The sequence below is a fragment of the Pituophis catenifer genome, unplaced genomic scaffold, assembly GCF_029215685.1.
Source record: "Pituophis catenifer annectens isolate HBS135680 unplaced genomic scaffold, rPitCat1.0.hap2 SCAF_12, whole genome shotgun sequence".
NCBI classification, from domain to species: Eukaryota; Metazoa; Chordata; class Lepidosauria; order Squamata; family Colubridae; genus Pituophis; species Pituophis catenifer.
Window position 1 is genome coordinate 2,081,599 of NW_027256892.1, and position 144,179 is coordinate 2,225,777.

Sequence of the window (144,179 nt, forward strand, 5' to 3'; positions counted from 1 at the left end):
TTTAAAAAAAAGCCTCTGATGCTCACGAGGCTCAGCTGGGATCATCAGAGGCTTTTAAAAGCATTTTTTCTACAAAAAACCTCTTCAGCCGAAGAGGTTATAGAAAAAATGTTTTTAAAGGGAAAAAAAAGCCTCTGCCGATCAGGCAAGTCAGCTGGGATCGTCAGAGGCTTTAAAAGCATATTTTTTACAGAAAAAATATTTACAGAAAAAATATTTCTACATTTTTTGTAGAAAAAATGGTTTTGAAAGTAAAAAAAAAAAAAAAGTTGGCCACCCCCAATCAATCATATTACCCCCACCACCACCAAGCCACACCCACAGAACCGGTAGTAACAAATTTTACATTTCACCACTGGTTTGTAAATCTAGGACTAGCTGTACGGTTAATAAACAAGGCACCAATATAGGCGCCTAATGTCAAATTAATAACCTATTGTCCTGTTTGAACAATAGGCCATTAATTTAGACAATGGGATCAAACTTCTATTCTGTTCTTATTTATTCATTCATTTACTGTCCATTTTTCTGCAATCCAAAGACTCTTGTCAGCTTACACAGAATATAATATAATAATGTTTCTTATTATATGTAAGCCTTATTGCTTACAACATTTTATTGTTGATTGCTTTGGATGAAAAGTTCTTTGCTATGGATAAAATGGCCATGATTTCAATATTTGTAAAGAGATGAAATAGAATCTATCTCACGCTGTTGCATAACTTACCTGTTAGACATAATGTAAATTTTTTTTTAAAAAAAAAATTGGCTTAATATTTGGCTTTTGTATGAATCTCTTGGCATCTGATTGAATCTATTGTGCTAATTTAATAAACCGTGGCTTAACATTTGTTTAATGAAGAAGGCCTTGGTCTAAGACTCAGTCAGTAAGATAATTGGTAGATTTAATTTCTCAGCAATCTTCAAAGCTGATCTCTTTAGAAATGCTGGACTACAATGACCATTGTCCCCAGCTCTCAAGGTGACTCACATCTTTGGAAAGTGCTCTCTCAGGTTCACTAAGGTCTACTACAGGGTTCTCCAACCTTGGCAACTTTAAGACTTGTGGATTTCTACTCTCAGAGTTCACAGTTGAACTGCGAGTTGAAGTCCCCAAGTCTTAAAGTTGCCAAGGTTGGAGACTCCTCGTCTACTAGATCTGCTTCTCTTTGACCAAGCAGCCACCAGCTTTAGGCTGCAATTCTCAGAACTAGCCACAGAGACTTAGAAATTTGACAATTGCTGTCTCAGCTCATTTGGAGAATATCAGGTTACAGCCAATTCCATAAAGCACCACCATGATCCATGGTGTCTCTATTGTAGCATTTCTAGCTGGAGGTCCAGACTGTTGGCTGACTACAGTCATATTTCAAAATACATAGACAAATCTGCAAAAGTATGAAATCCTGCAAAGTTCTTATGTAATGATCAAGAAGGCCGCCATGTTAAATAGAAGCAATATCCCATAGGACGGACCCTCACAACTCTAAGATTTGTGGACTTCAACTCCCAGAATTCTGGTGGTTGAAGTCCACAAGTCTTAAAGTTGCCCAAGATTGGACATCCTTGCTATAGGAGAAATAAATGTCCCTCAGGTTCATTTCTGAAGCAGCCACAGTACCTCTTAGATGGCTACATTTCCAGACTAAAATGGCTTGCTTCCTTCTTCCCAAAGCATTCTAGTGTCTCTAAACTTATCAGATGTTTTTGGTTGTGAACAAGAGGGCAACTGCAGCGGCGTAGAACCAAGAGACAAGAAGGCACAAACAAATATGATGCAAAGACTGAGAAAGGATTGCTCAACAAAATGCACTTCTAGTAATTCTATTTCCCCAGGGCCTTAGACATCCCATGCTGAATTGTTTACAGTTGCCAGAAAGGACTGGATATAATAAACTGTAATTAGTCTTTTTCAAGCCCACAATTCTGGGCTGATATCCCAGGTGCTGAAAACTCTGACTACATAAAATTATGCCAAGTCATAAGACCTGAGTGCTCTTCTAATACCATGGAGTAGAGAAGATAATTCTGTAGAAACACACAGCCTCCAACCGGCATCAAATCAGCTGTTGGGAAGAGCCATGCTCGTTTTGTAATCTGTAGAAGCTGGTGTTGTTTCGAGATATCTCTTTTGCCCTCCTCATCTCACTCTTGCCACATCAGGTAGTCTCCAGGAATTTTAGCCTCTCTTTTTCCTCTTGCCAAACTATCCGTGGCACCTTAGAGCTACCACTCAGTTGGTCAAGTCTTGCTGTCTGACTCAACCATCAGTGTGGAAAAACAAAGTCGACTTAGGAGACTGAAAAAAGTTTCCATTGGTTGCAATGTTTATTTATATGTCCCAAGATGCTGAGCATTCCATGCTGGAAATAACTTTCTGATGAAAATTCATATCAGGAAGACTGGATGTCTCCAACCCAAGTCTTTTGCAAGCTTTTGGAATAGAACATCCAGTCTAAGGAAGTTGTGCTGTTCTCTGAGCTTAGTCGCTTGTTTGCAGATGTTTCTCTATCTGAATAGGTCACATCTTCAGCGCTGGTGAGTGTGGGGTTTGTTCCTTATGTCTACACAGTGGCTTGCTCTGCCAGTATTGGTGGGGTGTGGCTTCATTTTAGTAGTGCCTTGATTATTTTCTATGATAGTTTGTCTGGTGTTAATCCCTGCTTCTCTGGGTATTGGTTACTGGAGAAAATCCGTTCTGTTTGCTGTTTCTTTCTTAGCTTTTTTTATTATCTCTTTTGAATGACGTGTAAATGTTGTTTATCTTTATGTGTCTATTGATGGCTGAAGTTCTATGCCAGCACTTCATGGAGATACTTTCCAAGGAAAGATTGAGATTAAAAACAGCCACCAAGGAAGTTTAAGAACAGGCTGAAAGACAGCACAGCTGTATATGTCAGAGACAAGGAGAGTGCAACCATGGGGTTAATAATAATTCCTACCTGTATATCAGGACATAGATCAAAGTCAAGCAAAAGTGATTTACTCCAGAATTTCTGAGCAACATCTCCAAGAACCCCTTTGCCCAGGCTACTTAGGGAAAATGTAAACTGAGATTTTGAACATCTGTAGGAGACAAAGTTAACGTCACTTTCTGGCTAAGAAAAAAAATCAGGGTCTTTTTCCAGAGCTTACTGAAATATCCTTTGAAAAAAGAAAGTGATCTCTAATTACTTTATCACATACAATCAGGTAATTCCCCTTTTACTTACCTGTTTCATGTGAGGTCAGGTTATGGAAGGCTTTGTTAAGAGACATGTTCTAGAACAGGAGTCTCCAACCTTGGCAATTTTAAGACTTGTGGACTTCAACTCCCAGAGTTCCTCAGCCAGCTTCGCTAACCCTAACTATTTAGGACAGGGGTCTCCAACCTTGGCAATTTTAAGACTTGTGGACTTCAACTCCCAGAGTTCCTCAGCCAGCTTCGCTAACCCTAACTATTTAGGACAGGGGTCTCCAACCTTGGCAACTTTAAGACTTGAACTTCAACTCCCAGAGTTGAAGTCCACAAGTCTAGGAACTCTGGGAGTTGAAGTCCACAAGTCTTAAAGTTGCCAAGGTTGGAGACCCCTGTATCTAGCAGGTATAAGCGCAGAGTAAGAGGCTTGTTGGTCAAAGGATGCTAATTTCCATAACTCTTCCATCATTCTTTGCTGTTTCAAATCAAATACGTTTACAATTTTTTAAAAAAGAGATTCTTCCCTGCTCTAGGATAACTTGCAGCATATTATATATACCAAATACTTCCCATAAACAACAAATATTAAAAGAGCTTATTAAAGAGAAAAAATGAGAAAGGAAATCCAATTATTATTCTCTTTGGAATTAGATGAAGAAACAGAAAGAAAGTGGCTGTCTTAGAACTCACAGGGATACAGATATTTCTTAAAGTCAAGCTGTGATTTTAAAAAAAAAGAAAAAAAGCTTTTAGTTTATCTGCAGTGCAGTATTCGCCACGGGGAAAAAATGTGGGGGGGGGAAGAAAAAGAAAAAGAAATGAGGCCATTGATAACACTTAACTTCTTTATGAATGCAAGGTGAAAATGAATGCATGGCAAGCCACTTGAAAAAAATGAAAAGTGCGAAGTATTGTGGTAATATGATCCTATTTTTATGCAACTCTCCTTGCTAATAAAGGAGCAAAGAGAGAAAACAGCAGGAGGCCAGTGAGAAACAATGAAGATGTTGCTATTAAAAGCAATCCCGTGTCCCTACAGAACATTTTTTCCCACTTTTTTTTTTTTTATGTAGCACCAGCAACTCTTAATACTGTATGAGGCTGTGAATATTGTATGAAGCTCTGCTACAGTGGGAAGCCAGACCTATAACAATTTCATGCCAATTGCTACAGCCCTCAGCCGATATTCCACATCTGCTTTCTTTCATACGTGCTTTGAAATCAGGGATGATGGCTGAAAAGCTGCACTGTAGGGTTAGAGTATGGCATACGGGTTAAAAACAGGGGTGAAATTCAGCAGGTTCTGGAGAACCGGTAGCGGAAATTTGGAGTAGTTCGGAGAACCGGCAAATACCACCTCTGGCTGGCCCCAAAGTGGGGTGGGAATGAGGATTTTGCAGTTTCCTTCCCCCAGGAGTGGGGAGGGAATGGGGATTTTGCAGTATCCTTCCCCTGGAGTGGGGTGGGAATGGAGATTTTGCAATATCCTTCCCCCAGGAGTGGGGAGGGAATGGGGATTTTGCAGTACTCTTCCCCTGGAGTGGGGTGGGAATGGAGATGTTGCAGTATCCTTCCCCTGCCACACCCACCAAGCCACGCCCACCAAGCCACACAGTAGTGGGTTTCAATTTCGGCCGCTTCCGGTTCACTCATGTGTGCGTGTGATGCTTCTGCACCTATGCAGAGACATCCGGGTGGGTGGGAGGAGCCTCCCACTCCCACCACTACCAGTTCGCCTGACCCAGGGAGAACCAGTAGTAACCCACCACACGACGACCACCAAGCCACGCCTACAGAACCGGTAGTAAAAAAAATTGAATTCCACCACTGGTTAAAAACCATATGATAAATGATTGAGGGAACTAGGTATTTCGAGTCTAAGGAAGAGAAGGACTAGGGGTGACATGATAGTCATTGTCCAGCAGTTGAGCTGCTGTCACAGAGAAGAGAGGGGTGACCAGGGGTGAAATCCAGCAGGTTCTGGAGAACTGGTAGCGGAAATTTTGAGCAGTTCAGAGAACCGGCAAATACCACCTCTGGCTGGCCCCAGAGTGAGGTGGGAATGGAGATTTTGCAATATCCTTCCTCTGGAGTGGGGTGGGAATGGAGATTTTGCAGTATTCTTCCCCTGCTACACCCACCAAGCCACCCCCACAGTTCCTAATCTGGAGAAGTCTTTTGAGTTTTGTTAACACAGATTAAGTTGTGGTATAAAACCAGGCACTGAATTCATTAGAATCTAAGATCCGGCATTAATCCTGCACGATTTCCACTTTGATAACTCAGAAGCAAAATGTGAAGAGGGGAATCATCAATGTCTAGATCAGCGTTTCCCAATATTAGCAACCTTAAGATTTGTGGACTTCGGCTTCCAGAATTCCCAGCCTGATTTCCACTGCTGGCTGAGCAACTCTGGGAGTTGAATCCTAATACCTTCATGGTTGAAAAACATAGCTGTACGTGGCCATTGAATCCTTTCCTATTCAGACGTGCTCACGGAAAATCTATTAAAGGGTGAAATCTGATGGCAAAATTATGTTGGCTAGGAACCATGAGGAGCAGGTTCCGTTTGGAGAAGATTAACGGCCTATTTTTCCTCTCTTGTTAAAGAGACTTTGTTTCTTGCTTCATATTTTAAATATGTCCCTCAGTTTTGGTGCTGATAGGAGTACATCACATGTTGAGGTTCTCCTTCCATCTCCAATCTCAAAAGAGATAAAGTTGTTCCTAAACATTAAAGCTGATCAGTCATTTAAATACTGAAGTAGGATCCTAGCAAGGATTCCTTTTTTTAAAAAAAAACCCTCCAAATTATGTAACTGTGTTGAGCTAGGGCAATGCAGAAAACTGAGAAGAACAAATACAGTGGCATTTCTGGATTATATAATCAGTGTTATTTCAGGTGCCCTGTATTTTGAGATATGCTTATAAGGTGTTGTGACTCCGACCTCCGAGCCCATCTTATTGGAGGGAGAAGACTCCGAAGGTGAAGGAGAGGAGTTGGACAGGCCTCCCTCTCCAGGACCCTCCTCTCTGGCAATGCCTCAGGTGTCTCCCGAGGGAGAAGAGATTGGCCAGGAGCCAGGTATCTCCGAACAGTTGCAGTCGGACAGTGACGGAGATAAGTCTTGGCTGGATCCACGCCAGCGTCGGAGAGACAAGCGCACGCAGCAGAAAAGGAGGCATGCCAGAGATTAAGCTGAGTCACTGGACCACACCCCACAGGGGATAAAAGGGGGTGTGGTGGCCATTCAGGCTCTGTGACAGACAAAACTAAACAACTAGCAAGTCGCATTGTATCTCTGAAACTACGTTATCTGCCTGCCTTGGATTTAATATGGACTGGACTTGACAATTCTTTGACTTTGTGTATTTGTTTTGGTTTATCTGACAGAGGAGGAACACCTCCCTCTGTGAGTAAAGTTCTTGGCAAGCAGCTATTGGGTTGCTGCCAATCCTTTTATCGAAGGAATTTATTGTCTGCAAGTTTTATTTAACCCCTGACTGACTCTTTGTGTGCGTGTGTGAGACGGGGACAGGATATAAGGAATTAAAGGTGTATTTGCACTTGACAACTAGAAGTCATTATCAAGTTCAATGTTTCTGTTGCTTGAGTGGTGACCCTCAAATTATTTCTTTCCCTGATGCTGGCTGCAGTTCATCTTATATTCTTAGCCACAGATTATATCAACCAAGCAAACATGTAAATAAATCCCATGATATAATCTTCTTTAGCCTCAGATTTGTGGAGTGAATGTGAACATTAACAGGGTTATTGAGCTGCTTTTCCCTATGTCAGTGTCATTTTCTTTCCTCAAAAAAACTCTAAAAGGAGGTCCCCAGAAGTCCTCAGAAGGTAGACTAGTCCACACAGACTTGCTTAAACTTATACAGTGGCAGTCTATCTAGACCAGATCTTCTAGATTGGAAAAGGACACCCAGTCCTGATAGTCAATTTTATTTTTTATTGGCCAAGTGTGATTGGACACACAAGGAATTTGTCTTGGTGCCTATGCTCTCAATGTACATAAAAGAAAAGATACGTTCGTCAAGAATCATAAGGTACAACACTTAATGATAGTCATAGGGTACAAATAAGCAATCAGGAAACAATCAATATCAATATAAATCGTAAAGATACAAGCAACAAAGTTACAGTCATACGGTCATAAGTGGATGGGAACGATAAGAAGATTAATAGTAGTGCAGACTTGGTGAATAGTTTGACAGTATTGAGGAAATTATTTATTTAGCAGAGTGATGGCATTTGGGAGAAAACTGTTCTTGTGTCTAGTTGTTCTGGTGTGCAGTGCTCTATAGCATCGTTTTGAAGGTAGGAGTTGAAACAGTTTATGTCCAGGATGCGAGGGGTCTGTAAATATTTTCACAGCCCTCTTTTTGACTTGTGCAGTATACAGGTCCTCAATGGAAGGCAGGTTGGTAGTCATTGTTTTTTCTTCAGTTTTGTTCTGCTTTAGGAATTGATACAACACTCGCCTTATTTTCTTTGAGAGCTTTGTGCAAACTCTGTGGAACTGCCAACCAAGCAAACCTACTGGGATTTCAAGCACCAGTCCTCTATTGCAAAGGTCTCCAACCTTGGCAACTTTAAGACTTGTGGACTTCAATTCCCAGAGCAAGCCTGACTGAGGAACTCTGGGAGTTGAAGTCCACAAGTCTTAAAGTTGCCAAGGTTGGAGACCCCTTGCTCTATTGCTTCGAAATCTCCAACTTAAAAAGAAGAGAAACCTTTTCAAATAGACGTAGAAAGGCCTGCAATCTCAACCTGTCCATCAAACGCAAAAGAGAGAAAGAGAGAGAGAGAGAGAGCGAAGAAGCTGCAGAGTGGAAGTTGCCTGAGGCAAAGTTACTCTCAGATCATTTCCTTTACATGGGATCAACCTTTTCCTCCTTCGCTTTACAAGAGTAAGGAATACAATCTTAGAATACAATCTAAGTAAGAGCCGAGGTGGCGCAGTGGTTAGAGTGCAGTACTGCAGCTACTTCAGCTGACTGCTAGTTCAGCAGATCAGCGGATCAAATCTCACCGGCTCAAGGTTGACTCAGCCTTCCATCCTTCCGAGGTGGGTAAAATGAGGACCCAGATTGTTGGGGGCAATATGCTATTTAGTATACTGTCTTTGGTGTAAGCCACCCAGAGTCCCCAGAGAGTGGGTGGCATAGAAATATGACTAATAAAATAAATAAGTAAAATCTATATCTCCATTGGGCTGTTTGGAGGGAGTCTAGGACAACTCGCTAGAGCCAACCCAACATGGCCAACTCGCCGTGGCCAACTGACTGTGGCCAACTTGCTATGGTCAACTCGCCATGGGACAACTTGCCATGACCAACTTGCCGCGGCGTAACTCACCGTGGAACAAGAGTTAGACTGAGATCAAAGAAATGGTGGAATAGAATCATTAAGGAAAGAATGCAAAAGGAGGGACCAAAGGAAATGCGAATGACAAAAATTAAAATAATTTGTTGAATTTCTTTCAATAATTACATTGAATTGTTGAATTGCCCCGCGGCATGTTGGCCGTGATGAATTGTCCCATTCCGTGTTTGGAGGTGTTGATCCTCACAAGGATTTCCCCAACTGAGATTTTTGAATTGCGGATGTTATTCTCAAGTTGTCAACTTTGTTGGAAGATTTTAAGGATAAGAGGCTTAAGTTATCTTCAAGTCTCCAACTTTGGAGAAGAAACCTCTGAGGTTGGTGTGGGAAGAGTTGGTACATTCCAACTCTTTAATTAGTTAGTTAGTTAGTTAGTTAGTTAGTTAGTTAGTTAGTTAGTTAGTTAGTTAGTTTAGTTAGTTAGACTCTGCCTAACTAACTTGCTCCAACTGATAAACCTGCTTGAATGAGCAGCAAAAGGTCTCAAACTAACAAGAAAACAAGTCCAGTTGCCACGACTCAAACTTCAGACCTGGAGGACTCAGTCCTGGAGGACTGAGAATCTTCATTGACTCAAATATCTTAACTTCTGCCTCTTGCAATTTTAGTTTTGGTAAGCTTTTCCGTGCAGACATTTTGCAGTTGGAGAAAGCCCTATCTGTACATTTGTTGGCATGTAAATCAAAGTTCCTTAAAAAATTAAGCACCAGCCCCTTTCAAAATTCTATTCCAGGAATTGCTCAAAGCTTAGCCAAATAAAAGGATTAAAAAAAAAAAAAAGCCAACGATCTTCAAAATGGAAACCTTGGATGATGTCAACCACTGCTCCTCTCTATCAGGTATGGAGGGGGACTCATCTGACAGTCATCCCTAGTGCTGGTTGGCTTAGAAACGGTTGCCAGGACAACTGGAGAGGTGAAGAAGAAAATCTTGTGCTATCCTATGACAGATCACTTGGAAAGCAAGCTTTAGTTTGATTTTGAAATCTATTCCTCTTCCTTTGCTTCAGTGGCAATTCAGTGGCAATCCTTCCAAACTTATTTCTTGTTTCCTGATTGCTTCTTGTATCCTATGATTGTCATTAAGTGTTGTACCTTATGATTCTTGATGAACGTATCTTTTCTTTTATGTACACTGAGAGCCTATGCACCAAGACAAATTCCTTGTGTGTCCAATCACACTTGGCCAATAAAAAAAAATCTATTCTATTATTCTATTCTATTCTATTCTATTCTATTCTATTCTATTCTATTCTATTCTATTCTATTCTATTCTATTCTATTCCATTCCATTCCATTCCATTCCATTCCATTCTATTCTATCCTATCCTATCCTATCCTATCCTATTCTATTCTTTCATTTTCAACATCTAGAGTCAAAATCTTGCCAGATTGAGAACTCTGTTTTCTGCATCTAGAATATGTGAACGATTCCCTCTTTCTCTCGCATATAATATCAAGACTGAGTCACCTTATCCCATCTCTGCTGGGAACCCACATCCTTAGTACATTCTATCATAAAGACTTTTAATTGCACAGTTGTGGCCAACTTGATTGTGGGGGGCACACACCTATGGCCTTTCTGAAACAGTTTATAAACTCAAGTAAGTTAAATAAATATTTATCATGGATAAATCTCATTCTGGTTAGGAATACTGAGGAATACTGTTGTCAGAATGGTTTTCAAAAGCACCGGGATTGGAAGACAAGTTTGTTGTTGTTGTTCATTGTGAAGTTGTGTCCGACCTATCGCGACCCCATGGACAACGTTCCTCCAGGCCTTCCTTTCCTCCACCATACTCTGGAGTCCATTGAAGCTCACGCCAACTGCTTCAGTGACTCCATCCAGCCACCTCATTCTCTGTCGTCCCCTTCTTCTCTTGCCCTCAATCGTTCCCAGCATTAGGCTCTTCTCCAGGGAGTCCTTCCTTCTCATGAGGTGGCCAAAGGATTTGAGTTTCATCTTCAGGATCTGGCCTTCTAAAGAGCAGTCAGGGTTGATCTCCTCTAGGACTGACCGGTTGGATCGCCTTGCAGTCCAAGGGACTCGCAGGATCTTCTCCAGCACCAGAGTTCAAAGGCCTCAATTCTTTGGCGCTCAGCCTTCCTTATGGTCCAACTTTCACAGCCATGCATTGCAACTGGGAAAACCGTAGCCTTGACTATACCCCGATAGAAATTGTTAATACTGTAGATCACAAAGCTTTGTTTTGAGTATTTGAGTTTAGAAGAGAAGGAAGGTTGGGCCTGGATAAGTAATCAATAGGAGACACCAGAACTGTAGGATAGGTTAAAAAAATACATCCTGAAAGAAGATACAGTAATAGTAAACCACTTCTGACTTGCTTTCAAGAAAACGGCACGGATGTTTCCATGAAGTAACTGTTGAGTCTACTAGCTCAGCCGTTTTATAGCCTTACTATAAAGAGTCTTGAGTGACTTCTCTCTCTGTGTGTGTGCCAATTACCAATTTGTTTTAATAATAGGCTTTTTCATCCACCGTTCACTGGATGCAGAACTGGCTGAGAAGTTAGCACTTTTGGAAAAGTAGAGGAGGAAGCTAGGTTTTTGTTCATGCAAATTAAGCATTGGGCGGAAATCCGTGTTTGGAAACTCAGCAAGCCGTTGGCTGGCTTTACCATCACCTCTCACGCCCTTGTCTCATTTAGGAGCATATCACACACACAGTTTGTTCTCTTTATTTATTTACTTCTCTCAAATACCGGAGAAAGGCAGAAAGCTGAAACTGGCAAGAAATGATCCAAATGGATTTGAGTTCTTTGCCATCCCACTGGCAAAATCAGAGACTCCTCAGGTTGTACAGGGAAAGAAATTGCACCTTCCAAAGGCTGAACACAGGTAGAGATTAGTAGGCATCTGTTCATATCATCTGTATGTGTTCTTCTATTTTCAGATTCTTGAGGAGACGAAGAAGAGATGGCAGCCAGAGACAAAAGTGCTGACAAGCGAAAAACTAAGATGAATCGTACACTGTGAGTAGACGCAATACTTTTCGTTCTCTTCGCCTTGTTATTAGGCTCAGCTAAAAGATGGTCCACATTTGGGTTAAAGAACCTAATCCCTCCCCTTTTATAATCTCGTTCCACAAAGTACAGGTAGTCCTCGGCTTATGACCACAGTTAACCCCAAAACTTCTGTTACTAAGTGAAACATTTGTTAAGTGAGCTTTCCCTCCATTTTGCAACCTTTCTTGCCATAGTTGTTAAGAGAATAACTCAGGGGGTGAAATCCAGCAGGTTCTGACAGGTTCTGGAGAACCGGTAGCGGAAATTTTGAGCAGTTCGGAGAACCGGCAAATGTCACCTCTGGCTGGCCCCAGAGTGGGGTGGGAATGGGGATTTTGCAGTATCCTTCCCCTGGAGTGGGGAGGGAATGGGGATTTTGCAGTATTCTTCCCCTGCCACGCCCACCAAGCCACACCCACAGGACTGGTAGTAAAAAAAATTGGATTTCACCACTGAAATAACTGCAGTTGTTAAGTTAGCAACAGGTGAATCTGACTTCCCCATTGACCTGGCTTGTGAGGAGGTTACAAAAGGGGAACACATGATCCTAGGACGTTGCAATCATCATAGATATGATGAAGGACTAAGAGTCAGTATCTATGAGTCAGTTGTCATGTGTGTGACTTCTGATCACATGACTGTGGGGAATGCTGCAATCATCATAAATGTGAAAAAGAGTCAAAAGTCGCTTTCTCCGTGCCGTTGTAACTTCGAACAATCACTGAATGAACTGGTTTTTTATTTATTTATTTATTTATATGCCGCCCTTCTCCGGAGACTCAGGGCGGCTTACAATGCGTTAAGCAATAGCCTTCATACTTTTGTATATATTTATACAAAGTCAGCTTATTGCCCCCACAAACTGGGTCCTCAATTTACCTACCTTAGAAAGGATGGAAGGCTGAGTCAACCTTGAGCCTGGTGAGATTCGAACTTACAGTAATTGCAGACAGCTGGTGTTAATCACAATGCTATCAGTCTGCTGAGCCACCAGGCCCCTTGACTGTTGTAAGTCAAGGACAACCTATATATGATGATAGATTCAAAACTGATCCAAAAGCACCAATATATTACAAGTGCTTCTCCATTGACTCCCACAAAATACAAATTTCGACAACGGGAGCCTAAATTAGAAAATAGCCTTATTTGGGTTCTCTATCCTCTTAAGACTCAGATGACCAAGGAAGCAAAGAGTTGGCTTTCCTGTACCTCTTTCCTTCCATCTAGTGGCCATCCAGATTTCTGCAGTCCAGTATGTTAGCATGACATTTAGAAAGACATTGAAAAGTATAAATCAATCAATCAATCAATCAATCAGTTTATTGTCATTGTACGTGTATACACAGTATACCCATACAACGAAATTCACTTAACACCCAAAGACCAGGCCCAACACACATAACAATCCCCAAACACACTCCCACCCACCACAAATTCACCGCCCCTAAACCACCCAAATATCCACACAACAGATCAAGTAATGCTGTCCAACAGCTCACTGATGGTGGCTCTTTAGTTCATTGTTGAGTGCAATTATAGCTCTGGGATAAAAACTATTCAGAAAACGTGCGGTCCGAGTTCTAATTGTTCTGTATCTTCTGCCAGAAGGCAACAGTCCAAAAAGATTGTAAGCAGGATGGGAAGAGTCTCTGAGAATGTTATGCAACTTTCTCAAACAGCGAGATTCGAAGATGTCGTCCAGGGCTGGTAGCTGGAGTCTAAATAAGTTTGCTAAAGAAGTTTGCTTGATGCCTAAGCTTCCACATGGAATATTCTGAGTGTTTTGTAAACAGCAGTCTTCAAACTGTTTAACTAAGCAATCGGTTAAGTTTTATCCCTACCAACCAGAAGTGGTATTCACTCACTTACTTTCCCTACCGGTTCGCAAATGTGAGCACCCGCCCCCTTCCACGCATGTGCCCAGCCTAAAAAACAATGCCTAAATAGGATGGCATAGAGCCGGGGTGGGTGGGCTGGCCCACCCGTGATTTCCACTACCAGTTCGCCTGAATCGATCCGAACCATCTGAATACCACCTCTGCTACCAACAATCCCGTGAACGAGTTAGGCTGAGATGGACTGACCTCCCCAAGGCCAGTGAGTGAGCTTTGGGTTCAAGGAAGTGATTGATCTGGTTCTCTCCAGCCATAGTCCAACTCTGTGCCCTACTCCATGATTGATTCGCTTCCAGTTCTCCCTGTGGATGCTACAGTCCAAAATAGAAGGAGCCAGTTGGGGGAAAAATTGTAGAATAGAATAGAATAGAATAGAATAGAATAGAATAGAATAGAATAGAATAGAATAGAATAGAATAGGAGTTGGAAGGGACCTTGGAGGTCTTCTAGTCCAACCCCCTGCCCAGGCAAGAAACCCTACACCACTTCAGACAAATGGTTATCCAATATCTTCTTAAAAACTTCCAGTGTTGGAGCATTCACAACTTCTGGAGGCAAGTTGTTCCACTGATTAATTGTTGTAACTGTCAGGAAATTTCTCCTTAGTTCTAAATTGCTTCTCTCCTTGATTAGTTTCCACCCATTGCTTCTTGTCCTACCCTCAGGTGCTCTGGAGAATAGCTTGACTCCCTCTTCTTTGGGGCAACCCCTGAGATATTGGAACACTGCTATCATGTCTCCCTTAGTCCTTCTCTTCATCAAACTAGACATACCCAGTTCCTGCAACCGTTCTTCATATGTTTTAGCCTCCAGTCCCCTCATCATCTTTGTTGCTCTTCTCTGCACTCTTTCTAGAGTCTCAACATCTTTTTTACATCGTGGTGACCAAAACAGAATGCAATATTCCAAGTGTGACCTTACCAAGGCATTATAAAGTGGTATTAACACTTCACGTGATCTTGATTCTATCCCTCAGTTTACCTTCTGGCCAAGCCAGCTCTTAGTCCTTCATAAATAAAATTTGAACTTTGCCCCTAAAGGATGACTCAGATTGCCTGTTACATCACTCACAAGCATCTTGATAACGCACATCAGGCTCTCTAGACATTTATTGAACTTAGTTGAGTCTTTTTATGGTTCCTTACAAGCAACCAGATTACTGCCCTTGGAGATAACCGGAAGAGGTCATTAAAACTTAGGAAAGTTTGCTGGTAACTATTTATAGCCTCTAATGACAAAACAGATCTATAGCGATGGGATCAAAATAGTAGACAGCAGGTTATAAATATATGTTTGTCCGTGTTGAATATTCCCTTGTAGACTATTGTGCTAGAACTCAAGATTTCCTGAAAAAGATTCTGACTACGGGACTTTAGAGCATTAAGAAACAGGGGTGAAATCCAGCAGGTTCTGACAGGTTCTGGAGAACTGGCAGCGGAAATTTTGAGCAGTTCGGAGAACCGGCAAATACCACCTCTGGCTGGCCCCAGAGCAGGGTGGGAATGGAGATTTTGCAGTATCCTTCCCTCAGGAGTGGGGAGGGAATGGGGATTTTGCAGTATCCTTCCCCTGGAGTGGGGTGGGAATAGAGATTTTGCAGTATCCTTCCCCTGCCACGCCCACCGAGCCACACCACGCCCACCAAGCCACACCCACAGAACCGATAGTAAAAAAAAATTGGATTTCACCACTGCTAAGAAACCATTGCTGATTTTGAGGTAGACATCTCTTGCCTTATTTTGGGAAATGTGTGAATAAAAACTGATTTACTTCACAGAAGAGATGCAGAATTCTGCAGGCGCGTACGGGAAGTAAATCGAATTCGTCTTTATTTGTTAGTTGAGAAAATATACCCCGCCTTTCAGTCTGTGGCCAGGGACACTATGCAGCTATAAAAATAGCTAATGCATCAGAACCAACAATAATGAAACAAATTAAGAGAGAAATGGGATAAAAATGGAGCTATTTGAAGTCAATAATTAATTTGATAAATTAAAGCTGACGGTCGCTTACCAGACCCTGTCAATTTTTTTTTTTTAATCATAATTCAAAAAGATTCTACTGCATAGGCCCGTGATGGCAAACCTATGGCACGCGTGTCACAGGTGGCACACGGAGCCATGTCACCTGGCACGCCAGCTCAGCCTCTCTAGGAGTCTCTGGAGGCTGGGGACAACAAAAAATGTCACTTCCTGTCAACCGGAAGTTGGGAAACGGGCCGTTTCGGGCCTCCAAGGGGGTGGGGAAGGCTGTTTTTGCCCTCCCCAGATGCATAGAGAGGATCTGGAGCCAGGTGAGAAAGAAAAACGGGCCTACTGGGCCATTGTGTGCCAGGAGCGGGGGGCAGGGAGGGGGTGTCATGCATGCATGTGCAGGGCGGGGCGTATAGAATTATGGGTGTGGGCACGTGCACGCTCACGAACCTCCCCCGCTCCCCCCTTCCTGGCACACGATGGCAAAAAAGTTAGCCATCACTGGCATAGGGTATGCCAGAATTTGGGAGAGGAAATATTTCATAACCAGGTCCTCTTGCCCAGTTATCTACCCGCCCAGCGTCAGAACTTGGTAAGGTGGCACTGACTAGTCTCACCCATCATCGTCACACCCTATTCCCAGATCCATCCGTGAGGGATGCCTTAATGAGAAGGGCTGATTTAATTATTTACATATTTAAAACAGGGGTGAAATGCTCCCAGTTCGGACCGGATCGCCCGATCCGGTAGTAATGGCGGCGGGTGGTTTGGAGAACTGGTAGCAAAAACCCCTGCCACCTCAGTTGGCTTAACAAACAAGATCCAAAGACGTTGTAAAATCGAGGGCAACTTAATTAACAACCGCCAACTGAGCATTGGAAATTCTAGTCGTAATGGTGGTCCTAAGTCAAGGACTACCTGCATAGCAATTAGCCACCCACAGTTAAATCGGGGGTTGTAGAGACCACTCCCCTCTGGCCACTGTGGGTAACCCTGGGGGACAGCCTTGAGAAAGATAGGTCTGGAATGTGCTCCTGTCTGTGGCTGCCGTGTTGCTTCGTCAGTTTACAACCTGAGCAATTTAACAGATTAACAGAGTTGGAAGGGACTTTGTGCTGTAGGTCATCTAGTCCAACCCCCTGCCTAAGCAGAAGATCCTGCACCATTTCTGACAAACATCAGTCCAGTCTCTTCTTGAAAGCCTCCAGTGATGAAGCTCCCACAACTTCTGAAGGCAACGTCTGTTCCACAGGTTGATTCTTCTCATGGTCAGAAAATCCCTCCTTAGTTCTAGGTTGAATTTAGATACTTTGGTTACAATTTTTCCTTTAGTGTGTGTGTATGGGGAGAGTGGGGGGAATAGTGTATTTTAATTAAATTAGGTGTAGGAAGAGAAGTCCTTCTGGGTTCAGCTCCAAGTGGGGAAAAAGACACTGGAAGCATGGAGACTGTTTGGAAAGATGGTTTAATGGTGGACAGGATCACATGGTTTGAGTTCCTGAACAGAAAAGGGGCGAGATGCAGCAAGTCCCCGAGTTTTATGCCCTCTCTGGCTTTGAACTTCCTGGGGTCCAGAAAGAGTATCCTGATTGGTTGTCAGACTCCCAGTGGGTGGGGGTCTTAGCTAGCCTTGCTGGCTGATGTAATCTTCCCAGGTGCCATGTGGTGAGTTTCTGTTGCTAGATGGGTCCTATTGTGTTAGTTTCTGTTGCTAGATGGGTCCTATTGTGTTGCAGATGATGGTCCATTGACAAAGATTGAGTTTCTGCCTCTGGCCCATTGACAAAGGGTGGGGGCAAGAAGATGGGAGCTGCTTCGTCTTTAAAACATGCTTCTCCATTTCTCATCCAGGGAAACATAGTATTCTGCCTTTTTAATATTTCCCAAAATATTTCATTCCTCTAGGAAAGGGGTGGGTGCTAACTTCTTACATAGGGTTGTGCCATTTTGTCCTCCTGGCTGACAGCTGCACAACAAACCAATTGTAAGCCGGGAGGTAATTCTGCCGTTCCTGATGGACAATATTTATTCTGTTGTGTTGTTATCTCCCTTTCCATCTCTCTGCCTTTTGGAGCAGGTCTGTTTGGAGGGCAGTAGACTTTTTGCAGTTGACTTCCTGTGTTTTAATTTCTGTCAGCAGCCTCCGTAGACTATTGTCTGTACTAGCTTAAATATTTCTGAGTTATGTAAGACATTGGAAAGCAGGCTTCCTTCTGTTTCAAATGTTGTGATTTCACTGTTAGATAACAGGAATCTTTTCTGAAATAATCCTCAGATAACCCAAATAGGAGATGGGTGGCAATGCCTGCTTTTTACTGGTAATCCTTCGCTTGGGGCTACAATTGGGACTGGGATTTCAGTCGCTAAGCAATGCAGTCATTAAGCAAGTCCTCCTGGGACAGGACCCAATTTCACAATCATTTTTTAACACTATCGTTAAGCCAATGGCCACGTCGTTAAGCCAAGCTGATTTCTCCAGTTGGGGAATGTCACAAATTGTGATCAGCGGATGGATTCCCTTTAAACATAAACCGTATCTAAAGTGATAGATAGATAGATAGATAGATAGATAGATAGATGATAGATGATTGATTGATTGATAGATAGATGATAGATGATAGATGATAGATAGATAGATAGATAGATAGATAGATAGATAGATAGATAGATAGATAGATAGATAGATAAACAAATAGATGATTGATGATTGATAGATGATAGATAGATGATAGATGATAGATAGATAGATAAATTAGATAGATAGATAGATAGATAGATAGATAGATGATCGATGATAGATAGATAGATGATAGATAGATAGATAAACAAATAGATGATAGATGATTGATAGATGATAGATAGATGATAGATGATAGATAGATAGATAGATGATTGATAGATGATAGATAGATAGATGATTGATAGATGATAGATAGATGATAGATGATAGATGATAGATGATAGATAGATAAATTAGATAGATAGATAGATAGATAGATATAGATGATAGATAGATAGATGATAGATAGATAGATGATAGATAATAGATAGATGAGATGATAGATAGATAAATTAGATAAATAGATAGATAGATGATAGATGATAGATGATAGATGATAGATGATAGATAGATGATAGATGATAGATAGATGATTGATAGATGATAGATAGATAGATAGATAGATAGATAGATAGATAGATAGATAGATAGATAGATACAGGTAGTCCTCAGGTTATGACTGTTTAACTATCGTCTGAAGTTAGAACTGTCTTGAAAAACATCGCTTATGAGCTGTCCTTAAAGTCCTGACTGCTGCCCCCAATCACGTGACCACAATTCATGTGACTGCAGAATCTGAGAGTCACATGATCACATTTTCCAACCTTTCTCCAATTGGAGAAGTCAGATTGGCTTAACGACATGGTCATTTGCTGAACAGCGGTGTTCAAAACAGTTCTAAAATTGGGTCTGGTGCAGTAGTGGGTTTCGAAAATTTTTACTACCAGTACTGTGGGTGTGGCTTGGTGGGCGTGGCATGGCTTGGTGGGCGAGGCTTGGTGGGCGTGGCAGGGACAGGATATTGTAAAATCTCCATTCCCTCCCCACTCCAGGGGAAGGTTACTGCAAAATCACCATTTCCTCCCGATCAGCTGGGACTCAGGAGGCAGAGAATAGATGGGGGTGGGGCCAGTCAGAATTTTTACTACCGGTTCTCTGAACTACTCAAAATTTCCGCTACCGGTTCTCCAGAACTGGTCAGAACCTGCTGAAACCCACCTCTGATCTGGTGACTGGTCCCATGAGGACTTGCTTAATGACTGCATTGCTTAGCAACTAACATTCCAGTCCCAATTGTAGTCGTAGGTCAGAGGCCACCGTAAAGATTATAACAGACACCACCGTTTCCTATTTTGAGTTATCTGAGGATTATTTTAGAAAGATTCCTGTTATCTAACAGTAAAATTTGAGCTTAATTTGATTCCGGTGGTAGCTATAAAAAGCATTTCATGCTTAAGGTGCCCACCCCAAACCATAGTTTGATTAATTGCAGTTTGACTGGAGCTGTCTCCTGACAATTGATTATGTGCCATCAATTGCTATCAACTCTTAATCACCATAATAGAAAGATTTTCTCCATGGCCAGTCTTCTAACATTAATATATTTTTTTTAATATTTTAATATTAAACACTAGGCTAGGTTAAAATAAAGGAACTCTATTATGACTTAAGTATCATATATAAAATAAATATTTGTCTCCAAATCTGAAGAATAAGAGGCTAGACAAGTGGGGAGGTTCATTTACACAGCATATATTTGGCCTAAGAAATAATTTTGTTTTACTCAAAAGAGCCCTTTCCCTATTAGCAGCTCTTCCTTTAATTGAATTTAGTATGTCTATGCAGAAGGAATACTTAAACTTTAAAATATGTGATCAGAATATCATTAGAGCTCAGAAACGGAGTTTGGAACACGTTTACCCAGAATTAGCAAAAATTTCATTTAGTTGACCCAGTGCTCCACATTTGTTCATCTCACTTAAGCTAGGTTCATATTATTTATTTATTTATTTATTTTATTTTATTTTTCAATTTATATACCGCCCTTCTCCCTGAGGACTCAGGGCGGTGCACAGCCAGAATTAAAAACATGAAATACAAATATTAAAAACAATTAAAATCTATATAAATTTGGCCCAAAATTTAAAACATGCTAAGATCAAACACAGGCAATTTTCTAATTCGGAATGTCATTTGAATACAATCCAGTACATTCAGTTGAGTTACGCACAAATATTTAGAGAATTAAATTGCACAAGTCGCATTCCAAGTGTTTATTTATTTATTTGATTTAGAAACCACCCTTCTGCTGATTGAGAGACTCTGGGTGGTGGACAAGGAATTTATACAGGTATTTTCCCCTAGACTGCCTTTTAAAAATGAAGCAAGAAAAATGTAGCCATTTCACAGGTGTATAGGTTCTTGAGAACATGTTACATACTTCATGACTGAGGCATGACTCTTTGATAAATCTAGGTTTGTCAATTCTGTCAAGCTTAGTGATTTATTGATGGAATATTTACAGTGGTAAATATGTAGAATAGTACAGTGGTCTAAGGCACCCTGTTATTAAGCTGGTTATTAAGACCAGCTGCCTGCAATTACTGCAGGTTCGAATCTCGCCAAGGCTCAAGGTTGACTCAGCCTTCCATCCTTTCTAAGGTAGGTAAATTGAGGACCCAGTTTGTGGGGGCAATAAGCTGACTTTGTATAAATATACAAAAGAATGAAGGCTATTGCTTAACGCATTGTAAGCCGCCCTGAGTCTCCAGAGAAGGGCGGCATATAAATCAAATTTAAAAAAAAAATTGTAGTTCAGGGTTGAATTGGGTCTTTGGTGTTCTCTGAACTTGGTGGTTTTCTTGCAGATTTCTTATTACCCAGGTAGGTAACATCATCAGTGCTAGAAGGGAGTGGGGTTTGCTCTGTGTTTTTATGCAATGGATTGCATTTGCCAGTGTTGTTGGGAATGTTCTTGACGGATCCTTGATTAGAGGAACAAAACAAAAGCCGTAGTTTTGTTAGGCACCCTTCCAACACTGATGATGTTACCGAATTGGGTGATGAAATGTCTACAAGAAGCTCAGAGAGACCAAAGACCCCCCACCCCAACAATTTATGCATGTTTGCACCAGGTTAGAGGGCAATGGATGGATCGTAGCAGCCTCCTAGCTTATTAATTTCAACCCCATTCCCCACTTTTCATTCCTCCTTGTGCCTCGTTCTCTCAGATACCTTCGTGCCTGACAAAGCAGGCCTCGGCTTGGGAAAAAAAACAGCGGCCGTCCACGTTACTTAAGAATTATTTTGACCTATGTCACAATTACGCTTCCATTCAAGACTCCAGACTGAAGTTAAAGCCGCCAGGAACTTTTCATACCAGAGTTTTAAGCACCTGCTCCAAGGAGCAAATCAGCCAAATCATGCAAGTGGCAAAGCCGGCTTTATGTGTGTGTCGGGGGTGTGTGTGTGTGTTCCCCCTTCTGTGACCCTTTCCCACAAGGAAGTTCAGAAGCCTATAAGTCAGCTGCCTGTGCCTTGAAGCTTTCATTTCAGCTCAATGCAGGAGGAGCATTGAACAGCAGTTCCTTCGCCTTCTTGGTGGCTGACTCAAAAGCCTCTTTGGACAGCTTGGCAGCTTCGAAAAGCCAAGCCCAAACTTATTATTTTTTTTTTTTTTGTTAAAAAAAGACCCTCCGAACTGGAGGATCCCACATCTCCCCCAATCGAGTAATCCAAGGATCCTTTTGCTATGGAGAGAGAGATCCCAGTCTTGCGAATTAGGTGAGAAAGGGGGAGAAAAGGGGAAGGAGGGGTGTTGCAGAATGCAGCTTGAAAGCGGAGCTGGCCATTGGAGGGGGGGGAAGGAGGGAAGGGATGGATGGAAGGAGGGAGGGAGGGATGGAGGGAGGGAGGGGGGGAAACGGGGTGCTGGAAGCCGGAGGGGGACATGTTGGCTTCTGTGATTGGCTTGCAAAAGGTGTGCAGTGAGGTAGATGCGGGTAGTCTGACGCTGGCTGACGCTGCATTGCATCAGCGACTGGGCCCGCCGAGCGGCTCAAAGGGATTGCTGATCTGAACAGGAAGAGAGCGCAGGAACAAGCTTATTTTTGGTTATGCGTTAGGGTGTGCGTGCGTGTGTGTGTGTGGTGGGAGGGGGGGTGCAACTAAGCCTCCGTGAGGACAAGAGGTGGGAGTCATGTGATCTGGATGTGCTGGGTCACAGCAGCTGAGACAGGCTGCCAAAAAAACCTGTGGTCCTGTGGTGCTTGGGTCTTGATTCGCCTCCCCTACCCCCTACCCGTTCCTTGAAGGGCTTTAGAGATGGCTGAAGGTTTTGGGGATTTTCTGTACTGAGATTGCCAAAAAAAAAAAAAAGGGAGGAGGGTGGGGATGAGAAGAACAGGGCAAAGTTAACCACGGCATGGGTTGTATGTGCATTAGGAGGAGGAGGAGGGGGCTCAGAAGAAAGCAACTGTACAGGCTGCCCCGTGGTTGATTTGAGGCCAGAGTGTCGGCTCAGTTGCAAGAAAAGCAAGGGGCTCTGGGGTCTACGGAAGCCCAGTGAATCTCAGAGAGCAACTTAGAAAGCTTAGAAAGGGGGTTCCAGATGGACAGGAGCTGAGAGCGGAGACCCCCTCCACACCTCCCACCTGCCTAAGGATTGCTTCCACTGTGGGGTGACCACAGCTGGCTTTTGCACAGGCAAAAGGCAGCTCTTTCCTTCGTTGTGGCATCGTTGTGCAAATCTTGCCGTTGCGATGGCCTCCTCGTGGCTTAGTGCAGGAGACGGTTATAAGGGTAGGTCTGATGATCCCCTTCCTTGGGATCTGATGAACCATTTTTTTATTTCCCCCCCCCCCCCCACGAAAGGGTGTTTTTGTTTTTTAACTCGTATCAGGCTCGGGACAAGGAACTTGGTTCGAATTTACTCAGCTTTTCTCCAGGACAGTCATCCTGCCAAGGCTGCCATTGGTTATGTAACTGTCTGCATGCACTGTTTGCTGTTGTTGTTTTTACTGGATTGCTTTTTGTTCCTGCCGGAGAAGGAGTGCAGTCCCAAGATTTCAGGATTTTTATTTATTTATTTAGGGCAGAGGGTTATTAGCCAATCCTGGGGGGTTTCTTCATATATTCGAAAATACGAGCAGCCCAATAGCCATTCCTCTGGGACTCCTGTCCTTTCCGTTGACCAAGCTGAGCTCTCCCACTCCAGCATTTTCATCCCCAAGGACCTCGACTACAAGGCAGAAGTCCGACACAAATTTGGAAGAACAACCTGCTTCAGACCGAAGGGCTGGATGGTACAGGGTCGTCTTCGATTGACGACCACGACTGAGGCCAAACTTTCCGTCGCTAAGTGAGACCTTGGTTAAAGAGAGCTTTCCTCCCCCCCTCCCATTTTACAACCTCTCTTGCCACCGCTGTTAAGTGAATAACTGCAGTTGTGTTAGTGTAACATGGTTGTTGAGTGACACTGGCTTCCCTCCATCGACTTGTCACTAAACCCCCAACCATCATAAAATGTGAATCAATGGCCGAGTGTTTGGATTTTGAACCAGCGGCCACAAGAGAGGCCGCCACGGTCGCTAAGTGTGGAAAAAACCGGTCACAAGTCAGTCCCTTGTTGCAGCGCTGTTGTAACTCCGAAACAGTCACGCCGTTGTAAATCGAGGATTACCCACTAGTACCGTGTTTCCCCGAAAATAAGACCTTGTCTTATATTTTTTTGAACCCTGAAATAAGCGCTTGGCCTTATTGCCATGCGCTCAAAAGCCCGATTGGGCTTATCATCAGGGGATGTCTTATTTTGGGGAAAACAGGGTATTTATCTATCTATCTCTATCATCTATATTTATTTATTTATATCTATTTGTCTCTGTCTCTTATCTGTCTCTAGTTATCTATCTATCTATCTATCATCTATCTATCTATCTATCTATCTATCTATCTATCTATCTATCTATCTACCGTGTTCCCCTGAAAATAAGACCCTGTCTTATATTTTTTTTGAACCCTGAAATAAGCGCTTGGCCTTATTGCCATGCGTTCAAAAGCCCAGTAGTGTTTATTAACAGGGGATGTCTTATTTTGGGGAAAACAGGGTATCTATCTATCTATCTATCTATCTATCTATCTATCTATCTATCTATCTATCTCTATCATCTATATTTATTTATTTATATCTATTTGTCTCTGTCTCTTATCTGTCTCTATCTATCTATCTATCTATCTATCTATCTATCTATCTCTATCATCTATATTTATTTATTTATATCTATTTGTCTCTGTCTCTTATATCTATCTATCTATCTATCTATCTATCTATCTATCTATCTATCTATCTATCTATCTATCTCTACTGTGTTCCCCTGAAAATAAGACCCTGTCTTATATTTTTTTGAACCCTGAAATAAGCATTTGGCCTTATTGCCATGCGTTCAAAAGCCCAATTGGGGGATGTCTTATTTTGGGGGGGAAACAGGGCAGCAGCTGAGCCCACCTTCCAGATGCTTAAGCATCCCTAACACTTTCCCAATGCTTCCTGGATGGAAACAGAAGGGAAAACTCGCCTCTTTAGTGTCCTTTAAAAAAAAAAATCCACTTTCTCACCCCCCTCCCTTCCCTCCCACTTCATCTCACCCATAGATCATAGGGGCCCAATACCCACATCCTCCAGGTAAAAAAAATCACCCTTTGAAAGATTCCTCCGGGCGAGCTGCCCGCCTAGGAGCGTTTGATGCTTATCGGAATCTTTCCGCGGAGAGCAGCATCGTTGCCTCTTTTTTTTTTTTAATTTGATTTATATGCCGCCCTTCTCCGGAGACTCAGGGCGGCTTACAATGCGTTAAGCAATAGCCTTCATCCTTTTGTATACTTATACAAAGTCAGCTTATTGCCCCCACAAACCGGGTCCTCATTTTACCTACCTTAGAAAGGATGGAAGGCTGAGTCAACCTTGAGCCTGGGGAAGATTCGAACTTACCGTAATTGCAGACAGCTGGATGTTAATCACAATGCATTAGTCTGCTGAGCTATCCAGGCTTCCTTTTACCCAGGAAGACCCGGCTTTGCTGGCTCTGCGCCCCCCCCCCACCACTCACTCCCCACTCCATCCCTTTGGCATTGCTCGCTTCTCAGCCAATCATCAGCCCCTTGCTGGGGGGGGGGAATGCAAGGCGGAGCTTTGCCACTGCGCTCCTGGGTGTTCCTCCTCCCACACCCCACATCCCTCCTCCTCCCCCCCCTCCCCCTCCCCCCCCTTTTTTTTTTTTTTTTTTTTTTTGTGAATGAAAATAAGCACTTGGGCGCGTCCCAGCCTAGGACTGCGGCTCGCGCCCTCCCTCCCTCCGCTCAGTTGCTCCGCAACTCGAAGCCAGGGAGGAGGCAGGCAAGGAGACGCCTCGCTGGGTCAGGCAAGGAAAGGCAAGGCAAGGGTTGGGTGGGGGAAGAAGAAGCCAGGCAGAAGTGGAAGAGCCGAGTCTTCTTCCCGCGTGCAGCAGGCGCCAGGGGGAAGATGCTGCTGGCCGGCGGAGCTTTGCAAAGGGCTCCTCCAGTTTCTCCGGAGCCGGCGTGGAATCGGATCCCCTGAGCAGCAGCAGCAGGAGCAGCGTCTGAGCCGGGGAGTCTGAGCTTCCTTGCAGCGGCCTCGGAAAGGAGAAGGAGAGAAAAGAAGAAGGAGAAAAAGAAGAAGGAGAAAAAAGAAGGAGGAGAGAAAAAGAAGGAGGAGAAAAAAGAAAGAAGGAGAAAAAAAGAAGAAGAAGAAGAGGAGGCCGAGCCCAGCGCTCGCCATCGCCATCAGCATCATGTCTCCAGGGAAGAGCTGGGCTCGTCTTCCCACCGTCAGTAATTGCCCTTTCAGACGTGTTGGTGTAAGTAAAACCTTGCCGGCTGGGTCTCTCCCCGGAGAGTCCGAGTCCGAGCCATTCCGCGGGGCTTCTGCTTAGCCAAGAGTACTTGAACCGAAGGCTGATTGACAGGGCGTGCGGGAGGGGAGGGGGGGGCAGAGAGAGAGAGAGAGAGAGAGCAGCAAAAGGACAAGATGGGGAGGGGGCAAGGGAGAGGGGGGGGGTGCTGGGAAGGCTCCCTTTGGAGCCCAGCCCTGTCACCCTGCGCGCACCCTCGCGCGCGCGCCCTACTCCTGCGCGACTCGGTGCCAGCTTGGTATTTTTTTTTTTTCCCTGCCCTCCGGCGCCCCGCACTGCTGGAGTGGAACAGTCCTCTGGAGTGGGGGGTGAGGGGAAGGGAAGGGAAGGGAAGGGAAGGGGAGACGCTGCCCCTTTGAGCCCTCCCGTGGGCTGCCACGCACCCGCCGACAGCAGGCGTTGCACACTTGGCATGGGTGCCCTTACCCACAAGGGAAAAAGAGAGCGGCGTCCTGGGGATGGGGTGGCGGGGTGGGGTAGGAAGGGAGACACGCGGGGCGGTGAAAGTTGTTTACAAAACCAAGCGAGAGTTCCCCCCCCCCGAGGACAATCGTTGCAAAAAAGAAAGAAAGAAAGAAAGAAAGAAAGAAAGAAAGAAAGAAAGAAAGAAAGAAAGAAAGAAAGAAAGAAAGAAAGAAAGAGGGAGGAAGGAAGGAAGAGAGGGGGAAGGAAGGAAGGAAGGAAGGAAGGAAGGAAGGAAGGAAGAGAGAGAAGGAAGTAAGAAAGAGAGACAGAGAGAAGGAAGGAACAAAGAGACAGGGGGAGAGGAAGGAAGAAAGAGAGAGAGAGAAAGGGAAGGAAGGAAAAAAGAGAGAGAGAGAGAAAGGGAAGGAAGGAAGAGAGGGGGAAGAGGGAAGGAAGGAAGAAAGAGGAAGAGAAAGGGAAGGAAGGAAGAAAGAGAGAGAGAGAAAGGGAAGGAAGGAAGAGAGGGGGAAGAGGGAAGGAAGAAAGAAAGAGAGAAAGGGAAGGAACGAAGGAAGAAAGAGGGGGAGAGGGAGAGGGAAGGAAGGAAGAGAGAGAAGGAAGGAAGGAAGGGAGAGGGAAGGAAGAAAGAGAGAGAGAAAGGGAAGGAAGGAAGGAAGGAAGAGAGAGGGGGGAGAGGGAAGGAAGGAAGGAAGAGAGAGAGGGAAGGAAGGAAGGAAGGAAGGAAGGAAGGAAGGAAGGAAGGAAGGAAGGAAGGAAGGAAGGAAGGAAGGAAGGAAGAACTTGCGCTTCGTCTGGGGGAGAGTTTTTTCCTTTGCCTTCGTGGGGGTGATCTGGTTTGAACCAGGAAACGGTGCCGTCTTCCAGCTTGCAAGTTTGAGGTGCTTGGCGTGGTAGAAGAAACGTTGCAGGACACTTCGAGAGCCGTGTGTGTGTGTGTGTGTGTGTGTGTGTGTGTGTGTGCAAAACAAGACGCACGCGTTTCTGCTTGTTTTGCAAAACGGGTTGCTTCCCCACCCCCCACCCCACTCCCCAACAGTCTGCGTGGTGGTGTGTTATCATAAATAATCAAGCCAAGCTTTGGGCCGGAAATGTTTTCAGATTTCTTTTCGCCCTGCTTCTTCCTTGCACCTGGGTGGGATGTTCCGTACATCGAGATGTTTGCCCCATCCTTCCTTCCAGGATGCCCTTTAGCAGAAGAATCCAGATCCTGTTTTGGCCTCGACTGTTGTTATTACTAGTTCTTAACAAATCATTATACGGAGGGGGGGAGGGAGGAGAGAGATGTGTTTCTTTCTTTTTTTAAAAAAAAAATAATAATAATCATAACAATCATCAGACATTCCTGTAAAATGATGGGAGGGATTTTTGAGCTCTTCCCGTTGCTAGGAAACGAGTTAGGCTCCCCTGGTGATTCTCTGGTCTCCTTGGCAACAGAAGACGGGGGGGGGGGGGCTTGCGAGGATTTTTCTCTTTAAGAGATAGGGAGGCAGATTGGAAGGCTGGAATTCTAGTAAGCAGACGTCACCGAGGAGAAGCAGGGAGGAGTGACGAGCAGCGACAGATGCTGGAATTACAGAGAAGGGGGCAAACGAGAGCAAACCTGAGTCTGAAAAGGAGAAGGGTTAAGGCTAAGGCAAGCCTGGAAAGGGGGGGTGGGTGATGGGTTGGGAGACCCTGGAGCATCTGAGTGTCATCATTGCAGATCCTGGAGAACAAAGCAGGTTGTGAATTGGTTGCCCTGGGACAAAAGAGCTACTAAAAATAGACACTCAGTAGGGTTGAAAAGGAAGAGAGCAGAAGGATGGCTTTGGTTATCTCTCCTCCCTGCAATCCCAAGAGGTTTTTGCATATGCAAAAACCTGCGTGAGCTGCATTGGCTTCCAGTGGTCTTCCGGGTGCGCTTCAAGGTGTTGGTCACCACCTTTAAAGCGCTCCATGGCATCGGACCTGGGTATTTGCGGGACCGCCTTCTGCCGACGATAGCCTCCCACCGGCCAGTACGCTCCCACAGAGAGGGACTCCTCAGGGTGCCGTCGGCCAGGCAATGTCGGCTGGCGACCCCCAGGGAGAGGGCCTTCTCTGTGGCAGCTCCTGCCCTCTGGAACGATTTGCCCCCAGAGATACGAAGGATATCGGATCTCCGGGTCTTTCGCCGTGCCCTAAAAACTTTTCTTTTCCATCAAGCAGGGCTGGCGTGAACCCCCCCCCCTTTTTTTTAAAGCTTTTTAAATTGTCAATGGGTTTAATTTTGGGCCAAAGTCATGAAATTCTTTTAAAAAATTTTAATTTTGTATTGGTATGTGTTTTAGTTCTGGCTGTGCACCGCCCTGAGTCCACTAGGAGAAGGGCGGGATACAAATTGAAATAAATAAATAAATAAATAAATAAATAAATAAATAAATAAATAAATAAATAAATAAATAAATAAATAAATAAATATTATACAGTATGTGCGAAGAAAGAATATATGATGAATAGTTGCAGGGAGGGAGAGTTTGGTCCAGAGCGGGTAGCTTTGGTCTGGGCATTGAATTGATTGTCCCTTGTTTATATAGCATGTGGCTCTGAGCGAGCCAGTCTCCTGAGCCAGCTGCTGGAATTCCACCTGGAACTTTGCTTCCTTGTATTTTCTTTCCAACAACCTTAAATAGAACAACAGAGTTGGAAGGGGTCTTGGAAGTCTTCTAATCCAACCCCCCCTGTCCAAGCGGGAGACCCTATACTAGTGATGGCTAACCTTTTTGCCGACGCGTGCCAAAAGCGGGCGGAGTGGAGGGGATTGCGTGCACGTGTGGCCACACCCATAATTTAATGCGCCATATCCCCCACGCATGCATGCGTGACCCCGCCCCCGCTTTTGGCACGTGATGGCACGGTGGGCCCAATAGGCCTGTTTTTTTTGCCCTCCCCAGGCTCCAGGGTCTTTCTAGGAGCCTGGGGAGGGCGAAAATGGCCTTCCCCACCCCATCCCCCCACCCCGCCCGGAGGCCCTCCGGAGGCTCAGAAACAGCCCGTTTCCTGACTTCCGGTGGGCCCAGAAGGCCTGAAAATCAGCTGGCCAGTGCGTACATGCGTGCTGGACTGAGGTAGGGCAACGCTCGTATGCCCACAGATATGGCTGCGTGTGCCACCTGTGGAACCTGTGCCATAGGTTCGCCAACACCGTTTCAGTCAAACGGCGGTCCAGTTTCTACTTAAAACGCCTCCGGAGATTGGAGCAGCCACAACTTCTGAAGGCGAGACGGTTCCACCGGTTACTGTAATTCTTCTCGCTGTTAGGAAATTTCTCCTTAGTCCTAAATTGCTTCTCCCCTTGATCAGTTTCCATCCGTTGCTTCTTGTCCCGCCTTCTGGTGCTTTGGAAAATAGCTCTGAGCCTCTCTTGTTTCCATCCCTTGGGCCCCTGCCTCTTGTATCTTTGGAGTGAGTTCTTCTTAACTCTTGCAACCTCGTGTAAGGATTTCCAGACAGGAATTACAAACTGGGTCCTGTTACTTTGGCCAAATGGCTTGGAGCTTTCCTTTAGCCTCAGTGTTAAAAAGGAAACAATGGAGCAAAGTCTACCAAGGGATTCGGATAGATGCAAACATCCACCGTGCCACTATAAAATCATGATAACCTACTATAACCTACTATACCAAGATTCCAGACTGTATTCATCTCCTAGATATGAATTACTTGTGGGTTCCTTCCCTCCCTCCTCTTTTCTGCCTTTGAATCTGTGTGGATTCCTGGCAGGGTGGATTTGATTTAAATCGAGTTGATTTAAATCACGATTTAAATCATGATTTAAATCACTAGTAAAAAGGCTTGATTTAAATCAACTCGATTCAAATCATAATTTTTAAAGAGCAACTGTCATCTCTGCTACTCCTTTGACCCGCTGTTGATTCACCGATAATCCCAGTGTTGCAGAATATACAGCCTCCTGCTACATAACTAAGCTCCATTTCATGCTGAATAAACTAAATTATTTATGTATCTTAAATAGAAAACTATCTTACGATAGATTTTTACTCCAAAAGTTTTTTATTAAAATAAATTCGATAAAAATAAAAAAAATCTGATTTAAATCAAAAAATCTGATTTTTTTGATTTTTTTAAAAAAAATCATTGATTTTTATCCACCCTGATGCCCACCTGGACAAGTCCCTGCAGTTTCCTTGGCAAGGTTTTAGTAAGGGGTTTTGCCATTACCTCCTTCCCAGGGCAGAGAGAAAGTGACTGGCCAAAGATTATCCAGCTGGGTTTGTACCGAAGGTGGGACTAGAACTCACCATCCCTGGTTCCTAGCTTCATGCTTTAACCACTACACCAAACTGATGGTTACTTGTTTATTGCCCCTGAAGGAATGAATGCTTAATGCAAGCAAATCATTCTTAATGGCCTCTCTATTGTATACTGTGTATTTACTCCGGATTATAGGCATGGTGTTCCACTTTCCCTTATTTTATCTTCAGAATAGATCTGAGAGGTAGAGTAGAATGAATTGTCTGAGTTCACACAAACTGGTTTTTTCCCAGTTCTGGCTTAGTATATTGTGTGACCCAGGGGTAAAATCCAGCAGGTTCTGACAGGTTCTGGAGAACCCGTAGTGGAAATTTTGACTAGTTCAGAGAACCGGTAGCGGAATTTTTGACTAGTTCACAGAACTGGTAGTGGAAATTTTGAGTAGTTCAGAGAACTGGCAAATACCACCTCTGGCTGGCCCCAGAATGGGGTGGGAATGGGGATTTTGCAGTATCCTTCCCCTGGAGTGGGGTGGGAATGGGGATTTTGCAGTATCCTTCCCCTGCCACACCCACCAAGCCACACCACACCCACCAAGCCACGCCCACAGAACCGGTAGTAAAAAAAAATCTGGATTTCACCACCGGTGTGACCCCATCTATGGTGGGGTTATATATGATGCCTTATAGACTGTGGTTTATTCAGTACCCGGTGATCACATAAACTATATTTTAAGTAGTAGGTACTGTATGAATCATGTCATATAGTACAGTAGCCTACAATTACCTTGCAACCTTTTGTGGCTCAGTGGGAATTTAAACTTGGTTTTCAATAGTTCTACTTCTACACATTATATTGTGCTTTATATACTGAGTATTAGAATTATACTTACTCCCACAACCTCCCACTCCTGGAAAGGTTGGGTTGTATAAATCCATGTGAAATCCTATAGAAATATGTTTGAACTGCTTTGGGACAATGCTACCTGCTAAGGTGAGATGTATGCTATATACAATTGCTTCTTAAGGACAACATAAATAGAATTGTAGTCTCAAAGTCCCTTAATTTTTTCAAAAAAGAAACTTGTTATCCTTATCAAACTCTTCTGGCTGCCAAGGTTGTGTACTGGGAACAATAAAGAAGGAAGCTAATAATACACCTTTTTTGTGTGTGCCTCAAATGGTGTGTGGTCTTATTTTTATCACAAAAACCGATTTTTTAATAAAATCAGTGGACACCTGACACTTTAGACCTATTTTGGGATGAATAAATCACACTCAGTTTTGCAAAAACCCGTGCGCTGAGAAACTGAAGGGTTTTTTTTCCCCTCTGTGTAATTTTTTTATTTTGCTTTTCTTTTATCCACTGAATACATTTTCTAACAATAAGGAGGTTATTATTTTAGACCACCACCGTAATGAGCTGCTAATGCCACCTGCATCTGTCATTGCTCATTTATTTAAATACCTTTCACCAAATTTGTCCTTTTGCTATGAAAAAGTGCTCGGGACTCAAGTCTATGTTACTTTGTTCGTGCCAACATTCTATGTTATACAATCACCAACTTCCACAAGTAGCACTGAGTTTAATCTCCGTGCTGATAAACTGTGACCTGGGTGGCTTTGCATAATAACATGCTTAACTGGGTTATTGAATTGACCCTTTTATCGCTTATGATTAAAAACCCCAAATTTTGAATTGTAAATCTGTTGAGTTCATAAACTTCTTGTTAGTTTTCGTTGATTGGGTTGGTCCCATCGCCTGGCTCTGCGAAACGCAGAGTTCCCCCGAAGCCCGGAGCAGCGGCGAGCTGGATAGGGAGCCACATTCTGCTTCCTCCCCAAGAGTAAAAAAAAACTCTGGGGAGTTCGCAGAGGGCTCTACCTGTTCTCGCTGGCTCTCTCTCATGTCTCCTCAAGGAGACGGAGTTTTTCGAGCCGTCTCTCAGCTGTAGAGACGGCTCTTACGGGCGACGAGGCTGGCGGTCCCGAAAGACCGTCTGGCGGCGACCGAAGCCAACCGGAAGCCCATAAACTTGTTGAGTTCAACCAACGAGCCCTTGCTAAATGTAAAAGGAAGTAAGCGTAGCATGTTACGTGCAGGCAGCCGTAAGATCTCTTAACACTTGCTGAAATGGTTGTGATAGGGATTATAGAAAGAATGCAGAGAAGAGCCCCAGAGATGATAAGAGGTCTGGAGGCCAAAGCATACCATCAGTGGTTGTTCGGAATGAGGTATGTCTACTCCAGGGGTCAGCAACCTGCAGCTCCGGAGCCGCATATGGCTCTTTGGGCCCTGTGCTGTGGCTTCCTGTCAGGTGATCCCACCATTGGCTGGCCCCGCCCCTCGTCCTCCCCTCCCAGTCACTCCTCTCTTGGCCTGAGAAGGTAAGGGCGATGGTGGGGGATGGAGAAGTGACCAGGGCAGAGATACAGAGAGAGTGGGAGAGAGAGAGACATAGAGAGATACAGAGAGAGCGGGGGAGGGAGGGAGGGAGAGATATGTCAAAAGGATTTTGTGGTTCCCTGTCACTGCGTTTTTGTATTTACCAGATGAGCTCTTATTTTTGACCTGTAAGACTTACCGTAGCTTGCCAAGTTCTTATCTCTAAGCTAACTGCACATGTCCACATTCTTTCACTTTCTTCTATCTTTTTTTTTTTGTTCTCCGGCCAGGAGAGGTGGCCGGGAAAGCTGCCAAGATGTAACTAATTAGCTAGTAAGATGTTTTATTTTCTTTATAACAAATAAATGAGTTTTTCTTAGAAAATATATCTTCGGGTTTATTTTCTTAAGGTATACTTGCAAGGAAAGGTCACGATCCATTCTCTAATCAAGGTGCAATTACCCAAAAGCAAAATGGGATTAATTGCCACTCTGACATTCCTGGTGTTTTTTAACAATTGGTTCTCTGCCCTAATGACCGGCTGGGTAGGCGTGGCTGGGGGGGGTCATGTGACTGGTGGAAGTGAGTGACATTGAGTTGGCCACACCCACCCAGGTTTTGAGGCTCCCGGTGTTTTCTTTTCTGTGGGAAACGGGTCCAAATGGCTGTTTGAGTATTTAAGGTTGCAGACCCCTGGTTTAGTTTAATGAAGAGAAGGGCTGGGGTGACGCAATAGCAGTCTTCCAATATTTGAGGGGCTCTCACAGAGTAGTGGGTGTTAACTTATACTCTCCAAAGCATCCGAGAGCAGGACACAAGACGTAACATATGGAAGCTTATCAAAGAGAGATCCAACCTAAAATTAAGGACAGATTTCCTGACAGTGAGGACAATTAATCAGTGGAACAGTTTATCTTCAGGAGATGTGCATACTCCATTAGTGGAGGTTTTTAAGAAGGGATTGGACAGCCATTTGTCCAGAAATAAATATGGTGCCTCCTGCTTGAGACTAAAAGATCTCCAACATCCCATCCCATCCGACTTCGTAATTCTGTATTCTATTCCAGGGGTCTCCAACCTTGGCGACTTTAAGCCTGGAGGACTTCAACTCCTAGAATTCCCCAGCCAGCAAAGCTGGCTGGGGAATTCTAGGAGTTGAAGTCCTCCAGGCTTAAAGTCGCCAAGGTTGGAGACCCCTGTTCTACTCTATTTGTCGCCTTGAATGATGTAAAGCTCACATCACAGAACATAGAAGTACGGAGAAATGGGGGAACGTGGAAGCAATCTTTGCCTTAAGACTTTGAGTTAAGTTAACTTCCTTCCCAAACTCCTACGGTTAGATTAGATCAGCTACAGGCCGCCGAGTGACTTGTATGACCTGATCCAAATCCCAGCATAGAAGATAAAAGAGGCCACACAAACTTCTTTCAATTTCACTTGAGGGCAAAGCTTCAACCGCATCGAATGCACCCTTACTTCCCGCAGCAGCAGTCTTTCTAACTGCACGGCTCTTCCCATTCAGATGCCGGTTGTGACACTCTTAGTATAGACTTTCCTACCGAGGAAAACAAGTGTTTTTTTTTTTTTTATTAAACCAAGCAGGGAGCCAGCCCTTTGTTTTATTCTACGTCAGCAACAAATGCTGTAAACTCCATTATCCCAAGTATCAGTGGTTCCCTTTTTTGCTAAACAAGCAGCCCGAAGCCTGCATAGCAGCTTCTTCTTTAATTATTCAGTTCCAGCAGCTGCTGGTGTGATGCCTTTGGATGTGTTTATATGAGAAGAGAGGAAGAAAGGAAGATGGGGCTGGGAGTGGGGTGAGGTGGGAAGTTGCTGGGCAGAGGAATGGATCAGACTCAGTGCTGGTTCTCTTGAATGGGGGGACAAGGTTGGTAGAGGTAAGATTAGGAGAATTCTCACATGACCGGGGTAGAAAACAAAGAGAAGGGAAGAGATTGGAACCAAATTTCCAGGGTATGTATCTTATCAGAAGCTGCACTGAGACATATTCTGAAAAACACTTATTAATTTTTAAAGGGACATTGGCTGGAATTTCTTTTTTTTTAATTTGATTTATATGCCGTCCTTCTCCGGAGACTCAGGGCGGCTTACAATGTGCTAAGCAATAGCCTTCATACTTTTGTATATTTTATACAAAGTCAGCTTATTGCCCCCACAAACTGGGTCCTCAATTTACCTACCTTAGAAAGGATGGAAGGCTGAGTCAACCTTGAGCCTGGTGAGATTCGAACTTACAGTAATTGCAGACAGCTGGTGTTAATCACAATGCTATCAGTCTGCTGAGCCACCAGTAATGCATGTTGGCTAGGTGGCCAGGTTCCCAAACCCCTTCAAGGCTCTTCTAAATTCTTTTCTTGAGATCTGGTGAGGATTATCTCAGTCTGGAAGAAAACAACTACCCAAGACTTCTGAAACCAGTTAATGGTGGTAAAAATGTGTGTGAGTGTGAGAGAGAGAGAGAGGACTATTTGCAAAGGCCATTGCATATCCCCCCCTCCAGCAGATCCCATTGTGAAGTAGGATTATTGGCTAATCCAAGGGTCTGCAACCTTAAACACTCAAAGAGCCATTTAGACCCGTTTCCCACAGAAAAGAAAACTCCGGGAGCCACAAAACACTTCCCGTGCCTGACTATTTCTTGAGGGGCCACAAAACTAGCATATGTAGTTGAATTAAATGTTCTGTTTTCTTCTGAAACTTTTCTTTTCTGGAATTTATCCATGGTTGGCCTACCGGGGAGTTGAAAAGCTCAATAAATCACCTGCCGGAGGGTGTCGCACATTGGCGGCTGTGATGCATATTTTGAGTGACGGGGAGCCGCAGCAGAGGGGTGAAAGAGCCACATGCGGCTCCAGAGCTGCAGGTTGCTGACCCCTGGGCTAATCTAAAGAAAAGAAGAATTAGGGGTGACATGATAGCAGTACTCCAGTATTTGAGGAGCTGCCACAAAGAAGAGGGGGTCAAATTAGTCTCCAAAGCACCAGAGGGCAGGACAAGAAACAATGGATGATCAAAGAGAGAAGCAACCTGGAACTGAGGAGAAACTTCCTAACAGTGAGGACAATTAACCAGTGGAACAGCTGGCCTCCAGAAATCGTGGGCGCGCCAACACTGGAGGCTTTTAAGAAGCGTCTAGACCAGTGATGGCTAAACTTTTTGCCATTGTATGCCAGGAAGGGGAGGTGGGGGAGGTTCATGCACACGCGTGCCCACACCCATAATTCTATGTGCCCCGCCCTGCGCATGTGCGCCCAACCCCCCTTCCCCCCCTTGCTCCTGGCCAGTTTTTCTTTGTCACCTGGCTCCAGATCCTCTCTATGCATCTGGGGAGGGTGAAAACAGCCTTCCCCACCTACCCCCAGGCCCTCCGGAGGCAGAAAACAGCCTGTTTCCCTACTTCTGGTGGGCCCAAAAGGTCTGAAAATCAGGTGGCCGGCATGCACATATGTGCCAGAGCTGAGTTGGCGTGCCCACTGATATGGCCACGCATGCCACCTGTGGCACGCGTGCCATAGGTTCGCTATCACGGGTCTAGACAATCACTTATCTGAAATAATAATAATAATAATAATAATAATAATAATAATAATAATAATAATAATAATAATAATAATAATTTTATTTCTATACCGCCCTTCTCCCGAAGGACTCAGGGCGGTGTACAGCCTATTTAAAAACACAGACAAAACAATGATATAAAATTTAAAATAATTAAATAAGTGGCTCAAATTTAAATACCCCAATTTAAAACTATTGTGTTGATAGTCCGGCCTGGCGGAACAACAGGGTCTTCAATGCGCAGCGAAACACCCGGAGGTCAGATATCCTACGAATTTCCGGGGGCAGTTCATTCCACAGGGCTGGGGCTCCCACAGAGAAGGCCCTCCCCCTGGGCGTCGCCAGCCGACATAACTTGGCTGACGGCACCCTGAGGAGACCCTCTCTGTGGGAACGAACTGGTCGGTGGGAGGCTATTGGTGGCAGAAGACGGTCTCGGAGGTACCCGGGTCCTATGCCATGAACCTAGTATAGGTTCTCCTGCCTGAGCAGGGGGCTGGACTAGAAGACCTCCCAAGTCCCTTCCAGCTCGTTCATTCGATTCTATTCTACTAATATTGATTGCTTCCATTGTGGTGTGGCTTTTGGAAGACATTCTGGAGCTCCAACGGAAAAGAAACGCCTGCCTGATGCACCTTTCTCTTTTCTTTCCTCTCTCTCTCTTGATGCAGGTCCCAATTAATGGATTCTGACATGGATTATGAAAGGCCAAACGTAGAAACCATCAAATGTGTTGTGGTTGGGGACAACGCAGTGGGCAAGACACGGCTCATTTGTGCCCGTGCATGTAATGCCACATTGACACAGTATCAGCTCCTCGCTACTCACGTGCCCACCGTCTGGGCCATTGATCAGTACCGGGTTTGCCAGGAGGTGAGTGGCATTTTCTTTTTCTTTTTCTTTTTTTTTGAAAAAAGTTTTTTATTTTTATTTTTCATCAACATGTTTAAATGTACAGTTTTTTTTTTTTAAATTTGATTTATATGCCGCCCTTCTCCGGAGACTCAGGGCGTTAAGCAATAGCCTCCATACTTTTGTATATTTTATACAAAGTCAGCTTATTGCCCCCCACAATCTGGGTTCTCATTTCACCTACCTTTGAAAGGATGGAAGGCTGAGTCAACCTTGAGCCTGGTGAGATTTGAACTTGCAGTAATTGCAAGCAGCAGATGTTATTAACAGTGCTTTAGCCCACTGTACTATCAGGCTCTGATAGTATTGCAAGTCTATGTCCACAAGCCATTGGACTACCCTAGATTGGGCGTCCTTAAGGCCATAGTCTCCCAAGGCATCCCCCGAAAAACCTAGCAGGTGGAGTTTCTTTGTCAGCTCCCTCTCCCATTGAGAAGTATAGGAGTCAGCTAACACCAGGGAGAGGTAGCTATCAGGGGCTGCCCAAAAGAGCGCCCGAAGCCACCACTGAAAGGTGTTAATCCACGCCATGCATTTGACTGATCGAATGCCCAGTTTCCGTGACTGAAAGGGGATTAGAATTTGGGTCTCCACCCTCCCTAATCTACCACCTTCAGCCCCGCACTACACTGGACCTCTAATTGTCCCTTTTGGTCTGAAGATAATCTTTTCTTTTTTTTTTAATTTCTCCCAGGTACTGGAACGTTCCCGAGATGTTGTAGATGATGTTAGCGTTTCCTTAAGGCTTTGGGATACCTTTGGGGACCATCACAAAGACAGGCGCTTTGCTTACGGAAGGTAGGTCCTGGAAACAGACGCAGAGCTTCCATTAACATTTTTACTGAGTTATAAAGTAAGATAATGGAGGTAGTGACAGATTTTATTTTCCTGGGCTCCAAGATCACCGCAGATGGGGACTGCAGCCAAGAAATTAAAAGATGCTTGCTCCTGGGGAGGAAAGCCATGGCAAATCTAGACAGCATACTAAAAAGCAGAAACATCACCCTGCCAACAAAAGTGCATATAGTCAATGCTATGGTTTTCCCAGTTGCAATGCATGGCTGTGAAAGTTGGACCATAAGGAAGGCTGAGTGCCAAAGAATTGAGGCCTTTGAACTCTGGTGCTGGAGAAGACTCCTGCAAGTCCTTTGGACTACAAGGTGATCCAACCGGTCAGTCCTAGAGGAGATCAACCCTGACTGCTCTTTAGAAGGCCAGATCCTGAAGAGGAAACTCAAATACTTTGGTCACCTAATGAGAAGGAAGGACTCCCTGGAGAAGAGCCTAATGCTGGGAAAGATTGAGGGCAAAAGAAGGAGGGGACGACAGAGAATGAGGTGGCTTGATGGAGTCACTGAAGCAGTCGGCGTGAGCTTAAATGGACTCCAGAGGATGGCAGAGGACAGGAAGGCCTGGAGGAACGTTGTCCATGGGGCCACGATGGGTCAGACACAACTTCGCAACTAAACAACAACAACAAAAAAGTATTATAAAATACAAAGCACATAGAAAAGCAGTGGGGGGGAGGGAGGAAGGGAAAAGAGAAGTGAAGAAAGCTAAGAAAGAAAAAGAAGCTATCCTGAAAGCGGATACAGAACTTCCGTAGAACCCTAAAACATAGCGGAGAGGTTCACTGCGGAATCCAGAGTTGCAAGAAATAGGGATGGCCTTCTGGAAGTTGGAAGTCTTAATGTCCGGAAGATATACAGGTGGAGAGAACAGTCCTACTCTACTCACTGATGCTCCCTCTAAGCCAAAGGTTGCATTCACTTACTTTCCCTACCGGTTCGCAAATATGAGCGTGCGTGTGGCCTTCCACGCTATGCGCTTTGCTTGTGTGTGTGGCTTGCATGATGTTGTGACCCAGGCCCAAGTAGGTATTATCAGACAAATAGTTCGAAACAAACAGACTTTATTAGAACAGCTGAGAATTAACTCATTCTCAGCGTAGTCCAAACTAAATCAAAACAAATTCTTCATAACACAATTCTTCAGCCTTATCACCAACCTTGGTCTAATTAGGCAACCTGCCAAAGGCTTTTCTTGGCAAAAGTTCAGAAGCAGAAGACGCCAACAAGAAATAAATGCAGCAAGACAAGAAACCAATCTATCAACGTTGTTTTCCGACAAAGAGCCCAAGAGCCGTTGCTGGTCTTTTAAGCCTTATGGGAGGGGCCAATCATCTCTCGGCTTTACTCCCAAGTCGTCCTTTTTGCTTTAGCTGCTCTTGCCTTCTGGCAGCTCTTCTCATACATGCACTAGGAACAGGATCCTCCCTACTCATTCCTCTCTACTGTCAGCCTCTGGAGGCTCCGGAGTCCGCACATCACTCCCAGATGGCCCTGGCCCCATCACCGCCTCCGACGCAGAGCCCTCATCCGGGCCTTCCCCAGCCTCCAGGACTGGCCCATGTTCTTCCTCAGCCTCCTCACTGTCTGACTCCGCTGACAGTGTTGGCAGACCACAACACATGCATGCGCGTGGCTTCAAAATGTGCCTAAATAGTACGGCATTGCGCCGGGGTGGCAGGTTGTTACTACCGGTTCGTGCGAACTGGTGTGAACCAGCTGAATACCACCTCTGCTCTAAGCACATCTCCCGAGATATCAAAGGGCATTTTGCGGGTTATGATACTAATTCCAGTAGTATTGTTAAGGCAAGGAAAATAAGGAGACCATCTACGAAAAGGAATCTGAGTTTGTTCCAGGACACGGGTCAAATGTGCGCCCTTACCACCTTGTTTCCCGCAAAATAAGACATCCCCTGATAATAAGCCCAATTGGGCTTTTGAGCGCATGGCAATAAGGCCAAGAGCTTATTTCAGGGTTCAAAAAAAATATAAGACAGGGTCTTATTTTCGGGCAAACCTGTTACCGTACAAACATTGTACATATAGAGTCCCTTGGGAGTTGGGCGGCATAGAAATGTGATAAATTAAATTGTGAGGGTGGGGAGTGTCAATGGCCATCATTCGGGGCAAACTCTTATGCAGTCACTGATTCCTGCTTCCTTTCTTCCCACAGATCTGACGTCGTAGTATTATGTTTCTCCATTGCTAATCCAAACTCCCTCCACCATGTGAAGACCATGTGGTACCCTGAGATTAAGCATTTCTGTCCCAGGGCACCTGTCATCTTGGTAGGCTGCCAGCTCGACCTTCGCTATGCTGACCTTGAAGCAGTCAACCGAGCCAGGAGACCTTTAGCCAGGTAGGACATTGGGTTTAGTTCAGTGGTGAAATGTAATATTTGTTACTACCGGTTCTGTGGGCGTGGCTTGGTGGTGGTGGTGAGGTAATATGACTGAGTGGGCGTGGCCAAGTTTTTTTTTTTACTTTTAAAACCATTTTTTCTACAACCTCTTCGGCTGAAGAGGTTGTAAAAAAAATGCTTTTAAAGCCTCTGACGATCCCAGCTGACTTGCCTGATCATCAGAGGCTTTTTTTTTTAAAGCCTCTGATGATCCCAGCTGACTTGCCTGATCGGCAGAGGCTTTTTTTTTTAAAGCCTCTGATGATCCCAGCTGACTTGCCTGATCATCAGAGGCTTTTTTTTTTAAAGCCTCTGATGATCCCAGCTGACTTGCCTGATCGGCAGAGGCTTTTTTTTTTAAAAAAGCCTCTGACGATCCCAGCTGACTTGCCTGATCGGCAGAGGCTTTTTTTTTTAAAAAAGCCTCTGACGATCCCAGCTGACTTGCCTGATCGGCAGAGGCTTTCTTTTTTTTTAAAAGCCTCTGACGATCCCAGCTGACTTGCCTGATCGGCAGAGGCTTTTTTTTTTTTAAAAGCCTCTGACGATCCCAGCTGACTTGCCTGATCAGCAGAGGCTTTTATTTTTTTTAAAAGCCTCTGACGATCCCAGCTGACTTGCCTGATCGGCAGAGGCTTTTTTTTTTTTAAAAGCCTCTGACGATCCCAGCTGAGCCACGCGATCATCAGAGGCTTTTTTTTTTTTTTACTTTTAAAAGCATTTTTTGGGCCAAAGAGGTTGTAGAAAAAATGCTTTTAAAAATAAAAAAAGCTTCTGATGATTGCGCGGCTCAGCTGGGCAATGGGGGAGGGGCAGGGATTTTTGCTACTGGTTCTCTGAACCACCCGCCTCCATCGCTACCAGATCGGGCAATCGGGTCTGAACCAGGAGCATTTCATCCCTGGTTTAGTTTTTCTTCCTTGGGCGGGAGAAACTCACAGGGTAGTCCTTGACTTATAACCACTTGAAGTTAACGACAGACCACCCAAACAAAGCATACTTAGCTACGGTCTGTTTCCAAAGTTAGGACACTCACGCTTCCTCTCTCCATGGTCATGTGATGACAGGTTGGACACTTGGCGACAGGCTCACCTGTATGGCCATGTGCAGCATCCCACGGTCACATGACCACAATGCTTTGGTTGGAGGAGAAAAGTGGGGAAAAAAGCTGAAGGGTCAGGTTTTCAAGATAGAGCGTACAGGTAGTCCTCGATTTACAACAGTTCAAAGTTATGGAGACACTGAAAAAAAGCAACGTATGACCATTTTGCACACTTAAGACTGATTGTTGTAGCATCCCCAGGGTCACGTGGTCAAAACCGGGACACTTGGCAACTGATTCATATTTATGACGGTTGCAGCATCCGGGGGGGGTCCCCTTTTGCAGCTTTATAACAAGCAAAGTCAGTGGGGAAGCCAGATTCGCTTTACGACCATGTGACCAGTTTAACAAACTGCGGTGATTCACTTAACAATTGTGGCAACAACAAAAAAAAGTCATAAAATGGGACAAAACTCACTTGACACCCGTCTCACTTAGTGACAGAAATTTTGAGCGCCATTGGGGTCGTAAGTCAAGGACTACCTGTAGTTTGTCAGACTTTCTGTAACAAAACTCACTCTAAGCGTTACTGACTACATAACGGTAGTATGAACTGTATTCTTAGCCTGATCACCCTGATAGCTGTAGAGTTTTTGGGATGATTTGCTGTTTTTCCAGTTAGATAATCATCCTTTTCTTTCCCCCGCTATAATTTTGAGTTTTGGCTGCTCGGCTAACATCAAACCTGTGGCTGTTTTCTTTTTCTTCCAGGCCAATCAAACCAAATGAAATTCTGCCTCCGGAGAAGGGACGAGAGGTAGCCAAAGAGCTGGGCATCCCTTACTACGAGACCAGTGTAGTTGCCCAATTTGGCATCAAGGACGTCTTCGACAATGCCATCCGAGCGGCCCTCATCTCCCGGCGGCATCTCCAGTTCTGGAAATCCCACCTCCGTAACGTCCAAAGGCCGTTGCTCCAGGCCCCTTTCTTGCCCCCCAAGCCTCCTCCCCCCATCATCGTTGTCCCCGACCCTCCTTCCAATAATGAAGAGCGCCCGGCTCATCTGCTGGAGGATCCTTTGTGTGCAGATGTTATCCTGGTGCTGCAAGAGAGAATCAAAATCTACGCGCACAAGATCTACCTCTCCACCGCCTCCTCCAAGTTCTATGACTTGTTCCTGATGGACCTGGACGAGGAGGGCCAAGAGGAGATGACGGGAAGCAGCATCAGGATGGGCGCTGCGGAGCGAACGGTTCCTCAGGAACGGCATCATCACCACGGGCGGGACTTCCTCTTGAGGGCTGCTAGTTTTGACATCTGTGAGAGTACTGAAGAAGCTGGCTCCGGCCAGCAAAAACCGTGCCTTAGAGCCTCCACCAGCGATGGGATTTTGCGGGGCAAGAACTACGGGGAACGAGGGCTAAAGCGGGGGAGAATCCTCTCCTCTTGGAGCCGTGCCTTTGTCAGCATCCAGGAGGAGATGGCCGATGACCCCGTGACCTACAAACCCCGGCTGATGGTGGTCGTGAAGATGGATCCCTCCATCCAGCTGGGACCGTTCAGGGCCGTGCTCAAATATCTGTACACCGGGGAGCTGGATGAGAACGAGAGAGATCTCATGCATATCGCCCACATTGCTGAACTGCTCGAAGTCTTCGACCTCAGGATGATGGTGGCCAACATCCTCAACAACGAGGCGTTCATGAACCAGGAGATCACCAAAGCCTTCCACGTCAGGAGAACCAACCGGGTGAAAGAATGTCTGGCCAAGGGGACTTTCTCTGGTAGGTTGGGAAGCGAGATTTTGCAGTGCTCTAAAGCCTTTAATTCAACTGAGACGTCCTTTTGAGCTCCTAACGGGACAACCGACTTGACGAATGAAGGCAAATATACGTGTCCCAGGATTAATGTTGCAGGATCCAATCCGAGTCGGTAACCAGGACCAGAGGTTTAGTCTTCTGAACTTTTGGACTCAGGCTGGAGCCCATCCCCGGGAAACCTCCCCCCTCTCTCTCCCTCCCTCTCACTCTCTCCCTTCCCCCTCTCCCTCCCTTCATCTCTCTCTCTCTCCCTCACTCCCCCCTCTGTCTCCCTCTCCCTCACTTTCTCCCTCTCTCTCCCTCTCTCCCCTTCTCTCTCCCTCACTCTCTCCTCCCCCTCTCCCCCTCTCTTTTTCTCTCCCTCTCTCTCCCCTCCCTCTCCCCTCCCCCCTCTCCCTCCCTCCATCTACCTCTCTCTTCCCCATCTCTCCCCCTCCCCCTCCCCCCTCTCCCTCCCTCTCTTCCTCTCTCCCCTTCCTCTCTTCCTCTCTCTCCCTCCCCCTCTCCTTCTCTCCCTCTCCCTCCCTCCCTCTCTCTCCCTCTCCCTCCCTCTCTCTCTTTTTCTTTCCCTCCCTCCCTCTCTCTCCCATCCCTCTCCCACTCCTTCTCTCCCTCTCCCTCCTTCTCTCCCTCTCCCTCCCTCCCTCTCTCTCCTCTCCCTCCCTCCATTTCTCTCTGTGTGTGTCTCTCTCTCCCCCATCTCTCTCCCCCTCCCTCCCTCTCTCTCCCTTTCTCCAGAATGTGTGCACTGGGCTGTTCTAAGCATTGTATTTATATGTTGCCTAGTTATGCGTGGCTTTTAGCTGTTAATTAGGAAGTTGATGGCCGGCTATTAAGTCATTAGTTGTTTCCTTTTGCTGCCTCAAGCCTTAGCCTTCTAAGTTTCCTGAGGATGGGTTCTAGCTTGAGCCCGAAAACTTGGAAGAATAAATCTTTGGTCCCGGCTGACCGACTCAGATTGGATCCTATAATCTACTGAGCATCGATCTCAGGGGAAACCTGCCTTATTCTGGGTGTGAATGTTGTATCGCAAGGTGTCATACAACTGTCTATTGAGTTGCAGTCCAAGTGAGGTCAAATAAGCGAATAGGCATTTTAGCTTCTATTGTTTCCTGTGCGTGTGTGCCTGCATTGGTGATTGGTGCTTTGCTCTCCCCACAAAAATGAACTTGGCTGTTTGTGGGGGAATCACGACTGCCAAGTCTGCCTTTTCTGTGTGCCAACATTCTGCATGTTCCTTGGTTGAAAACGTATCCTGCATTTAAAACATCTTACTTGCTAGGGAAACTATTAATTTAAAGTCTTCTGCTTTGCTATTTGGTGTCAGGCACAAAAGACCAGGTCCATACATGAGAGTTCAATTAAACCTATATATTGTTAAATGCCCATGCACAGGAATCTTCTCAATTAAGGGTTGGCATCTGCTTAAAGCAGAGGTCTTCAAACTTGGCAGCTTTAAGACTTGTGGACTTCAGCTCCCAGAATTCTCCAGCCAGCATAGCATAGCTGGCTAGAGAATTCTGGGAGCTGAAGTCCACAAGTCTTAAAGCTGCCAAGTTTGAAGACCTCTGCGGCCTAGCCAGTCATGCTGACTGGAGAATTCTGGGAGCTGAAGTCCACAAGTCTTAAAGCTGCCAAGTTTGAAGACCTTTGGCTTATAGTTAGATACGGGTCAATAGCACTCAAAAGGAGTTGGAATTCATTCTCTTGTGGCTACGTAGAGATTCCCCCTTTTCATTCCACCCCCAGTTCTGCCATTCCATTCTCTTCCAACTGGATTTACATAAGCAGAGAAGCACCGGCTCCAATGTGAGGTTGAAATCTTATCCAATCTCCAAGCGGGAGAGTTTGGATAAGGTTTATCACCTCATTTGGTACCATGTATCCCATGGCCCTTCTACCTCCTCAGAAGGAAGACAGAAGCCTGCTGTCAAACAAGATGACCAGCTCTTTCACTACTCCAGGCATCTCGGCCGGCACTGGTTTAACAGCAGTATTAAAGAATAGAATGGAATAGAATGGAATGGAATGGAATGGAATAGAATAGAATAGAATAGAATAGAATAGAATAGAATAGAATAGAATAGAATAGAATAGAAAATTTGGAATGGAATGGAATGGAATGGAATGGAATGGAATGGAATGGAATAGAAAATATAGAATGGAATGGAATGGAATGGAATGGAATGGAATGGAATAGAATGGAATAGAATAGAATAGAATAGAATAGAATAGAATAGAATAGAATAGAATAGAATAGAATAGAATAGAATAGAATAGAATAGAATTCTTTATTGGCCAAGTGTGATTGGATACACAAGGAATTTGTCTTTGGTGTATATGCTCTCAGTGTACATAAGGAGAATAAAATACATTCATCAAGAATAAAAAAGATACAACGGACAAAAACTTCTTTGCCATTCTTAAGCCAGGCTTGGCAAGTTCTTTCGAAATAGGCATAATCTAGACATCCATTTCCAGCGTGTCAGGGATGCGTAACTATAGCATGTTTTCCTTCTTTGCAGATGTCACTTTTATACTGGATGATGGTGCTATCAGTGCCCACAAGCCCTTGCTGATCTCCAGTTGTGACTGGATGGCTGCCATGTTTGGGGGTCCTTTCGTTGAGAGCTCAACTCAGGAGGTGAGGCAACCTTGAGCATGGACTGAGAAATGTATTTATTTATATTATTTAGCAAGAGCAATGGACTTATATACCGCTTTACAGTGCTTTACAGCCCTCTCTAAGCGGTTTACAGAGTCAGCCTCTTGCCCCCAACAATTTGGGTCCTCATTTTACCCACCTTGGAAGGATGGAAGGCTGAGTCACCCTTGAGCCTGGTGAGATTCGAACTGCCAAATTGCAGGCAGCCAGCAGAAGTAGCCTGCAGTACTGCACTCTAACCACTGCACCACCGAGGCTCATTTATTTATTTACCCACCTTTATTACTTTATACATAACTCAAGGTGGCAAACATACAGTACATAATATTCCTCCTCCTCCTCTTTCTACTCTTTTTCCCCACAACAACAACAACACCTCACCTGTGAGGTGAGTTGGGCTGGAACCAATTCGGCCCGAAGTCATCCAGCCCGCTTTCATGGCCAAAGCAGGACTAGAACTCACCATCTCCTGGCGATTGGCTCAAAGTCGCCCAGCTGGCTTTCATGCATGCCTAAGGCAGGACTAGAACTCACAGTCTCTTGGCTAGTTGGCCCAAAGTCACTCAGCTTTCTTGCGAGACTAGAACTCCGAGTCACCTGATTTCTAGCCACCTGGTGCCTTAACAAAACCGACTCTCTCTTTTTTTTTCATGTAACCTCATGTAGTTACAGTCACGTCCCTAAATGTCCCCAGCAGCTTTTTGTACACGGTCCTATTCACCTGTTTCAACAAACATTAGTTCTTCACAAGAGTCTACGTACAACGCAATCCTTCCCACCTCACAGCTCTGGTGTTCTCTGTGCAAAATGCACCGAATGTTTGAATGCTGCTTTGAAAGAGAACAGCAGCTGGAGAAGGATATAAAATGGGCTCCGTATGGTTGAAGAAAAAATGGAGATTGTATTGTATTGTATTGTATTGTATTGTATTGTATTGTATTGTATTGTATTGTATTGTATTGTATTGTATGTTTTATTTTGTTTTTTCTTTTGTTCTGTTTATATTATTTTTTTATTTTATTTTATTTTATTTTATTTTATTGAATAGGATAGGATAGGATAGGATAGGATAGGATAGGATAGGATAGGATAGGATAGGATAGGATAGGATAGGATAGGATAGAATTCTTTATTGGCCAAGTGTGATTGGACACACAAGGAATTTGCCTTAAATGTATATGCTCTCAGTGTACATAAGGAGAATAAAATACATTCATCAAGGATAAAAAGATACAATACTTAGTGATAGTTAAGGTTACTAATAAGCTATCAAATCGTACTAGGAAACAATTAAAAACAATATAATTGAAAGATACAAGCAACATGGATATAGTAATAAGTGGGAAGAGATAGGTACTAGTAAGGATGAGAAGAATAATAGTAATACAGCCTAGGTAAATAATGTGACAGTGTTGTGGGAATTAGTTGTTTAGCAGAGTGATGGCATTTGGGAAAAAACTGTCCTTGTGTCTAGTTGTTCTGGTGTGCAGTGCTCTATAGCATCGTTTTGAGGGTAGAAGTTGAAACAATTTATGTCCAGGATGCGAGGGGGTCTTATTTTATTTTATTTTATTTTATTTTATTTTATTATTATTTTATTTTATTTTATTTCTTTTCTTTTCTTTTATTATTATTTTATTTTATTCTTTTATTTTATTTTATTTTATTATTAATTCTTTTATTTTAATTTTGCAAAATGGTACAGATTTAACCCCTTGGTATCCTCATCATTGCAGGTAGTTCTACCGTACACCAGTAAGAGTTGCATGCGAGCAGTGCTTGAGTACCTGTATACTGGCCAATTCTATTCTTCTTCAGACCTTGATTACATGAAGCTCATCATCTTGGCCAACCGCTTGTGTCTCCCACACCTGGTTGCACTCACAGGTAAGCTAAGAACCGCGTTGCATTTCCTCTCTTCGCATCTATGAAACGATGAGTCATTTCAAATGCCAAACGTAGGAAATAAACATCGTACTTATTTTTGATTATGACCATTTTGGACGCACTCTATGTGTGTCAAGTTTATATTTGCCTTTTTATTCATCTCAGCTTTCAGTGAATAGGGCTGTCAGGGTTCCAAGTAACACCCCCAACGAAAGAAGACTCCGAGGCTAGAAGTTCCTCAAAGTTCCTTTTTTTAGAGATGTCATATTGGCACATCTGGGAAAACCCGAATCTGAAAGCTTCCAGGTTTTCCCCACTCAAAGAAAAGTCCAAGCCCCTGCCCCAGCACCCACATGTCCATCACGTGATCCAATCAAAGCACCCTCCCAACTGGGGATGCCTCCCAGTTCCAGCTGTCCAGGTGCAGGGCAAGATGTCCTTGACTCTCTGAGAAAGGAATGTTATTATGACTACATATCACTCCGGCTGCATACAATCCCCCATCCCAGTTTCCCACAGTAGTAAATGTGGCAGGCCTGAAGGCCCGATGCAAAAGATGGCTTTCCAAGCCTGACAAGGTCTATTTTAAAAAAAAATGCAATACAGGATACCGTTTCTCAGATTATTATTTCTAGACCACCAATAACTCAATTAGCTTGTTATTGGCAAGACAGAAATTTAAATCTTCTTTGCAGGCCACATAATGAATCAACTGACTGTGTTTTATATTTTTATTGTTTTGCAGAACAGTTCACTGTGTCTGGTTTGATGGAAGCAACGCAGATGTTAGTGGATATAGATGGCGATGTCCTTTTGTTCCTGGAGCTGGCTCAGGTATGAACAATTTACTTAGAGTCAATACAAAATTCTCCTCGTTTTGGAATAGTATTATATAGGAATAGGAATATATTCCATTCCAGTGGTAGGTTTCAAATATTTTTACTACCGGTTCTGTGGGTATAGCTTGGTGGGCACGGCATGGCTTGGTGGGCATGGTTTGGTGGGTGTGGCAGGGGAAGGATACTGTAAAATCTCCATTCCCTCCCCAATCCAGGGGAAAGTTACTGCAAAATCCCCATTTCTTCCTGATGAGTTAGGACTTGGGAGGCAGAGAATAGATGGGGGCAGGGCCAGTCAGAGGTGGTATTTACCGGTTCTCTGAACTACTCAAAATTTCCGCTACCGATTCTCCAGAACTAGTCAGAAACTGCTGAAACCCACCTCTGTTCCATTCCCGGCCATCCAGTCAGAGCTGAAGAAGCTTCTTGGATGAGAAGCGAAACGTCTTCAAAGAAAACCCAAAAAGTCCAGTTGCTTCTTGAAAAAGCACCTTTGGGACAACCAGGACCTGGAGATGATTGAGAATCTCCGTAAACGAATAGGAATTTAGGAATATTCTTTATTGGCCAAGCGTGATTGGACACAAAAGGAATTTGTCCCCTGGTGCATATGTTCTCAGTGCATACAAACAAGTCATGAGTTCATTTATCATAACATATATGAGTTATAACTATATAACAAGTCATGAGATCATATATCATAACAATAATAAATCATAGGCTACATTTAGCTTTTTAAATTGTCAACGGGTTTTAGTTTGAATGTTTTAAATTCTGGGCCAAAGTCATGTAATTCTTTTAAAAATTTTAAATTTTGTATTGCTGTGTGTTTTAGTTCTGGCTGTGCACCGCCCTGAGTCCACTAGGAGAAGGGCGGGATACAAATTGAATAAAATAAATAAATAAATAATAAATAAATACAAACAACAAGTGACAAATCATAAGATACCAATAGGAGACAGCAGCAGGAAAGATGAGAAGGATAATAGAAATACAGCCCAACTACATGGGTGAATATCTTGAGGCTTTAGACAATGCTGTGGAAATTAGATATTCAGCAGAGTGATGGCATGGGGAAAAAAATCTCTCTCTTTGTGTCTAGTTGTTTTGGCATTATATTGTTTGGCATTATTTTACTGTTCTTCTTTTGGAATCTTGCTGGCCATAATCTGATACTTATCTGATGATACGTTCTGTGAAGCTCAGCGCTTCTGCATTGACTCGGATGAGATCCTTCTTTTTATTTATTTATTTTTATTTAGGTATTTATATCCCCGCCTTTATTATTTTTTAAAATGGCACAAAGCGGCGAGCATATCCCAACACTCCTTCCTCCTCCTATTTTCCCCACAACAACAATCCTGAGAGGTGAATTGGGATGACAGAGAAGGACTTGGCCCCAAAGTCAACCAGCTAGTATTTCATGATGAGAGCAGGACTAGAACTCACAGTTTCTTACCTGGTGGAGATGTCAACTATGGCAAGTTTATGATCTGTGGACTTCATCTCCCAAAATTCCTGAACCAGCATGGTTCACAGGCCATAAAATTGCCATACGTACCCATCCCTGCACTAGATTGTACGGATTCTTTCTTCCTTTTCAAAGGAAGAGTTGACTCAAAAGGTCTACAGAATAAGTCTAAATATGTGCCAGTTGCTAAGAGTCCAAATTTTGCTCATCTGATCATGAGGATGAGGTGTCATAAGTGTAAAAACCTATTGTAAGTCACTTTTTTCAATGTTGTTATAACGTTGAGTCATTAAATGAATGTTTGTTAAGTCAAAGACTAGCTGTATAGCTTTCCTGGCTAAATGCAAATAAATTGGTGATTCACGCCAGCCTGTCTTTTTCTCTTCCCCCAGTTCCATGGTGCCTACCAGCTTGCCGATTGGTGCCTCCACCATATCTGCACCAACTACAACAATATCTGTCGCAAGTTCCCTCGGGAAATGAAAGCAATGTCAGCAGGTAGGTGTGAGTTTGTAGAACGGTGGAGCTGCTTTCCTGTTAGGCAAGGGAGTCGCGTAGATCAGGGGTCTCCAACCTTGACAACTTTAAGACTTGTGGACATCAACTCCCAGAGTTCCTCATCTGAGGAACTCTGGGAGTTGACGTCCACAAGTCTTAAAGTTGCCAAGGTTGGAGACCCCTGGCGTAAATCATAAAGATGACTCTAACTGTTTTTGCAAGCTTTTTGTGGCAGAGAAGAGCCATTCTTGTCATCTCTGCTTGCTGCCTTTATCCCTTTTGCAATCTCAAGAGGGGGAGGGAATAATAATCTGAAAATGAACAGCCCGAGAAGTTATTTACGGTTGCTTCTCCACCAATTAAAGAACTGGATTCATCCATTCTTGATGCTCTGAGCTGCTCCCAGTCTTTGCTCTACCATCAATTTATGTCTCCGCAAGCCCAATGCAGTTCTTGGAGCTAAACAGGCTAGCCCAATTTAAGTTTTCTTGCCATGCCTGCATTTCGCAAATAGGCAAGGCTTGCTTGGTAGCCGACAAAATACCTAGCTGGGCATGGAAACACGCATGGAGTACACTACCACGTTGTTGGTTTATTTACGTTGCAAACTGCCGTCAGACAGTCGTTTTTATATTGCAACCGGCTGTTAAAAAAAAAAAAAGAGTTAAATTTGTATGAGTATTTCAGAAATACTAGAGGGACGCGGTGGCTCAGTGGCTAAGAGGCTGAGCTTGTTGATCGAAAGGTTGGCAGTTCAGCAGTTCGAATCCCTAGTGCCGCGTAACGGGGTGAGCTCCTGTTACTTGTCCCAGCTTCTGCCAACCTAGCAGTTCGAAAGCATGATAAAAAATGCAAGTAGAAAAATAGGGACCACCTTTGGTGGGTAGGTAACAGCGTTCCGTGTGTCTTTGGCATTTAATCATGCCGGCCACAAGACCACGGAGATGTCTTTGGACAGCGCTGACTCTTTGGCTTTGAAATAGAGATGAGCATCGCCCCCTAGAGTCGGGAACGACTAGCACATATGTGCGAGGGGAACCTTTACCTTTACCTATTTCAGAAACAAGAAACAGAAGAACTCTTAATATCGGGCCGAGGTTCTTAACGTCTCTTTAATTTTTTTCTCTGCAGAAAATCAGGATTACTTTGAGAAGCATCGGTGGCCCCCCGTTTGGTACCTGAAGGAAGAAGATCACTTCCAGAGAGCCAGGAAAGAGCGCGAGAAGGAAGACTACCTCCATCAGAAACGGCAGCCGAAGAGACGGTGGCTCTTCTGGAATGCGGCTTCCCCGTCCTCGTCGGCAGCCACAGCTTCCTCTTCCTCTTCCTCCTCCTCCTCTTCCTCTGCTGTGGTTTGAGGGTTGCACTGCCTATGCTTCGATGGCTCTTAGAAGATGGAGGAAGGAGCCTACTGGTGCCTGGCATTCCAAAGGCGCGTGGCGAGAGATGCCACAGGCTGCGGCCCTCAGCGGGGAAAATCCGCATGAATATCCCCGAGAGGCCAATGAGGGAAAAACCAGAAGGAGAGCAACTCAGGAGCCAGAATGTCCAACATCTCATCCAGAGCTCTGGGTGGTCTCCATCCCTGCCTCGGCTAGTCTAGAAGCACAGCAGATGGAGGCTCCCACCGGTGGAATGGAACGCGGTCCTGTTTTCTTTCCGAGAGGCTCAACTCATCCAGCGGGACTGACTCCCTTTTGCAAAAAAAAAAAAAAAAAAAAAATGCTGGAGGAGGGAAAAAATTGTTTTTGTTTAAAGTGGGGGGGGAACACAATTACTCCAAGAAAGATGGAGCCATTCTGTATTTTTTTTTTCTTTTCCCCTTTGCAAAAAAAAAAAAGTTTTCTTAAAAAAAAAAGTATTATGTACCTCACATCGACCATTCTCTGCACCTTAACATTTCAAGCTGCTGCAGATGCTGCGTGTCCCAGAACTTTCGTTTTACCTTTCTGGATTCCTGGCAAAAGGGCCACTTTATTTTTGGTTGCACTTAATGACTACCCAGGCACTTATCTCTTAGATGTTTTGCTTTGAGCAAGGAATGTTGTCCTGCCAGCAAACTGCCGAGGTCTCTCTGCTCCTGAATGGCGGATGCCCCTATGAAGGAGACGCTGGCCAAGAGAAGCACAGATCCTCCACTGGGGTTCAAGGGCGAGGGGTGGGGGGCAGAAATGACCCTAGAATAGAGAAAAGCAGCTTGGCAAAACTGGAAAGCTGCTGCTCCCACCCACTTCCCTCCCCCCCCCTTAATTTTGTCAGTAGTTTGCAACACAATCTACAAGACTGACCGAACATGGCAGATTAGGAGAAAAATGGGAGGAAGAGAACAATTCCCCGCCCGATTTTGGCCATAATGCTTGAAGATGCACTTGTATGAAAGAGTATAAACCCATCCACCCCCCAGCAGTTAATGTGCTGTTTTAATGAAAATGAAAACACCAACCAATACACATCCTGGATTTTAGTGTGGAAGGTTCTGTTGTAATAAATGGTATTTTAAAGAGACGGTTGTGAACTTGTCTGTGACTTGGAAGGGGAAGGAAAGAAGAGAGGGTGACAATCCGGAGCAGTGGGTGGGTTGCAGTTCTGAATAGTAGCAATGGCATTTAGGATTATATATCATCCATAGTGATTTGCACTCACTGGAGAAGAGTCTAATGCTGGGAACGATTGAGGGCAAAAGAAGAAGGGGACCACAGAGAACGAGGTGGCTGGATGGAGTCACTAAAGCAGTCGGTGTGAGCTTCAATGGACTCCAGGGGATGGTAGAGGACAGGAAGGCCTGGAGGAACATTGTCCATGGGGTCGTGATGGGTCGGACATGACTTCGCAACTAACAGCAAAAGTGTTTTACAGCGCTTCTTGGTTTACAATATCAGAATGTTGCTCCCCAACAATCTGGGTCCTCATTTTACCGACCTTGGAAGGATGGAAGGCCGAGTCAACCTTGAGCCAGTCAGGATTGAACTCCTGGCAGTGAGCAGAGTTAGCCTGCAATACTGCATTCGAACCACTGCGGCTTCTAACTGTGCTTCGGATAACTAAAGCTTTAGTGTTGTGAGCTTTTACCTACAATAGCTTTTGCTAAAGTAGAAGTCAGGAGACATGTTCTAGTACCCCAAGTATTGCCTCAGAAGCAAAAAGAAGATGACAACGCAAGGTGTTTGATCCCATTAGGATCGAACTCTAGACTCTGGGCAGTTTGCCTGCAATACCACACTTTAACCACTGTGCCACTAGGGCTTTAGGCTCCACCAGCCTAGCTGCAAATTCTAGGCCTGTGATGGCGAACCTATGCCACACGTGCTGGAAGTTGCATGCAGAGCCATCTCTCCGGGCATGCCAACCACTGCCCTTTGCTCTTCTGGGTTCTGGCGTGCACATGGGCGCTGACCAGCTGGTCTTCACACCCAGGAGTGCTGGAAACTGGAAAAGCAGCTCCCTGGTGCTCATGCACATGCCGGGAAGCTGAGCTTCCGATTTCCAGCAAGCACATGCCAGTTGGTCTTTGGACGCGCATGCTGACGCCGGAAACCGGAAGCTCAGCTTTCTGACATGCATATGCATGCCAGGGAGCTAAGCTCTTCTGGATTTTGGTGCTCCCCCATGCACGCCTGTACCCATTTTGGCACTTGGTCCGAAAAGGTTCGCCAACACTGTTCTACGTCTTGCAGTTATTGAAAGTTAACAATAGCTGCAAAGAGGATGTGTGAGTCACCTGCATTAGAACTAGAATTTCTTTGCGGGCCCTCAAGAATAAACTCTGATATTGGCATAAAAAATTTCCTCTACTAATAAAATTTATTTAGCCAACTTGCACTCACAAAAGCAAGTTTGAAAATGTTCAGCCCTACTAGAGGTTCGGGTATCCTGGAGTAGGATACAGAATGTTCTACGTTCTTTCTCCAACTGGTACAACTTCTTGTGGTCCACCAGCAGCCTGCGGAGCTGGCAGTGGAGTAGGACCGTGAGGAGGCTAGGGAGGAACATGGACCCCAGTCATGGAGTCTGGGGAAGGCTCGGTTGAGGGCTCTGCGTCGGAGGCAGAAATGGGGCCAGGGCCATCTGGGAGTTATGCACAGACTCCAGAGCCTCCAGAGTCAGGCATCAGAGAGGCAGAGGAAGAGAGGGAGCCTGTTCCTAGTGCACGCATGTGCAAAGCTGCCAGAAGGCAAGAACAGTTAAAATAAAAGGGATGACTCGGGAGTAAGGCCTGGAGATGATTGGCTCCTCCCATAAGGCTTAAAAGAGGAGTACAGGCACGTGGGCCCTTTGCAGGAAAGCAACATTGATAATTCTGTTCCCAGTCAGCATCTCTGTTTGATTCTGGACTTTGTGTGGCTTTGCCAAGTAGGTCTATGGCAGAGTGTCAAGGGAGATAAAGGTTGGTGATTATCCCACAGGACTTCTCCCGAAATACTTTTTGCAACTAATTGGGACTCAGCTGTGAATGAAAGTAATTCACCCAATTTAAAAAAACAAGGAACAAAATACAAGCAATCCAGAAGTAGTATTCAGTTTTGGTCGCCACGATGTAAAAAAGATGTTGAGGCTCTAGAAAGAGTGCAGAGAAGAGCAACAAAGATGATTAGGGGACTGGAGGCTAAAACATATGACGAACGGTTGCAGGAACTGGATATGTCTAGTCTGATGAAAAGAAGGACTAGGAGAGACATGATAGCAGCGTTCCAATATCTCAGGGGTTGCCCCAAAGAAGAGGGAGTCAAGCTATTCTCCAAATCCCCTGAGGCCAGGACAAGAAGCAATGGGTGGAAACCAATCAAGGAGAGCAGCAACTTAGAACTAAGGAGAAATTTCCTGACAGTTAGAACAATTAATCAGTGGAACAACTGGCCTCCAGGAGTTGTGAATGCACTGGAAATTTTTAAGAAGATATTGGATAACCATTTGTCTGAAGTGGTGTAAAGGTTTCCTGCCTAAGCAGGGGGTTGGACTAGAAGACCTCCAAGGTCCCTTCCAACTCTGTTATTCTATTCTAGTATGGTAAATTTTAATCCAGTGAAGAATTTGATTCCCACCCTCTTTTTCCCTCTCATTGGGGGGGAGGAGGGGGGGCTTGAGGGTTTTTAACGATGAGAACACAAAAAGCCAGGGAGAAAAAGTTAATACCAAAACCAAGAAAAGATCTGTTTGCTTAACACAAGAAATATGTCTTTGTTGTGGCCCCGCCCTCTGAGCCTATCTCATCGGAGGAAGAAAGCTCCGAACATGAGGGAGAGGAGTCAGCCAGGCCTCCCTCTCCAGGCTCCTCCCCTCTGGCACTGTCTCAGGTGCCGGCCGAGGGAGAGGAGATTAGCCAGGAGCCAGGTGTCTCGGATGAGAGCGAAGGAGAGCTGTCATTCCTGGATGCACGCCAACGAAGGCGTGATAAACGGTTGCAGCAGTTAAGGAGGCGTGCTAGGGATTAGAACTGAGTCACTGGACCACACCCCAGAGACTATATAAGAGAGGGTGGTGGCTGGTAAAACTCCGTGATGAACAAAAACGAACTTTGGCTAGTCACTTGAACAACGTCTGAAGCTGCCGAAAGGGATATTGTTTTGCTGGACTATTTGCAATGCGTATGTAATTTTATGTTATCTGTTGCAGTAAAGCTCTTGGCAGACGGTGATTATATTGCTGCCAAGTTTGAGATAACGACCTATGTGCGTGCCAAGTACTTTCTTAACCCTCGGCTGGCTGTGTTTGTGTGTGTGTGTGGACGGGGACAGATCAGTCTTAATAGACCACACAACAGTGAGCAATTTTTAATGTTGGTTTTATTTATTGCAAAACAGAACTTTACATAGCTTAACAAGTACCTATTTTCGTTGTAACTTTCAATAGGCAAAGAGCAAAAAGCAAGACTATAAATTAACCAAGAATTTACACAAACCTGAACACATTTTTTTAAAACGTTTTTTTTAAACCATCTAAAATACTTGTTCATCTTAAGTTAACATTTCTACACAAGAAAAGAAAACGGAAACAAAAAGCATATATTAAATATCTAGAAACAGATACAACTTTGAAACAAACTTCAACTTGAAGGGTAACTATTTACAACATTACTTTTGTTTCTTAATTTCAATTTTCAAGTTTTCAAATATGGCATTCTACCTTTGGCAAGATCCAGATCCCAGCTGCTAAGAAAGAAGATTTGGACTTGTTATCATCCTATGGTGTTAGCCAATACATCGGAGAGAAATATGTTGAATCTCAGAGATTTACAGGCGACCCGGTCTTCCAACTCCACAAAAACTTAATCAGATGGACTTGGTCATCAAGACTTCCGTCACGTACCACATGCAAAATGCATGCAGGAGACTTAAGATTTTAAAAAGCTCGTGGTCGATCATTATGTACCCTCTTCTCCTTAATGCTGCAGTGATTTCCTGCATTCCATACCAAATAAAAATTCTCGTGGCCCTCTTTTTATTGGCCTCTGGAAATGCCACAGAGTAAGGCAAATTCAAATTCATCCCGATTAAAAAAAAAAATGTTATTTTCACTCAAAACAGTAAGCCACAGTGTAAAGTCACAGCTGAGTGTTCTGGATATTGAGGCTTATCCAGAACAGTTGTCTACCCAAGAAGCTGTTGGACAGTTCCTCGGGCAATGGGAAGATGGCTCTGCCACCCAAATTCGCAATCTCTCTGCTTTCCTTCCGTCCACCACCCCTCTTGAATTAAATTGTTGACTGCTGAAAGTTATGGGCAGGAACCATCCCACCTAATTCCTCTTGTGCTGATGTTGTCATTCAAATATTGTCCGGAATCAAGGACACATTGCAAGCACAGTAAGCTAGCCAAAACAGCAATGCCATGACATGGATTTCAGAGGGGACCGAATCCACTCATTACCAAACATGAATAGTCTTTATCCAGAATCAAATGTGGGATATCAAAAGCAGAGAATTCAACACTGAAAAGAGGGCAGCGCACAAAGGCCAATGTTGTACACCAGAAGTCTCCAACCTTGGGAACTTTAAGACTTGTGGACTTCAACTCCCAGAGTTCCTCAGCCAGCTTTGCTGACTTCAACTCTGGGAGTTGAAGTCCACAAGTCTTAAAGTTCCCAAGGTTGGAGACCCCTGTTCTACACAACTTCAGGGCCACCTTGGACCCTACAAGAGGGATCTGAATGCGCTGACCTGCTACAGCTGCAAAGGAAAGCTGATATCACAGATAAAAGGGGTGGAAAAAAAATCAAAATATTGAAAGATCTCAGTGAAGTCAAGGTCAACTGAACTTTTCTTGCAATTCCAATTTAATCCAAAAGTTTAAATCCTGGTGGACCGATTAGCAGGCTCAGTGGAAGCATGCCCCAAATTGTAGCTTTTTAAGAGATTTTTTTTTTAAAAAAAAACAACTGCTCCACTCGTTGCCAAAGTCTCACTCTTGAAAGTTGCGTTAGTCCTGATTTTTATTTTTATTTTGCAAGCCCAGTTCAAACCCGAAAAGAGTGGAGGGAGGAATATTCATATCTGTAAATCTAGGGGGGTAAATCTATTTTTATTTTTTAAAAATAATAATTTTTAATGGAACCAAAGAGGACCATTCTTAAAAAAAAAATTCTAATAAGTGAGCTTTCACATAAATGTAAGGGGTTGGGGGTTTGGAGCTCAATCTAACCCTGCTTCTCTTCCTCTTATTTGAAAGCGTTGTATGAGTGTCTTTCCATCAAGTCCCTAGGAATGGGGACAAACCGCCAGGAAGCTGCCCAATGTAGCACAGCTGGGTCAGATCGAATGCTTAATAGCCTAGCTGTTAGGATGGTTGCCGGCAAGTTGCCTCTACAAAGGCCAAGAGCCAAAGAATGCAACCTTACCTTGCCGTGATTTCCAAAATATTGATATAATCTCCTTTTTAACGACTCCATAATCCTTAGTGGGGTGGAGTCTGGGCAACTGAACGAAGCAGAGTGTTTACTGGCCGGATGCCCTTCCTGTCACCAATGCGGAATTTTATTCAGCAGATAAATTCTCATTGTGCCCAGAAAGAATTTTTTTCAAGAGAATTTCATCAGGGAGAAGAAAATGGGAGGGGGGGAGGGGACATGTCTCTCCTAGGGTGATTTTCTTGCATTTTTAATTAGCCCCAGGAAGAAGGATCGATGGAAGCTGTCCTTCAGCATGATGGGTGAGACCGAGAGAACAGAGACTACGATACCTTTACAGGTACAACGAGAACGGAGCTCCGCAATTTACAACCTCGAAGAATTGCTTGCAAAGACGCGGAGTGCGATAGGCCAAATCGCCCCTCTCTCGTGGCCCAGATTAATAATTTACAACATAAAAAATTCATAAGTTTGTTTTTTAAAATTGCCGTAACTAAAAACCCTTGTCACGTTTACTGCAAATCAGAAATAGAATCTTGCAAATTAAAGAACTTCAGTTACTGGGGATTTTTTTTTTGGTAACGTCTTTAAAGATCAGTACATTTCTTTTTTAATGCTCCTATTTTGACCTTTGAGCAGCAAATACACAACGCACATATTTTTTTTTAAGGAACTCAAATTAACAGGATATTTTAAAAAGATCAATCAATTTGGGCCAATTTCATCAACGTATTATACGAATTCTCTTGCTGAGGATCTGGATCTTGTCCTGTAGAATATCAATTAATACTAAATTGTAAACAAGTAGTTGGAAAAACCTTCTGCCTCTCTTCTCAAACTACCGAAGAGAGATTCCTACAAACCCTCCAAAGTGCATTTAAGAACAATCCTTTCTTTAGGTGACATGCATAATGGCATGTCTAAAAACCGAGATGGAAAATAATTTTGGGCATAGCATTCCATTTTCGTGAGATACTTCATTTTCACTGAAGAGAAAGAAGAGAAAATGTTTCTAGTCCTGGCAGAAGAAATTCTCTTAAGGAGAGCACCTGAATACACTACATTGCCGTGTATTCCAACCTTACCAGGTGCACCGGCATGCCACTCGTGTGTGGCCTGGTTGCAAATAGGCCACGTCCGAATAGTGGTTCGTGGCCCACACGTTGGGGACTCCTGCTGTATGGAATTAAGGGAAGGACTATTTCTTCCCTCGACATCTAGTACCCCCGAGATGTAGATACAAGAAATCGGTTTTAAACATTTGGCACTCTCTACCCAGGAGAATTAAATTCAGCAGAAAACTCATGAAAAGCTTCACAGTTTCAACACAATGGCAAATGCTAGCCCATCAAGTGAAAGGATTGTCCTTATTCATGGAGGTTCATTTTTATTTTAAATAGCAACCAGATTTAAAACCAAATACTTTATACATATATACAAAGATCACATCATATTCAAAAGAAGACCCAAGTCTATCCAAATTTACCTACGACAAATTTTTTTTTTTTAAAAAAAAAAATAATAATACAGAATTTATATTGAAAAGGATCCATTTGGCCACCAAAAATAACTTTCATCGGGCGGGGGGAGGAAACATCATTTGTACTGAAAAGAATGGGACAGCCTTCAAAATAACACCGGTATAGTAATATTTCTTAGCATGATAATTTCTGAAAAGCCAAATTTGCGTGGCACCTCTTTAAAGAGATGGATCCTTTGGGGAGGGGCGGCTTAAAGAGCAGTTATGCCATCCAGGTGGACTAAAGAAAGGAAGAGGGACCTAAGCACAGAGTCCAAGCCATACATGGCACGCTGTTGGCACTTCCTCAACTCCAGGGTGTATTTCCCTGAGATTAAATGGTGACTTGGCAAAGTTTGTGAAAGGACACCATTCCTGTTAAGGACGGGGCGACAACTATGGTTGGCATAATCCACATCTAATTTTGAAAGCGTATTTTGACTTTGGGTCTCATGTCCAGCACAGCCCTAGCTACCAACATATAGTAGAAGGCCTCGTGCTGGTTTTTATTATTTTAAAATGTAAACAATTGATGACTTGAAGAAGAAGCTAGTAACATAACATCTTCTCCTTACCATTTTGCCAGGCGGTCAAAGAGTAGATTCAAGAAGAGACCACCTGGCTAAGCATCTAATCTTCGTAGACATACAAATGCTTATTAAGGAGAATGTTTGTGATTTCTTCTGCGATACCCTTTAAGTCCATGTCCCTGAGCACCTCCAGAAGAACATCCAAGGTAGCTGCCTGACCGTTTTTGTCCAGCCAGGTCCGCAGCATTTGGTAATACTGATCGTTCTTATATTGTGAAGAGATTATTGCAGAGTCAATTTCATTGTCGCTCAACTTGAGGAGCCTCATGAATCTCTTCCAGTACTCCTGGGGCACCTTGTCGATGAAGACGTCAAAAGATTGACTCAGAGCTGGAAAGGAATAGGATCAATTTGAGTTAGATGAAAGGAGGAGAAAGAGGAGGAGGACAAGAAGAAGGAGGAGGACGAGGACAACCAAGAGGAGGAGGAGGAGAACAAGGATGACCACAAGGAGGAGACGACTGTGGGGTCCTTGGTGCTCTCTGAGCTGGGTTGCTTTCTTGCAGACCTTTCATTACTCAACTAAATAACATCATCAGTGCTAGAAGGGAGTTGGGTTTGTGAGGAGGAGGAGGAGGATTATTAAACAGCTGCTTCTGATTTCCCTGTTGCTATGGGGAAGTTCTGGGGCACTTTGAAGGACTTTTTCAGAATCAAGTGTTGCATAACTCAACACCTGCATAAAGTGAAGCTACATTTTTCAAAATTGCATAAATAATTGTTGGCGGATGTCAGCAATGGGGATGAAGTAAGGTAGCCTTTGGTAGGACACAGAGGTTTTACAGCTGCTTGCTATCTCTCTCTCTCTCTCTCTCTTTTTTTTTTCTCTCTCTCTCATTCTCTCTCTCTCTCTCTCTCTCTCATTCTCTCCCCCCTCTCTCTCTCATTCTCTCCCTCTCTCTCTCTCTTCCTCTCTCTCTCTCTCTCCATCGATCCATTCCTCCCTTCCCCCTCTCTCTCCATCCATCCCTCCCTCTCCCCTTTCTCTTTCTCCATCCAACCATCTCTCTCTCTCTCTCTCTCTCTTTCTCTCTCTCTCTCTCATTCTCTCTCTCTCTCTCTCTCATTCTCTCCCCCCCTCTCTCTCTCATTCTCTCCCTCTCTCTCTCTCTCTCTCTTGAAATTCAACCCCCGCCCCGCAAAAACTCAACAGAATAAAAAACAAACGAACAGATAAATAAACGAGGTGAAAATAAAATTCTTCATGAAAATAAAAGCAAAACCGTAAAGTTGATCATGGAGACTGAGACGAAGCCAAGCAAAACTAGCCAAGTCTGCCACCAAAATTAAGCTCATGTTAGTGTTTTCAAGTCAGAACAGATTCTGACAGTGATAACCTTGTGGTTTCACAGAAACCAGAAAAACCAGTCTGTAAATTTAACAAGGCAACTTTGATCACTTCTAGAATAACGGGAAACGGGCCTAGTTGAAAAAGCAAACATCGTCTGCTCCTGCCTTCCCATATTCTGCTTTTAAAAAAACACAAACACCAGTAGTGTCGACGAAATGTGACTAGAACTTCTTAAACAATTTACTCATATTTAAATCTGTGGAATTTAAGAGGGACCCACATCCCCCTCCCACATCCACTGAAAAACACCCCTGTGGGAGGAGGAATGAGAGAGAGGACAATGTATCCTCATCTCTGTCTTCATCTAAACCAATTGAGAGCATGGGAGAGCAACATTGGGCACAGTTTGAACTTTAACGAATGGGAAGAAGCCTGGAATAAAAACTATAAATTAACTAGAGCAGCCACATACAAGGAAAACCATTATAAAATGCTCCATAGGTGGCATTTAGCACCTGCGAGACTAGCAAAGATGTTCCCCAATGTACACCCAAATTGTTGGAAATGTGGCCATGGTCAGGGCACCTTCTTTCATATGTGGTGGACATGCCCCGAAGCAAAAAGATACTGGAGCAAAATTCGGAGATGGTTGAAAGACATAATTAAAGAAGAAATCGATTTGAATCCAGAAATATTTCTCCTGGGAATGGCAAAGAAAGGGTATGGAAAGGAAAAGGTCCACCTCCTAATACACATAGCTACAGCTGCCAGACTGGCATATGCTCAATACTGGAAAAAGAAAGACCCACCACCAGATGACCTTATAATTAGCAAAATATTAGAGTGTGCAGAGATAAGTAAATTAACACATGAGATAAATGATGATGAAAATTCAGACTATGATACTGTGTGGGGAAGATGGTATGAATGGATAAATGATAGAATCAAAGAAGGAGAAAAAGGTGTAGAAATCAATCAGAATTAAGGAAGGAGTAAAAGGCACAGAAATTAATTAGAAATTAATTAGAAATGTATAGTATAAATGACACCAGATAATTTTTCATGTATATATGTATAAACACTGCGAATCCGATGTCAAACAGAATTGTTATTATATTTTATTTGTGTAAAAAAAATTCAATAAAGCATTAAAAAACCAAAAAAAAAAAAAAAAAAAAAGAAGGAGAGGACAATGTTTTTGGTTTGTGGTTTTCTCTATGGTCAATGTTTCTCGACATTGGTAACTTCAACATAGGCGGATTTCAACTCCCAGAATTCCCCAACCAGCCATGTTGGCTGGAGAATTCTGGGAGTTGAAGCCCACCTATCTTGAAGTTGCCAAGGTTGAAGACACTGTTCTTCAGGGGCTTCCTTGGATGCCACTGAAAGACGTGAAGCTCCCAATACATGTCTCTACTCCAACATCCACGAGTTACAGAAACCCGCACAATATTAGCCTTGATAACAGAGCTTATTCAGGCTCACTTTAGAAGAGCCCCCAACTTTAGAAAGCACAAGTTTATCAGAACTGGATATCCCATACAAATTACAGGGAACTACATGTGTGTAAATACGTGTGTACACATATAGACTAGATGAAACCAGGCTTAATAGCAGTAACTGTGAGAGGGATCTTGGAGTCTTAGTGGACAATCAGTTAAATATGAGCCAGCAGTATAATGTAATCCTAAATTGCATTAACAGAGGGATACATTCAAGATCAAGTGAGGTACTAATACCAATCTATAAAGCCTTAGTAAGGCCACACCTAGAGTACTGCATCCAGTTTTGGTCACCACACTACAAAAAAGATGTTGAGACTCTAGAAAGAGTGCAAAGAAGAGCAACCAGGATGATGAGGGGACTGGAGGCTAAAACATACGAAGAACGGTTGCAGGAACTGGGCATGGCTAGTCTAGTGAAGAGAAGGACCAGGGGAGACAGGATAGCAGTCTTCCAATATTTGAGGAGCTGCCACAGAGAGGAGGAAGGGGGTCAAGCTATTTTTCAAGGCACCCGAAGGCCAGACAAGGAATAATGGATGGAAACTGATCCAGGAGAGATTCAACCTGGAAATAAGGATAAATTTTCTGACAGTGAGAACGATCAACCAATGGAACTTAAGCTGCCTTTGGAAGTTGTGGGAGCCTCATCACTGGAGGTTTTCAAGAAGAGATTGGACTGCCATTTGTCAGAAATGGTGCAGGATCTCCTGTTTAGGTGGGGGTTGGACTAGATGACCTACAGTACAAGGTCCCTTCAAACTCTGTTAATCTGTTAAATGTTTTCAAACATGAACAACGTTGACACCTCTTGACGTATCACCTGGAAACAAGAATGAAAGAGAAGACCAAACTTCTCTGAAGCATCTCTTAACAGAAAAGACTAGAGTACAGTGTTGGATTGTGAATCCAGAAGGACAAGAAGTAAATGGGTGGAAGCTTATCAAAGAGAGATCCAACTAAGAGAGGGAGAACTAAATTACCTGTCAGTGTGAATAATCAACAGTAGAACAATTTACCTCCAGAAGTTATGGGTGCTCCATCATTGGAGGTTTTCAAGAAAAGATTGGTCAACCATTTGTCCACAATGATATAGAGTCACAGGGGGTTGGACTAGAAGTTCTCCAAGATCATTTCCAGCCCTATTGTCCCATGTTCTAGTTCCTATATACCTAATACCATTATATTTCAAGGAGTGTTCTGGCAAAAAGAATCCCGATTAACTTGCAAGAATTTCAGACCACTTACTTTTTGTTTTGTCGTTGCAATTTCTAGGAACTAATTTCCTCATTACTGCATGTTCTCGACCTTCCTATAATGAGAAAGAATAGAAAAGGTAAAGGTTTCTCCTGTGCAGTCATGTCTGATTCTAGGGGGTGGTGCTCATCTCCGTTTCTTAGCAGCAGAGCCTGTGTTCTTTGAAGACATTTCTATTGTCACGTGGCCGGCATGACTCTACACTAATGTGCACGGAACGCTGTTACTTTCACACTGAAGTGGTACCTATTTATCTACTTGCATTTACATGCTTTCAAACCGCTAAGTAGGTAGGATCTGGGGCAAGTAACGGGAGCTCACCCCATCACGCGGCACTCGGGTCTTGAACCCGGGCTGTCAGCTTTCCAGTTGACAAACTCAGTGTCTTTTGACAGCTGAGCCACCACGCCCGCTGAACAAAATAGAAATTTTGAAGGTTGTCTTCAACTTACAACCATAATTGGGATTGGAATTTCCATCGTAAGAGCCGTGGTGGTGCTGTGGTTAGAGTGCAGTAATGCAGGCTACTTCTGCTGACTGCCGGCTGCCTGCAATTTGGCAGTTCGACTCTCACCAGGCTCAAGGTTGACTCAGCCTTCCATCCTTCCGAGGTCAGTAAAATGAGGACCCAGATTGTTGGGGGCAAGAGGCTGACTCTGTAAAACCGCTTAGAGAGGGCTGTAAAGCACTGTAAAGCGGTATATAAGTCTAAGTGCTATTATTAGGAAGTAAGTCATTGCAGTTATAGGTCAAGTTGGACCCAATCTTATGATCATCATTTTTATGATGATTGTTAAGCAATCACCATGGTTTAAGTGCAAACCGATTGTTCTGAAGGGGTGCTTTTGCCAGAAGCGGGCAAAAAAAGGCCAAAAGCTACGATCACGTGGTATACCACATGTCCAGTGGTTAGAATGCAATATTGCAGGAAAACTCTGCCCACAGCATGGAGTTCGATCCTGACCGGTTCAAGATGGACTCGATCTTCCATCCTTCCAAGGTCAATAAAACAAGGACCCAAATTGTTGAGGGGCAATGTGCTTACATTATAAACCACCCAGAGAGTACTATAAAGCATTGTGGAGTGGTATATAAGCTTAAATGCTATTGCTATTGCTATCATAGGACATTGCAAATGGTTGTAAATGGAAGCCAATTACCAAGTGGGTGAATTACAATCGTCTGACCATGGGAGGTTACAATGGTTGTAATTTGTGAGGAGAGGACTTTTTTCAGGACCATCGTAATTTTGAACGGTCAATAAATAAATACCGTATTTTTCGGAGTGTAAGACGCACTTCCCCCCTCCCTAAAAGAGGATGAAAATTTGGATGCGTCTTATATACCGAATGTAGGCCCGCCCACCCACCAGCCCCCACCCTTTGGCCTCTGCCTCCCAGTAATTTGCCTCCTTGCAGCAAACAGCCCGTTTCAGCTTCAGCACAAGCAGCTGATTGTCAGTTGGATCGGCCTCCCGACCATCAGCTGTTTCAGGCTGCAGGAATTGCCTATTGCCGTGCCCCATTTCCTGCAAGGAGGCAAATTGCTGGGAGGCAAAGGCAGATTTTTTTTTTTCTTGTGCTAATCAGGATGTGCTGAAAATGAAACTGAAACAGGCAGTTTGCTGTTTGCTGCAAAGAGGCAAATTACTGGGAGGCACAGGCAGATTTTTCTTTTCTTATTTTCCTCCCCAAAAAAGGTAGGCACGTCTTATAGTCCGGAGTGTCTTATACTCCAAAAAATACGGTGGTTGTGAATACGGGTGTGACTAACAATCACAACATTTTTACATTTTGGTTACCTCCTCTGGTGCGGAAGCTCTTAACGTATTCATTATTTCTGGTGCTTGTCCATTGGCAGTGCTAGGACTGGGCGAAGGAATTTTGGATTTCTCCGTCCTTTGCGTGTTCAACATGTTGTCATGTTCTTCGCTTACTTCTGGACTGGACTTCTTTGGCAGATATTGGAGGAATTGGGTACGCTTGCAAAAAACAAAGATACCGTGGATTTACTAGCTCTAAAAAATAAAATATGACTTTGTCTCTGGATTTCAAGAGTGCGCAAATCCCTTTAGGTATAAAAAGCAAGTCTTACTGAATTAAATGACATTCCAAATATTCATTCTTCCCCATTTAACAGAAGATGCCACTTTAGCTATTGTTTATTTTAGAAGGAGGATATGGTGGGTAGCAATATTCACCAAAGTTAAGAGTGAATTCTGAGAAATACGGCGGCCCAAGTTTTGTGGAGGCTCATTAACCATTGTGATTACTTCAGCAAAATAATGTTACTGTTAAGATTAATTTCCTGTTAAATTAATACTGAATTAATTTAACCAATCCTAGGAAGGATTTTTTTATTTTATTTTATAGACAAACAAACATACAATGCATAATCAATCATTCAGTGTATGTCAGGGTTTCAGGCTGTCTTCAAATAAATTGCATCGCAAACAAAGTCTTTTATAAAACAAACTTTCATTTTATTAAGCACAGCACTTTTTACACCGACTCGTTGCAGCCGGCACTGACGTTCTGCCCCAAAACCCCTCCTCTTCCTTCCCCCACTCCTCTGCATTCATTGGCCATCTTCCCAATCATTCACCCCTAATCTACTGTTCCAATTCAAAGAATTTCCCCCCTCCCATCCATCTCCTAGGGGACATTATCTCCAGAGGAAATAAGTAGGTGAAAGAGAACCGTCCCGTCGCAGACGCCTGCGTTCTTCTCATGTCAGCACTAGGATAAATGCATCTTGACGTGCTGACAGTGTATTATCTGAGTACATCTTTTGTGTCTTCTTCTTACTCCTCCAATATTTATCATTTCGCAAAAACGGGATGTGCAGAGGGTTTGAGAGGCCTGCAGAGTGCTCCAGGGGGCCAGGAAGGGCAAAAATGCTCCCGTTTTTGAGAAAAACGGGCCTCTTTTTGGCCTCCCAAACCCCTCATGCGTCAGGTTTTTGCCCTCCTCAGCCCCCAGGAGCACTCTGCAGGCCTCCCAAACCCTCTGCAGGCCCGGTTTTTGCGAAAAACAGGCCCATGTGCGAGGTGGGGTTTCGGGAGGCCAAAAATGGCTGTATTCAGTGTATAAGACATACCAACATTTCCACCAGGGATGGGTTCTAAAAATTTTTACCACCGGTTCTGTGGGCGTGGCTTATTTTGTGAGCGTGGCTTGATGGTCATGTGACAATTCTTTAGGATTTAGCAGAGGTACTAGTCTACCAGGCTTTTAACTGCTTGCAGAGCTTTACCCGTCTACCTATTTATTTTTGCAGACACTGGTCTACCCATTTATTTTTGCAGGCACTGGTCTATGCATTTATTTTTGCAGGCACTGATCTACTTATGTATTTCTGCAGGCACTGGTCTACCCATTTATTTTTGCAGGCACTAATCTACTCATGTATCTTTGCAGGCACTGGTCTACCCATTTATTTTTGCAGGCACCGGTCTACTCATGTATTTTTGCAGGCACTGGTCTACCCATGTATTTTTGCAGGCACCAGTCTACCACCAAACTGCCTTTTACCACTGATCAGCTGTAGGGCGGCCCTTTGAAGCCCCGCAGCAAGAGTTTAAACAGTTTTTCCTTATAGCCCATCAGCTGGGACTCAGGAGGCAGCAATAGATTGGGGGTGGGGCCAAATAAAAGGTAAGAATAACGTGTGGGGGGCGGGGGGGCAGAACCGGTTCAGTGACGTCATATCGTCACCGCTACCAGCTCGTCGGAACCAGGCGGAACCCACCACTGATTTCCACCCTCTTTTAGGGGGGGAGAAAATGTGTCTTATACTCCAAAAAGTACGGTATTTTATGTATGCAAAATATCCTATATTCTATGACTAGGGAGGGAAAACCGAAAAAGAATCACACTTAACAGACTGAAAAGAGTTAGGCAAAAATGAGCAACATGGACAGAGTTCCCAAGTTATAAGACAGCTTCTCATACAAAGTTGTGAAACTGAAAAAAATAAATCCCCTTTCCCATCTCCAGAGGAGGAAACAGTTCTTACCTTGTTGGTCCAGAAACCTATGCAAACTGTAAGACAAAACAGGATGGTTTAGAGAAAATTAGCCAGCAGAGCAGTGACCACATACATAAGGTGACCAAACGTCCCGCTTTTGGCGGGACAGTCCCGCTTTTGAGCAATTTGTCCCGCGTCCCGCGGCGTTTCAAAAAAGTCCCGATTTTTCTTGAGCCCCAGCTGATGGCTAGAAGAAAAAAAAACTGTTTAAACTCTTGCCCGGGGCTTCAAAGGGCCACCCTACAGGCAATCAGTGTAAAGCAGTTTTTTTTTCCCCTAGCTAAGCTTCAGAAACGAAACCGAAACCAGGGTCTTTGGTGCAGCGTGACAAAATGAGGCAGAGAGAGATTTATTTTTATTTTTATTTTTCCTCCCCAAAAAAGGTAGGTGAAAAACTGCAAACAATGGGAAATTTAGGAGGAGAGTTCAAGATTTTAAAACACAAAGGAGAAAAAGCTGTATTTAACTAGGGAATTGTAATAATTGAGATACTATTAATTGTATATTGTGTTGAAAGCAGAAATGGTTAAGTTGTGGTTCGGAGGAATATATGGGAGAAATTATTTGGTTTATTATTATTGGTAAATATAATTAATTGATTTGTAAGAAATTGGATTGCATGGAAATAATTGGAATATTCATGTTCATATTGATTAATATACAAAAAAGATAGTTTTATAACTAATTGATTTATATTAAAATGTTGAATTTGTATTAAACAACTGTATTACATAATTACATAATTAAACAATGTGAGGATGGATATAAAAATAGATGACAATGGGAAGGGGTATAATATAGAATAGAAGGGAAAAATTGAATTTGATTAAGATTAGAGATGAGGATGAAGGGTAATATTGGTTTTTTTAAAAAATAGATGAGGAATAAATATGGCAAAAAGGAAATATAGAAATTGTAAATTTAATTGAAATGACTAAACGCTGTTTAAATTTGTGAACCAGCCAAATATTCTGTTCAAAGAAAATACATTGTATGTTTGTATGTGTGTTTCTAATTATTGCTATTTATTCATATTTGTTCTCTTTTATTCTTTAAAGTTTAACAATTCATTCTTTATCTTAATATCTTTATATTTGCTTGGGGTTGGCTTTCTTCCCTTTCATCTTTTTTACTGTACAGCAATCTTTCTCCTCAAACCTACCACCTCTCTCTTTTCTTTCCTTCTTACTTTCTCTTCCCCCCACCCTCTCTTTCTCCTCCCTACTTCCTCTTTCTTTCTCCTTCTCCTCCTCTCTTCCTCCCTCTCTTACCCTCACTCCTACTCTAATTTCCATTCCTTCATCCCTCTCTATTGCTGTAATCCTTTAATGCATATGGACTACTCAGAGGGCTGAAAAAGTTATTTTTGACTGGTCCTCACACTTTTGACCAGTCCTCGAACTTATGACTGTCCTCACATTTTACATTTTTGCCCTATCTTGTCATCATGGTGAAGAGAAGCAGTTGTGAAATGAGTGACATGGTTGTTAAGAATGCTGCATGGGCATAAATGTGAGGATGGTCATAAGTGTGAGGACCAGTCAAAAGTGCGAGGACCTGTCAGAAATGACTTTTTTCAGCTCTCTGGTTAGTCCGTTTGTGCATATGGACTACTCAGAGGGCTGAAAAAGTTATTTTTGACTGGTCCTCACACTTTTGACCAGTCCTTGAACTTACGACTGTCCTCACATTTTACATTTTTGCCCTATCTTGTCACCTTGTTGAAGAGAAGCAGTTGTGAAATGAGTGACATGGTTGTTAAGAATGCTGCATGGGCATAAATGTGAGGATGGTCGTAAGTTTAGAATTTCTAAATAGCGGGGTAGCCCTTTGGGTATTGCTCCAAGGGCTCCAATTACAATCAGGACAACACACGATTTCTTTTTCCACAGTCGCTCAACTTCAATTTGCAAGTCCCGGTACTTTGTGATTTTTTTCTTGCTGCTTATCTTCAATCCGTGCATCACCAGGTATTGCAATGTCAATGAACCATACTTTTTTCTTTTCAACTATTGTTATGTCAGGTGTGTTGTGGACCAAGTGCCTGTCAGTCTGAATCCTAAAGTCCCACAAGATCTTGAGTTTCTCATTCTCTAAAACTTTCTCAACCTGATGTTCCCAGTGGTTTTTGCTGTACTCAAATCCAAACTTCTGGCACAATTTCCAGTGAATGATCTTAGCAACGCAGTCATGGCGTTGTAGGTAGTCAATTTGTGGAATTTTGCTGCACCCACTAATCAGGTGGTCGACTGTCTCATCTTTCTCATTACAGAGGCGGCATTTGCTGTTGGTGGTAACATGTTGAATTTTTGCCTTCATGCAGTTTGTGGCTAGGGCTTGTTCTTGAGCTGCCAAAATAAAGCTTTCTGTTTCTTTTTTCAGTACTCCTGATCTTAACCAGTTCCAAGTTAGTTTCTGGTCAGCTTTGCCTTCAATATTTTTCAAGTATTGGCCATGCAGAGCTTTGCTTTTCCAATTTTCAGCTTGCTGCTCAATTACTTCTTTCTTATATTCTGCTTTTGTTTTAGTTGCCTTTAAAAGGCAATATTATTATTATTATTATTATTATTATTATTATTATTATTATTATTTATTGGTTAATCTTTAGTGAGATTCACAGCCTTTGAGGCTGGTTAATAGCTCAGCAGCTCGAGTCCTAACCAAGGACCTAGGAACTGTTAAGGTATCGTCGGAGGATGTAAGCTGTTCCGAGTAAGGTGGTTTTTTGTAGAGTCAAAATGTTCAAGTCCGGCAAATTTAGGATTTCTAAATAGCGGGGTAGCCCTTTGGGTATTGCTCCGAGGGCTCCAATTACAATCGGGACAACACACGATTTCTTTTTCCACAGTCGCTTAACTTCAATTTGTAAGTCCCGGTACTTTGTGATTTTTTCTTGCTGCTTATCTTCAATTCGTGCATCACCAGGTATTGCAATGTCAATGAACCATACTTTTTTCTTTTCAACTATTGTTATGTCAGGTGTGTTGTGGACCAAGTGCCTGTCAGTCTGAATCCTAAAGTCCCACAAAATCTTGAGTTTCTCATTCTCTAAAACTTTCTCAACCTGATGTTCCCAGTGGTTTTTGCTGTACTCAAATCCAAACTTCTGGCACAATTTCCAGTGAATGATTTTAGCAACACGATCATGGCGTTGTAGGTAGTCAGTTTGTGAAATTTTGCTGCACCCACTGATCAGGTGGTCAACTGTCTCTTCTTTTTCATTGCAGAGGCGGCATTTGCTGTTGGTGGTAACATGTTGAATTTTTGCCTTCATACAGTTTGTGGCTAGGGCTTGTTCTTGAGCTGCCAAAATAAAGCTTTCTGTTTCTTTTTTCAGTACTCCTGATCTTAACCAGTTCCAAGTTAGTTTCTGGTCAGCTTTGCCTTCAATACTTTTCAAGTATTGGCCATGCAGAGCTTTGTGTTTCCAATTTTCAGCTCGCTGCTCAATTACTTCTTTCTTATATTCTGCTTTTGTTTTAGTTGTCTTTAAAAGGCCTCCTTTATTTACTTCCTTAATCATTGGTTCTTCACTTTTCTGGATGTAATCATTCAAGCTGCATTTTTCTTCTTCCACAGTCTGCTTTACTTGTAGGAGTCCTCGACCACCCTCTGCTATTATTATTATTATTATTATTATTATTATTATTATTATTATTATTATTATTATTATTATTATTATTATTATTCTGCCACTCAATTCCCAGTGACCCTGGATGTTGCAGATAAAAAATGTTAAAAACAAGGGGAAAAAATACATTGGGACATGAGTAGCAGTGATTACGGGGAAGGAAAGAAGGAAGGGGAGCCATTGGGTAGGATTAAGAGCTATGCATCATTTCTGTCCCCCTGTTCTCTAGAATTCTGAGACTTCAAGTCCACACTTCTTCAAATTCCCAAGGTTGAGAAAGATGATATGATGCAGAGCAGGATGGCAGAATTCTAGAACTCTATAACTTCTAAATACTATAGAGCAGTGTTTCTCAACCTTGGTAGCTTGAAGATGGGTGGGCTTCAACTCCCAGAATCCCCCAGCCAGCAGCGCTGGCTGGGGGATTCTGGGAGTTGAAGCCCACCCATCTTCAAGCTTCCAAAGTTGAGAAACAGTGCTGTAGATGCTCCCTTCTTTGTTTTTTGTTTTTTTTATAGATAAAAAGTTCTTTGCATATCACACTATCATAGCAAGGGCTATGCTAAACGTCTTAATAATTTTGAGTCTCGGGGGAAACAAAAAGATTATTCTTACCTTCTCTAAAGTTTGTGTTTTTTCTCCAACAGCAGAGTATCACCAAGCCCAGAACCACTGCAAGCAGCAGCACCGGAAGAAGCACAAAAGGCCAGACCACGTGATCTCCTTGTCCAGGGGACTCTTAACATAAAAGGAGAAAAAAAAGGCAGGTATAGACTGATCGTTTGGATGGTATGCTTCTTCAAACTGGGTCCTATCCTGGCTCCTGAAAGGCTTGCAGTAAAATGTGAGGTAATGACTTTAATCTACAAACCCTTTTCTGGAATCAGCCCCATCTAATATGAGAGCAACTTTCAAAGAACTTTGCCTGTTTAGCAGATACAGAATGCTCGTTCTCTTCCAGAGAAGGGACTATTGCTGGTTCAAAAGCCAGAGGACAACAGGAATCAAGTAATCTGTTTGGTCAGGAAGTATTCTAACCTAGAGCTCTCATGATAGATAGATAGATAGAAAGATAGATAGATAGATAGATAGATAGATAGATAGATAGATAGATAGGTGCATGGGATCTTTTATCATTTATGGTGGACATGTGATAAGATAGAAGATAGATAGATAAAATTCTTTATTGGCCGAGCATGATTGGGCACACAAGGAATTTGTCTTTGGTGCATTTGCTCTCAGTGTACATAAAAAGACAAGATACATTCATCAAGAATCATTAGAGCAGAACAGAACAGAATAGAATTCTTTATTGGCCAAGGGTGATTGGACACACAAGGAATTTGTCTTTGGTGCATTTGCTCTCAGTGTACATAAAAAGACAAGAGACATTCATCTAGAATCATTAGAACAGAACAGAACAGAACAGAACAGAACAAAACAGAACAGAACAGAACAGAATAGAATTCTTTATTGGCCAAGTGTGATTGGACACACAAGGAATTTGTCTTTGGTGCATTTGCTCTCAGTGTACATAAAAAGACAAGAGACATTCATCTAGAATCATTAGAACAGAACAGAACAGAACAGAACAGAACAGAACAGAACAGAACAGAACAGAATTCTTTATTGGCCAAGTGTGATTGGACACACAAGGAATTTATCTTTGGTGCGTATGCTCTCAGAGTACATAAAAAGACAAGATACATTCATCAAGAATCATTAGAACAGAACAGAACAGAACAGAACAGAACAGAACAGAACAGAATAGAATTCTTTATTGGCCAAGTGTGATTGGACACACAAGGAATTTGTCTTTGGTGCGTATGCTCTCAGAGTACATAAAAAGATAAGATACATTCGTCAAGAATCATAAGGTACAACACTTAATGATAGTCATAGGGTATAAATAAGAAATCAAATCATACTAGGAAACAATCAATATAAATCGTAAGGATACAAGCAACAAAGTTACAGTCATGGAGTCATAAGTGGGAGGAGATGGGTGATAGGAACGATGAGAAGACTAATAGTAATAGTAATGCAGACTTAGTGAATAGTTTGGCGGTGTTGTGGGAATTATTTCTTTAGCAGAGTGATGGCCTTTGGGAAAAAACTGTCCTTGTATCTAGTTGTTCTGGTGTGCGGTGCTCTATAGCGTCGTTTTGAGGGGAGGAGTTGAAACAATTTATGTCCAGGATGCGAGGGGTCTGTAGATATTTTCCCAGCCCTCTTTTTGACTCATGCAGTATACAGGTCCTCAATGGAAGGCAGGTTGGTAGCAACTGTTTTTTCTGCAGTTCTAATTATCCTCTGAAGTCTCTGTCTGTCTCGTTGGGTTGCAGAACCAAACCAGACAGTTACAGAGGTGCAGATGACAGTCTCAATAATTCCTCTGTAGAACCATTGCCATATTTTGTTACACTTCCTTCTTGTACTGTATGAACATTCATTTTAGGACTAGCATCATAATCTCACATCCACTAATACTGTTCTACCAGTATGCAAGGAACTTACTTGTTGGAGGTGATGAGGTAGTATCAGGAACACACTGGATGTCACTTGTAGGCGTGCAATCCTGCACCTTCTTTTCTCCAGGACCACAGCTACGGACACAAAAAGACAACGGACATTGAAGGACTTGGTCACCTTTCAGACTGAACTAGATCAATTTGAATTACTGAACATTGAACCACTAAAAGCAGCAGCTAACTGATGGTAACCAGAGATGGGATTCAGCCGGTTCGCACCACTTCGGGAGAACCGATTGTTAATTTTCTGAGCAGTTTGGCAAACTGGTTTTTGGAAGAAATCATTAGGGCAGAGAACCGGTTGTTAAATTACTTGAATCCCACCACTGATGGTAACCTATCCTAAATGTCTATAGAGATTCTGAGTCATCCAGGTCCTGGTTGTCCCAAAGGTGCTTTTTTCAAGAGGCAACTGGACTTTCTGGTTTTTCTTTGAAGACGTTTCGCTTCTCATCCAAGAAGTTTCTGAAGAAGAGCTGAAGGAGAAGCTTCTTGGATGAGAAGCTAAACACCTTCGAAGAAAAACCAGAAAGTCCAGTTGCCTCTTGAAAAAGCACCTTTGGGATAACCTAACCTAAGATTTTAGGTTATTTGGCAATCTAGAACATTTCCAAGACATACCATAGAAATATACATATATCAACAAAATAAGCACTTAAATAAGTAGATGAGAGTTGCTGTGGTGTCACAAGGGTTGGGTTGTACTGTGGCAGTCACTGGAATTGTTAATTTTAGATAGACCTTCCATTATGCTACTGTGATAGACTGCCAACATGAAGCTGCCACCTGGTGATGGACAGGCCAATCTCACCACTCTGTAGACGTTATGTATTCAAGAAGCTGTCAACAAGGCTAATGCGTTTCTTGAGATCAATTTCTTGAAGCAGAGAATTCTCTTATCTGTTAAGGCAATTTTTCCAGAGTTGATACAATCGCCTTTTCAGTTGAGGTATTATTTCTGAGCATGGCGGCTTCTTCTTCTTCTTCTCCTCCTCCTCCTCCTCCTCCTCCTCCTCCTCCTCCTCCTCCTCCTCCTCCTCCTCTTCCTCTTCCTCTTCTTCTTCTTCTTCTTCTTCTTCTTCTTCTTCTTCTTCTTCTTCTTCTTCTTCTTCTTCTTCTTCTTCTCCTCCTCCTCCTCCTCCTCCTCCTCCTCCTCCTCCTCCTCCTCCTCCTCCTTCTCCTCCTCCATAATACTTCCAAACGTAAACCTGTGCACAACCACTGCTTCAAAAAGTGTCACTCAGAATCTTAAAAGCTCAGTGTAGCTGCCTGAGGAATCTCCGTACTGATCTACCGGTAGGGCAAATCTACATATGATGCTCATCAAAACTAAGCTTATTCTCAACTGGTCACTGCAAGATGGCTTCAAAGCAGTTGAGCCAAGTCTCTGCATGGTGCTTTTATGCTTCAACTTGCAGCTTTGTACAAAGACACACACACAGAGAGAGATTAGCTTAGAGGCCATATCAACCTACAGGTTCACATACCTATTACCAACAAAATGCTAAACAAACCATTTAAAATGAGAGTAGGGTAAAATACAATTGTTACATGATAAAATGGCTGTCATAAATAAGAGGGGGTAACTTATTCTCCAAAGCGCCTGAGGGCAGGACAAGTAGCAATGGATGGAAGCTTATCAAGGAGAGATCCGACCAACAGCTAAGGAGAAATTTCATAACGGCGAGAAGAATTAATCAGTGGAAAAGTTTGCCTCCAGATGTTCTGGTTATTCCATCACTGAAGGTCTTCAAGAAGAGGTTGGACAGCCATTCATCTAGAACAGGGGTGTCAATCTCAATTTCATTGAGGGCCGCATCAGAGTTGGGTGTGACCTCGGGGGCAGGGGTGGGCATGGCCAGGGTGGGTAGGCCAGCTCGATGTCACTCGTGTAGGGGTGCCTGTGGTGGCTCGAGCACCCGGCCAATGAAAACAGGCTCCTGAGCTCCGTTTTTGGCTGCAATGGCCTCCTTCAACCCTCTGCCAGGGAAAACGGAGCTCGCGAGGCCTACCTACGGCCCTCCGTAGATCCGTTTTCGTTGGCAGCAGCACTGCGAGCCAGTCCTTCGCTGTTTCCAGGGAGGTCCTGCGGGCCAGATCTAAGCATCCCGTGGACCAGATCTGGCCTTGAATTTGACACCTCTGGTCTAGAACGATAGATAGCCTCCTGCATGAGCATGGGGTTGGGCCAGAAGTCCTCCAAGGTTGCTTCCAACTCGGTTATTATTTATTATTATTATTTATTTATTAATCATATTTCTATGCCACCCACTCTCCGAGGACTTCGGGCGGCTTACAACAATCGACAGTATACTAAATAGCATATTGCCCCCAACAATCTGGATCCTCATTTTACCCACCTCGGAAGGATGAGTCAACCTTGAGCCGGTGAGATTTGATCCGCTGATCTGCTGAACTAGCAGTCAGCTGAAATAGCTGCAGTACTGCACTCTAACCACTGTGCCACCTCGGCTCTATTCTGTATTCTGAGTTCCTTTATGAACACATCATCAGGGATTGCTCAGAGCTTGGAAATTTGGTAGCGGAACTGTTTGCTTTTTTTCCCCTCTAGCCTGCTCTTCCCTCCCCATCCAGGCCCTCTTCTCCAAACCTCTCCCAAATTTTTGTGTGTGTCAGAATAGAGAATGCCAAATTAGTTCTCTCGAGCATTTTAAGCAGTGTCGAATAATGCTGACCTTGTCATACATTTAGTGCAAGTTTCACATGGTTGGCCAGGTGAACAGAAGGTACCATTCTTGCAAGCACACCTGGTATTTGTGGTTGCAGTACACTTTTTTATTTCGACTTCATCTGGAAAGAGAACATATCACAAATTTAGAATTAAAAGCAGCAGTTCTGAGCAGCAAAGAAGACTCGGACTAAGACTTCATGGCATGGTTTGCCCAAGATATCCTTAACCACGATTTCTTGAGAAAAGCATAGGTGGTTGAATTACCAAATTACATTTCATTTCAGCTTAGTGTGACATGTGAATTCCTTCTTAGAATGCAATGGATGAAATTTTTCCATAAAAGGCATTCTCAGGTTTCATTTCATTTCTTCAATTTGTTGCATTTATAAATATATTATAAATATAGTAATATATCAAATATATTACTTCAAATATAAGATGCAAACCAGTTTGGTCTAGTAGTTGTGTCATGAGGCTAGAAATTGGGAGTTGGTGAGTTCTAGTCCCTCCTTAGACATGAAAGCTGGATAGATGACTTTGACCGATCACTGGGAGACGGTGAGTTCTAGTCCCACCTTAGGTGTGAAAGCTGGCTGGGAGACTTTGGCCAATCACTGGGAGACGGTGAGTTCTAGTCCCACCTTAGGCATGAAAGCTGGCTGGGAGACTTTGGCCAATCACCGGGAGACAGTGAGTTCTAGTCCCACCTTAGGTGTGAAAGCTGGTTGGGAGACTTTGGCCAATCACTGGGAGACAGTGAGTTCTAGTCCCACCTTAGGTGTGAAAGCTGGCTGGGAGACTTTGGCCAATCACTGGGAGACAGTGAGTTCTAGTCCCACCTTAGGTGTGAAAGCTGGCTGGGAGACTTTGGCCAATCACTGGGAGACAGTGAGTTCTAGTCCCGCCTTAGACATGAAAGCTGGCTGGGAGACTTTGGCCAATCACCGGGAGACAGTGAGTTCTAGTCCAGCCTTAGGTGTGAAAGCTGGCTGGGAGACTTTGGCCAATCACTGGGAGACAGTGAGTTCTAGTCCCGCCTTAGGTGTGAAAGCTGGCTAGGTGACTTTGGCTAATCACTGGGAGACAGTGAGTTCTAGTCCTACCTTAGATAAGAAAGCTGAGAAAAGATAAGAAAACAATCAGAAGATTGTTGCTATGGGGGAAATGAAAAAGAAAAAGGAGATGAAAAAGTTTTTTGCAAGTTTGCTGCCTTGAGTGACCTATACAGTAATAAAGTGGGATAAAAATCTAACAAACTAAATAAATAAAATAATAAAATAAATAAATAAATAAAATTGTCTCCATCCTTAATACCTAAAATCCTGCAGGCTCTGCAACTAAAGCAGGAAACAAAGGAATTCGAGTGTTTTGAATAAGTGTTGTTTTCACAGGGTCGACAAGTCCCTTCAGTTCTGGGGACACGACATGCGTCAAGGACGAAAGTCCCTGGAAGAAAGCAGAAGATATAAAAAGTAAGTACATATTACAAGTATATTTATTTATTTGTTTGTTTGTTTGTTTGTCAAACATATATAAGGTAACAAGTATAAGTATGAACATAAACATGAACAAAGAGGTAAATACCGATAAATGGGGACAGTAGGACAGGGATGGCGGACACACTGGTGCGCTTATGTATGCCCCCTTTACGGACCTTTTTATGAATGGGGTGAGGTCCACGGTAGACAGTTTAAGACTGAAGCTGTGGGGGTTTGAGGATGTAACAACGGAGTCAGGTAGGGCATTCTAGGCATTGACCGCTCTATTGCTGAAGTCCAGTGGTGGGTTCCTCCCGGTTCGGCAGAGCCAGTAGCGGTGACGATATGACGTCACCGAACCGGTTCTCTCTCCCCCCCCCCACCCACGTTATTCTTACCTTTTATTTGGTCCCACCCCCAATCTATTGCTGCCTCCTGTTCCCAGCGTGCACATATGCAGAGGTGCCAGAAGACAAGAACAGTTAAAACAAAAGGGACGACTCGGGAGTAGGGCTTGGAGATGATTGGCCCCTCCCATAAGACATAAAGGAGGAGCAAAGGCAGGTGGGCCTTTGCAGGAAGCAACTGTTGTTCATGCTGGCTGGTTTCAACACTGCAGCTCCGTTTTGACTCCGTGTTCCGTGTGGCCTTGCAAAGTTAATTGCCAATTAGGTCTTGGCAGCGTGTCAAGGGAGATAAAGGTGGGTGTTTATCAGCCTTATCAGAAGAACTGTGGCAGACTTCTGTCAGGCTCTTTACAAACTATTTGGGACTCATCTGTGAAGGAACAGATTGAGAACGAACAGGCTCTGAACGAGCCATTGAAATAAAAAAGAGGGTTTTTGGGACTCATTGTGTGCTTTTACTGTATCAGGAAGCGTTGGTCAGAACACAGAGTCTATCCTGTTATGGCACCCAGACTTTAGCACATCATCCGCCATGATGTTAGATTGGCGTAACCCTGTTGGCCTTTAGAAATCACCGAACACATGGATGGGCCATCAGGCCTGGGGATCTCATAGAAGTGAGGCTGTATTGTTTGCGAGCTGTAGGTTGGCACTCTCCTATGATTTTTTTTTGGGGGGGTGTGGCTTTTGTTATTTACCGTATTTTTCAGACTATAAGACACTCCAGACTTTAAGACGCCCATTAGCTTTAGAGGAGGAAAACAAGAAAAAAAAATCTGCCCGTTTGACGCTGCCCATTCGCCGCCAATCTGTGCGAATGGACGGCGGCAGCGATAGGTGGTGACGGCAATCCCCGCCGCCTAGAACAGCTGATCGGCACTGCATCAACCCCCCCTCCCACCGCAATATTTGCTCTAAAAGACTCAAAGACATTTCTACCCACTTTTTTTGGGGGGAGAGTGCATCTTATAGTCCAAAAAATACGGTAACCGTTTGGATTGTTTTTAATTTTGTTGATAGGAGTTCGGTTCTTGTTGCTTTAACTTGTAAAGCAACACCTCGAGACACGTAGATGAGATGGGTGGTATCAGTTCTGCCTCTACTTGAACTTTTAAGCAAGCATGATCCTTGACTCCATTTGTTGAGAAAGGTATCGTTTACTAAAGGTCAAGTGAAATACAATAAAGCAAAGCCAGAACTGAAATTCGCGTGCCAAAACCCCAAGTGAAATCTTTTCCCCTCTTAGGCACTTCCCGTTGCTGGTCCCTCCCATCATCCAATCAATTTCAAAGATGACGTTTTGGAACTGGTCGCTCTGGGTGTAGGCTGGCTTGCAGCTGCATTCTTCTCACAGCGGAGCGACCTTGAAACACCATTTTGGAGAGGCCCACTTACCTCCATTTTTTTTTTATTTGATTTATATGCCGCCCTTCTCCGGAGACTCAGGGCGGCTTACAATGCGTTAAGCAATAGCCTTCATCCTTTTGTATATTTTTACAAAGTCAGCTTATTGCCCCCACAAACTGGGTCCTCATTTAACCTACCTTAGAAAGGATGGAAGGCTGAGTCAACCTTGAGCCCAGCAAGATTCGAACTTACTAATTGCAGACAGCTGGAGTTAAATTACAATGCATTAGTCTGCTGAGCTATCCAGGCTCATACTGGATATTACTTTTGCTTTTCCCCAAGCATTCCCCTCCTCCCTAACACCATTCCCCCGGGGTTCATGGCAGATTGGTATCAAGCGATAGCAGGAGCACAGGTGTGTTCTAACTGGCGGTGATATGATTTCAGTAAAATAAACAAATACTGTGTCTTGCACATTGTGGAAGTGTCTCCATAGTATGTCAGAAGCACATGTGTATCAACCGCTTGGGAATCTGCCTTTCTAAGCAGAAGCATACTTTTTGCAGATGTGCTAAGAAAGATGTGATATTAAGGGGAACAACCAATGGAAAGTCCATCAGAAGGAGGATGAGCCTATTCATTGGAAGGGAGGAAGAGAAAAAAACCCACACAATTATTATTATTTTTTTAACAGCAGAACGAGCTTCTAATCCCTCTGAATCATCTCCTTAGCTACAATAAAATGACTGCCACGGCAACATTTGTTTTGTCCAGTTTCCTAGAAGAAAAGTGGTGACTATTCAGAAAGTAAATTAAATATTCCAACTTTCTTCTTTATGGTCATGCTAATTAATCTCGCCAAGGCTCAAGGTTGACTCAGCCTTCCATCCTTTCTAAGGTAGGTAAATTGAGGACCCAGTTTGTGGGGGCAATAAGATGACTTTGTATAAATATACAAAAGTATGAAGGCTATTGCTTAACGCATTGTAAGCCACCCTGAGTCTCCGGAGAAGGGCGGCATATAAATCAAATTAAAAAAAAAAAATAGACATCCCAGAATACTCATTTAACTTTTCAAGGGCTAAATTTCCCCCCTCCCCCAATCTGGCTCTCCTTGTTCAATTTCTTACTGTGACGAGAATTCTGTAGAATTTCTGGGAAAATGACTAATGCGGTGTGATTTTTAAAAAAAACTAAAAAACAAAATAAAGTTGGCTTCTGCTGTTATCTACCGTTTCCAATGGCTTCTAGCACAGTTTTTTGAATGGGTCATTTCCTATGTAGTTTCTTAGAACTAAGGACAATGATGCGGAAATAATTATTTGGCATTGTTTTATGAAATGATCGTCCCACGGGGTCATCAAGAAAGAACTGGTGGAGAACATGTATAAAATGTTTTATAGATGGCATTTACCCCCGGCGAGATTGTCCAAGATGTTTCCTAATAGCCCACCAAATTGCTGGAAATGTAACCACCAACAAGGGACATACTACCACATGTGGTGGACATGTCCCAAAGCCAGAAATTATTGGCTAAAAATTAAAAAGTGGTTGGAGAAAATTATTGAACTAAAAATCGATATGAAACCAGAGTTTTTTCTTTTGGGTATTATAAAAGGAAAGATGAGTAAAGAATTTCAATACCTCATGCTTCATATAATCACCGCAGTCAGAATATTATTTGCCCAAAATTGGAAACAACCACACATTCCATCAAACACAATAATTATAAAAAAAGGTGCTAGAATGTGCAGAGATGGACAAATTAACGATGGAATTAAGGGACAGAGAGGAAACAGTATACTATGAGACATGGAATAGGTGGTATAATTGGCTGGAAAAGAAATCTAAAATTAATGTATAGTGAATGTTAAAAAGAAGATAATATAACAAAAAAATATATACTTAGTGTGTAGTAGATATGTATATATTGTACATATTATATAAATAAGTACTTAAGAAATAAGAATGTACATGTACACAATAAGCCGAAGGATAAATTGAAAAACTTCCGATAACGGAAAGCTGTAAAAGTGTAATTGTGATTTTAAAGGTGAAAAATGTTGAATATTTTTTTTTTTTAAAAAAAGGAAGAACTGTCTAACTCAGCGGTCAACAACTGGTGGTCCGCGAGAAAATTTTGGTGGTCCGCAGAAAAATTATTTTGCATTTTTATATTGCAATTATGAATTTTTTATATTGCACTAAATCAGGGGTCCTCAAACATGCAATGATACATGCAATGAACGTTTGTGTTGCTGCAGAGAGTCTCCCCCTTCGGGGTCTTTTTGTGTGGGTTGGAGGGGGGCAGAAATTCCAACTTGGGCTCTGCTTCAGCCTCCTGGTGTGGGGCTTTGGGCAAAGGCTGGAGGGAAGAGCCGCTGGTGGCAAAGAGCTGGAGGGCCTCGTTCCAGTGGGACTGCATCATGGCCTGGAACTGGCTGACCATCTCAGCCCGCTGAGTCTCCAGGCCCCTGTACCTGGCCTTGCACTCCTGCAGGTCTTCCCTCTGTTTGGAAAGCCTATGCTCCTAGTCCTCAGTGAGGTGCTTCTGCTGAGCCTCCTTCTTGGCCAAATCCAATTTGAACTGAGCCAGCTGTTTTGCCAACTCTTTCTTGTGGTGGCTGCTTAGCTCCAACAACTGCTTCCTGTTGGGGCCCTAAGGAGCCCGGGTAAGTAGGTGAGGAGTGGCTGGGAGGGGAGGGGCGAGTAGAGGCCAGTGAGGCACCCCTCGATATGAGTGACATCAAGTTGGCCACGCCCATCCAGTCACATGACCACCTTGCCACGCCCACCCAGCTGGTCATTAGGCAGATCATATTAGTGGTCCGCGGGATTTAAAATTATGAATTTAGTGGTCCCTGAGTTCCGAAAGGTTGGTGACCCCTGGTCTAACTTATATTTCTAAAACAAAAAAGGAGCAGGTCATATACATGTCCAGGCCTTACTATAAAGGCTCAGGTCAAGCTGATAATGGAATACCTGGTGGACACTTCCTGCATTCGTGGTCCCCGTAAACAGTGTAGTATTGATCGGTGTCATCATCTGGTATCATGGGGTCCTGCGTTTGAGGAAGTCTTGCCATGGTGGCTTCATGCTGGAAATAAAGACACAAGAGAAATAGGGATAATTTTACCCTCTCTGGGAAGAAAGCATAAACAAAGGCTGATATTTCCAAATCATTATTGTTCTTATTCTATAGCTATAAAGATGCCTTCTAGATGTAAATATAGTGTACAGGTAGTCCTTGACATACAACCAAAATTAAGCCCAAAATTTCCGTTGCTAAGTGAGAATTTTGCCTCATTTTGCGACCTTTCTGGCCAGAGTTCTTAAGTGAATCACTGCAATTGTTCAGTTAGCAACATGGTTGTTAAGTGAATCTGGCTTTCCCATTGACTTTGAGTATCAGAAAGGCCACACAAGGGAATCACATGTGGTTGGAGAAGAGGACGCGGAAACATATTGATTTAAAACCTGAACTATTCCTTTTGGGGATTTTACCAGAAATATATAGTAAAGTAAACGTATATTTGATTATTCATGTAATAACTGCAGCTAGAATTGTATTTGCACAAAATTGGAAAAGGAGATCCCTACGGATGAAAATGTGATTAAGAAAATACTAGAATGTGCAGAAATGAATAGATTAACACTTGCAATTAAAGAAAAGGAAGAATCTGATTATTATACCCAGTTTCTCCGAAAATAAGACCTCCCCTGATAATAAGCCCAATTTGGCTTTTGAGCGCATGCGCTAAAATAAGCCTCCTCCCAAAAATAAGCCCTCATTGAAAATATTTAAACGCAGAGCTGGAAATCAGGTAAGACTGCCAGTAGAGCCCCATCTTGCTCCATGCGCCCCCAAAATAATAAGACCTCCCCAAAAATAAGGCCAAGGGCTTATTTTGGGGTTCAAGAATATATAAGACAGGGTCTTATTTTCGGGGAAACACGGTAATAAATGGGAGTTATTCTATCAGTGGTTAGAGAATAAATAGAAAAATAATGTATTATAAAGGCAAATGAGTTAAGAAGAGAAATGTTATAATAGTAAATATGTTAAGTATTAGTAGTAATATAAGAATAGATATAAAATATGAATATGGTCACCACTTCTTTATCCGCTTACTATCAGGAAGGAGATATAGAAGGGTAGCCAGCCGCACAAACAGGTTGAAGAACACTTTTTATCCGTGGACTGTCAGACTCCTGAATGAGAAATAACATCATAACTACGTAGTATGATGGACTGCAGGGCCGGCGCAATGTGTAACGTGTTCAAACTGGTGCAATAGGACTGGGTGTTTTGTTAATATGATTGATTGGGTTAGGGATTTTCTGCCTTCACTGTGAGTTGTATTGTGTTGTGTGGGGTGCACTGAGGGAGCTCAACCAATCTCATTGTACATATGTTGTGCCCTGACAATAAAGATTTGAGAAAAACATAGGACATAGCCTAAATTTCAATGAATGAGAAGAGGCATGGAACAAAAATTATAAATTAACTAGAGCCGCGACCTATAAAGAGAATCAATACAAAATGCTTCACAGGTGGTTATCTAGCACCTGCCAGATTAGCTAAAATGTTCCCCAATATGCACCCCAACTGTTGGAAATGCGGCCATGGTCAGGGCACCTTCTTTCATATGTGGTGGACATGCCCCGAAGTGAAAAGATACTGGAATAAAATTTGGAGTTGGATACAAGAAATAATTGGAGAAGACATACAATTGACGCCGGAAATATTTCTCCTGCGAATAGTAAAAAGGGGGTATGAAAAGAAAAAGATCCATCTGATAATACACATAACCACAGCTGCTAGACTGGCATACGCACAACTCTGCAAAGAGAAAACCCGGCCACCAGAAGAACTTATAATTAGAAAAATCCTGAAGTGCGCAGAGATGAGTAAATTAACGTATGAAATAAATAACAATGAGAATTCAGATTATTATACTGTGTGGGAAAGGTGGTACGAATGGTTGAACAACAGAATTAAAGAGGGAACATAAGGTATGATAAATAAATAATAATAGACTGATAAAGTGATACCAGAGACATTTTATGTATATATGTATAAACACTGCAGATCCGATGTAAATAGAAATGAAATCTTTGTCTTGTATATATATATAAAACTGAATAAAGTATATATGTGTGTGTGTGTGTGTGTGTGTGTGTGTGTGTGTGTGTGTTTTCTGAGGTTTTCGCGGGTGTTTGTATGTAGGTCTTTGGTTATTCGGGTTTTCTCCCACGTAAAATTGGAGGTGTCTTGGCAACATTTCGACGAAGTCTCATTCGTCATCTTCAGGCTGGTGTTCTCGGCTTCGTGCTCCTAGAAGCACGAAGCCGAGAACACCAGCCTGAGGATGACGAATGAGACTTCATCGAAACGTTGCCAAGACACCTCCAATTTTACGCGATTCTAACTCCCAATTCCCATGTGTGGATCTGATAACCTTCTAGAAATATAAGATTGTTAATGCGCGAACTCTATTTTAGTCTCTTTGGAAACAATTAGGAAATAATGCTTCCTTGCTCCTTCCTTCCTTCCTTCCTTCCTTCCTTCCTTCCTTCCTTCCTTCCTTCCCAATCCTCAGTTCTTCTGTGTGGCCCTTATAAAAAAGCTGTCAAGTTTCCCTTAGATTAAGCTCAACTCCTGCTGACTGCGGGGATATATCCATGCAGTTTTTCTTGGCATGATATGGAAGTACATTTCCGTTATCTTCTTCCAAAATGTTTCTTTCAGCTTCCCAATTAGCTTACAGATCTGCGGTCTCTTGTGGTCTCCTATGCAAGGTCAGATGGCCAGGCTTATCTTTTTCAAAAGAAATTATGGTTAGCTGATAAGGAGCGTTCATGGGCTGATAAATATGCAAAGAGCAAAGATTTCTCCCGGGGATTTTAACACCGACATCATAACGAGAATCTCAAGTGGTTTTGAATCACCACCACCAGAATCAATTAGAAACCAATGTCAGAGCAGTTCAAACAAGGATGCCAGTTTCACATATTGCAACTGTTAATTAATGAGGTACAGGTTGCGTTACAACCACAATTGAGCCCCAAATTCCTCTTGCTAAGCGAAACGTTTGTTCGGTGAATTTTGCCCCATTTTACGACTTTTCCTGCCACCGTTGTTAAATGAATCACGGCAGTTCTAAAGTTAGCAACATGGTTGTTAAGTGAATCGGGCTGCCCCGTTGACTCTGCTTGTCAGAAGGTCGCAAAAGGGTATACGGCAACCGTCATAAATAGGAGACAGTTGCAGAGCGTCTGAATTTTGATCCCCGTGACTATGAAGATACCGCAATGGTTGTAAGTGTGAAACACGGTCAGAACTCACTCTTTCCAGCTGCATTGTGACTTCTGTCACTAAATGGCGGTTGTAAGTCAAAGTCACATACCTGTATGTGCAGGTATTTTGTAAGAGAGGAAACATTCAAAACATATTAGCGATCTGAAATAATATGACTGCCTTTTTTGTATGCATTGTTTCGGTACCCTGACTTCTGCACTTTTTTCCGTGCCGTTGTAACTTTGGTCACTAAATGAACTGTTGGAAAAAGAGGACTACCTGTGTTTGTGATCTTTCTTACAGCTAACTGGCATCTGCATAACCCATCTATCTTGGGCCAATGAAAAGATTTGGAAAGAATGAATTAGAAGTGTTTCCCAACCTCAGTCATTTTTAGCTGGGCAGACTCCAACTTCCAGAATTCCCTAGCTGGCTAGGGAATTCTGGGAGCTGTAGTCCACAGAGCTTAAAGTGTCTGAGTTTCAGAAACTCTGAGTTAAGAGAGACAACATGCAGGCACAAAATGGTCCCTAAAACCTTCCAAAATGGATTCTAATGCAAGTCATAATTATTTACTATAGAAGAACTCTAAGCCAGCATACAAAGAACTCTGAGCCAAGTTTCTAAACTACAATAGCTTTACAATACAGTGCATAGATTACATTGCTGTGGCCTAGGCTTGGAGCCCTTGCCTCACAATCAGGAGGCTGTGAGTTCGATCCTAGGGATAGGCAGATGTAGGATCTTCTTTTGGGCACGGGGTTGGAGTAGATGACCTTCAAGATCCCTTCCAACTCTCTTAATCTGTCTGTTTTAGATATTGCCCATCCGCAGACTTTGAACATTATCAAACTACCCAGCTTGTTTTGCTTTTGAAGGCAACGATTTTAAGATTAAATAATAATTAAGCAACGTCACCTATTCGGACATAGGAAATCTGCTTTCTCTGATGCAATTTCTGCCCTCTGGAATAGATTTGTTTGACCCTGATATTTGAAAAGCCGTGTAAAAACTTGGCTATTTTCCCAGGTCTGGGAGTACAGTAATTCTCGAGCCACCATGGGACATTTTGTTTACTATGTGTGATTTCCTTCTGGACGGAAAGTCATGTGATTTGGGTTTCCCCTGTCATTGTTGTCTTATTTTAGAATTGAGAGCACATGGAGCTGTGTGGAGTTGGGCAACCTCTAAATTGTAGAAAGAAAGTGAAATCAATTTTCTCCCATGCTACTGAGAAGAAAAAGGGCTAATTTTAGCAGTAATTCACAGATTTGCCCGGCTTCTCCAACAACTGCGATTCTCCAGTTGACTTAAACTAATATTGGTGACGCTTGGCATAGGTCACTGAGGCGAACAAATAGCAATAGCATTTAGATTTATATACCGCTTCACAGTGATTTTACAGTAGGGGTGAAATCAAGCAGGTTCGGGAGAACTGGTAGCGGAAATTTTGAGTAGTTCGGAGAACCGGCAAATACCACCTCTGGCTGGCCCCAGAGTGGGGTGGGAATGGAGATTTTGCAATATCCTTCCCCCAGGAGTGGGGAGGGAATGGGGATTTTGCAATATCCTTCCCCCAGGAGTGGGGAGGGAATGGGGATTTTGCAATATCCTTCCCTTGGAGTAGGGTGGGAATGGAAATTTTGCAATATCCTTCCCCTAGGAGTGGGGAGGGAATGGGGATTTTGCAATATTCTTCCCCCAGAAGTGGGGAGGGAATGGAGATTTTGCAGTATCCTTCCCCCAGGAGTGGGGAGGGAATGGGGATTTTGCAATATCCTTCCCCCAGGAGTGGGAAGGAAATGGGGATTTTGCAATATCCTTCCCCCAGGAGTGGGAAGGAAATGGGGATTTTGCAATATCCTTCCCTCAGGAGTGGGAAGGGAATAGGGATTTTACAATATCCTTCCCTCAGGAGTGGGAAGGGAATGGGGATTTTGCAGTAGCCTTCCCCTGGAGTGGGATGGGAATGGAGATTTTGCAATATCCTTCCCCCAGGAGTGGGAAGGGAATGGGGATTTTGCAGTATCCTTCCCCTGGGAGTGGGGTGGGAATGGAGATTTTGCAATATCCTTCCCCTGCCCCGCCCACCAAGCCCCACCCCGCCCACCATGCCACTCCCACAGAACCTGTAGTAAAAAAAAATTGATTTCACCACTGTTCTACAGCTCTCTCTAAGCGATTTATAGAGTCAGCCTATTGCCCTCCACAATCTGGGTCTTCATTTTACCCACCTCGGAAGGATGGAAGGCTGAGTCAACCTCGAGCCCGGTGAGAATCAAACTGCCAAATTGGCAGTCAGCAGAAGTAGGCTGCAGTACTGCACTCTAACCACTGCGCCACCACGGATCTGCCTATCTTGGGAGTCTTGAGGGTTAAAGCAAGCGTGAGCCTGATTAGCGCCTGGATGGAAAACTCTCAGGACTGTCAATCAGATTGTGAAGATTAAAAAAAAATATTCTGAAAGGAAATACAGGTAGTTCTGAACCTGGAAAGATTCCTTTAGCAGCCGTTCAAAAGTGACAGCGTGGCACTGAAAAAAAGTGACTTATGACCATTTTCCAGCCTTACAAATGTAGAGAAAAAAGGTCCTAAAATCGGGCAAAACTCACTTAAATGTCTCACTTAGCAACCAAAATTTTGGGCTCAGTTGTGGTCGTTAAGTTGTAATGACTAGTCAGAATCAAAATAGAGCTGGAAGGGACCTTGGAGGTCTTCTCGTCCAACCCCCTGCTCAAGCAGGAGAACCTCTACCATTTTAGATAAGTGACTTTTCAGTCTCTTCTTAAAAAACTCCAGTGATGAAGCACCCACAACTTCTGGTGGCAAGCTGTTCCACTGGCAAATTGCCTTCACTGTTAGGAAGTTTCTCCTTAATTCCAGGTTGCTTCTCTCCTTGATTAGTTTCCATCCATTGTTTCTTGTCCTGCCCTCTGGTGCTTTGAAAAATAAACTGCCCTTCCCCTCTTCGTTGTGGCAGCCTCTCAAATGCTGGAATACTGCTAAGCACCAAGCACTTACTAAAGCACTGCCAAGAAACTGCATGATTGAGTTCATGTGGTCAGTAGAAGCCTCTGCCACCCCTTTAGGTCCCCTATATTGGCGTAACACGGATGAGCTGTAGGTCAACATGGCTTTTGTTTGCAAATGCTATTACCACAATGGGGGAGCTTAGAAAAACAGGCGAAGGGGCAATGGAATGCCAGCCATTAACTTCTGAAAAGCCCAGGAGCCACCCCCGCTCTGCCTGACTCCTGCCCCAGTGGGACAGCGGAAGAACGAGAGAAGGAAAAGGTGGGAGGAAAGAAATCAGGGAGGGAGAAAATCATTGTCCACCCTCACTTCTACTCCTGACAAATCTATTTACAACCTGCATGGATTTCCACAAAGACGAACCCCATGGGAGCTCAGCAAGAACGCTCCTTGCCAACAGAAGGTCTCTGAACTATTTGCATCATCACCCAAAGGTAATGCCAGCCCATTCATTCATTCATTCATTCATTCATTCATTCATTCATCCATCCATTCATTCAACCATCCATTCATTCTCAATCATCAATCAATCAATCAATCCGCCCATCTCATCTACGGGACTCAATTAAATGCTGTAACAACAAAACGATTCAGTAACAAAAGAACTAAAATAAAAGCAAGCATTAAAAATTATTTTGCGGTGGTACCTTGGTACTCAACTGCTTTGAAACTCATTGAATTTGGTACTCAACTTATTTCGACGTGAACATTTTGTCCCGATACTCATCATTTGTTTGGTTCGCAATGCACAAGTTAGAACTCGTAGGTGTCAGCTGCCTTGTGACTCAGTGAACTATTCCTTTTAGGGGGAAAATTGGTTTAGTACTTATCACACCACCTGGAACCAATTAATGATGAGTACTACTGTAGTTCTTAGTTAATTATTTACAATTTCTGGCAGCCATATCCAAAGATATGCTGTTTGGCATATGACTTTTTTCAAGCCAATCAGATATCTAAGCCATAATAAATTCTCAAACTCAGGACAACACTAATCCTGCTGAGATTTAAATCCATCCCAACATCTGTTTGAGAGGAAATTAGGGAGTATTCCGTATGAACAAAGATTTTTGTTCCGGTAGTGAAAGATTTCCTGAAAATTAATCTATCTTGTAGTATAGTGACCTTAGGATAAAGCAGGGGGATTACAGCTAATATTTCTCCAACTAACAATAAATGAATTTCAATTAAATCATTGTAATTTTATTTCTCTAAATGTAGTTAATATTGATTTGCTGTTTGTAGAGTAGGCCATGCATTAATCACACCAGTTTTATAATTATTGCTATGGTTTTTTACTTGTTCAGAAATGTTTTTTCCCCCTTTTGAATTGAATAATGTTTATCACTACTACTTTATAACTTGCCCTTTTATTCCAGGGTATACAGAATAAAGAATAAAATGAAATAAAAGAGAGACTGCTTCTAGAATTTAAAACAGTAGTAATCCTAACTGAATATTAGAATAACAAAGTTGGAAGGAACCTCAGAGGTCTTCTAGTCCAACCCCCAACCCCCTAATACCTGCTTATATCTGAAATGACAAATGGCTGTCCAATCTCTTCTTAAAAACTTCCAGTGTTGGAGCACTCACAACTTCTGGAGGCAACTGATTAATTGTTCTAACTGTCAGGAAATTTCTCCTTAGTTCTAAATTGCTTCTCTCCTTGATTAGTTTCCATCCATTCCTTCTTGTCCTGCCCTCAGGTGCTTTGGAGAATAGGTTTGTGGCAGCCCCTTAGATATTGGAAAACTGCTATTATATCATTCTAGTCCTTCACCCCTAGTCTTAGAGAGACACAGTTTAATCATATCACCCTTAGTCCTAGAGCAGGGGTCAGCAACTTGCGGCTCTGGAGCCGCATGTGGCTCTTTCACCCCTCTGCTGCGGCTCCCCGTCACTCAAAATATACATCACAACCGCCAATGTGCGACACCTACCGGCACGTGATTTATTGAGCTTTTCAACCCCCGGTAGGCCAACCATGGATGTAAATCCAAGAAAAGAAAAGTTTCAGAAGAAAACAACATTTAATTCAACTGCATATGCTATTTTTGTGGCCGCTTAAGAAATAGTCAGGCACCGGAAGGGTTTTGTGGCTCCCGGTGTTTTCTTTTCTGTGGGAAACGGGTCCAAATGGATCTTTTGAGCGTTTAAGGTTGTAGACCCTCTGTCCTAGAGAGACAGAAGTCCACAACATACAACATGGAGGATGTGGGTGTTGACTGGACAGTCTCGAATGCGTGTGTAAAGTATTATGGTAATTCTCCCCTGGGACCCCAAAATCAGCAGGATGCTAATTTGCCTGGCTTCTGAGAGAAGAGCATGTCAAAGGCAAGGTACTCCAATGGACAATGCCTTCTTTGGCATCCCTATAATTGGGGATGAGTCACTTTTTGAGATGGGGGATGGGCTATAGAAATCAGACAAAATTCTTCATCCCACATTGGTGCTCAGCTGCCCATTTTTTCCCAATGGTTATTCTCCTCTCAGTGCTAGTTCCATTGTTTTTGGAGATTAAAATGGGGGAGAGATACTTTAGCCCAAGGGTCTCCAATCTTGGCAACCTTAAACCTGGAGGACTTCAACTCCCAGAATTCCCTAGCTGGCTGGGGAATTCTGGGAGTTGAAGTCCTCCAGGCTTAAAGTTGCCAAGGTTGGAGACCCCTGCTTTAGCCAACCTCATACATTGATACCTCTGCAAGTTAGAAATTCCTTAAGCAAGCTCCTATTTCTCTTTGTTCTTCTGCAGTCTCATTTTAGCTTCATTACTGTTAGGAAGAGGGAAGCGAAGGTTGATGATATCCAGAGGATTCTCCCTCTCCAATTCACGCAGGGAAACAGATGCTTTAACAACAGGACCAAACAGGCAAAATATGCAAAGGAAATTCCTTAGTGTGTTAAATTATCAAGTTAAACCAGGCACCTCCTTTCTGCCACTCTGATCAGCAATAATGCCTTCCTAGTCCCAGCATGAAAAGGTATATTTAGGTTTTCTCCAGAAGTTCTCAATAGGAAGCACTACAAAACTGATGTTAATTTTGCTACAATCTATTGAGATACTATCGCGATGTTATTACTAATGGCCATGGCATTTCCATTTTTTTTTATTTTTTTTTTAAGCAACCTGTTCCAAAAGGACCAGTTCTGCACCAGAAAAAGAGATGCAGGCCATAAAACATACTTGGGAATTTCCCAAGAAAAATAATTGCTTCCTACCAATGATGAGCAGGGACTCAGTGGCTCAGTGGCTAAGACCCTGAGCTTGTCGATCGAAAGGTCGGCAGTTCAGCAGTTCGAATCCCTAGTGCTGCGTAACGGGGTGAGCTCCTGTTACTTGTCCCAGCTTCTGCCAACCTAGCAGTTCAAAAGCACGTTAAAAATGCAAGCAGAAAAACAGGGACCACCTTTGGTGGGAAGGGAACAGCGTTCCGTGTGCCTTTGGCATTTAGTCATGCCGGCCACATGACCACGGAGACGTCTTCGGACAGCGCTGGCTCTTCGGCTTTGAAACGGAGATGAGCACCGCCCCCTAGAGTCGGGAACGACTAGCGCATATGTGCGAGGGGAACTTTTACCTTTACCAATGAGCACATATCGCTGGCTGCAAGGTGAAATATATTCTGTACCCTTTAAGTGGTAGGTGGTTCTGTATTTTTAAGCTTGCTTTAATACTACTCAACTCACAAATTGTAGACTCTGAGTAGTGGTTCATGCTGGCTGCATGCTTATTATAAACCAACATAACCAATAACCATGGATTACGGGCCTTGGTGCCACTGTGTTTAGAACACAGTACTGCAGGCTACTCCTGCTAACTGCCGGCTGCCTGCAGTTTGGCAGTTCGAATCTCACCAGGCTCAAAGTTGACTCAGCCTTGAGCCTTCCATCCTTCCGAGGTGGGTAAAATGAGGATCCAGATTGTTGGGGACAATAGGCTGACTCCGTAAACCACTTAGAGAGGGTTGTAAAAGCACTGTGAAGCGGTAATTAAGTCTAAGTGCTATTGCTTTTGCTCTCTCCCATCTCTCAGTCTGTCTGGCTGTCTGTCTGTCTGTCTGTCTGTCTGGCTGGCTGGCTGGCTGGCTGGCTGGCTGGCTTAGAGAGGGCTGTAAAGCACTGTGAAGCGGTATATAAATCTAAGTGCTATTACTAGTTCTATGGGAGGTTAGAGCACTGTGGCTTTAGCCAGCTGCTATCTTTGATCCTAGGATTGTCCTGAGGATAAGAATGGGTGAAGCCATCACTGCCACCTGAACGTAAGGAGAGGAAGAATAAGGAACAGGGTTTAAGCTACCAAGATCCTTTAGATTCATTGCTTCATCTGTGCCAATGCTCTTGTGGACTGTGGAAATCATCCATAAATCAATTTAAAAGCAAATAATTTGGGAGGGACTTTCATATGGTGTTTGGAAGCTGCAGTCCTAATGCTTGCCTGCAGGCCCAATTGTGTCTCAACTTTTGGCATTATTGGTTGCTTAAGCAATGTTTAAGTTTTATTAAATTTCTATACCGCCCTTCTCCCGAGGGACTCAGGGCGGTGTACAGCCATATTAAAACACATGGATTTATAAAATTTAAAACCAATTAAAATCAAATATATAAAATTTGGCCCTCAATTTAAAACACACATACACCCATTTAAAATTCATATTAGGCCAGTCCGGCTTGCTGAAACAGAAGGGTTTTAAGGGCGTGGCGAAAAGTGCGCAGGTCGGGGCTAAGACGAAGCTCTGGGGCAGCTCATTCCAGAGGGCTGGTGCCCCCACAGAGAAGGCTCTCCCCCTGGGTGTCGCCAGCATGCATTGTTTGGCCGACAGCACCCTGAGGAGCCCCTCTCTGTGGGAGCATATTGGCCAGTGGGAGGTTGTTACTGGCAGAAGGCGGTCTCGTATATACCCCGGTCCTAAGCCATGGAGCGCTTTAAAAGTGGTGACCAACACCTTGAATCGCACTCGGGAGACCAACGGGAGCCAGTGCAGCTCACGCAGGAGGGGTGTTACATGAGTACGCTAAGTCGCACCCATAACCACCTGCGCGGCCGCATTCTGGAACAGCTGGAGCCTCCAAGTGCTCTTCAAGGGGAGCCCCATGTAGAGAGTGTTGCAGTAGTCCAGACGGGATGTGACGAGGGCATAAGTGATTGTGTGCAGGGCATCCCAGTCCAGAAAGGGACGCAACTGGTGTACCAGGCGAACCCGAAAAAAAGCTCCCCTGGCCACGGCCGTCATATGATCTTCCAAAGACAGCCATGCATCCAGGAGAACACCCAAGTTGCGAGGCCTCTCTGTGGGGGCCAAGATTTCACCCCCAATAGTCAGCGATGGTGCCAGCTGACTATACCAGGCCGCCGGGAGCCACAGCCACTCAGTGTTGTCTGGGTACAAATATTTCTGTGCAACATCCTTCCACAAATTATATACATTGAACAATTATACCTTATGTAACTCTTCATTTCCTTCATAATGTTATCTTCTAATAAAAATACAGTAACAACATTAAACATGGCTATTCTCATCATACTCATGTTATCAATTGCCATTTTATTCCTGTCTCTGTCTTAATGTGTTTTCTATTCTTCTTCTATTCTTCTTCCTTTATTTCCAATTTCCTTTTTTATTCTCTAACCGTTGGTAAAATGCTTCCCATATCGTATAATATTCCGTTTGTTCTTTCTCTTTAATTGCTAGTGTTAATCTATTCATTTCTGCACATTCTAATATTTTCCTAATCACCTTCTCTTCGGTAGGAATCTCTTCACTACCCCGGAAAAGTTAGCTGGGGCTGAGAAATAATGGTTGTCTCACATAGAATCTACATTTGAACAGCAATAATCCCAAACAAAGACTGAGCTACATGCTGGGTTTGAGTTCTTAGGAATGCCCTGAAGATTTATTAGTCTTCCTGCAGGTGAGAAAAGGTAGGTGTCATTACATCCTTGCTTCTTGGGACTAAAAGCCCTTCCCCCAACAGCTGTCTCAATGGATTAAGAAAATATTAGAATGTGCAGAAATGAATAGATTAACATTCGCAATTAAAGGGAAGGAAGAATCGGAACATTACAACATATGGGGGCGATTTTATTATTGGATAGAAAATGAATATGGACAAAAAGCGGTGCAAAATTAAATACATCCAGAAGAAAAATGTTCTAACAGGAGATATATTAAACTGAAATGTAAAAGCAAAGAAATATACATATACATACACACACACACACACACACATATATGTTTTTCCTTTAACCAGGTTTTTCCTACGTAACCAAGGTTTTTCTGCATCCCTAGCTCAGTGGAATCACATCCACTCGATTCTGGGCTTTTTTCTTTCTGGAAGCCAGCAAGTTCTTGCTGCCAGGTGAGAAACAGAATGGATGTGATTCCACTGAGCTAGGGCTGCAGAAAAACCTTGGTTACGTAGGAAAAACCTGGTTAGAGGAAAAATAAATCCTACGAAGAAGTAAGAATATATATATATATTATTTATATATATATAATAATTTATTATGATGACACGAAAATTCGTACCCAGATGACACACTGAATGATAAATGGTGTAATGTTTGTTTTAAAAAATAAAAAACTTTTTATAAAAAAAAAAAAACCAGCCCTCCCAAGGGGGAACCCTTCTTCATTTAAACCCCAAAGTGTTCCACTGACACCAGTTCTTCTAATTTTTCTCTCCTATTTGCAACTCAGGAGATCTTGGTGCTACTCAGATTCAGCAACCCTTCTGTGCCACTCCTTCCCTCCACCCCATTTCTTTGTTCTCCTGGGAAACATTTCCTGCATGAGTCATGAAAAGCTGCCGGTAATCAAGATGACTGAAGTTAAACTTTGCCTTCTCAAACATGCATTTTGCCTTGCTTTGCCATGATCACACCACTAGATGTGCGTCTCTACGTACAAGGAAGGGTGCAGGGAAGAAAAGGCAGGAACTCTTGAGACTAACAAGCGTTGGACAATTCCTGAAAATTCTGTGCGGTGAAGATGAAACGGTGGCTTGAGTTCATACAGTTTTCCCACTCTTGAGTTTGGAACAGCTCTCTCGCACTAAAACAGAGGTCTTCAAACTTGGCAGCTTTAAGACTTGTGGACTTCAACTCAAGAATTCTGGGCGTTAAAGTCCACAAGTCTTAAAGCTGCCAAGTTTGAAGACCTCTGCACTAAACCAAGTGTAGAGGTCCAGCAGTTAAATGGAAGGAAAGAAAAATCAGAGTGCCAGGGTGATGTGATCCCCTTTTGTGATGGTAGATGAAGTCTACCATCTGGTAGATAAAGTCAATGGGGAAGCAGTTTCACATTACAGCCGTGTCACGAATTTAACAGCTACAGCTAAACAGTTCATTTAATAACTGAGACAAGAAAAAGGTCATAAAGCTCATTTAACAACTGTCTTACTTAGCAACATCAATTTTGGGCTCAATCGTGGTCGTACGTTGAGGACTAGCCATATTAGGGAGAAAAGTACACTTCAGATATTTTGTTCATCTACCAGGGTGTACCAAAGTCAGGCCCCACGAAGGCCATTCATGTTTTTTCTCTTGAAAAAAATATTACCATCCTTAGGAATTTTGAGACAAATAAGGAAGTGTGCCGGAGAAAATGGTAACTAATCTGAATATTCAATTTATACAATACAGATTCATTCACGGTTCATTTAATGACCATCTGAAGTTACAACGATGCTGAAAAAAAGTGACTTTTGACTGTTTTTCATTCTTAACGACCATTGCGGCATCCCCAGAATTCACCTGATCAAAATTCAGACACTTGGCAACTGTTTCGTATTTATGACCGAAGGTCACATGATCCCCTTTTGCGACCTTCAGATGAGCAAAGTCAATTGGGGAAGCCAGATTCATTTAACGACCGTGTGACTAGCTTAACAGCTGCAGCGATTCGCTTAACAACGGTGGCAAGGAAAGTCGTAAAATAGGGTAAAATTCACTTCTTTTTTTTTTATTTGATTTATTTGCCGCCCTTCTCCGGAGACTCAGGGCGGCTTACAATGCGTTAAGCAATAGCCTTCATCCTTTTGTATATTTACACAAAGTCAGCTTATTGCCCCCACAAACTGGGTCCTCAATTTACCTACCTTAGAAAGGATGGAAGGCTGAGTCAACCTTCAGCCTGGTGAGATTCGAACTTACAGTAATTGCAGACAGTAATCACAATGCTATCAGTCTGCTGAGCCACCAGGCCCTTAACAAATGTCTCCCTTAGCAACAGAAATATGGGGCTCAATTGTGGCCGTAAATCAAAGACTACCTGTAAATGGCCGATGGAGTCTGAATTTAGATATATCCTGCATATTTAAAAAAAATAAAATAAAACAGTTTTTCAGTGATCAATGCTACCAGACACTGTCAGAAAGCCAAGTGGATAATTATAATATGTATCTTAAGCCAAGACACTGCCCTGCATTCCAGATTAATGAATCAGTCTTGAAATCTTTCACCTACTTCTAAAACGATAAAAGGTGGTGTCCGGCGAATGTATTTGGCAGAGTTTCCAGAGGAGAAGCCATTTTGTCTGTCACTGTAAACAACTTGAAATTGCTCATGGCCTACAATTATCGTTATAAGAATATATATCGTTATATACAGACCTAGAACAAGAGGTCTGTAGAGATTCTCAAGTCATTCTTTGGTTGTCCCAAAAGTGTTTTTTCCAAGAGGCAACTGGACTTTCTGTTTTTTTTTCTTTTGAAGACGTTTTGCTTCTCATCCAAGAAGCTTCTTCAGCTCTGACTGGATGGTGGGGAATGGAAGGATTTATATTCCTTGCAGACAGCTGAATATAAATCCTTCCATTCCCCACCATCCTGTCAGAGCTGAAGAAGCTTCTTGAATGAGATGAGAAATGTCTTCAAAGAAAAAACAAGAAAGTCCAGTTGTCTTCTGGAAAAAAAGCACCTTTGGGACAACTAAAGGATGACTGAGAATCTCTACAGACCTTTAGACAATTTGGGACAAACACCCTTTGAATGGTGTGGGAGTAGGAATGGATTTCCAGAGGAAAAAAAATTGCAGACTACAGGAACCAGGAGCACCACTCAGGTGACCCTGAGGACACAGATAAACGTCCAACTGATTCAAGGACCCTCTAAAAGGATGCAAATGACCAGCTGTCTCCAAGGAATATAAATCCTTCCATTCCCCACCATCCTGTCAGAGCTGAAGAAGTTCCTTGGATGAAAACATCTTCAAATAAAAAAAAAAAAAAGAAAGAAAGTCCAGTTGCACCTTTGGGTATCCTTGGTGGCGCAGCAGACTAAAGTGCTGTTAACTAGCACCAGCTGCCTGCAATTACTGCCTTGATAGTACAGTGGTCTAAGCATCCTGTTATTAACACAGCTGCCTGCAATTACTGCTGGTTCGAATCTCTCCAAGGCTCAAGGTTGACTCAGCCTTCCATCCTTTCTAAGGTAGGTAAATTGAGGACCCAGTTTGTGGGGGCAATAAGCTGACTTTGTATAAATATACAAAAGTATGAAAGCTATTGCTTAGCGCATTGTAAGCCGCCCTGAGTCTCCGGAGAAGGGCGGCATATAAATCAAATTAAAAAAAAAAAAAAAGTTCAAATCTCACCAGGCTCAAGGTTGACTCAGCCTTGCATCCTTTCAAGAGAGGTAAAATGAGGACCCGGATTGTGGGAGCAATAAGCTGACTTTGTATAAAAAAGACCACCAGTTAGGGGGGCCCGAAAGCCCTACTAAGAAGGTATATACAAAAGTATGAAGGCTATTGCTTAACGCATTGTAAGCCGCCCAGAGTCTCCGGAGAAGGGCGGCATATAAATCGAACAAACAAACAAACAAACAAACAAACAAATAATAAATAAATAAATAAAGAGTTTTCTTCACCATGGTCCCCCCCTTTAAATACCTTTTGTGGCCATGGACCCCCAAGACTTGACTCAAGATTTAAAGCGTAACATTTCTTCAAGCCTTCGTGGAACTCCTGGGACGACATCACATCTCCTCGGGGGTCTATGGACCATAGGTTGAGAACCACTGTCCTAGAAGCTGAGGAATTACTGCCAACTATGGGGTCTGCGGAGGTCCTGCCCCCACCTCAGGGAACGCAGCCTAGACAAAGCACTGCAGATCTCCCCGAGCCACACGTCACATGCACACCACAACCAGAAAGTTTGTTATTTTAATTATTACCGTTGATTATTTTAACATTTTATCTGTACATCCCCAGAGTTTCTCTGTGCAGGAAAGATGGGGGTTCTAAACTTAATCAATGACAGAATGCGGAGAGACCTTGAATCAATTGCCTGTGAGATAACCTAATCTTAAGGACACCACAGAAGCCACAAGCCTTGCGCTCAGCAAAAAAGAAGTTTCATGGAGCGGGAGAGAAAATATAAGGATGCCATTCCACCTCCCCCACCTCCCTCTGCTTCTCACAGCAAGAGCGTCCAACCTTATAATTAATTCCACTTTATAATGCCTTGGTAAGGTCACACTTGGAATATTGCATCCAGTTTTGGTCGCCACGATGTTAAAAAGATGTGGAGACTCTAGAAAGAGCGCAGAGAAGAGCAACAAAGATGATTAGGGGACTGGAGGCTAAAATATATAAAGAACAGTTGGTGGAATTGGGTATGTCTAGTTCAGGGGTCAACAATCTTAAACACTCAAAGAGCCATTTGGACTCGTTTCCCACAGAAAAGGAAACACCGGGAGCCACAAAACCCTTCCCATGCCTGACTATTTTTTGAGCAGCCTCAAAAGTAACTGTTGTGGCCCGTATGCGGCCTGTGAGGCTGGTGGCTGATTCAGACAGTGAGGAGGCTGGTGTGGTGCTGCGCCAGCAGCCTGTGTAGCTGGCATTCGAGTCAGACAATGAGGAGGCTGGAGAAGATGTGGTGCCAGAGGCGGGGATTCAGCCAGGGCCTTCAGAACCTCCAGAAGCTCCCATAAGTGAAGAGGAAGAAGAGGAGGAGCCTCTTCTCGATGCACGGGCGCGCAGAGCTGCCAAAAGGCAGGAGTGGCTCCTCAGGAGGAGGTCTCCTCGAGAGTAAAGCTTGGGGCTAATTGACCACTCCCTTAGCCCATTTAAGGAGGAACGCTGACTGAAGCAATTTGCAGGGAACAACTTGTTCACTCTCCTTCGTGCCTTGATTTTAGTTCTTTGCAAATTGCTTCTGGGCTTTCTGCCAATCATAGTAAGATTAAGATTATTTATTCTTTGGATTTTTGTAAGAAAGTTAATTAACAGCCTTTGTTTGGGAAAAAAATTCTTAAATTAAAAATTATTTGAATTAAAATTATTTAATTCAGTAAACTAAGGTTTGTACAGATTTTGTGTGTGCTGCGTTCTTTGGGGTCCGTAGCTGGGGCAGAACATTAACATATGTAGATGAATTAAACATTCTGTTTTCTTCTGAAACTTTTCTTTTCTTGGATTTATCCGTGGCTGGCCTACCGGGAGTCGAAAAGCTCAATAAATTGCGTGCTGGGCAGGTGTCGCACATTGGTGGTTGTGATGCATATTTTGAGCAACAGGGAGCCGCAGCAGGGGGATGAAAGAGCCACATGCGGCTCCAGAGCCGTGGGTTGCTGACCCCTGCTCTAGTTTAATGCAAAGAAGGACTAGGGGTGACATGATAGCAGTATTCTGATATCTCAGGGGCTGCCCCAAAGAAGAGGGAGTCAACCTATTCTCCAAAGCACCTGAGGGTAGAACAAGAAGCAACAGGTGGAAACTAATCAAGGAGAGAAGCAACTTAGAACTAAGGAGAAATTTCCTGACAGTTAGAACAATTAATCAGTGGAACAACTTGCCTCCAGAAGTTGTCAATGCTCCAACATTGGAAGTTTTTAAGAAGATGTTGGATAACCATTTGTATGAAGTGGTGTAGGGCAGGGTGGATTTGATTTAAATCACAATTTAAATGATGATTTAAATCACTAGTAAAAAGGCTCGATTTAAATCAACTCGATTTAAATCATAATTTTTAAAGAGCAACTGTCATCTCTGCTACTCCTTTGACCCACTGTTGACTCACCGATAGTCCCAGTGTTGCAGAATATACAGCCTCATGCTACATAACTAAGCTCCATTTCATGCTGAATAAACTAAATTATTTATGTATCTTAAATAGAAAACTACCTTACGATAGATTTTTACCCCAAAAGTTTTTTATTAAAATAAATGCGATAAAAATCAAAAAAATCCGATTTAAATAAAAAAAATCTGATTTTTTTGATTTTTTTTTAAAAAAAATCATTAATTTTTATCCACCCTGGTGTAGGGTTTCCTGCCTGAGCAGGGGGTTGGACGAGAAGACCTCCAAGGTCCCTTCCAACTCTGTTATTCTATTCTATTCTATTCTATTCTATTCTATTCTATTCTATTCTATTCTATTCTATTCTATTCTATTCTATTCTATTCTATCCTATCCTATCCTATTCTATTCTATGCAACTAGATTCTCCTGGTTGGAGCCGAAAAAGACAAGTCTTAAAGTTGCCAAGGTTGGACACTCCTGTCTTAGAGCAAATGTTAAAGAACTGGGGAAAAAAACAAATGAGCTCAATCGCATAGCTTTGCTGATGCAATCCCGTTTTCCCCCTTTGGCTCTTTGCAGAAAAAAAAAAGGATTACATCATCCTCTCTTTATCGCCGTCCTTCAGCTGTTATGCAGAAGTCAGCTCCTCTTCCTTTGCGCAGAAAGGCAAAAAAAGATAAAAGGCCGGCCAGCCAACGTTTGCCTCAAAGATAAACCTATTAAAATTGTTGCTAACTGTTCAGGAGGCAAACTTCACTTGTGTGTGCTTGGAATGGCTTCAAAGTGAATCGGAACTGGCTAAATAAGCCTGCAAAAACTCTGCATGGACCAGCATTTGTGAAGCCACAGTACTGTCCAGCATGCTATTGTGAACCCAACGAATTGTGGCTTCGTCAACAAACCTGGTTTGATGAGATTTAGTACAGGCAGACTTTGACTTATGGCCAGAATTGAGTCCAAAATTTCTGCTGTTCAAGGGAGACATTTGTTAAGTGAGTTTTGCCGCATTGTCACGCATTGCTACTGTTGCTAAGTGAATCACTGCCGTTGATTAAGTTAGTAAATCCGGTTGTTAAGTGAATCTTGGCTTCCCCATTGACTTGGCTTGTCAGAAGGCTGTAAAAGGTAAAAGCACAGCAATGGACGTAAGTATGAACCCCTTGCCAAACATCTGAATTTTGACTACAACACTATGGGGACGCTACAAAGGTTGCAACTGTGAAAAGCGGTCGTAAGTCCCTTTCTTCAGTGCCATTGTTAACTTTGAATAAGAGCCTTGGTAGTACAGGGGTTTAAGGCACCCTGTTATTAAGCTGGTTATTAAGACCAGCTGCCTGCAATTACTGCAGGGTTCGAATCTCGCCAAGGCTCAAGGTTGACTCAGCCTTCCATCCTTTCTAAGGTAGGTGAAATGAGGACCCAGTTTGTGGGGGCAATAAGCTGACTTTGTATAAATGTACAAAAGGATGAAGGCTATTGCTGAGCACATTGTAAGCCGCCCTGAGTCTTCGGAGAAGGGCGGCATATAAATCAAATTAAATAAATAAATAAAATAAAATAAATGAATGGTCACTAAATTTATTTTATTTATTTATTTATTTATTTATTTATTTATTTATTTATTTATTTATTTATTTATTTATTTATTTTATTTCTATACCGCCCTTCTCCCAAAGGACTCAGGGCGGTGTACAGCCTAATTAAAAACACAAAGACAGACAAAATTTAAAATTAATTAAAATTATTAAATAATAGGCCCAATTTATAAAACCCCAAATTGAAAATCCCATTTAAAACCAATTAAAATCTTTACATTGATAGCCCAGCCTGGCGGAACAACATGGTTTTGAGGGCACAGCGAAATACACGGAGATCGGAGATCTTACGAATTTCCGGGGGCAGTTCATTCCACAGGGCAGGGGCTCCCACAGAGAAGGCCCTCCCCCTGGGTGTCGCCAGCCGACATAATTTGGCCGATGGCACCCTGAGGAGACCCTCTCTGTGGGAGCGGACTGGCCGGTGGGAGGCTACTGGCGGCAGAAGATGGTCTCGAAGGTATCCAGGTCCAATGCCATGGAGCACTTTAAAGGTGGTAACCAACACCTTGAATCGCACCCGGAAGACCACTGGGAGCCAGTGCAGCTCGCGCAGGAGGGGTGTCACATGAGTACAACGAGTTGCGCCCATAACCACCCGCGCGGCCGCATTCTGGACTGTGGTAAGTTGAGGACGACCTGTAGGTCACATGAACTAGATTCCAAGAATCTCATTAGATCTTAAAAGAGTAATTCACTTCCTTAATTAAGACCTTAGAATAGAGGTCTTCAAACTTGGCAGCTTTAAGACTTGCGGACTTCAACTCCCAGAATTCTCCAGCCAGCTATGTTTAGTGCGAGAAGGACTCTTGATAACTATTTGGGACTCATCTGTGAATGAACAGAATTCACAGCTGTTAAAATAAAACAGGTTTTTGGGACTACTCATGTGTTTTACTGACTCAGGAAGCCTAGGTCAGAAGACAGATATCCCAAAAGTGCTTTTCTCAAAAGGCAACTGGACTTTCTTGGGGTTTTTCCCCCCCTCTTTGAAAACATTTCGCTTCTCATCTAAGAAGCTTCTTCAGTTCAGAAGAACTTTTTCAGTTCAGAACCGAAGAAGCTTCTTGGGTGAGAAGTGAAATATTTCCAAAGTGGGGGGGGAGAGAAAAAAACCAAGAAATTGGAAAAAACACCTTTTGGACAATCATGAGCTGGATGATTGAGAATCTCCATAGACGTTTGGCAATACAGATAAGTTGGACATTAGCCTTCATTGATTGATTGATTGATTGATTGATTGATTGATTGATTGATTGATTCTATTTATATGCCACCCTTCTCCGGAGACTCAGGGTGGCTTACAATGCATTAAGCAATAGCCTTCATACTTTTGTATAAATGTTACGCTTTAAATCTTGAGTCAAGTCTTGGGGGTCTGTGGCCAAAAAAAGTATTTAAAGGGGGGTCCATGGTGAAGAAAACTCTTTATTTATTTATTTATTTATTTATTATTTATGTATTGGTTCGATTTATATGCCGCCCTTCTCCAGAGACTCAGGGTGGCTTCCAATGCATTAAGCAATAGCCTTCATACTTTTGTATATACCTGCTTAGTAGAGCTTTCGGGCCCCCCCTAAGTGGTGTTCTTTTTTATACAAAGTCAGTTTATTGCCCCCACAATCTGGGTCCTCATTTTACCTACCTCGAAAGGATGGAAGGCTGAGTCAACCTTGAGCCTGGTGAGATTTGAACTTGCAGTAATTGCAGGCAGCTGGTGCTACTTAACAGCACTTTAGTCTGCTGCGCCACCAAGGCACTAATACTGATGTTAGCTACGCTTAGGAATTAAAGGAGTTGTAATCTCAACACAGGGAGAACACCAGCTTTGGGGTGGGGGGCAGATACCTACTCTAAAGCAGGGAAATCTTCTTCAGTTAATGTCAACAAAGTTCGGGTATGTTGTGGGACAAGGAGATAAGGATAAGAAAACGGTTATTTAATGAAACTGGCAAAAAACAGAAATTCAAGACAAATAAAAACACGGAGAACACTTAAGGGGAGCTGTTGAAGGATGTCACGGTGGCCTTTTCTTTAAATAGTCTAATTAATCAAACACAACTTCAGAGTAGCAGCGTAGGGAAAAATAAAACACCACGAAAAGGAAAATATTCTTGTCCCGGTGAAAGTGAGAAAACAAACCTATCGACATCCCAAATCTTGCTGCAATGTTGTTTCACAACCTGGGTAGGTGTGTACATCACACACAGACACACAACAAAAGAGGAGACAGGCATTAACCCTTCGACAAATAAAAACAAGCCGAAGCGTTTTGAAAAAGGTTTGTCAGGCAAGCAGGAAGCATTTCATGGGAAACAAGTCAGAAGTAAAAAAAAAAAAAAAAAAAGCACTGTCCCTTTCTCAACGTTTACTAGAGGATTAGGAAGCTATGCAGAGGTTCAGCAACAAGGAATCCCCACATTTATACAGCATAGGCTGTTACTTTTTAACTCGGACTCAAGGAGCCGTCAAAAGCAGGTTACTTCTTTTGAAATTTAAATAGACTGTTGTATGTCTTTTTTCTGGAAGAATATCTATGGAGATTCTCAGTCATCCAAGATCATGGTTGTCCCAAAAGTGCTTTTTCAAAAAGCAACGGGACTTTGTTTTTCATTGAAGACGTTTCGCTCCTCATCCAAGAAGCTTCTTTGGTTCTCCACCATTCAGTCAGAACCGAAGAAGCTTCTTGGATGAGAAGCGAAACGTCTTCAAAGAAAAAGGAAAGTTCAGTTGCCTTTTGAAAAGGGGCCTTTGGGATTTTCTGGAACAGCTTTGAACTCTGCCTTTCGAATGACAGGCCTTCAGGTACAGGTAGTCCTCGACTTACGACCACGGTCGAGCCCAACATTTCTCTTGCTTAAGTGAGACGTTTGTTAAGTGATTTTTATGACCTTTCCTGCCACAGTTGTTAAGCGAATCGGTGCCATTGCAGTTAAGTTGGCAACATGGTGGTCGAGTGAATCTGCCTTTCCCCACTGGCTTTCTTTTCGGAGGGTCACAAATGAGGATGACAGGACCCCTGGACACTGCAACCGTCATAAATACGAGTCGGTTGCCAAGCCTCTGAATTTTGATCATGTGACCATGAGGATGCTGCAATGCTTGTTAAGTGTGAAAAATGGTCATAAGACACTTTTTTCAGTACTGTTGTTGTTAATTTGCAGAGTAATCCTTCAGTAGCAAGGGTGTTCACATGAAAATGGTTGAGAGTAGTTATGAATAAGCACAGTCACCACACAGATACACTGAGTTGTGTGATAGTTTACTTTCAGGAAAAAGTAAAGCATAGTCCAATAAACAGTCCAGGTCATACACATATAAATCAGGAAATAGCCAAAACGACAGTCCAGGGATAATACAACAACAAAGTCTTCTTACCAGTTGTATTAGTCATTCACAGTAAACAGTTCTTCTGGACTTGCAAACAGTAGCATACAGAGATATCAGAGAGCAAGAACAGCAAAGAGAACAAGCCATGTTTCTAACTCCCTCTTAAGGACTTTGGCAACAGGGTTAACCAATCAGGACACAGTATGATGCAATACAGCAGTGTTAAAGCTATACAATACAATACAATTCACTGCAAACATACATTGATGGTTTATATATTGCCAACCCAACAAGTTAGGTAATAGCCATATTCCTAACAGTTGTAACTTCCAACAGTCACTAAATGAATTGTTATAAGTTTTGGACTATCGGTACTTGAAGACAGCTAAAAATCCTCTCATCACTTCTCTGGGCTAAACAAAGCCACAGACTAGTGATGGGTTGCCCCAGGCTCAGACCGGTTCGCAAGAACCGGTAGTAAAACCAGTGGGAGGCTCCACCCACTGCCCCGGATATCGTCACCAGCGACCTGAACATGCACAGAAGCAAGGTTGTGAACCATTGTGAACTGGTAGTAAAGGTAAGTAGGACCCATCCCTGCCCACACCCAGGGTGGATTTGATTTAAATCAAGTCAATTTAAATCATGATTTAAATCATGATTTAAATCACTAGTAAAAAGGCTTGATTTAAATCAACTCGATTTAAATCATAATTTTTAAAGAGCAACTGTCATCTCTGCTACTCCTTTGACCCGCTGTTGACTCACCGATAGTCCCAGTGTTGCAGAATATACAGCCTCACGCTACATAACTAAGCTCCATTTCATGCTGAATAAACTAAATGATTTATGTATCTTAAATAGAAAACTATCTTAAGATAGATTTTTACCCCAAAAGTTTTTTGTTAAAATAAATTCAATAAAAATCAAAAAAATCTGATTTGAATAAAAAAAATCCAATTTAAATCAAAAAAATCTGATTTTTTAAAAAAATTTTTAAAAAAATCATTGATTTTTATCCACCCTGCCTCCACATGTTTTTCTTTCCACGTTGCTTATCTTCTATTAACAAGGTATTAGTTACTCAGTGGAACAACTTGCCTCCAGAAGTTGTAAATGCTCCATCACTGGAAGTTTTTAAGAAGGGATTGGATAACCATTTGTCTGAAACTATATAGGGTTTCCTGACTGAGCAGGGGTTGGACTAGAAGACCTCCAAGGTCCCTTCCAACTCTGTTATTCTATTCTTATTCCTATTCTACTCTACTTTATCCATGGAATGGTTGCAGGAATTGGATATGTCTAGTCTAGTGAAAAGAAGGACTGGGGTGACATGATAGTCTTCCAATATTTGAGCCGCAAGAAACAATAGGACAATCAGGAGCCACTCAAGAGCCTAAGGCATGCTCCTAAGGCAGCATTTAACATCCAGCTGCCTGCAATTACTGCGAGTTCAATTCTCACCAGGCTCAAGGTCGACTCAGCCTTCCATCCTTTCTAAGGTGGGTAAATTGAGGACCCAGTTTGTGGGGGGCCATAAGCTGACTTTGTATAAATATACAAAAGGATGAAGGCTATTGCTTAATGCATTGTAAGACGCCCTGAGTCTCCGGAGAAGGGCGGCATATAAATCAAATTTTTTAAAAAAATCTATTCTCCAAAGCACCTGAGGGCAGGACAAGAAGCAATGGGTGAACTAAGGAGAAATTTCCTGACAGTTAGAACAATTAATCAGTGGAACAACTTGTCTCCAGAAGTTGCAAATGCTCCAACACTGGAAGTTTTTAAGAAGATGTTGGATAACCATTTGTCTGAAATGGTGTGTTTCCTGCCTAAGCAGGGAGTTGGACTAGACAGAAAACCTACAAGGTCCCTTCCAACTCGGTTATTCTATTCTATTTCTATTCCTATTGCTATTTTATTCTCCTTTGACACATTCCGATTAATTCTAACCAACTTAGAAAAAATACGATGACTTTTCTTGAGCTTGGCACTCTTTTTTCCTCGATGCATCATAGAAATGCATCTTTATTTCTGTGGTTGCATCACATTGTTGGCTTATATTCAATTAACCATCCACAAAGGCACCCACATCCCTTTGCCACATATTACATATCCAGTATGCTTCCCCTTTTTCAATGTTGAAAAATTCACATTGCTGTTTCCTGCCCATCATTTCAACTTCTCAAACACTCTCTCTCTCTCCTCTTAGCTTGACCCTATATCCTCTCAGGCGCTTGCTATATCTCATCTTTTTGTGGTCTGCCTACTTTCTTTTTTAAAAAAAACACTTTATTAAACTTTTATTACATTAAAAACAGAAAAATTATTTCACTCAACAACAGCTAATGGTGCTGTTTTTCTTGTGACAATAATTCGTGCATTATTTACAAAAATTAACTTGTGCGTATTTACATTCTTATTTTATCTATTACTTGTACTTAATAACTATCTATCTTCAATCTATCTCTGTTCTATCCAGTTATACCACTGTTCTTTAGTCACTAGGAGTCAGGTATAATTGCTCATTGATGAAATATCTGTAAACTTGTAACTTGCATGTGTATAGTCTTCCCTTATTCCCTACTTATCTTATCACTATTTAGATCTTACATCAGTTAAAACCACCCACACATCTAATGAAATAAACCACAGTTCACAAAAGCTTGCACCTTTCAATGAATTACCGTTAATCTGAAAACACTTTCTGATTTTAAACTCAAGGAAGACTTTATGTTTGCCAGATAAGTGGTGGTGAGGGGAGAATGTATTTTCTCACACTCTTTACTGACCACCCCGAATCCTAGGTGACTCAGATGATCAAATAAATTAAACCACTAATTATCTGGCAGGGTCGTGACCCTAACCGTTCCAAGCCCTTTGCTGTTATGCATGTGATGGAATCACAGCGGCTTCCTGGAGAGCACCTGATTGTGTAAAGCAAGGACGTCAAAAATCACACGCTGGTCTACCTTGTTAATTTTTAACAGGAAGTTTGGCTGCAGAAATTCAAGGCTGGCTCTCTTAGTCCATCCCCTTAAAAGGAATCAATCAGCAAGCATTTAAGAGTGCCTTGGGCCATTCCCGATTTGAACCTGGAAGGAGTCTTCCCTGTTACTTTGAGCCAGCACAATAATGAAATAAATTTGCTAGCACAGTTGCAACTACCGTACTTCCTTCCCCAATTGTATCATCGATAAAACCAACTGGCACAATTGTCTATTTCATTTGTATGCTACCAAAAGGTAGCGTAGTTCAGTTTCCCAAGTCACAAACTGCCTACAACCTCCTAAACAAGTATGAGTATGGCCAAATTCACACAGCACACACAATTGAAACTAAACAAACAAACAAATCGTATTTGAGTCTGGGAATGTTTTGTGAATCTAGGTATGGGATCAGAATTTGACTTAGAATAGAATATCAGAGTTGGATAGCCTTGGTAGTAGTGTGGTCTAAAGCACCCTGTTATTAAGACCAGCTGCCTGCAATTACTGCAGGTTCGAATCTCGCCAGGCTCAAGGTTGACTCAGCCTTCCATCCTTTCTAATGTAGGTAAATTGAGGACCCCGTTGTGGGGCAATAAGCTGACTTTGTATAAATATACAAAAGGATGAAGGCTATTGCTTAGCACATTGTAAGCCGCCCTGAGTCTCCAGAGAAGGGCGGCATATAAATCAAATTTAAAAAAAGGGGGGGACCTTGGAGGTCTTCTAGTCCAATCCCCTGCTTAGGCAGGAAACTCTAAACCATTTCAGACAAATGGTTGTCCAATCTCTTCTTAAAAACTTCCAGTGTTGGAGAATTCACAACTTCTGGAGGCAGGTTGTTCCACTGGTTAATTGTTCTAACTGTCAGGAAATTTCTTGAGTAAACACAGAGACACCATCCTTAAATACTGTATGTCAGTTAAAGCCAAGCAGCTTGACCCAAATATACAATTCTAGATAACTAGGTTAATTCTACAAAGCACAGGTAAGTCACTCACAGTTAGCATGTCAGGAAAACAAGAGTACAGTATATATTTCTACTTTTCCTGGGAATTCAGTTATTTCATGAAAGCAGGATTTATTTAATTGTGCATGAATCTAGAGAGTCAAAACCAAATAAAGGATAAAATCCAAGTTCTAAATTATTCAGAAATTACTCCTCCAAAATGCTGTCATAAAAGTAAATAATCTGCAATCCACTACCAATAATTTGATTCCGCACCAATTTAATCACAGCTTAGCTTACTGAATGCATTGCTTTTTGGATTCAAATGTTATATTAGTTTATCAAAATATAAAATACAGAAGTACAAAGAAAAATGAAAATGAGGGGGAAATAAAAAGGGAAGAGAAAAAAAAGTGTAAGGTAAAGGGGGAAAGACAAAGAAGAGCATTGACTTCCAGCTCCTTTTAAGGCAGCAGAATAAGGTAAAATTTCAACTTTATACTTTTATATAATATATACTAGCCATTTCTATAACAAACCTATGTAATCAGCAAAACCCAACTGAATGCATTGCTGGTAGCTGAAGCAAAGCAATTGACTTCTAAGATTTCCATCTGCTGTCAACCAGAAAGATATTTATTAAATGTTTGCCTCCCACCTCATCACGGGACAAGCCTTAATGTTAAGTATATCCATATTTCTTTTCAGTGAAGTTTCAATGTAAAAGTGATCCACTGATTTTGTCCCTGAAAATTATCAGTTTATAAGTTTGGACAGCTGATGATCAATACTGAAATTTTCCCCCAACAACCCAGACCACCAGAAATAATCGATAAATATTTATTTATTTATTTATTTATTTTATGTAATTTATATGCTGCCCTTCTCCCAAAGGACTCAGGGCGGCTTACAAAGAAAGCATTCAACAAGTTTGAAAATTGCATAAAAATTAAAATCCAATTAAAAATTAATTAAAATTATTTCAATGTAAAAATCCCCCAACGGGTCAGCCCATTTGATGAAAGAGCCACGTCTTCAATTCGCGGTGGAAGGAGAGGATAATCTGGAAAGCAACATGCCCAAGTGCAAATTGAAGGCATTCCAAAATTTAAAAAGTCTGACTTTAGTAGCATCTTTTAAGACTAACACACATTAATATAAGGCACAAACTTTTCTAAGCTGCCACTCACTGCATCAGACACGTGGAAGGGGTCTTAATTGATTTAGGATTTAAATACGTCAGAATGAGGCAAGGAAAAAAAAATGCAGGCAAAGGTTCCCTGGAGAAAAGTAATTATAAGAAGCAGTTTACAATTTTATATCAATGTACTCAAAAGCACCAATTCTAATGGGACTTTGTTGCAAACACGACTTAACTGTAATTATTTTTTGGCGTGGTTCAGAAGTGAAGGCCTATTCACTGGGTAAGCGTGTATAAGATTGCAGCTTAAAGTTAAAACCTGGCAAGCCAAAATATTGTACTGCTTCATGTCAGCAAATACTGGTCTGTACTCAGGGAGTGCAGTATTGCTAGCCGTTGCATCATCAAAGAGAGGAAGGGGAGGTCCCAGCAGCCAGGTCTAGGATGAAGAGAGGCTTCAAGGGAGGATCCAGAATCAGGGGCTTTCCATCTTGGACTTTCCATAATCCCAGGTAGCAAATCTGCTGTATTTGTATTGTTTGCCAATTTACAATGTGAGGGTCATTCACAGGGTCTCTAAGTTAGCCCAGCACCTCAAATCAGTTCACAGGGGGGAGGGGGGGGGTCTCTCTCCAGTCAGAAGGGGCAGGGGAGCCAATTTTATTCTGGATTTGGGTGTCCAGAAAAAGAACAAAACAACACAAACCGTCTCTCCTTTCACTTGGTGGATGTTTGCAAACAATGAAAGTGCCAGCCAGGGATTTTTTTAACGCAGGGCCGAATTGCACTCTTGAGGCCAGTTTGAGTTAATCTTAAAACAACTGTTAACACTATCACCAACTCCTGAGAGCCTCTCCCAGCGCCTGAATAACCCCCCTTTTTTTTCCTCCACCTCTTCAAGCACCCTCAATTAGGCCTCGGTTGGCCGGATCTTATCAACCCACACACTGCGACTTCTTTTCACCCAAAACATCCAAAGAGTAGGTTTATGGAGATCCTCAATCATCCATAGCTCAGGGTTTATTTTATCAATGGTTAGACAAAAAGATATGGAAATGAAGTTTGGTAGAGATCTAATACAAGAACTGTAGAATTATATAAAATATAATATAAAGATGTATTATTTATTGGATTGATTTAGGGCGATGAAATGAATGGCATAGCACAAATTTAACTCAAATCTTGGAATATTTTGTATAAAAGGAGGGAAGCAATAGCCGTAGTCAAATAAAATGATTAATGAGGATAACAATACATAGATATATATTAGATTGATAATATGAGAAATTAGGTAAAGCGTAAACTATGAATAGGGTGAAGATGTGCAAAAGACTTGTAACCAACTGTTTGCATTTGGTTTTTTTTTTTTTTTAACTTTTCACTTCTGGTCCAAGAAGCTTCTTCAGATCTGAGTGTCTTTTCAAATAATAATAATAATAATATTTTTTTTAAAAAAAATAAAAACCTAAGTCCAGTTGCCTTTTTAGAAAAGCCCCTTTGGGACATCCCCAGGAGTATGAAAAGCTCAGGAATGTCGCTCCTGCCTTTATATTATTGAATCACTTGAGAATACCGTTCACTAAGGGCAGGTTGGGGGGAAAAATGCGGCCACGATCCGTTTCTTTTGCTTTTATAAGTCCAGTCAAGGTTTTTTAACCCGGCCTTGGACGATTTCAAAGCACTTTGCTTCCCAAGCCTCACGCCAAAACTTTCCCATCTTGCGGGTCAGACGCCCGTAACTGACACCATCCCGAAAACCACGCGCGTTACCGTACAATACACTTACACGGAAACTTCCAATCGCGCCTCGGTTGCAACTCCAAACGCTGCGCTTTAGCGAAGCCGCCGAGTTTATGGAAGGAGATACTTGCCCGGACTTGTTCGGAGGCGAAGCCGAGGGTCTTTTTCCCTTGCAGGGCGATCGACCCCATCACCATCTCTCCCTTCACTCTCTCTCTCTCTCTCTCTCTCTCTCTCTCTCTCTCTTTCTCCATCCATCCATTCCTCCCTCCCTCTCTCTCTCTCTCCATCCATCCATTCCTCCCTCCCTCTCTCTCTCTCTCCATCCATCCATTCCTCCCTCTCTCTCTCTCTCTCTCCATCCATCCATTCCTCCCTCTCTCTCTCCATCCATCCATTCCTCTCTCTGTCTCTCTCTCCATCCATCCATTCCTCCCTCTCTCTCTCCAGCCATCCATTCATTCCACCTTCCCCCCTCTCTCCATCCATCCATTCCTCCCTCTCTCTCTCTCTCCATCCATCCATTCATTCCTCCTTCCCTCTCTCTCTCTCCATCCATCCATTCCTCCCTCTCTCTCTCTCTCTCTCTCTCTATCCATCCATTCCTCCCCCCTCTCTCTCTTTCTCCATCCATTCCTCCCTCCCTCCTCTCTCTCTCTCTCTCTCTCTCTCTCTCTCTCTCTCTCTGACACACACACCCATCAAGGCCGGAGACATCCCCGTGTAAGTTTTAGGAGCGCCCCACCCCCAAACGCCCAACCCCCTAGCCCGGCCAGGGCTGTCTTAACGCATGGATGGGCCCGATGGGCACTTGCCCGTGGGTCCCCACGAGCAGAGTGGGGCCCCATACTAATCTGCACCTTGCATCATATCAATTCAGCAACCTATTCCCTACCTTTTCCTGCCTTTTTAAATGAAGACTAACATGCCTTGAGTAGAAATTAACCCTGACAACCCTGATAAATATATGTTTAAGTTTAATCGACCATTTTACCTTTTCTACCCCTGCGCGAATAGTTGTCGGAAGGACCCCTTCCCGCAGTACCCTGCTTGGCTCGGGACCCCCAGAATGCTGTTAAGACGGCCCTTTCTCCCACCCGTCGTCCTAACAGCGAGTGGCCACCGCGTCGCCTCCTTTCTCTCTCTTCCCGGCATCGCCATACTTCGCTTTGCGCGGGACCAAGGGACGCGGGAGTGGGGGGAAAAGCAAGGGACGCGCGTGGATCTGGAGATGCGCGGAGCCCAAGAAAAAGTCACGCGACTTTTTCGCGAGTGGGTGGGTGGGAAAATAGCCCCCCCCACACACACACGCCAGGTAGGCAAAAGCCCGAAACGCCCGGAGAAAAGTTGCCAAACTCACCCGCAGGTAAAGAACGATGCCAAGCGTCAGAAGGAATTGGGCTCGCATGGCGATGCGGAGAAGGGGAGCCCGGTCCGCAGAAACAGCAGCCGGGCCGGAGGTTGGTTTGATCTGTTGCTCCCGGGTGGAAACCAAAAAAAAATAATAAAATAAAAAAATAAAGCAACGCCTGTCTCGGAAAGGGCGAAAGCGGAGAAACGGCAGCCGAGCAACTCCAAAAGTTAAAGCGGTCCCGCCGTTCCGGAGCTGCAGTTCCGCGCGCAACGCAGTTTTAGAAGCGAGAGAGCGGAGAAAGTTGCGAGACGGCTGACAACTCGCGCAGCTGCCGGGAAGGAGCGAAGATTAAGCTCAGGCGCCGCGTTTTAAACGGAGGCGGAGGCGAGGAGGAGTTTACGCAGGGACCACCCCCGGGGGTGGGGGGGCTCTTCCACCGGGTTGGCTCGGATCACACGCTCCAATTTTGAAAAAAACTTCTCTTTTGTCATCTTCGGGAGGAATTCTTTCTTTCTTTCTTTCTTTCTTTCTTTCTTTCTTTCTTTCTTTCTTTCTTTCTTTCTTTCTTTCTTTCTTTCTTTCTTTCTTTCTTCCTTCCTTCCTTCCTTCCTTCCTTCCTTCCTTCCCTTTCTTTCTTTCTTTCTTTTTTTTTTAATTCCCTCCCATCCTCCATCTGGGACTTTCCTGCTAGCTGAAGTCACACGCCGACTTGACTTGCCTATTTATAATGCGCGTTTGCTGGAGGCGGTGGCTTCTTGAACCTGCGACAAACCAGGTTAATGCGCGGCTTGTTTTGGTTTGGGCGGCTCTCCGTTTGCCTGTTGGCTCCGATAGAGGCGGTGGGGAAATCCGATTTTTTTTTACTGCCGGTTCTGTGGGCGGGGCAGGGGAAGGATACTGCAAAATCCCCATTACTCCAGGGGAAGGATACTGCAAAATCCCCATTCCCTCCCCACTCCTGGAGGAAGGATATTGCAAAATCTCCACTCCCACCCCACTCCAGGGGAAGGATACTGCAAAATCCCCATTCCCTCCCCACTCCTGGGGGAAGGATATTGCAAAATCTCCATTCCCACCCCACTCCAGGGGAAGCATCCTGCAGAATCTCCATTCCCTCCCCACTCTAGGGGAAGAACACTGCAAAATCCGCATTCCCTCTCCACTCCTGGGGGAAGGATACTGCAAAATATCAGAGATAAGGAGAATCCAAGACCTCGGTGCCTTCCGCCATGCCCTGAAAACTTTCTTTTTTCAGCAAGCCGGGCTGGCCTAACACGTTTTTAAATGTTTTTAATTGGTTTGTCATTGCTTTTAACTATGGGGCCAAATATATATATATATCTTTTTAATTGTATCTTAATGTTTGTAGTTTATGTTTTTACTTTGGCTGTATACTGCCCTGAGTCCTCAGGGAGAAGGGTGGTATATAAATTCGATATTAAAAAAAAATCTTTCATTCCCACCCCACTCTGGGGCCAGCCAGAGGTGGTATTCGCCGGGTTTTATTTATTTATTTTTTTGCTTCAATTTATATGCCGCCCTTCTCCGGAGACTCAGGGTGGCTTACAATGCGTTAAGCAATAGCCTCCATACTTTTGTATATTTATACAAAGTCAGTTTATTGCCCCCACAATCTGGGTCCTCATTTCACCTGCCTTAGAAAGGATGGAAGGCTGAGTCAACCTTGAGCCTGGTGAGATTTGAACTTGCAGTAATTGCAAACAGAAGATGTTAATAACAGTGCTTAGTCCACTGTACTACAGGCTCTTACAGGTTCTCCGAACTACTCAAAATTTCCGCTACCGGTTCTCCAGAACCTGTCAGAACCTGCTGAATTCCACCCCTGGGTAGAGGGCTTGGAAATCCGTCTCTCTCTACCCGGCCCTGGCAGCCTCGCCACAAGCTATCCTTTGAATGTCTATATGGCAGGGGTGGGTAAATGTGGCCCTTTTACAACCTGTGGACTTCAACTCCCAGAATTCCTGAGACAGTCTTAGGAATTCTGGGAGTTGAAGTCCACAGGTTATAAAAGGGCCACATTTGCCCACCCCTGCTATATGGAGATTCTCACTCATCCAGGAGGTCATGGTTGTCCCAAAAGTGCTTTTTTCAAGAGGCAACTGGACTTGTCTTTCTGGGGGTTTTCTTTTGAAGACGTTTCACTTCTCATCCAGTCAAGAGCCGAAGAAGCTTCTTGCATGAGAAGAGAAATGTATTCAAAAAGATACCAGAAAGATACCAGTTTGCCTATTCAGCTGCCTGCAATTACTGCAGGTTCGAATCTCACCAGGCTCAAGGTTGACTCAGCCTTCCATCCTTTCTAAGGTAGGTAAAATGAGGACCCGGATTGTGGGGGCAATAAGCTGACTTTGTATAAATATACAAAAGAATGAAGGCTATTGCTTAGCGCATTGTAAGCCGCCCTGAATCTCCGGAGAAGGGCGGCATATAAATCAAATTAAAAAAAAAAAAAAGAATCTTTGGGAAGCTATCCTTTGGTTAGACTGGGTTGTTGTTTATTCAGATAAATCCGTTTGATAAAATATTGAGTCCTAGACGTTAAGGCAGTGGTGGGATTCAAGTAATTTAACAACCGGTTCTCTGCCCTAATGATTTCTTCCAACAACCAGTTTACCAAACTGCTCAGAAAGTTAACAACCGGTTCTCCCGAAGTGGTGCGAACTGGCTGAATCCCACCACTGCATTAAGGGTGGTGAGCGAGCCAAGTTTTCTAATCTTTTTTTCTAATGGACATTTGGTCAATCCAGTTGGGAAGGGAGAGAGAAACGTTCTGGGTAGGATAAGAAAAACTCTTGGTTTCACTGTAAAGGAGGGAATTTAGAGCCTATTAAGGGCCCTAGATCTCCATATAGTGGGATGCGGTGGCTCAGTGGGTAAGACGCTGAGCTTGTCGATCGAAAGGTCGGCAGTTCAGCGGTTCGAATCCCTAGTGCCGCGTAACGGGGTGAGCTCCCGTGACTTGTCCCAGCTTCTGCCAACCTAGCAGTTCGAAAGCACGTAAAAAATGCAAGTAGAAAAATAGGGACCACCTTTGGTGGGAAGGGAACAGCGTTCTGTGCGCCTTTGGCATTGAGTCATGCCGGCCACATGACCACGGAGACGTCTTTGGACTGCGCTGGCTCTTCGACTTTGAAATGGAGATGAGCATCGCCCCCTAGAGTCAGGAACAACTAGCACATATGTGCAAGGGGAACCTTTACCTTTACCTTTATCTCCATATAATCAAAGTCATCCCAGTAAACACCAGTCAATATGCTCTAATAAAGAATATTTGTAGCTCGGGGTTGATATGAGTGGCCCTTGGTGCTCTCTGAGCTTGCTTGTTTTCTTGCAGACCCAAACTAGGTAATGCCATCAGTGCTAATAAGGAATGGGATTTGCTGTAGCGCTGATACAGTTTGGGTCATGAAAAGTCTGCTAGAAAACAAGCAAGTTTAGAGAACACTAAGAGCCTTGGTGGTGCAGCAGACTAAAGTGCTGTTAAGTAGCACCAGCTGCCTGCAATTACTGCAAGTTCGAATCTCGCCAGGCTCAAGGCTGACTCAGCCTTCCATCCTTCCGAGGTAGGTAAAATGAGGACCCGGATTGTGGGGGCAATAAGCTGACTTTGTATAAAAAAGAACACCGCTTGGGGGGGGGGCCGAAAGCCCTACTAAGCAGGTATATACAAAAGTATGAAGGCTATTGCTTAAAGAGCCTTGGTAGTACAGTGGTCTAAGGCACCCTGTTATTAAGCTGGTTATTAAGACCAGCTGCCTGCAATTACTGCAGGTTCGAATCTCGCCAGGCTCAAGGTTGACTCAGCCTTCCATCCTTTCTAAGGTAGGTAAATTGAGGACCCAGTTTGTGGGGGCAATAAGCTGACTTTGTATAAAATATACAAAAGGATGAAGGCTATTGCTGAGCACATTGTAAGCCGCCCTGAGTCTCCGGAGAAGGGCGGCATATAAATCAAAATTAAAAAAAAAAAACACACACATTGTAAGCCGCCCTGAGTCTCCGGAGAAGGGCGGCATATAAATCGAACCAATAAATAAATAAATAAATAAGGATCCCTCATGTCAACCCGGAGCTACAAATAGTCTTTTATTAGAGCATATTGACTGGTATGTACCGGGATGAGTTTGATTATATGGAGATTTTTCAAGTTCTTCCAAGACTTTCTAGAACAAGAAGAAAAGCTGAATTCATCCCAGCAACCCGAAAATACAAGTGCTAGAAACGGCAATTTGTTACCGTGACATAATCTTTTTTTTTTTTTTTTTTTTTGCCTGCCTGGCAATTAAGGTGTGAGCTGTATTGAGTATCAATTTCAGTAACTACTGGGTTTTGCATTCTTGAAGAGAAATGATCATAAGTTGTTCCTTTGTTCTACCAAACTAGGAGTTGTATTTTATCCATTAGAGCTTAATCCAATTAAATCGAGATCTAGGGAGGCAAAGTTTGCATCTTCAATGAATCTTCAGTATGAAATGTATCGCCAATTTTTTTTCTTTCTCACTCAGTTTTTAAATGAAATCAATCAAACCTGATCGAGTTCCGTAATATATATATATATCAAATCACAAATTTGTAATATTTGGGTTACTGTTCATACCACAGTATCTTTTTTTTAAAAAAAAAGTTTTACTGGTTTTTTCTCCTCCCAACATTCACCCACATCTTTTTTTGAACAGAGTATTGGCCATATCTCACCTTATACAATTTATCAAATTCAAATACATTTTACTCAATTACAATTTTTGCCACGATTTTCTTTTTCCCTTTTTTTTTAAAAAAAAATCATATCTCAATATTTCTTTGCTTATTTATATAAACAGCATCTTCATTCGCCCTCAAATTCTAGTTTTCCTGCTTATTCATATTTATTCTCTTTTGTTTTTTAACCATTCATTCTTTATCTTAGTATATTTATATATGTTTGGGCTTGCCTTTCTTCCATTTCATCTTTTTTGTTGTACAGCAATCTTTCTTCTCAATCCTGCCATCTCTCTCTCTTCTTCTTACTTTCTTTTTCCCTCCTCTCCTCCTCTACTTCCCCTTCCTTTCTTCTTCTCCTCCTTTCTTTCTCCCTGTCTGGCCATCTCTCCTTCTCTAATTTCCCCCCTCTTTCTTCCTCCCTTCTCTTCCATCCCCCTCTCTCTCTTCAAGATACCACAGTATCTTGAATGACACATGTACAAAGGGAAAAAAACGTTTAACGGTTACTGCAATATGTCAATCAAGCAATTGATTTTTATTTGGCCGCAGATCATCAAACCAAACAATAATCAGACAAGTGCATAAAAATTCTACAATATTTAAGAAAAGTTGGAGGAGTTATTCTGATGTACTCTACAAGCTATGGAGCAGTGCTTAGCTGCAGTCAACAAAATAAAGTGATTTTATTTTGTTGATCACAGCCAAGTACTATGGTTAGATAGTAACAATTTAGGAGAGAAAGAGTTAGAATGGTAAGAATGTTTAGTGAAAAATGAAGATAATTCCTGCTGAGCACCTGCATAGAGGGAACAAAACAATCTGTTCCATTGTTTCTCCACCACATTGTTATCTTTAGTTATCTCCCTTCAGTAACATCTGTTGGAAGGGCATTCAATTTAGCCAAGGATAAAATTAGTTAACTGAGTTGGAAGGGACCTTGTAGGTTATCTAATCCAACCCCCCCACAAGCAGGAGATCCTACACCAGGAGTCTGCAACCTTAAACACTCAAAGAGCCATTTGGGCCCCTTTCCCACAGAAAAGAAAACACCGGGAGACACAAAACCCTTCCCGTGCCTGACTATTTCTTGAGTGCCCATAAAACTAGCATATGTAGTTGAATTAAACGTTCTGTTTTCTTCTGAAAGTTTTCTTTTCTTGGATTTATCCATGGTTGGCCTACCGGGAGTTGAAAAGCTCAATAAATCTTGTGCCGGCGGGTGTTGCACATAGGCGGTTGTGATACATATTTTGAGTGACGGAGCCGCAGCACAGGGGTGAAAGAGCCACATGCGGCTCCAGAGCCGCAGGTTGCTGACCCCTGTCCTACACCACTTCTGAGAGATGGCAGTCCAGTCTCTTCTTGAAAGCTTCCAGGGATGAAGCTCCCACAACTTCTGAAGGCAACTTTTGTTCCATGGGTTGATTGTTCTCTATGAACCTCTCCTGATTTTCCTGTCACTTTAGCCAATGCTTTTTATGACCTGCATACAGTTATTAACCACTGTTCGCAATGTCAGAAAATTTCTTATTTCCAGGTTGAGTCTCTCCTTGTTCAGTTTCCATCCATTATTCCTTGTCTGGCCTTTGGGTGCCTTGGAAAATAGCCAGTCAACTCAACTCTTGTCCACCTAGCAATGTTAGCAAAGCAAGCTGACCATTTTATTTTATTATTTTATTTTATTTTATTATTTATTTTATTTTATTTTTTAATTTAATTTAATTTTATTATTTTATTTATTTATTTTGTCAAGCATATATAAGATAACAGAATAAACATAATTTGAATGCAAGAGCCTTGGTAGTACAGTGGTCTAAAGCACCCTGTTATTAAGAAAAGCTGCCTGCAATTACTGCAGGTTCGAATCTCACCAGGCTCAAGGTTGACTCAGCCTTCCATCCTTTCTAAGGTAGGTAAAATGAGGACGTGGATTGTGGGGGCAATAAGCTGACTTTGTATAAATATACAAAAGGATGAAGGCTATTGTTTAATGCATTGTAAGCCGCCCTGAGTCTCCGGAGAAGGGCGGCATATAAATCTAATTAAAAAAAACCAAAAAAAAAAAAACCCATGAGATGGATACAAATAAAAGGGAATATTTGGACAGTGACGGTAGGCACGCTGGTGCGCTTATGCACGCCCCTTACAGACCTCTTAGGAATGGGGTGAAGTCGACAGTAGACAGTCTAAGGTTAAAGGTTTGGGGGTTTGGGGATGAAACCACAGAGTCAGGTAGTGCATTCCAGGCAGTGGTAGGTTCCTCCCGGTTCCACTGAGCCGGTAGTGGTGACGATATGACGTCACCGAACTGGTTCTGCCCCCTCCGCCCCCCCTCCCCCGGCATTATTCTTATCTTTTATTTGGCCCCACCGCCAATCTATTGCTGCCTCCTGACTCCCAGCTGATGGCTAGAGGGGAAAAAACTGTTTAAACTCTTGCCGCGGGGCTTCAAAGGGCCGCCCTACAGCTGATCAGTGTTAAAAGAAAACAAATGAGTAGACCTGTGCCTGCAAAAATACATCAATAGATCAGTGCCTGCAAAAATACATGAGTAGAACCCACCCCTGATTCCAGAGTGATTGACCACTCTGTTACTGAAGTCATATTTTCTGCAATCAAGTTTGGAGCAGTTAACCTTGAGTTTGTATCTATTATTTGCTCGTGTATTATTGTGGTTGAAGCTGAAGTAGTCATTGACAGGAAGGACATTGTGACAGATAATTTTATGTACTATGCTTAGGTCAGACCAAAATTGGCATAGTTCTAAGTTGTCTAAGCCCAAAATTTCAAGTCTGGTGGCATAAGTTATTTTATTGGTAGAGGAATGGAGGACTCTTCTTGTGAAATATCTCTGGACTCTCTCAATTGTATTCATGTTTGATATGCAGTGCATTCCAGACAGTTGAGCTGTATTTGAAAATTGGTCTAGCAAATGTTTTGTATGCTCTAGTTAGTAGTACAATATTACCAGAGAAGAAGCTACGCAAGGTTAGGTTAACAACTCTTAATGCCTTTTTGGCAATGTTGTTACACTGGGCTCTGGCACTTAGATCTTTAGAAATGAGTACTCCAAGGTCCTTGACAGAGTGAGGGTCATCTACAAGGTCATGTCCATCTAATTTGTATTTTATGTTCTGATTTTTTTTGCCAATGTGCAAGACAGAGCATGTGTTGGTTGAGATTTGAAGTTGCCACTTGTTAGACCAATCTGACACATAATCAAGGTCTTTTTGAAGGGTAGATGCATTGTTGGTGGTGCTGAATAGTTTAACATCAGCAGCGAAGAGAACACAGTTGTTGCTTTTAATATGATCGCAAAGGTCATTTATGTAAAGTATAAAGAATGTAGGTCCTAAAATGCTGCCTTGGGAGACACCACTATTAACAGGTACAGGATTTGATAGAGCGCTTCCTATTTACATAATGATTTATTTATTTACCCATGATTTACATAACCATTGTTTAGTGATTTAACTCTGTTGAATCAATTAACTGTGATTGATCTGTGATTGAATTGTTTCAAATCTGTGAAACAATTAACTGAATGGGTTTTTATTTATTTTTATTTTATTTTATATCAAATTAAATTAAATTTTATATCAAATTTATATACCGCCCTTCTCCCTAAGGACTGAGGGCGGTGTACAGCCAAAGTAAAAACATAAACTACAAACATTAAAATACAATTAAAAAGATATATATATATTTGGCCCCATAATTAAAAGCAATGACAAAACAATTAAAAACATTTTAAAAAGTGTTAGGCCAGCCTGGTTTGCTGGAAAAAGAAAGTTTTAAGGGCACGGCGGAAGGCACCGAGGTCTTGGATTCTCCTTATCTCTGGGGGCAGCTGGTTCCAGAGGGTAGGTGCCCCCACAGAGAAGGCCCTCCCCTTGGGGGTCACCAGCCTACATTGTTTGGCTGATGGCACCCCGAGGAGGTCCTCTCTGTGGGAGCGCACGGGACGATGGGAGGCCGTTGGTAGCAGCAGGCGGTCTCGAAGATATCTAGTCCTATGCCATGATTGTTGGGTTTGTCCAACAATCTAGGCATATTTTATTTATTTGTTTGTTTGTCAACAAGTACAAGGAGACAAGTAACAGTATAGACATAGACATGGACACATGAAAAAAATTTGGCACAAATAGAAGGATATAAATAGGCAAAACATAACCATAAACACATTAAAATGAGTACATATAAATGGGGACAGTAGGATAGGGACGGTAGGCATGCTGGTGCACTTATGCATACCCTTTTAGGGACCTCTTAAGAAACGTGAAAGGTCCACGGTAGACAGTTTAAGGTAAAAGGTGTGGGGGTTAGAGCGACTAACAAGAGGATCAGGTAGAGTGTTCCAGACATTTACTACTCTATTCCAGAAGTCATATTTCCTACAATCAAGATCAGAGCGAATTACATTGAGTATGAATCTATTGATAGCTCTTGTGTTATTACGGTTGAAATTAAAGTACTCATTTACAGGTAGGACTTTTTGGTAAATAATCTTATGAACTAAGCTTAGGTCGGAACGTAGAAGGCGTAGTTTGAGGCTATCCAGGCCTAAAATTTCAAACCTGGTGGGATAGGGAATTTTATTTCGAGCAGAGGATTTGAGTACTCTCTAGTAAAAATATCTCTGGACCCTCTCTAATGGATTGATGTCTGAAATACAGTGAGGGTTCCAGGCAGGTGAGCAGTATTCAAGTATAGGTCTGGCAAAGGTTTTATATGCCCTATGAAGTATAGCATTACCAGAGAGAAAACATCATAAAATAAGATTGACAACTCTTAATGCCTTTTTTGCAATGATGTTACAGTGAGCTCTGGGACTTAATCTTTTGAAGTGGGTACTCCTAGTACTCTTTAGTGGCAAAAAGTGCATGAACTCAGCCTATGGTTCATGCCCATTAACTTAATGCAATCCAGTTTCCCAGATTGTCAAGACACTCTAGTTACCGATGAACCGCACAGGCTGACTTCATATCAGCATTTTAATGTGCTATGGGGAAATTTGTGGTTGCCCATGTTACCCAAATGCAGGAAATATGATTGCACAAAGTTTTATCCAGATCCTCTTCAATTCTAGCATCGCCTCTGAAATTTTAAAAAAAGTAGGTGCAAACTCTATCTCCTATAAGCAATGGTTTTGACATACAATATAGCAATAGCACCTATATACCTATATAGGTATATATAGGTGTATGTATATATATATGTATATGTGTGTGTGTGTGTGTGTGTGTGTGTAGGTATATATACCTATATATATACACCTATATACCGCTATATAGACCTATATACCGCTTTAGAGCACTTTCTAAGTCAGGAGTTACACACACATATATACACATACCTATATATACCCATATATACCTATACACACACACACACACACACACACACACACACACACATATAGGTATATATATATATAGGTATATATATACCTGTATATATACCTATATATACTATATCTATATCTATCTATCTATCTATCTATCTATCTATCTATCTATCTATCTATGTATGTATATATATAGGTGTGTGTGTGTGTGTGTGTGTGTGTGTGTGTATAAGTAAGGCAAATAAAACTTTCATTCCAAAAAACTGCTCATCGTATTTTTTTTGCAAAGAATCACGCAGCTTACACATGATAATGTGAAGATCACATGCAAGAATTTTCTTGCTTTCCAGCTTCAGTAGGGTGTCTTGCATTATTGACATGAAGAAGTGCGTGAAATATAAATACAATTCTGAAATTGTTGGTTCATCGTCCTTTGCGAGTTCATTTTCCTGATCCGAAATAAGTTTCCAGATAACCTTATGGCACTCATCAGATCCAAGAGAAATAAAATACGATTTTAGAGGTATTCAGTTTAAAAGAAGTCTTTCGACCGCTTTAAACAAACTTAACCAACGTGTTGGAACATGGCGCAAAACTTCATGGAATTCTGACTCACAAAACTCAAAAAATGATTTCAACTCTTCTCGTTTCTTCGCAGAATTCGAAAATTCGGCAAAAACCTTCAGCACTACATTTTCGATATCAAAAGATAACTGCTTTAATGCATTTTTTGCGCTGTTGTGTAAAATGTGATTATTGCAATGAGCATTCGATCTTTGTCTCATTCTAACTTATGAAAAAAAAGACAAAACACGATTCTCCTATCCTTATTCTCTTAGACTGTACAGCTTTAGATTACGTACCATTTCATCATACAGCTTTTGAATAAAAAAAATATCCACTATTTTGTGAAAAAAAATAGTGAACACAATGTGAAAAAAGTGGACTGTCCGCTCAAATAGTGGACTCCTGGCAACCCTATATCAGAACAACTGTTCTGAACTCCTGTTTCAGAACAACTTCTGAAGGCAACTTCTGTTCCATGGGTATATTTTTCTCTATGAACCTCTCCTGATTTTCCTATCACTTAAGCCAATGTTTTTGACGAATACGTCAAATTATTAACAATTATTAACCACTCTGCCACTTGATATGTAAATAACCTTATCCACGAAGAACGGGGAAGCAACTGAACAACGACAAACTCTAGTTTGAACTGAGATACTTTGTCCCAACATCAACAGGATTTTGTTCCAGAATGCCATTTCTTGTCCCCTTTTCTAGGCATTTCTCTGTTTTGTGCAAATTGGAAAAGGCTTGCTGAGTTCAGACTCACTTCCCACTAACCACAAATAGGCTCACAGTCTACATGAGTTAATATTAAATGTTTTTGCACGTCTTTTAGGCCTTTCTTTGAAGGGCCCAGCATATTTTATTTTCCTCACAACGGAAAAACTCATCGTCATATTGGCTTGTGCACAGGAACAGGCATTTCCTTAAGATAACTCCTGTGTGCCTGGAAAAGGCATCCCACAATGAGGTTACACCCTGTAGCCCGAAAACACGTGCCGTAAAATATAGCAGTAAACAAATACCACTCACTAAGTCACTGGCCATTTGTTTATTTTAAAAGACTTGCTAAAAAAAAATAATCGGTTGATTTATCACCCTTTGAATACTTCACTGGAAAACTTCACTGGAAAACTTCAAAAATAGACTTCACAAGGCCTTTTGAATGGATTTGGAAGTTTGGAAAGAAATGTGACAGGGATGCACACACTGCTCAGAATGCTGTACAGGTAGTCCTCGACTTAAAACAGTCCATTTAGTGACCCTTCAAAGTTACAACGGCGCTGAAAAAAGCAACTTATGACCATTTTTCACACCGCCGTTGCAGCATGTGATCAAAATTTTGCTTAGCGCATTGTAAGCCGCCCTGAGTCTCCGGAGAAGGGCGGCATATAAATCAAATTAAAAAAAAAAGATTTGCATGCTTGACCACTGGTTCATATTTATGACGGTTGCACTGTCCTGGAGTCACATGATCCCATTTTTGCAACCACCTGACCAGCAAAGTCCACACGGGAAGCCAGACTCGCTTAACAACCGTGTGACTAATTTAGCGACTGCAGTGATTCACTTAACAAATATGGCAAGAAATGTCGCAAAATAGGGCAAAGCTCCCTGAACCACTTAGTCTCACTTAGGCAACAAAAAAAAAAATTGTTGCCTAATTTTGTTGGCTCCGTTGTGGCCGTAATTTGAGAACTACCTTTATTTTGAGCAAAACCGTCTGTTAGGTTTGATTAATCTTTTACGTGTGTGTAAGAACTGATGATCATGAGTGACTCAGGCGACATACCAATGGAAGAATGTCCTTGAAATTCATGAGCGAGTAATTCTGAGAGCGGCATTGACTAACTGGAAGCCCCATGAGAGGAGTTGCGGTTAGTTGCTCTTTGTGGCAAGTAAACCCACAACATATGCCTGGGAATGAGTACACTTGCTGTCCAATCCTTCCTTCGGTCAACACAAAACAATGCCATCATAAAAGTAACTCTCTAATCAAGGAGAGAAGCAACCTGGAATTAAGGAGAAACTTCCTAATAGTGAGGACAGTTAACCAGTGGAACAGCTTGCCACCAGAAATTGTGGCCACTCCATCACCGGAGAGTTTTAAGAAGAGTCTACACAGTTACTTGTCTGAAATGATATAGGGCAGTGAGTGGCTAACCTTTTTGCCGTCACGTGCCAAAAGCGGGGAGAGTGTGTGTGGGGGGGTCATGCGTGCATATGCCACAACTATAGTGCAATGCCCCCCGCACACCATGCCCCCTGCACACGTGCGTGACACCTCCTCACGCATGCGAGTGCAACCCCCCACGCTCCCCTCACCCCCCTCTGCACATTTGCACATGAAACCCCCCCCCCGCGGCCCATTTTGGGCCTTGCAGGCCTCCCTGAAGCCTCTTGGGACCAAAAACAGGCTGCAGGAGGGCGTGCCACACACCGTGTGGTGGTGGGGGTGCACTGCTCCACCCCACGCTCCCCCCAGCCTTGCACATGCGTGCAAGACCCTCTCCCACACATGGGAGACCCCCGTGCATGCATGCGCGTCTTCTGCATGTGCCCCGCCCCCATGCCAGAGACCCCAAAATTAGCTGGCTGGCGGGTGGTGCGCGCGCATGCACAGTGGAGCTGAGGTGGGCGACGGCTCGCGTGCCCACAGAGGGCTCCGCGTGTGCCACCTGTGGCATGCGTGCCATAGATTCGCCATCACAGGTATAGGGTCTCCTGCTTGAGCAGAGGGCTGGACTAGAAGACCTCCAAGGTTCCGTTCCGTTCCGTTCCATTCCTATCCTAATCCTAATCCTAATCCTAATCCCAGTCCCAATCCCAATCCCAATCCCAATCCCAATCCCAATCCCAATCCCAATCCCAATCTTAATCTTAATCTTAATCTTAATCTTAATCTTAATCTTAATCTTAATCTTAATCTTAATCTTAATCTTAATCTTAATCTTAATCTTAATCTTAATCTTAATCTTAATCTTAATCTTAATCTTAATCCCAATCCCAATCCCAATCCCAATCCCAGTCCCAGTCCCAGTCCCAGTCCTAGTCCTAGTCCTAGTCCTAGTCCTAAATATTCTTATCCTGCTTGGTTTTGAGTGCCTGCTGAAAATCAAGGCCTAATTTATGTCTGCCCTGGTCATTATAGGCATGGTGATAGTTTGGATATAGTGGTTGAGCCACCAGGCTAGAAACTAGGAAACTGTGACTTCTAGTCCCACCTTAGGCATGAAATGCCAGCTGGGTGACTTTGAGCCAATCACCAAGAGTCTTGCCTTAGGAATAAAGGCTTTTAACTGCATAGCTTTGAGCCAATCAATGGGAGACTGTAAGTTTTAGTTCCCACCTTAGGTATGAAAGCTGGCTGGGTGACTTTGGGCCAATCACCAGGTGGTTGTGAGTTCTAGTTCCGCCTTAGGAATGAAAGCCAGCTGGGTGACTTTGGGCCAATCACCAGGAGATTGTAAATTCTACTCCCGCCTTAGGCATGAAAGCCAGCTGGGTGACTTTGGACCAATCACCAGGAGACTGTAAATTCTAGTTCCGCTTTAGGCATGAATGCCAGGTGGGTGACTTTGGGCCAATCACCAAGAGTCTTGCCTTAGGAATGAAGGCTTTTAACTGCATAGCTTTGAGCCAATCAATGGGAGACTGTAAGTTTTAGTTCCCACCTTAGGTATGAAAGCTGGCTGGGTGACTTTGGGCCAATCACCAGGTGGTTGTGAGTTCTAGTTCCGCCTTAGGAATGAAAACCAACTGGGTGATTTTGGGCCAATCACCAGGAGATTGTAAAGTCTACTCCCGCCTTAGCCATGAAAGCCAGCTGGGTGACTTTGGACCAATCACCAGGAGACTGTAAATTCTAGTTCCGCCTTAGGCATGAATGCCAGCTGGGTGACTTTGGGCCAATCACCAAGAGTCTTGCCTTAGGAATGAAGGCTTTTAACTGCATAGCTTTGAGCCAATCAATGGGAGACTGTAAGTTTTAGTTCCCACCTTAAGTATGAAAGCTGGCTGGGTGACTTTGGGCCAATCACCAGGTGGTTGTGAGTTCTAGTTCCGCCTTAGGAATGAAAGCCAACTGGGTGACTTTGGGCCAGTCCTTCTCTCTCAGCCCAATTTACCTCATAGGTTGTTGTGGGGAAAATAGGAGGAGGAAGAAGTATTATCTTCTTAATATCAACTATCAACTTAATAATTTTAAATTGGGGTATTTTAAATTTTTGGGGTTTTAAATTGGCCAAATCTATTTAATTATTTTAATTTTTAATTATTGTTGTGTCTTGTGTTTTTAAATTGGCTGTACACCGCCCTGAGTCCTTCGGGAGAAGGGCGGTATAGAAATAAAATTATTATTATTATTATTATTATTATTATTATTATTATTATTATTATTATTATTATTATTATTATTAGGTATATTTGCCACCCCAAGTTATTTAGAACAACAATAAAGGGGTGTTAAAAATAAATAAAATAGAAAATGCTACCCTTTCTCTTTACAACGTCACTATGCAGCTGGAAAATACCCACCAGTTTGGGCTGAATCAGATGGACCATCTGACATTCCCAAAGATTTCGCTTGACCTTCTGTTTGTTGGAACTTCCCAAATATAAAATGATGCAAAAATGAAGAAACGCATGAGAAGAAAGCACCAAGTCGGAAACACGTGTCTACAATTATTAAATTAATTATTAAACTCAATCAAGCAGAACGAAAGGCATTCCGATTCAGTCAGCAGAGTCAGAATATTAGAGAAATCGGGTGGGGCTCGGAGAGGATGATTTTGCTATGACAACCAACTGCTTTAAGCAGGGAAAATTGAAACTATTTCCTGAGTTAACATCTACTGGCAAATACAGTCAGACCAAAAGGTGATTTCAACATTTCACTCTTTTCCAGAAGTTTCTGAGAAAGAGCAGGACTACTACATCAAAACTCAAGAGCTCCCTAACATGCCGATGAGTTTTGTGCAGTGTGCAGTGAGACATAGGTGACACATGCCATGTGTCACGATAACATTTTTAAAAAATTTGCGGTCTGAAGAAGAGGAAGCTAAAATGCTGCATTAGCAAAGGAAAACCTTCACTGGGTTAGAATTGTTATGTTTCTATAAACTGTAAATGGAAGCATGGTCTACTTGAACTCAACCAACTGCAGAAGAATCTCTACTAGATCTGCCCACCTCTTTTCTGGGCAGTGTGAGTTGAATTAAATCTGTATGTTGTTGTAATAAATCTTTTAATTCAACCTTTTTATGGAGTGATGGCTCCATACATGTTGTGGTTGAGCGAGCCATTCTTTAACCTCGGACTTTCCAAACAGGTGCATAATCTTGAGAACGTCAGTGAAAATATGCCATTTTTCTTCTTAAATTTTATCTCTCAAAGGCAGGCTCGCTCATTTCTCTTTCAACTGCGATTTAAAGCTTGGGAATTGCAGAGAAGAGCAACAAAGATGGTTAGGAGTCTAGAGGCGCTAGACCATATGATGAATGGTTGTGGGAGCTGGGAATGTCTAGGTCTAACAAAGAGAAGGACTAGGGGTGACATGATAGCAATGTTTCAATATTTGAGGGGCTGCCACAAAAAAGAGGGGGGTCAATCCATTGTCCAAAGCACCTGAGAGTGAGAACAAGAAGCAATGGGTGGAAACAAATCAAGGAGAGAAGCAACTTAGAACTAAGGAGAAATTTTCTGACAGTGAGAACAATTAATCAGTGGAACAACTTGCCTCCAGAAGTTGTGGATGCTCCATCAATGAAGGTTTTTAAGAAGAGACTGGACAGCCATTTGTGTGACATGCTATAGGGGCTCCTGCTTAAGCAGGGGGTTGGATTAGAAGACCTCCAAAATCCCTTTCACATCTGTTATTCTGTAATTCTGCAACCTGCAACCTGTTATTCTGTAATTCTGGTTTTCCACAGCTAAGAAGACGATCAAATAAAGGTTCAAGCAAAGCCCTTATGAGGAAGTCAGTGATTCTTCTGAGCCTCCCACACTTTGTGGAGAGGTCCAAAATATGATTCACTATTAGAAACAATCAGAGGGGCCCTTGCTCTCTTTCTAAAGCAGTGAAACTAATCATCAGGGTAAACCTCCAAGTCCATCATTCTAGGATTTGATTTTCTCATCCTGCTCCAGTTTACTGGATTCAAGGAGCAAAAAGAAAAATAAATCGGGAAAAAACGTTTTTTTTAAAAAAATTGATTTATATGTCGCCCTTCTCCGGAGACTCAGGGCGGCTTACAATGCGTTAAGCAATAGCCTTCATACTTTTGTATATTTATACAAAGTCAGTTTATTGCCCCCATAAACTGGGTCCTCAGTTTACCTACCTAAGAAAGGATGGAAGGCTGAGTCAACCTTGAGCCTGGTGAGATTCGAACTTACAGTAATTGCAGACAGCTGGTGTTAATCACAATGCTTTTAGTCTGCTGAGCTACCAGATCTAGGCGGCAGTAAGAAATTGGAGGGAGGAGAAGGAGAGTCTGAAATTAACGTTTCTGCTGCTAATTCTCTCCAGTTTATGCATGGCCCTGTTTCAAACTCGACCCCTCCCAGCCTCCCATGAGCTAAAATGCCTCTAAAACTAGCACAGAAATCAAGATTTCTTTATCTATGGATTACAACCGGCTGGCTGATTCAGAAAAACGAGAGAAAGCAGCAAATACCATGTTATGATTAAGGAGCATACATGACTCATCGGTATCCTCCATTCTAAACGTAAACACGTAACATCAGAAGATCTTCTAAAACACTAGATAGCATTGCAGACAAGGAAATAATTAATCCCTGAAGCCGTATATCAATTAGGCTACCTTTGTAACACTAGCTTTAAAGCAAGACACCAGTTTCCCTTTCTTTAGCTGCTCTACAGAAGCTCCCTCAATGAAACTTTGGATATAACGTAATGCTTGAACAATGGGATGAAAGATTTAAAATTTCAACTGAATTATAATTTAGTTAAAATAGAACTTTTATAAGATGCATCATTGGTATTTGACACCATGTTGGAAATGCCAATGTAAGGAAGGGACCTTTTATCATTTATTTATTCATTCATTCATTCATTCATTCATTCATTCATTCATTTATTATTGCGATTTATATGCCGCCTTTCTCCCTGGGGACTCAAGGCGGCTTACAACATGACAAATTCCAATACAAATCACAATGAAATTAAATTAAAATCAGCAACCCTATTAAAACAGTTTAAAATTATGACAGTGTACCCCCAAACGGATCAATTGAGTTGACCAAAGAGCCACGTCTTCAGCTCACGACGGTGGAAAGAAGGTCGGGGGCTGTCCTGAGCCCCCGACCTTTATGGTGGACATGTGATAAGATAGAAGATAGATAGATAAAATTCTTTATTGGACGAGCGTGATTGGACACACAAGGAATTTGTCTTTGGTGCATTTGCTCTCAGTGTACATAAAAAGACAAGATACATTCATCAAGAATCATTAGAATAGAATAGAATAGAATAGAATAGAATAGAATAGAATAGAATAGAATAGAATAGAATAGAATAAATTCTTTATTGGCCAAGTGTGATTGGACACACAAGGAATTTGTCTTTGGTGCATTTGCTCTCAGTGTACATAAAAAGACAAGGTACATTTGTCAAGAATCATAAGGTACAACATTTAATGATAGTCATAGGGTACAAATAAGCAATCATTATCAAATCATACTAGGAAACAATCATACTAGGAAACAAACAACATACTAGGAAACAACAAGGGAACAATGTAAATCATAAGGATACAAGCAACAAAGTTACAGTCATACAGTCATAAGTGGGAGGAGATGGGTGATAGGAACGATAAAATTAATAGTGCAGACTTAGTAAATAGTTTGACAGCATTGAGGGAATTACTTGTTTAGGAGAGTGATGGTGTTTGGGAAAAAACTGTTCTTTTGTCTAGTTGTTCTAATGTGCAGTGCTCTATAGCGTTGTTTGAGGATAGGAGTTGAAACAATTTATGTCCAGGATGCGAGGGGTCTGTAAATATTTTCACAGCCCCACAGATAAAGCAAAGAAATACCGGAGTAGGAGTCACATCTTAATACAGAAGATTCTCAATGTAAATATGAAGATAAAATTTTCTTTTGGGTTCAGTGGAAAAAGACTTGGGAAAAAATTGGAACTTTGATGTTGTTTCGACGTGGCGTTCCCATGTAACACCTCTCCTGCGCGAGCTGCACGGGCTCCCGGTGGTCTTCCAGGTGTGCTTCAAGGTTCTGGTTATCACCTGGTTATCTACGGGACCGCCTGCTACCACCAATAGCCTCCCACCGGCCAGTACGCTCCCATAGAGAGGGGCTCCTCCGGGTGCCGTCGGCCAAACAATGTCGACTGGCGGCTCCTAGGAGGAGAGCCTTCTCTGTGGGGGCACCTACGATCTGGAACGATTTGCCCCCAGAGATACGGAGGATCCCGGATCTGCGCACCTTCCATAGCGTGCTTAAGACTTTTTTATTTCATCAAGCTGGCCTGGCCTAAATCTTTTCCCCTTTTAAATGTAAATTTTTAATTTGTTTTAAATTATTGGGTATTTTAAATTTGTCTCAGCCAAATTATTTAATTCGTTTTTATTCTATTTTAAATTTTTATATTTATGTGTTTTATTCTGTGGCTGTTCACCGCCCTGAGTCCTTCGGGAGTAGGGCGGTATATAAATCCAATAAAAATAAATAAAAATAAATAAATAAAATTTAACAACTGGTTCTCTGCCCTAATGATTTCTTCCAACAACCAGTTTGCCAAACTGTTCAGAAAGTTAACAACCAGTTCTCCCGAAGTGGTGCAAACTGGCTGAATCCCACCACTGCCGTTAACTAACCAGATTTAGGGAGGGAGAAATTACAATGAAAGACAAGTGGATGAGGAGTACCCCACATGAGAAGGGTAATCTGGAGAGAAACTTGCCATACAACTTAGAAAATCCTTGGCCTTGGGACACAACCCGTATAAACTTGGCAGAGAAGGAGGTAAAGATATGAAGAACCACACCTAAAATCAGCTGCTCAGATCCAGAGTCTACGCAAATAGAAGTCCCTTGCCTAATGAATGTGGAATCCTGCAAATGTCCAAATATGGGGAAAAAAATTAGCATTACCCATCATGGAGGAATGGTTGGGGAAGTTGATGGAATTTTCTGAGATGGCCAAACTGACTTCATTAGACAAATAACAAAAGGTTGTTATTGACATGTTATTGACATGTGACTTTTTGGGTAAAAAAGTAAAATGATTTTGTGACTTACCGTCTCGAGGGTTAGAAAGAATAATTTTATAGAAATTTCTTTATAAAAGTCAGGAAGAGATAAAGGGGGAAAAAAAGAGAAAAGAAAAGATGAAGATTATGGACCTAAAAAAAAAGATTATCCACATAAGAAATACATTTTTTTCCAAAGAAAAAATAGTGTATACAAGATAAAGAAAAAACAAGCAATAAGGAAAAAAAAAAGGACATAATACAACAGACGAGAACAGTGTGTGAAGGTGCAGAACAAGAATGGAAAATGTATTACACACACGTACACATTTTGTGTTCTTTTTTTTAATCTCTTTGGGCGGGATTGTGTGTGTATAAGTATACACATTTTCTGTTCTTTTTAAATCTTTTTTCTATATCTCTTCTGTTTTTCTTTATCACATGTACTATATATATTTTTTTCTTTGAATGAATTTCTTATGATGTACCCAATCTTTTTGTAAGAACGAAATCTTTTTAATAAAAACTAGAAAAAGGGCTACCCTAATGTCAGAAGGATAGCTGGGGATAAATTTGCCACAGAACTTTAAAAAAACCAAACAAACTGGCCTTGAGAAATGACTCATATAAACTTCGCAGACCACAAAGAAGATATCAGCAACCACACCTAAGATTAATTGCTCAACTCCAGAGGCTTCAGATATAGAAGTTCCTTTTTTGTTATGTGGAGCCCAGGAAGGAAATTACCTGTAATAGTTAACAATGCTGCGTCTGTCTGTATTGACTCAAAAACAAACCTCACTGCATTCCGTTCTATGCTTTCAAGGTAAGCCTGCTCGATACCCTAACTTCAGTTTCCAAAGGAGGTAGGAAGTGTTAGTGTTAGCAACACACATGGACCTCAGAGAGACTCTTCTGGTGGAGATGGGAGAAGAATCAGAGTTTTTCTGGATACTAAATATGTTGTTAGTCGTGAAGTCGTGTCCAACCCATTGCGACCCCATGGACAACGTTCCTCCAGGCCTTCCTGTCTTCTACCATCCTCTGGAGTCCATTTAAGCTCACGCCGACTGCTTCAGTGACTCCATCCAGCCACCTCATTCTCTGTTGTCCACTTCTTCTTTTGCCCTCCATCGTTCCCAGCATTAGGCTCTTCTCCAGTGAGTCCTTCCTTCTCATTAGGTGGCCAAAGCATTTGAGTTTCATCTTCAGGATCTGGCCTTCTAAAGAGCAGTCAGGGTTGATCTCCTCTAGGACTTGATGGCCTTGCAGTCCAAGGGACTTGCAGGAATCTTCTCCAGCAGCACAGTTCAAAGGCCTCAATTCTTTGGCGCTCAGCCTATATACTATAGTATCAGGGATGAAATGCTCCCGGTTCGGACCGAATCGTCCGATCCGGTAGCGATGGTGGCGAGTGGTTCGGAGAACCGGTAGCAAAAATCCCTGCGTCCCACCCCCCCATGCCCAGCTGAGGTGCGCGATCATCAGAAGCTGATTTTTTTTACTTTTAAAAGCATTTTTTCTGCAATCTCTTCAGCTGAAAAAATGCTTTTAAAAGTAAAAAAAAGCCTCTGATGATCGCGCTGCTCAGCTGGGATCATTAGAGGCTTTTGAAATTATTTTTTTTTCTGCAACCTCTTCAGCCAAAGAGGTTGTAGAAAAAAAAATGCCTTTAAAAGCCTCTGGCGATCCCAGCTGAGTTGCCTGATTGTCAGAGGCTTTTAAAAGCATTTTTTTTCTGCAACCTCTTCGGCCGAAGAAGTTGTACAAAAAATGCTTTTAAAAATAAAAAACAAACAAACTTGGCCACTCCCACCCAGTCACATTATCGCCCCCCCCCACCAAGCCTGAGTGAAAGAGCCTGAGTGGCATAGGAGGCTAATGCCTCCTAAGGCAGCATTTAACATCCAGCTGCCTGCAATTACTGCGAGTTCAATTCTCACCAGGCTCAAGGTCGACTCAGCCTTCCATCCCTTCTAAGGTGAGTAAATTGAGGACCCAGTTTGTGGGGGCAATAAACTGACTTTGTATAAATATTCAAGAGTATGAAGGCTATTGTAAGCCGCCCTGAGTCTCCGGAGAAGGGCGGCATATAAATCAAATTAAAAAAAAAAAAAGCCATGCCCTCAGAGCCGGTAGTAACAAATTTTAGATTTCACTCCTGTATAGTGTGTGTGTGTGTGTGTGTGTGTGTGTGTGTACACACACACACACACACACACACACACACACACACACATATATATATATATACATACATACATACATACACTATACTAAATATAAATAATAGCAAAAGTACAAAGTACAAAGAATGTTATTTCTAGTCCTGCAGCACCTCAATGGCCACCAGCGTAAATTTATTGCCAGTGAATATTATGGTTTAGCTGCTAAATTGTGTCTGACTCTTTGCAACCTCATGGATCATGCTAGGCTGCCCTGTCCTCCACGGTGTCCTGTGTAGAAAGTTAGAACCCACCCCTCTCCTAGAAGAATGAAACGTTTTGGGAAATATTATAATAGGCAGAATAGTATATTTCTCTAAAGGACAAACAGCCCCACCTTTCTTAATCGCCCCAGCAGGTCTGGGCCAGCCTATCTACAAGACAAAAGACCTTCAGCTCCAGAGTGATGGGATTAAGATATGACCCCTCCAGGCCATTGTAGGATTATCTATTATCTAATGCAGGGCTCAGTGCATCACAAAATCACCTGGGGACATTGCATTGCCCAGCAAACTTCAACCAAGCCTGGGACTCAGATAGCCTACAAAGTTAGCAGTGACCCCTAGACTAGACTAGACTAGACTAGACTAGACTAGACTAGACTAGACTAGACTAGACTAGACTAGACTAGACTAGACTAGACTAGACTAGAATAGAATAGAATAGAATAGAATAGAATAGAATAGAATTCTTTATCGGCCAAGTGTGATTGGACACACAAGGAATTTGTCTTGGTGCATAAGTTCTCGGTGTACATAAAAGAAAAGATACATTCGTCAAGAATCATAAAGTACAACACTTAATGATAGTCATAGGGTACACATAAGCAATCGGGAAACAATATCAATATAAATCGTAAGGATACAAGCAACAAAATTACAGTCATAAATGGAAGGAGATGGGTGGTGGGAACGATGAGAAGATTAATAGTAGTGCAGACTTAGTAAATAGTTTGACAGTGTTGAGGGAATTATTTGCTTAGCAGAGTGATGGCATTCGGGAAAAAACTGTCCTTGTGTCTAGTTGTTCTGGTGTGCAGTGCTCTATAGTGTCGTTTTGAGGGTAGGAGTTGAAACAGTTTATGTCCAGGATGTGAGAGGTCTGTAAATATTTTCACAGCCCTCTTTTTGACTTGTGCAGTATACACGAGTCAAAAAGAGGAAAGGGCAACAGGATTCTTAATGACAATGCTGCGGAGCCATTTCATCACTTTTTGGAAATGACTACTTTGTGATTGGCCACACACACACACACTCCGACAACCATTTTGTGGATAAACAAACCCTCTCTCTGACAGTAATTCTGTGAGAACACCCATAACTTGGTTTCAGAATAAATGCATTTGGGTGTGTCCAACACTTAAAAACATCTGGTACAAGGGATCCTCATATTTCATAATGAATCTAGCCAGTTGATTGTAGGGATTAAGGTGCAGTTGCAGGGAAAAATAGGAGGGGGGAGGAATATTAGAGATATTCACCACCTTGAGTTATTTATTTAAAAAATAATAAACCTGGGATATAACACATCAATTAAAAAATTAGGTAAAATAGCTTATTGTTATGTAGAAATGTATAGTACACAGGGGGGAGAATAGAAGGGTGGTAAAGTATGATATAATATAATGTGGACGGATTTCACCTTGGGGAAGTCACGGGAGGAGGGGAAGGTTAGGGAGGGTTAGGGGGGGAAAGGGGGGGGGAAATAGGAAAATTTGTATTTGTAAAACTTTTTCAATAAAAAAAAAAATTAGGAACTCCACCCCTCCACCTTCTGTTTTTTATGAAAACGGTTCAGATGTAACTTTTTAATTTGTTTTGTTTTTTTAATGTTACCCTTACTATTTTCCTATTGCTTTTGTTGTCATTTATTAGTTTATCTCAGCAAGTTTTAGCAAACAAGGGGCTGCAAAAAGATAGATTTTGAACGTTTATGAAAACTGCTTTGACAGCCCAGCCCAGAAAAAAAAAAAAAAAAAAGGTTAAGAGACATTCTGAATTAATCAGATCTGTTTGCTTTGGTTCCAGGAGGGAAAGTGTGAAATTAGGCTGAAGCTACCATGCCTAAAGATGAAGCAAGAGGGATAGCCAGGAGTCCTGTCTATTCAGGAGAGAGATAAAGAAGTCTATTTATTTATTTTATGTATTTTATGTATTTATTTCATCAAGCATCTATTATTTTTATTTTTTTATTTTTATTTTTTATTTATTGAATTTGTATACCGCCCTACTCCCGAAGGATTCAGGGCGGTGAACAGCCAGATAAAATACATATAATACAAATGTTAAAAAAGCATTAAAATACAATTAAATAATTGGCCCGGAAAACGAAATTTAAAACACCCCAAATTCATAAGACAAATTTAAAATTGAAGAATTTTAAAAAGTTTAAAAGAGAGGTTAGGCCAGGCCATAATTTGAATGTTTTAAATTTTGGGCCAAAGTCATATAATTCTTTTTAAAAAAATTTAAATTTTGTATTGGTATGTGTTTTAGTTCTGGCTGTGCACTGCCCTGAGGAGAAGGGTGGGATACAAATTGAATAAAATAAAATAAAATAAAATAAAATAAAATAAAATAAAATAAAATAATAAAATAAAATAAAATAAAATAAAATAAAATAATAAAATAAAATAAAATAAAATAAAATAAAATAAAATAAAATAAAATAAAATAATAAATAAATAAATATAAGTATAAACATGATTATGAAAACATGAAGTGGATATGAATAAAAAGGAACATTAGGACAGGGAAGGTAGGCAAGCTGGTGGTTTATGCACACCCCTTAAAGACTACTTTATGTATTCATTGTTTATTTATTCATTCATTGTTAAAGAAACAATGCAAGAATGTAACCTAAACCAAACAAAAGCTGTACCTAAATACATAGTTGCCCCCCCCTTCCCTAAATCCCATCAGCGGTGATCAGTCTTGTGAATCAACAAAGCAATTTGGGGGATAAAAAGAGTCTTGGAAGCCCACCCACTCTTTTTCACTCCAGTGAAAAAGTGCCAGCCTGAGTGAGAAAGCTGTGGGTAAGTTATGGATGAATGTGTGGGAAAGGGCAATTGTCACAAGTCAAGTTTTGCTGTTCAATTAATTATAAGCACCACTGCAATCGAACCAGCCTTATTATTATTATTATTATTATTATTATTATTATTATTATTATTATTATTATTATTATTTATTGGTTAATCTTTAGTGAGATTCACAGCCTTTGAGGCTGGATAATAGCTCAGCAGCTCGAGTCCTAACCAAGGACCTAGGAATTGTTAAGGTATCGTCGGAGGATGTAAGCTGTTCCGAGTAAGGTAGTTTTTTGTAGAGTCAAAATGTTCAAGTCCGGCAAATTTAGGATTTCTAAATAGCGGGGTAGCCCTTTGGGTATTACTCCGAGGGCTCCAATTACAATCGGGACAACACACGATTTCTTTTTCCACAGTCGCTCAACTTCAATTTGCAAATCCCAGTACTTTGTGATTTTTTCTTGCTGCTTATCTTCAATTCGTGCATCACCAGGTATTGCAATGTCAATGAACCATACTTTTTTCTTTTCAACTATTGTTATGTCAGGTGTGTTGTGGACCAAGTGCCTGTCAGTCTTATTATTATTATTATTATTATTATTATTATTATTATTATTATTATTGTTGTTGTTGTTGTTGTTATTATTTTGCTTTAATTTATATGCCGCTCTTCTCCGGAGACTCAGGGCGGCTTACAATGCGTTAAGCAATAGCCTTCATATTTTTGTATATTTATACAAAGTCCTTAGAAAGGATGGAAGGCTGAGTCAACCTTGAGCCTGGTGAGATTTGAACTTGCAGTAATTGCAAGCAGCAGATGTTAAGTACAGTGCTTTAGTCCACTGTACTATCAGGCTCTTGTTTATTTAAAATTTAAAATAAATTTTAATCAATAAAATTGCTGTTATTTAAATTCTTACTGGGTTATGCCTCAGTGTCCGTTTGATAGTGAACTGGTTGTGTCTGTGAGTGTGTGATTGACATAAACTGTACCTAGGAGCATGTGTGTAACAAAAGGGAACGCACACGTAACATGCCTCCCCCACCCCATCCAACACTGTCTATCATTCTTAACTGATTTTTTTCTTCCAATGTTTGGGTCCCAGAGCCAACCACAAACCAGTGGCTTCTAATCTTTATTCTGGGGATCCCTAGAGATCACTTTTGAGTGTAACTGATGGTCCTTGCAGCAGGGACCAACTTCCAAAAAGTGTGAAGTTTCCGCAAATAATTCAAGATCTGATTAATTCACTCAACGTCCACAAGGCTGTTGTCTTTTTTAAGATGAATATAATTAAAAAAAAGGAACATGTAAGCCACCAAGCCCACACGCTTTCGGTCAGGCAGGACAGAAATTTAAAATGGCTTCCTTATGCTCAACCATTTCATATGAAAACATAGGAATCAGGGATACAGGAACATCTTAATTGATCAAGATCATTTTTGAGGTCACTTGTTAACTGCAGAAACTCTAGAATTTTGCCCTGGTAAGATCAGCATTGCAGAGAGGTCTATAATGAAAGCCTCCATCCACAGAGTTTCCATGGATGTTATAAAACCAGGGTGGAAAAAAATCAATGATTTTTTTTAAAAATCAAAAAAATCAGATTTTTTTTAATTTAAATCGGATTTTTTTGATTTAAATCGGATTTTTTTGATTTTTATTGAATTTATTTTAATAAAAAACTTTTGGGGTAAAAATCTATCGTAAGATAGTTTTCTATTTAAGATACATAAATAATTTAGTTCATTCAGCATGAAATGGAGCTTAGTTATGTAGCATGAGGCTGTATATTTTGCAACACTGGGACTCTCAGTGAGTCAACAGCAGGTCAAAGGAGTAGCAGAGATGACAGTTGCTCTTTAAAAATTACGATTTAAATCGAGTTGATTTAAATCAAGCCTTTTTACTAATGATTTAAATCATGATTTAAATTGTGATTTAAATCAACTCGATTTAAATCAAATCCACCCTGTATAAAAGTGAAAGATAATTTTCATTACTGATCACAGCTGTTAGTATACACCACCTAACCGAGTTATTTTGCAAAAAAATAAAAATACCAGGAAACTGAATCTTGCCCTCAGTCCCTGTGCTGTACAGAGAGTTCAGAGGAAGCCGAAAAGTTCACTCACCTCAACGACCTTGAGAAGCCAAGGACAATGGAAAGGATATTCTCCGCATTACCATGCTGGATTTCTGCTCCCCTTGGTGCTTTTGTTAACTTTTCTAAATCAGAGCCCCCTCACCTCATGCAGTTCGATCCTTCTTAAATGTTTCTTGTTCTTAAATGTTTCTGCTTTCACATTTCACTTTCGCAATGAAAGTTCCGTTACGGACGGTTGCAGCAAGTTTGAATTCCATTTTCTCTTTCATTTTGTTTGGGTTTGGCTTTGGCTTTATAAGGCTGAAGTGGGAACTCTTTGCCACTGGGAATCGGGGATAAATGTGGAGCTTGTCTGCATGCACACTGAGAGCAGCAGTTGTCTGTCTCTTGCAGCCCCAGGCTAACGTATAGGGCTGGGATTTAAAGGCATCCCCTCCAATTCTTAACTGAATAAACCATGGTTAGTTAGGTGTGACCCTTCGTCTTGGAAACCCCACTTTTATCTAGTTGTGGGAAGTAGGGAAGGGAAGGGTCTGCAGAGCCTGGATAGCTCTGCAGACAAAGGCACTGTAATTTAACACCAGCTGTCTGCAATTAAAGTAAGTTCGAATCTTGCCAGGCTCAAGGTTGACTCAGCCTTCCATCCTTTCTAAGGTAGGTAAAATGAGGACCCGGTTTGTGGGGGCAATAAGCTGACTTTGTATAAATATACAAAAGTATGAAGGCTATTGCTTAACGCATTGTAAGCCGCCCTGAGTCTCCGGAGAAGGGCGGCATATAAATCAAATCAAATAATAATAATAATAATAATAATAATAATAATAATAATAATAATAGGGAGAGCATTCATTAAAGGCCTTTCATAGAAAAGGGGACAGAGAAATTAGACCAAGCACAGGTCAGAGCTGAAAAAGCTTCTTGGATGAGAAGCAAAATGTCTTCAAGGAAAAATACAAACTCCAGATGTCTTTTGAAAAAAACACTTTGCCGACAGAGCAAAGATGGTTTTGCCACATTTTTAAACTGCAGTAATTAACAACAATCAACATTGCAGGATTGTTGTATAATGAACGTGACAAATATTAATGCTTAATGCTTTTCCTTTAAACAATTCGCAGGATTCAGATGAAGTAACGGTATAACAGAATTGAAAGGCACTGGATTGGAAGGGACCTTGTAGGTCATCTAGTCTAACCCCCCACCTACACCATTTTTAGTTTTTAGTCATCTCCAACACAATTTATATATTTCACTGTTTGCTGTAATAATCGTTCTCTTTAATTTTTGTTAACCAGTGTTACCCTTTGCCCTAATCTCTAATCTTAATTAAATTCAATTTTTCCCTTTTATTTCTCCAAATTAAAACCCTTAAATTCCAAATCTCACAACATAAATATTTTTCTTTGTCAATTACAAT

General features: G+C 42.5%; 2 protein-coding genes across 3 annotated transcripts; one reads left to right on the plus strand and one right to left on the minus strand.

The window, feature by feature from the left end:
- The first annotated feature begins 25,827 nt into the window (after positions 1 to 25,827).
- On the plus strand, positions 25,828 to 52,320 carry RHOBTB2 (Rho related BTB domain containing 2). The gene is made up of 10 exons (XM_070952275.1): positions 25,828 to 25,903; positions 37,249 to 37,450; positions 38,184 to 38,287; positions 40,513 to 40,698; positions 42,554 to 43,566; positions 46,128 to 46,246; positions 48,004 to 48,154; positions 48,900 to 48,988; positions 50,857 to 50,962; positions 52,094 to 52,320. Exons 2-10 carry the CDS (start codon positions 37,259 to 37,261, stop codon positions 52,318 to 52,320), a joined length of 2,187 nt encoding a protein of 728 aa, XP_070808376.1. The 5' UTR covers positions 25,828 to 25,903; positions 37,249 to 37,258.
- A 4,404-nt stretch (positions 52,321 to 56,724) lies between these two features.
- LOC139323306 (tumor necrosis factor receptor superfamily member 10A-like) lies at positions 56,725 to 115,850 on the minus strand. 2 transcript variants are annotated; one of them, XR_011600975.1, is made up of 11 exons: positions 115,537 to 115,850; positions 84,058 to 84,172; positions 79,158 to 79,289; positions 77,848 to 77,962; positions 75,138 to 75,226; positions 73,236 to 73,358; positions 68,978 to 69,003; positions 66,762 to 66,941; positions 64,952 to 65,015; positions 60,896 to 61,240; positions 56,725 to 59,570 (listed from the first exon to the last, which is right to left on the minus strand). XR_011600975.1 is itself a non-coding variant. In XM_070952622.1 (10 exons), the coding sequence occupies exons 1-10, from the start codon at positions 115,582 to 115,584 to the stop codon at positions 60,951 to 60,953; spliced, it is 1,182 nt and encodes a 393-aa protein (XP_070808723.1). In that variant the 5' UTR covers positions 115,585 to 115,850; the 3' UTR covers positions 56,725 to 60,950. The 2 variants fall into 2 exon arrangements, 1 of the variants encoding a protein (XP_070808723.1); XM_070952622.1 differs by having other exon boundaries at positions 56,725 to 61,240.
- Positions 115,851 to 144,179: the final 28,329 nt, after the last annotated feature.

Excerpts from the sequence above, each read along its gene's own strand:
- LOC139323306 (XM_070952622.1), bottom strand. The coding sequence starts at position 115,584 with ATGCGAGCCCAATTCCTTCTGACGCTTGGCATCGTTCTTTACCTGCGG. Across the intron at positions 77,963-79,157 it reads CAGAGCCTGCAGGATTTTAG|ATGAAGTCGAAATAAAAAAG; the intron begins GTATTAAGGATG and ends TTCTCTTTCCAG. Across the intron at positions 66,942-68,977 it reads TAGGTTTCTGGACCAACAAG|CGTACCCAATTCCTCCAATA; the intron begins GTAAGAACTGTT and ends GTTTTTTGCAAG.
- RHOBTB2 (XM_070952275.1), top strand. The coding sequence starts at position 37,259 with ATGGATTCTGACATGGATTATGAAAGGCCAAACGTAGAAACCATCAAA. Across the intron at positions 38,288-40,512 it reads AGGCGCTTTGCTTACGGAAG|ATCTGACGTCGTAGTATTAT; the intron begins GTAGGTCCTGGA and ends TTCTTCCCACAG. Across the intron at positions 46,247-48,003 it reads TTGAGAGCTCAACTCAGGAG|GTAGTTCTACCGTACACCAG; the intron begins GTGAGGCAACCT and ends TCATCATTGCAG.